General features: G+C 47.2%; 1 protein-coding gene and 1 long non-coding RNA gene across 2 annotated transcripts; both read right to left on the bottom strand.

Annotated features, from left to right (window-relative positions):
* Positions 1-42702: 42702 nt before the first annotated feature.
* Positions 42703-45832, bottom strand: LOC137485569 (uncharacterized). Its single transcript, XR_011005386.1, has 3 exons — positions 45594-45832; positions 43371-43466; positions 42703-42836 (listed from the first exon to the last, which is right to left on the bottom strand). It is a non-coding gene; the product is annotated as an uncharacterized lncRNA (long non-coding RNA).
* Positions 45833-78444: 32612 nt separating this feature from the next.
* WNT9A (Wnt family member 9A) lies at positions 78445-135603 on the bottom strand. Its single transcript, XM_068176158.1, has 4 exons — positions 135400-135603; positions 97976-98235; positions 92481-92743; positions 78445-82580 (listed from the first exon to the last, which is right to left on the bottom strand). The coding sequence occupies exons 1-4, from the start codon at positions 135492-135494 to the stop codon at positions 82107-82109; spliced, it is 1092 nt and encodes a 363-aa protein (XP_068032259.1). The 5' UTR covers positions 135495-135603; the 3' UTR covers positions 78445-82106.
* Positions 135604-143807: the final 8204 nt, after the last annotated feature.

The following is a 143807-nucleotide window of genomic DNA, read 5'->3' as shown; positions in this document are numbered from 1 at the left end:
CATCTCCACAGCCACTGGCAGCTGGAGGCACTCTCACCCTCCCAAATTGCACATTAATTTGGAAGTGGAGAGGACGTCACAGGGAACCCGAGGCCAAGGGCAAATCCAAACACCTTGGATCCACCACTTCATCACGGAGCTGGCCAGAAACCTCCCTGAACTTGCCAGAGAGGGATGAGGCCATGGAATGAGCTTCCCACAGATGCATAACGTGGGAGTGAAACCGCTTACGAAAGGACCTGTTTGAACCTTCCCCAAAACAAAGCAGAGCAGGTTGAGGAGAATTTGGGGAAAATTTGTACTAAAACTGGCAGGAATTCACTACTCTGGGGGTGCAGAAAGGAATTTTTTGGGGCACAAGTCCAAGCTGTGCCAGTGAGGGACTTGAAGTTGATTCTGCTACATCCCGTGGGATTGTGCTGACCCTAGTTTCTACATGAGAGGGGACATGACTCATTCTCTCTCTTTGGTCACTTCATTCTCCACTGCAGAAGAGTTTCCCACTGAAAATTTTGTGGAGAGTGGAACATTTCTGGAGGGAAAAAGAAAAAAAATTACTTTTTAAACATTTAAATGAAATAAAAAAAGAAATTTGATCAGTAGTTTTTGTCTAAATGTCCTATAAAAAAAGACCAAAATCAGCTTTAAATCCCATCATGTTTTGAGAGGATTCTAATTTGTTCACTTGATAAATGGGAAGGAAAATTATTTTATTCTGAAAATATAGGGTGGGTTTTTTTCCTGAAATATTTGTGCTGACAGATCCTGAATATGAATAGCCATGGAACTTTAAAAACATTCCTTGATGCTCAAAACCTGACAGGGTTTTCTTGTACAGTCCACCCGTCCATCTCCAAGGAAGGGAGAGGAATATTTTTTTTAAACTTACAAATAAGGGACAAGGGTTGAGGTCACCTTGTAGGGAGTACTGTCCTTCACCTTCTGGAGTCCTTTTGAATTTCCAGCCATGAGCCATTTGCAGCTTTGATTTGTGATCCATAATTTGGTTTTCCCACCTGCAGAGCAACAAAGCACTGGCTGCTCTACTACAGAGGATGCTCCTAAAAGGCTCCCAGTGCTTCTGGAATTACAATAATGGTGTTGTGAATAAATTACAAGCACCATGTCCTTCTTCTTCTGCTGGCCATGGGCAGCTTCCTCTAATGCTTAGCAACCTTTTCCATAAAAACTTTCCTAATTTCCAATCTTAACCTATCCTTGCATAGCTTGAGGTCATTTCCTCTCCTCCTGTCCCTGTTCCCTGGAGCAGAGCCTGACCCCCCCGGCTATCCCCTCCTGTCAGGAGTTGTGCAGAGCCACAAGGTCCCCCCTGAGCCTCCTTTTCTCCAGGCTGAGTCCCCAGAGCTTCCTTCTTGTCCTCCAGCCCTTTCCCAGCTCTGTTCCCTTCCCTGGACACACTCTATCTCCTCAATGTCCTTCTTTGTCATGAGAGGTCCCAAAGTGACCCCAAGATTCGAGGTGTGGCCTCAGCAGTATCCAGCACAGGGGAGCAATCCCTTCCCTAATCCTGTTAGCCACACTATTGCTGGTATAAGTCAGTTATCACTTCCCAGCACTTATCAGTTAATCCCTGAAGCCGAGGAGAGAAAGGAGGAGAAAGACCTTTAGTTCCCTTCCCTTTAAGCATCATTTCCTATGCATGCAAGTAACGTGAACACTGCAGTTACATAGCCAAGCGGGCTGAAGACAGAACAAGGAGGGGGGGAAAAACAGGAGGAAAGATTTACAGCTCTTCCAAAAAGATGGAATTGAAATATGTAAAAGAGGGCAGAGCCAATTGCCAAAATACTGGAGGTTTTCTTTTCCTTCCACCGAGCATTATGAGTGGTGTTTTGAAGGGGGAGGAGAGCAGGGAAGCGTTGGAATCTCAGGGTTTTCATTTCACCATGAAACTTTAGCACGAGAAATTTTAATTGTGGATCCTTGTGGACAAGACCTTGAAATCCTACCCAGCCAAAGCTTTCTGGTCCCGGAGTGTTCTTGGAACTGGCCATGGCTCCCAGTCACTTGGGAGCTTTATCCAAGTTTGCTCCCTCATCCCGTCAGCGCGACGCGGGATGGGCTCAGGGGTTAACTGTTTGTTGGGAGCCCTGGACACCCCTTGGTCAGGGGCTGTTTCACTGCCCCTCCTGCAGGCAGAGCCTTTCTATCTGTTTCTGAAGATATCTCTGTGGGAGTTTGCTCTTTTCCCTGCTGGAAAGCAACGGGCCTTGAACACTGTTGGCACCTAATCAAGAAACTCTGGAGGAGGAACGCGAGCGCAGCCGCTCCGAGTAATTGATTGTGGCTACTGGTTGACTGCAGCAGGATTTGTGATAGTGTGAAATGCTATATCCTGGAGGGCCTCAAAATTATCAGGGTATTTAATCACGGGCTGGGCATGTCTGGGCTGTATTTATGTGTATCACCATCAGAGGGTCACTTGGGCAAGGCGCTGAGATAATGGAAAGAAAAAGGACTGGGAAAATAAGGCAATAAATCCTCGTGCTGAGCTTTTAAATGTACAGAACTCCTTGGGAAGCACCAGTAGCCAACTAATGCACCTCCCTATGATTAATCTGCATTTTAGAGGGTGAATATTTTGGTTCAGGTAGAAGTTGGAGGTGCCTCTGTGACATTGATACAGACCAGATGAAATGTTGGCTTGGAAAGGTGGGTCAGGAATCCACAGGAGAAATCCACATGAGCTCACATTATTTGGAGATTTCTATTTGCCAAGCCCAAATATATTATAAAAACAGTCCCTCCTGCAGAATTGTCCTGGTTCCAGATCCCCCAGAAAACCTGCTGAAAGCTTTCAGAAGCCTGAAATCAAAAGGTGTTTTAGTTAAACATTTAGTAAAACCTTGTTTGTGTTGTAAGGAGATTTTTAAAACAATTCTTGAAGAAATACCAACATTTCCCAGGCCTCAATATAGATTATTTTTAATTCTTTTCTATATTTTCACACAATTCTTCTCTTTGCTTTTTCTGGGGGGGAGGGAAGGGGGGAGTTGTTTTTCTTTTTAATAAATGCAGTGATTAATTTCACTTCTCCAAACTATTTTTGTCACGAAGTTTCAATAAATCCAAATTTCAGGAAGCGAAACACCTTGATAACTACTTGGAGAACGTTTTTAATAGCATTGCTAACAAGGTTATAAAAGTTTTACAGAGATGAATTTTTCCTGCCATCCTTCATCCACCTTCCTTCTGCCAATAGTTACAAATATGAGTTGCAAAATCATGCAGGGATAAAAACATCAGAGCCAAAGACAAAAAGCAGATGGCACATTTCAGTATTTGCTAATCCCATACATATATTGGACGTACTGGTTGGGATTCACCTGCCCTATTTTTATATTCCCAGAATTCCAAGTTTAGGTGATTCACCTCCACTGATTGTAGAGGTTTAGAGAGAATAGGTCAGGCTTGGATGTGTAAAAGAAGGGGAAACCCAAACTTTGGCTGCTTTAGCATCCTCTGTTCCTCCATCCCCAGCAACCCAAAAAAAATCAGCTTCACCTCTAGGGAACCACACCCCAAAAATTTAATTATACCCCATATTCAGGTCCAGTACATGCCCGTGAAGAACTAAATGAAAAACTTACCCTTGATTGGTCAAATGTTTTTAAACACCCATGTAAAAAAAAAAAAAAGGATTAAAATTTATGTCCCAGTGTTTGCTACTTCCACAAACATCTTATTTGCTGACCTAGGAGTCACATCTTGACTCATCTGATAGCTGGAGTCTTGCTGTTCTTCTGAAAAATCCCTTGGAGAACTTGCTCCTGACTGATAAACCAGTGGAATTTAGGAGCAGGGACTGGCTGGAGGAGATGATGCTGACATGCCAAAGAATAATTTTTTGATGTGTTACCAAAAAAAGAGGAGAAGTGGCTTCAATTCCCACCCCAGTCCTGAGGATTTGGAGCTGCAGTCCTATACCAGGTCTGGACAAAAGGCCCAGGAACAAATTAATTTTTTGTCCCTTCATTTTGGGATATAGCTGAGCAAGGAAAGGAAGGAAAGGCTGCCTGGGGCAAGAAAAAAGAGGCAGAAACTTTAAAGAATGCTTAGAGAATTCACCTGGAAATCCAGAGCAAGGAAAGAGCTGGAGGCTCCTTGGCTTCCACAATAAACAGCTCATCAGTGTCAGCTCATCGTGTTTGTTTTAAACTGACAAAAATTCGACTGATTTAGGACAGAGAAATGTTCCAGTCTCTGTCAGCCAAAGCTGACACATCTGATTTCCCCCATATTATCTGTCTTTCTTTCTGTCTGACTCCGATGTGCTGAGTCATTCCTTTTTCACAGAAAGCAGCATTTTCTCCTTGAAACTTGCACTCTCTGCTGAAAAAAAAAAAAAAATTAAAAGTCATGGAAAATGTAGCTGTAGTACTGGCAACTGCTGCGCCAGATTCCCACTTGGCCTGGATCTCTATACCTCTGCTGACCTCAATAATAATTTCACTTGAGGGCAAGCAAAGAACTTGGTGTTCAGTCACAGAGTGACTGCAGCTGATCTGCTGAATAAATCAGAGCACACCAACCAGTTGCTCCCTAAATTCCCAGTAGCCCATAGCCAGTGGATTACTCCCATGCAGTGGCACAACAGTTTAATTGGGATCTTGCATTATTATTGTTGGTGCCGTTATTTTTAAAGGGTTTGGCTTTTTTCCAGGGGTCTTTGCCAAGTTGCTCAATACCGTCACTGGCATCAAACCGAAGCTATTAAGTTTTTACCGATGTGAGCATGAGCTACAAATGTGGATTATTTCAGGGGAAAAAAAAGTGAAAACCCACTCCTTTACAGGCTCTTGGATTTCAGCAAGGACAGCTTAGAATTTATCCTATCACTGAGAAGTCCACCAGCCTTAATGGTATCCCAAATTTATGCCCCCAGATGTGCCCATGACTTTGCTGAACAACACAAACGAGGTTTGCGCAGTTTTGCCTTCTCTCAGTTCTGCAGGTACCCAAGAACCTTTAAGTTCTTCATTAACTGAAGTTAACAGAAAGTTTATCCTTATTTTCCACAGCCAGGTGCCATTTTCCAAAGAGAGGGGAAATAGCCGAGCACCTTCAAGGCACTTCTTTCATGAAGGCACAGGAAAAGAGGTGGCATCACTCCCCAGCCTTGCCCAGCTTTTCCATAGTTTCTGTAATCCTTAGGATAGTGGTGCTGGGCAGACTGAGCTTGGAAACACTAATAAATATTCAGCTTGTCTGCTTTTTGCTGAATAATGGAATATTTCACGTTCAGTTGGAGTCAGGAGCGGATTTGGGGCAGAGAGGGAGGCAGAGGGGGTGTGGGATTGAATTGCTTTCCCTGCTGGGACTGGGGTTTAGTTTTGTGGGGTTTTTTGCTGTCACAGCTCTGAAAGACAGAGGAAGAAGAAATGAGAAGTGGGGAAATAGGAGGGAAAGACAAGAAATATTTCTGTGCTGATGCTGACTAGCTGATACGCAGAGGAAAGAGAGAGAGGGGAGCACATTAACAAATCTCTATTTAAATCCCAGCTTCCAAGTGAAAATGTGTTGGCTCCTTCTAAATCCCTACAGAGATTTGGAGCCATCGAAGCCAGCAGACACCCTATGATCCTCCACCCTGACCTTTCTTAACTCAGCCTCGAAACTTTGCCCAGGGATTCCTGGAATGGAAGGAATTATCCCCACTATGTGCGTGCATTTCTAAGATGCAGCTTTAATAAACTGATGATGGGGATCAGATTCCCGGTGATGCCATGGGCTGGTTCCTGTGCTCCCCTGCAGGAATGTAACCAATGGCTTGTGGTTGAGTTAAAGCACATTTATCCCTTCTTCCTGCAACTCCTCCTAATTCTGCTGCTGCTGACAGAGCTGCCTGGTCCTCGCAGGCACGGGGAGATTCATACCCCCATGAATCACCGAGCAGAGCTCCAAAGATTTCCCAGTTCTTCCCTGAGCTGAGCAGGTCAAGGTTGACCAATTTTTCTCTTGTCAAAATTCAAGCTGCAGCCCCAGGAATTCCGTGCTGCAGATCCCCTGGGATGCCATGCCCTGGATACGTGAGGATTTGCATTCTGGAGTGTTTTAAAGCCCCAGGTAATCTTGTTTCATGATCCAAAGACAAAGGTAGGCCCATGGATATCCTGAAAGAGGATCCAGGCATGCAGGTGGGTCAAAAGGCACAACACACACCCCATGCAGCAGTTTTACAGAACATTCACTCCCTGTCTTATCCATTCCACTCCTTGTCTCCTGAAAAATCAGTTTTCACTGACTTTTTCCACTTTCCATGAAATGTCTTCTTCAGCTACCCCAGAATTTCATCAAGCAGAAAATTAAAATTTGGCCATTTAGCCAGGACTTCCCACCAGAGCAGCAGCTGCAGAATTCCCAGTTCTGGGACAAAAAAAATCCCCAGCTCTGCTGCACTGGAAAAATAACATTAACAGAGCTTGATTTGTGGATGCACAGAATCATGAAAGGTTGAGCTTTTGCAGGTAAAACTCTCAGCACAGGGAACATGAAATCGTGGTCACGCATCCCGCTCATCCTGGACTCAGGGCACATGCACAGCCTGGAAGCCACACTCATATCCCTGTCTGGGTTTTTCCAGCTGAAATATGGGATCATTCCACTTCTATCTCTCCTTATCTCAGCATGTCAAGCTGTGGAACCGGGGACTCAGCTCTCCTGAATGTGTAAAACAACCAAACTGGAATTAGAAGGGTAAGTTGAGGTTCTTTCAGCTCTTGGTGAAAATCCCTACCTTTTCTACTCACCAAGTTCTCCCATTTTCTTTGCATAAAGACTGTTTTTCTGCCTTTTCTCTTGAAAGTCACTTTGACCATCAACCATGGAATCTGGATGGGACTTTTAAGTCTTAGCTGGTCACTATTGACTTTATTTTTATTCTGGGGAAAAATCCAGGCACCTCCAGAAAGGAGGAATCACCCTTTAGGGATGCATCTCCCACTCCATGGACTACCAAAAGTACCTTGGTGAGATGAATAATGAAGTTGGATTAGATTAATTCGACATTTAGGATCCATTACCCTACAAAAATCAAGGATTTGTTTCATTTTCAGTGTCACATGCTGCACGTTTGTAGAAATACTGGCTTTTGACCATTTTCTAGCTTAAGAAAAATGGGTTTCATCATGCCAGAATAACTTCTTCATTCTCCCAAAATTGGAGGGAATTTAGATTTCTATATCCTCCTGAGTTATCACTTTTAACAGATTAGTGAAGAATCATAGTTTCTCATTAAAGTATTTGATTTCTTATCAGTTTCTAGTCAGGACTGGAAGTTGCCAGACTCAACTTTATTTAACATCAGGCCTGTCCTGTAAAAACTCCTTCTCTCTAATTCTGGTTAGAGAGAGAAAAAAAAATTATCCTAAATTTCTGATTAATTAGGAACCATTAATCTAAGTCTTCTCCATGTGCACCAATATTTGCTTTTTTTTCAATTGTATTGCTCCTGTGAGTGTTCTCCATGCACGTCTACAATTAATAATTTGAATTTTTTTTATTGCTATAATTTGCCTGGGGAAAGGAATTCTCTCAAGTGTTGAATTCCAGCACTGAAAGTCTCCTGAAGGAAGAAGAGGGGGGTTCTAGGTCCATCAAGGAGATATTTGTGGACTCACAGTGCTGAGGTAGATTTCTTCAGGAAAAACTCCCAAGGATCAGATCCTCAGCTGACAGGAACCAGAAATTCTTCCACCTGTCCAAATCTCATTTTATATCATCTGCTCCTACCAGGTCACTGTAAAATTGACAGTTGATTTTATCACTGAATTCTGGCAGTTGACATTATCACTGCTTTAAAACAGGACACAGCGTTTGCTTGAGTCATTGCAATATTTTGTCCTGTCCACAAATGGAATGTCAATTGAAATAATTTTAATATTATCAAAATGTCCATATTACATAAAGCAAAGAAATCCTGCTCAGTGCTCCCTGTGTGGTGCAGCCTATTCACACAGATGTTATTTGGATCCCATCCTGAGTTTTGGGCACTCTGGAGAGGAAAAACGGGAAGAACGCTTTATGCGGGAAAGCAGAGAGCAAAGAGCAGGAACTTTGATAATTCCAGTCAGGAATTCACAGGCTGCTCAGAGGCTGAGGCGCTGTCAGCCTAGAGATGAATTATGGAGCTCATGGAGGTGAAATGGAAGAATAAATGTAATTTATCCATGGATCCACAACCCGCAGGAGGCCCATCCTTCAGGACTGCCCATCCCCAATTTGTCCACGCACACACATCCCACTGCAGAGGTGTTTTCAAGACTCAAAGTGCTGTGATCAATCAATTCTTTGGCCACCACCCTCTTCCCTCTCCTCAAGGGGGGCAGCAGTCAGTGTTTTATTCCCTCCAGCCCTGATTTAAAGAACAAACCTTCTTTGTCCAGGGTTCCTGCAGGTTGCACCAGGCGGGAGCGGTGGGGGATTCCCTGCCAGGGTCTCTGGGGCAGAGCCCGCAGCTGATTCCCGAGCACACCACGGAGCCCAGTGTCACAAAGATCCCACAAACACAGAGAAGCCAGGCAGACCTGTGTTATGGGAGCTGGCCCCACATCCATGCCAAGATTCTGGATTTCCTGGCGCTGTCAAGCCCTTTGGACCACGGGGATTATACATTGCACAAGGTATCAGATGCCAAAGTGACTTCTGAAAAAAGCGCACGGGAAACAAATCAGAATGACCTCTCCAAGAAAGGATCCTATAGAAGTGTTTTTAACAATAACAGAGCAGGAAACTTTGCCTTCTCAGACATTTACCCAGCTTCTCTGCCTGCTGGCATTCCTCAAGTGCACTTGGACACACGCTGGGCCACCGAGGCCCGGGATCCTCTCGGATTTCACAAACCAAGCAAGGTCAGCCCAGGGCAGAGGTTGGATGAGATTCCTCGCAGTGAAACCCCCACTGTCCATCAAAAATGGGGCTGTTCCATCCATTGGCAGTGAACTTTGTTTCAGCCCAAGATTATTCCAGAACAGCTGGAGTTGTTCTTCTGGACAGTGGGTCCCACCCAGGTCCTCTTGATTCCGCTGAGGACTTGGTACAATTTGCATAACACTGGAATATTCACCCAAAATGTCCCTGTCAAAGTAATTTTTAACTTCCAATTCACACTCTGCAAGGCTTTTGGTAAATAAAATTCTACACAAGCTATCCCTTTTACTGATTTCCCTTTTCCAGGGAAATCCTTGCACACCTTCCCTGCTTCCAGCACAAGCAGTGCTGCCAAACTCAGCTCAGAATTTGCCCCAGGCAGCAGCCACACAGATATTTCAGGAGTTAAACTGTGTTTGGTGGGATTCAAGTAGCAAAAATAGTGATGTTTGTGGTGTAGAAATCTACCTGAGCTTGTAACTCTCAGCTCTTCTTGGAGTCAATAAAAGAGGTCTTTGGATGTAAGACACAAGATCTGGTGAATGCAGCCACTTTAAAGTGAAGAAGCTGATTTTGTTCCATCAATTGGCCAAGAAAAATGGATCAATAAATTCACTAAGTTTATTTGTGGGACTCTGCAGCATTTTTAGGAGCCCTGAAGTCAGTTTTAGCATGATCTCAGGCCCTCAGGCTGTGGGTTGATGAACATTTTAAACCATCATAAAGGAATCAGCCCTATTTTCCTCTGTCCTGTGCCACTGACTCTCCTCAAAGTCACCAAAAGCTCAGAACCTGAAAAGGAATTAACTCCTCATTTGAGGTTTAGCAGGGAAAGCTCAAACCAAACAGGATTAGAAATGCAGCTGTAAACAGGACTCTCCACCTGCCCCCTCTGGTCCCAGTGGCCAGAGGAGCCTCTCTGCAGAGGCTTGTTTTCATTCCAGGAACTGTCAGCAGCATCCTGGATTGCAAATTATTCCACACAGTCCCCTCTGGCACCCTGGGGAATTTGTCTTTGTCACACTGGAGCCCTGCTGTGCTCCCCAGTGCTCCCAGCCAGCTCCCTGCTTTTCTTCCAGGCTCTTTCTGGCCGTGTCTGTATCTCATTCTCTCCTTGCCCTCCATAAATGGCATTTTCCTAGGAATGCTTTGCTGCTTTCAGGAGGGTTGTAATTTCCATTTCCTCTCCTTGGCCCAAAGGGGAGCATCCGATACAAGACAAACAAGCAGAGTTGTCTCCTGCTGCTCAGCTGCAATTTTTGTAAAGAGCTGTCGATTATAGCACATCTATAGTGCCATTCTCCCTTTTTTAAAAAAAAAAAAAAAGTTCATTTTCAAGCTGTCCTGTTCCCTTGCTTGGATTTATTTTAAAGCTGCTGCCTGCTATTAACAGTGCAAGGGAGAGAAGGGAACATGCAGCCCCTAAGGGACAGGATTGCAGTCACCTTGGGTCAGCCCAGACTGACATTGATCAGGATTTTTAGCTCCAAATCCATAATTTTGCTCAAGGCCAGAATTCTCAGGCCTTCCTTGGAAGAATCCAGGCTGGGACATTCAAAGTTTCATTGGAAAAGTCAGGATTATAAACGCACCTTGAGCCATCTCAGGACTGAACCACTCCCAAGCGCTGCTGACAAACAAACATAAAATAAAGATCCAAATTTTCCTTTATCCTTGGAGACAGAGAGGAACCCCATAAAATGGGCATGAGGAAACTCACAGAGACAGATTACAAGAGGCAGTTTTGGCTGGAATTTCTGGGATTGGATTAGAGACAGTGAAATGATGGTACCTGCAAATACCTGTAGCAGCAGCAAGGGAGAAGCTGGTTGCTACAGCAGTGATGTGTGTTATTCTAAACCCCACATCCCTGATAGAGAGTGCAGGGAAGGGCACGGAGCTGGGAAAGGGAGAGATGTGGGAAGCCAGATGAAAAGTTTTATTAGGTGATTATTAAACTCTTCTGCAGTGCCAAGCGCAGTGCAAGGCTGCCAGCTCGTCTCACTGCAAACCCAAAATTAAAGTAATGAGAGGGGCCCTAATCATGGGCTGGGTGGTGGCTGGTTTTCTATCTGGGCTGGGTAAAAAGCTGCAACTCCCTCATCAATCCAAGAGGGAAACTTGGAAGTGGCTGAGAAGCTTCTTGCAAGGACAATGAGTCTGTATCGGAGAAGGGAGCTGTCCCATCCTTTGTTTCAGCCCAAGATTATTCCACAAGAGCTGGAGTTGCTCTTCTGGACAGTGAGTCCCACCCAGGTCCTCTTGATTCCGCTGAGGACTTGGTACAATTTGCATAACACTGGAATATTCACCCAAAATGTCCCTGTCAAAGTAATTTTTAACTTCCAATTCACACTCTGCAAGGCTTTTGGTAAATAAAATGCTACACAAGCTATCCCTTTTACTGATTTCCCTTTTCCAGGGAAATCCTTGCACACCTTCCCTGCTTCCAGCACAAGCAGTGCTGCCAAACTCAGCTCAGAATTTGCCCCAGGCAGCAGCCACACAGATATTTCAGGAGTTAAACTGTGTTTGGTGGGATTCAAGTAGCAAAAATAGTGATGTTTAATCTGGTAATGAAAAGTCTGGTAAGAACCCAAACTATCCATCAGTCAGGGCTACCAGAATCTGGCTCCTTTCCCAGGGAATGGAGGAAGATGGGACTCTCTTGACCACCTACTCACAGAGCTGAATTCTTTTGTCGTGACTGCTTCCTTCCACAGCCATGGGGAGGGCACCCAGGAGCTCTGCAGAGTAGGTGGTTGGAATGATTCATCCCTGCCACACCATGAAATCCCATCTGGAGCATCTTCGTCCTCTTCGTGCACTTTGACAGGTGAGCTAAATGCAATCCACTCCTCATGCCTGAGATCTAGATGTCTCCCATGGAAAGAGACAGGGATTTATGGAATCACAGAATGGTTTGGCTTGGAAAGAACCTTAAAAATTATCCAGTTCCAACACTGTGCTATGGGCAGGGACAAGCCCCTATCCAACCTGGCTTTGAGCACTTCCAGCCAGGGTGGGAGTCAATAGCATCAGTCGTAAACAGGGATTCCCAATGTTTGCATCCAGACCTGAGAGCCACCACGGGCCACACGTGGATGTTGATTCAAAGAGATGAAGGTCTTGGTTCAGCCAAGCATTTTATGTCACGTTTTGAACCTAAATGTGGCTGCAGGGTCATATTGTTTGGCAGTGGCTTGTGAAAATGGGGTCTGAGATAAGACAAATCTGCTGTCACTCCGCAATGGTGTAACCCTGGACACTGATCCTGAGGGATCTGGGGTGGGTGCACCCACCCATCCATCTGGAATCTCCTAAAGAGCAGGCTGAGACCTTCTCCAGTGTGGATCTCATCTCTCCAAAGGGCTGGAACAAGCTTCCCTTTCTCTGACCCCACCAACCCTAGGATTCTACGCCCTGAGTCCAATCCTGCCTACAATTACGTTTTTGGGGCATTTCTGCTGTTTTAACTGAATTTCTTCTCTACTGCAGGAAGATTTCTCCACGCCAAGCTTTCACTTGCCTCAGCCTCCTGTTCATCTCATTACCCTGGTGGTGGTGACCTTCTCACATCCTTGGACCAGATCCAGGTACCGGAGAAGGTCACCATCACCTCAGCAGGTTGGCACGGAGAAGGCAACACAAGCCATGCTTCCTTGACCTATGATGCTGTCCACCCATGTGAGCACAAGTGTTCTGTGGGATGTGTGAACTGGCTTTAGGATCCAGAGGCAGATTTCCATGCCTAGAACAGGCAGTCCTGGTAATTCTCCAGGAGATGAAAGGCAGGAATATATAGCACTGAGCGGAAAGGCAGAGCCGCTCTTCGGGAACTGCGTGGGGCTGACGTAATGTTCTGTGCCGTGATATTCCCAGTAGGAACATCTGAGTTTGGGTCACAGGTTTGCAGGGAGCCATCTTGCTAACGTCATGGCAGCTCGGAGCAATCCAGCCTCCGTTTTTCCACTGCGTGTGTGTGTGGGAATCTGCGGGGCTTCGCCTGTGAGCACGGATCAACGTGCCTGGTGCTGCCCCTCCTGAAATCCCTGCTTTGTCTTGGGCCCTTCCCAGCAAAGCCTTGGATCGCCCTTAGTGGCTCTGCTAAGCTGTGCCTGTGCAATTCAGAGCTGGACGAGTTTGTGGGGTGGATGGAGAAAGAGACCTCAGGGCTTCAGCACTTGCAAATCCCACAGCAAGTTCCTATCTACTCCCACTCCTGCAGGAGCTCCATGGAAACGAGCTCAAACTGTGCAAATTGGCCGCAAAGTGTTTTTCTTGAGTCAGTAACACAATACTTTTTCTTTCTCGACATCAAATATTTGCTTCACCCCCAAACAGCCCTTGCCAGCTCCCAATGTGATAAGCAATTAGTTTGGGTAAGGCTTCTTTTCTTAGGAGCTAAAGCTGTGGGAGTTGCTGGTCTTGGAGGAGATGTGAAATCTGCTCTTTCCCCATCCAGACCATTCGTGCAGAACTCCACCACCTCACCTCCTGGACACAGAGAGCCAAGGCAGCTGTTGGGCATGAAAAGCCTCTGGAACCTGCCATACCTCAGAAGCCTTTTCTGCTTTGAAGGAATTCCTGTTCCTGATCTTTACAGCAGGAAAAGATTTGGATTCTCAGGTTATTTAGACTCAAACCTACAAAACTCTTTCCTTTGAAGCTCTAACTCTGCAGGTGTTTTCACTGAGACTCAAAATATCTATTTCATAAGCGAAGGTGAAGAAGAAATTGTCAAAATGTGCTGTGAGTCAGAAATTTGAGAGTCATCAAGGTGCTCTTAGGGCTGGAGAACCTCAGCTATAAAGACAGCACCAGGCTGGGAGAGCTGGGATTGCTCAGCCTGGAGAAAAGAAGCCTCCAGAGAGACCTTGGAGCCCCTTCCAGTGCTTAAAGGACCTCCAAGAGATCTGGAGAGGGACTTTGGGCATCCCTTTGGACAATGGATGGAGGGACAGGACTCAGGGAATGGCTTCCCACTGCCAGAGGGCAGGGATAAATGGATATTGGAGAAGAAAATCTTCCATGTGAGGATGGTGAGACCCTGGAATACATTTCCCAGAGAAGTTGTGGCTGCCCCTGAAACCCCTGGAAGTGTCCAAGGCCAGGCTGGATGGGGCTTGGAGCAACCTAGGACAGTGGAAGGTGTCCTTTCCCATGGCACAGGGTGGGACTGGATGAGCTTTAAGGTCATTTCCAACCCAAATCCATTCTGGGATTCCAGGATTCTATGAAAACACAGCAAAGGTTCCTAATTTCCTTCCTGGTGCTCCTATTCCCTGTTCTCAGTGCAAATGCTGGACTCATCTTTAATTCAGTTTCTGAGGAGTCAGTCTTAAAATGATGCTCAAATTCCACCCTAGGTTTGGGACAGGGAAGGGAAGGGAAGGGAAGGGAAGGGAAGGGAAGGGAAGGGAAGGGAAGGGAAGGGAAGGGAAGGGAAGGGAAGGGAAGGGAAGGGAAGGGAAGGGAAGGGAAGGGAAGGGAAGGGAAGGGAAGGGAAGGGAAGGGAAGGGAAGGGAAGGGAAGGGAAGGGAAGGGAAGGGAAGGGAAGGGAAGGGAAGGGAAGGGAAGGGAAGGGAAGGGAAGGGAAGGGAAGGGAAGGGAAGGGAAGGGACAGTTCCAGCTATAGCACTGAATAAACCAAAAAGCCACATGGAACATCAAGGAAAAGAGCAAACAAAAGTATTAGGGCAGGTCAGCAGCATCAATGGAGACATTATTTCCTCCATTATTCTGCCTCTAGGCAGAAAAAACAAATCAAAAATTATGAAAGTTGTGTCAGCAGCAAAAAGTTGGCAGGAGCCAGTGCCTGCACGGAGTGGTGCTAGGCTGCACAAGAAAAGCAGCTTATCATGTGGAATCACTTACTAAGTCCTCAAATTTGACTCCCTCCCTCCTACTGGAGCAGCCTTTCCCTCAGCTGAAGGGGTGACAGTCCCATGATGCTTTTTTTTTTTTTTTTTTTCCTTATAGAATCCAAGATTCTCCATTTTGGATGCAAAATGGGTGCATCCAATCCGAACCAGGGGAGGTCCTGTCATGAGCAGACTCATTTATTTCTTCACTGGCAAAGCAGCATCAGAATAAATGGGACAAGGGAAAACCAAGTGGTATGGGGGGAAAGCTGGGAATTCTTGTGTGGCATTCAGCAGGTCTTTCACTCACATCAGGAGTTTCTCTGACTATGGCTCACTCCTCGACACAGACATCAGGAATAAAGGCTTTTCCATTTGTTTGACAGCAAGATTTGAGCTCAGATGAGTTCCCAGATGCTCTCCTGGATATAATACTGGCTTTTCTAGGAGACAGCAGTTATTTGGTTGTGTCCAGGGACAGCATCCATTTTTCCCAACACCTTTTTTCCCCCCTGGCCAGGAGTCTTCCTCTGCTCTCCTGCTCCTGGTGCTCACGTTCCTCCATGTTCATTCCTCTCAGATAAAGTAACTTTTACTTAAGGCTGGAAAATCCTCGTGAACCTTTTACTTCATGGCTTGGGTTCGGCTCGGCTGAAAAATTAGAGGCCACATCCTCATGCAGTATAAAACAGGAATCAGGCCAGTTTCCAGCAGGGAAAAATCCAACCCTCCCTGGCAAGAACAGCTCGGGTGGACCCAGGAGGGTTTGGGGGCTGTCATGCTTCCCTTTTAACATCGTCCCCAACAAAAGGAGAACACAGAAAGGGAGCGAGAGACTTTCGCAAGGAGCATAAATATAATTACAATCCAAGGCTGGTATTTTCCATGGCTTGCAGCAGAGCCATTCCCAAGCCTCAACCATCAATAAATGCACCTTCAACTTGCCTCCTGGCCCTATTATCCCCTCCACACAGTGCTTTAATTACTTGGTGCCTAAGAAGCATTTGGGACAGCGAGGTCTGTCACCCCTTAAGCTGCCTGCCCGACTCTTCATTTCACGAACAAGATACACACAACTCCTTTAGCCAATGGCAGCCTGGTCACACAAGTATTATGTTTTTCCTCTCCCTGTCTACTGTTTCACCACTGGAGGAATTACACAGCCAAGAGCCCGGTAGGAATAATGGCTCTATTCATTTCCCCCTGGGACTAATTCTTACAGATGGCAAGCACTGTGATGGGGCAAATTAGCTTCTTATTTCATTGGGAGGCTTAAAGTTATAAGCTCATTTTGTTGTTGTTTACGGGATAGCTCACGGCAGGACGGTGCAAGCCTGTACATTGCTGCCGGGAGGGAAGGAGGCAAATCCCGTGCCAACGGATCTCAGAGGGTAGGGAAGGGGATGCTAGGAGGGCCCTGTCACTGCTGAGCCCCAGCTCGAGCTGTGCTGGGCTCTGGAGCCCGGGCAAAGCTCTCTGGCTGCCGGGACTCCCAGTCAGGTGCTGAGACCAACAGGAGGCTTAGCACTGCTGCAATCCAGGATCACGGCCCTGGCACTTTGGGAAATCGGGATTTGCCAGTGTTTCTGGGGAGAGGTGGTGGAAAAACAAGCAGTTTGCACTGCTTGGAACGATTTGGAGCTGTGCTGCAGATGAGAAACGGGGAGAGCCTTATTTACCTGAAAAGGCCGGCCAACAGATGGATGCAAGAATGTTTTCTTTCACAGTCATTTTCCTCTCGAGACGGCAGCAGTCTCAGGACTACAGAAGATCCTTGGAAAGGGAAGGACATCTTTTTCCCTGTGGTCATCACCATGTGGCTGTGATTACCCACCGAATTAGGTGCCACTAAGGTACCTTTCCCAGATGGCATTTCCAGACGGGAAATCCCAGGCTGAGCCTTCCCGTACACCGCTTGTCTAATTTTCCAAACAGAACACAGAGTCATGTGTCCCCAGCTTTGAGTGAATCAGCATCTCCCTGGAGATTCCAACTGACACCAGTCACCAATCTGGCCCATAATGTCACTTTTTCATGGGTTTCATGGTGAAAATAATTTCTCATGAGTAGTGATGCACCATGAGGAGCAATAGAAGATGTTGGATGGGATTTCATTTGGCAAAAGCCCTTGCAAAAGTGTCTCAGAGAGAAATTGTCAGTGAAATAAGTAACCATCATTCCTCAGTCATTGTTCCCCATCCCTGGAAGTGTCCAAGGCCAGGCTGGATGGGACTTGGAGCAGCCTGGGATAGTGGAAGGTGTCCCTGGGTGGAACAAGTTGAGTTTTAAGGTCCCTTGCAACCCAAACCCTAGAATTCCCTGATCAATTATGTTATTAAGAGCTGTCTTCCTGCAGCTGCTGGTCTGGATAAAGGATTTATTTTCTGCAGTGTCTCAGGAGATCATAAGGGATGTGGAACCTCTCCACGGAGAAGCTTAAGGACAGTGAGCCCAGGGAATCCTCCCGGTGAGATGGTTCCAAACGCATTACAGACTCCAGCTTCAGATTCCCTGTCCTTTCTAGTGTTCATCCATCTTTACTGCCATATTTTGAGGGATGAATTTCACCCTGGATATTCCCTCTAGTATTAACTCATTCCCTGATCATCGTGAGCATGTTTCATTACAAATGGTGTGTCCTGCCCAGACCTGCACATCTACATTGTAGATGATCTTCACCTCCTGTCCAGCATCCTCATGCTCTGGGAATCCTCTGTTGTCTTCCCACCACATTCCTGATGCCCTTCCTATGCCCACCAGACACCTCCAGTCACAGATCCACACTCCTGACATCCATGGTAATTCCTCTTCCTTGTCTGCCTCTGAGACATTTCTATGTCCACATAAAAATGTGAACTTTTCTCTTCTGAAATAGTTCAAAATATTAAAGAAGAAAATCACTATTGGCAATATGAAAATAACCTGAAAATTATTTTTTGAGGGAAGAGGACAGATAGAAATAGAAAGCTCTCACATGTATGAAACAGATAAGGCCTATTATAATAACTTAAGGAATTATGATAGCTTTTACAACATAGAAAACAATCCTCAAAATGGAAAGTCACGACTTCATGAAAATCGGTAATTCTGTTTTCTGACAAAGGTTAACCCAGAATGTTTCCATCCCACAAAATGCTACATTTGCATATGCTCAGACACTCACATATGTTTGTGAAATGCAGACTGCTCCAGACACAGCTTTTTTTCTGAGTGAAAAAAAACCCCAAAATCTCAAAATACCAACCCTATTTTCATCACAGAGCTGTCTCTTCAGGAAGTAACAGCCATGAGCAAAGACAGTGGTAGAAAAGTAAACCTGGTTGTTCTGTAAAGCCACCACACCATAAGGTAACATTCTGGATGGTGTAAATTACTCCAGAGCTCCAGCTACTCGGAGGAAGTATGGAAAGTCAAGGGAATGTGTGGGGCTACAGCTTCTCCACAGCTTTTCTAGACACATCCACCACCAGCACCTTGGCTTTGGAGGAAAAGTATTCTACCTGGTCCTCAAACTGATTGTTTTTTGCTCTAATGTGCATGTGGGAGGTGTTTTTTGAGCCATCTGGAGCCCAGAAGCACCAGGATGGATGTCCCTGATGCTCTTCCTGCTGTGGCAGGTTTGCCCTTGGATCCTTGGAGGGATCTTGGTGCCTGCTGTAGGGAGACCATATCCACTTTCAACCAAGACAGGAAAAGAAGGAGGAAGAAAGCAAAAAAGAGGAGAAGGAGAAGAAAGAGAAGGAGAAGAAGGAGAAAAGAGAAGGAGAAGAAGGAGAAAAGAGAAAAAGGAGAGAGGGAAAAGAAGAAGGAGAAGAAGAAGAAGAAGAAAGAGTGGGAGAAAAATGAGAAGAAGAAAGTGAAGGAGACAAAGGGGAAGAAGGAGAAGGAGAAGAAAGGAAAAGGAGAGGAAGAAGAAAGAAAAAAGGAGAAGAAGAAGAAAGAGAAGGAGAAGAAGGAGAAGAAAGAGAAAAAGGAGAGGGAGAAGAAGAAGAAGAAGAAGAAGAAGAAGAAGATGAAGGGGAAATGGGAAAAATAGAAGGACAAGAAGGAGAAAGAAGAAAGAGAGAGGAAAGAGAGGAAGGAGAAGAAGGAGAAGGAGAAATGAAATCCCCACATGTTGATTGTATTGAATCACAAACCAACATCACGCTGTGGTGGAAATTCCTCCCTCCCGATGCCTCCCCTCCTGGCTTTCTGTCTTCGCTTGGAGCCAGTGGTTACTGGAACCACCAATTCCTACATTTTGTCGGGCCAAGTCCTCTCCCATGTCCACCAGCACTGAGTCCCAAGCCCTGGAGGGGAAAGCCCGGCCTAGAGAAGCCCTGCACACCTCTGCTGAAAGCCCAAGTCAGCAACATTTGCATGGAGACCTCCCCACCTCGCTGGATTAATGATTCCTGTGGTGGCCTTGTGGCTGCTTTTACGAGCAGCAGAAAAAGGGGAGGAGGAGAGGAGGCATGAGAGCTGAATGACAAAACCAAGGCTGGCTCTGCCAGGGCATTTCCTTATGTAAGAGGAGCAATGGGATGGTTTCCTACACCCCTGTGACCAAAGGAATGCAGGAGCACACGGCTCGACCCTGCCGGGGAAGCAGATCCCAATGGAGTCAGGAACATGCGTGGGCTGGCCCAGCCACCGCCAGGGAATGAAGGAGCTGCTCCAGAGCTTCCCTAACTCCTGTCCAAGGGATTAAACGATTCACTCCAGGGTTTGCAGGGAAAAGCCTGGGGGAGCCAGCCAAAGGCAGCGTGCTGTAAGCAGGCAAGGAGTTCAGCTCAGGATTCCTTGTTAAGGGAAGAGAAGGGAACAAAAATAAAGTCGAATTCCTGCATCGATAAAACAAAAGTCTCCATGTTTTTCCAGATTCCAGTATGAAGGTCTTGTAATGCAATGCTGTCGCTTTCTGTGTTATTTTATTTTTCTAAATCTCTCTCTCTCTCTCATTCTTCCTCATCCTAGCCTTTCTCACTGAGATCTCCAAAGTTAATGCTGTTGTTACCTATCCATGTAATGCCCAGTGTCCTTACAGAATTATTAAAGAATTAAATTACAGAATTATTGCAGAATTATTAAAGTGATAAAATAAATATTAACACACCAACAAGCACCTATTCTTCTCCCTAAGGCAAGAAAAGAGATTTATCAGCACTTCACTCCCCAAAAATGTATCCCCAGGTAGGGGGATTGAGCACTGATGATCTCCTGGCATCCCTTGCTTTTTTATTTCTGCTGATAAGGGCAGATATCACTGGCAATTCTGGCTTTGGGAAGTTCATTCTAGGAAATTAATTCCCCTCAGAGCCCATTACAGAGGGAAATAAGGTGCTGGAATCAGCTGGGTGCACCTTGCTGTGGTTGCTGACCACATTCCAGATGTTTCCTCATGGAGTTTGCAACATCCCTGCCTTTTGGAGAAAGACAATCTTGTTGCAACCAGAAGATACAGGAGAAAGAGTCAGGATTTTATGGGATTGGACACGCAGAGGAAACACTAAACCAGTTTTTCTTTGAGGGTGAAACAGGACCAGCAAGTTTGAGCTTGGGCTCTAAAGGGCTCTTGACTTGAGCTGCTGGTTCCCATCCAAACTGCTGAAAGGAAGTGTTTGGCATCCCATCACAGTCCATTAGCTCTTCATGGCTGATGGGGCAGGAGCAGGGACATAAATTAGGAGGAACTAAACAGAGACATCTTGGCTTAGGTAACCAGAGATCCACCATCAGTCCCTTTTATTTCAACATGAACCATTGGAAAAAGAATTTAACACAATTATTGTGGGGAGTATGCATTATACAAAGCTATTTCCTTGGAGAAAGTTTAGATCTCAACACAAATTCTGTCCTCATTGCCCATAGTTGGAATCACAACAGTCCCCAGACTCTTTAAATCTTAGAATCAGGACCATGGAGTGGTTTGGATTGAAAGGGACCTTAAAGCTCATTTCAGCCCCTGCCCTGGGCAGAGACAGCATCCATTATTCCAGGTTGCTCCAAGCCCAGTCCAACCTGGCCTTGAGCATTTCCAGGGCTGTGGAAATGGCAGCCACAACTTCTCTGGGAAAACCAGTGATAATCTTCTATTACTCCATTTTCTAATGTAAGAGGAGCTGCTACATCAGCAGTGAAGGGCTGTGCATGAGAACATATAAAGACAGTTTGGGTCCATTTTTTCCATTTCAATAATTTTCCAATATTCCAATGAATAATCCTTATCTGTGAGCTTCTATTCTAAAAACTGCACCTAATCCCAACATACTGCATCCTTCCTAGGAAATCCTGGAGTACTCAGAGGCCTTTATTCCATATTTGGGCTGTTCCATGGAATGTCACAGCCAAGAGTGAAGTCTGGCCATGCCTGCTGGTGAATAAATGTCCGAGGCAAGGGACATGCAGGATTTCTGCAGTGTTTTATTTCAGTTTATTCGACCTGGCTGCACGGGCTGTTCTCAGATCAAGTGCAAATCAAACTGCTCCTTTGTTGGATCCACATTCTGAGAATCCAAGCCCCTCTTTTTCTCCTCTGAGCCAAGTTCGTGTCCCAGTGATTCCCCCAGCTCTTTCACCTGGGTTTCAGAGGCAGAAAAGCGAGTTGTTTCCAGAGAAAGGGAATGACAATGGGCGGGCCAGTTTCAAGCTGGGATAGAAATGCAGCTTAATATGCTGTCAAAAATGATTTGAAACAGATCCCTTTGTGCCAGCTGATAAAACTGAAATGTTCTGCTTTGGGCTGAGCCACCGCAGGTTGGAAGCTGACTTTTTAACCTTTTCCCATGGAAAAAAAAATCAGAAAAACACTCTTTTGGGGGGCAGAGTTAAAAAAAGTTAATATTGAAGCCTTGCCTTGAAGCATTTACAAAACTCCTGGGGTGAGGTGAAGCAGTGCTGGTGTCAGATGAGAGGACAAGGCAGGGCTTGTCCCAGCGAGGGACACTGCTGGCCCTGATGACTTGGCTGGGATGCCAAAATTCTGGCAGCAGAGTGCCACACATCCCAGAGATGGCTTTTAGGAATTATCCAAACACCCCCTGGAGTGTTTGCCAGAGAAGCTCATGGCTACCACGATGCTTTTGTACATCCAGCTCCTCTTCCTCCGTCTGCCCAGCCCAAAAAGGAGGGTGAGCAGATCCCCCTGTTTGATTTCTTTTAAGCTGATAGTTTACTCCACTTATGCTCCAACATCAAGGTTTAAAAAGAGATGACCCAGCTGGCAAAGTTGATTAAAAAAGTTAATATTGAAGCTTTGCCTTCAATCATTTATAAAACTCCTGGTGTGAGATGAAGCAGTGGAGTGTGGGGTGCTGGTGTCCTGGATGGGACACTGCTGGCTCTGATGTCATGCCTGGGATGCCAAAATTCTGGCAGCCGGCTGGAAAGGCTCTTAGGAATTATCCACCACAGCCTGGAGTGTTTGCAAGAGCCACCACAATGTTGTGTGCATCCAACTCCTCCCCTGCTCCTTGTGCTGCCCAGCCCTAAAAGGAAAGTGAGCAGATCCCCTGCCGCAGGGGCAATCCCCCTGTTTGATTTCTCTTAAGCTGATCACTTGTTCCACTCATGCTCCAGCAGCAAGGTTTCAAAGGAGCTGACCCAGCTGGCAAACTTGGAAAAAAAAAGTTGCTATTGAAGTCTTTATAAAAGTCCTGGTGTGAGATGAAGCAGTGGAGTGTCGGTGTCAGAGCAGGAGGGCAAGGCAGAGCTTCTCAGTGGGACACTGCTGGCCCTGATGCCATGGCTGGGATGCCAAAATTCTGGCAGCAGACTGGAAGGGCTCTTAGGAATTATCCACCACAGCCTGGAGTGTTTGCAAGAACCACCACAACATTGGTGTTCATCCAACTCCTCCCCTGCCCCTTGCGCTGCCCAGCCCAAAAAGGAAAGTGAGCAGATCCCCCTGTTTGATTTCTTTTAAGCTGATCACTTGTTCCACTCATGCTCCAGCAGCAAGGTTTCAAAGGAGCTGACCCAGCTGACCTCCAGCAGCATCCCCCAGCCCCGCTGGCTCCTCAGCCCTGCCTGCCAAGCCCTTGCAGAGCAGAGCCGCAGCCCCTGCGATCTCGGGCAGCAGCAGTTTGTATACAAAGCTGTCACCACTCTCAGGAGTGGGTGGATTTTCCAACTCATCTGTAACCCGAGTGGCACTTCAGCCCCGGGATCTTTCTTCCCAGTGTCAACAGCACGCAGCGGCCGAGCTATCCCCTTACACATTATCTTCGATCAAGTTGATGGACAGGAGGGAGCAGAGCCAGGAGCCATTGTGACAGGCGGGGTGTTTTTACAGGCACAATGGTTAATGGGCTGGTTAATGTAAAGGATTAGCCCCTTCAGCCCCGGGACATCTGAGAGGGGAGGAAGGGGGTGGTGCTGCTCGGCGAGACCCGCTAGGAAACGCCACGATCTGCTCGTAACCAAATAGAAGTGAATGGAGGAAAAAAAAAAAAAATCATTTATGGTGTCTTGGATGGCATTTTGGGACGGTGATGGGCACCCAACACAAAACACAGAGCCTAAACATCACGGTCTGCGGGGAACGGCCGGGTTCCCAAAGCTGCCAGAGCTCCAGGAGTGTTCGGACAGCGCTGTCAGGCACAGGATGGGATTTCTGGGATCGTCCTGTGCAGGGTCAGCAGTTGGACTGGATGATCCCTGTGTGTCCTGTGCAGGGTCAGGAGCTGCACTGGATGATCCCTGTGTGTGCTGTGCAGGGGTGAGGAGCTGCACTGGATGATCCCTGTGTGTCCTGTGCAGGGTCAGGAGCTGCACTGGATGATCCCTGTGTGTCCTGTGCAGGGTCAGGAGCTGCACTGGATGATCCCTGTGTGTCCTGTGCAGGGTCAGGAGCTGCACTGGATGATCCCTGCGTGTCCTGTGCAGGGTCAGCAGTTGGACTGGATGATCCCTGTGTGTCCTGTGCAGGGTCAGGAGCTGCACTGGATGATCCCTGTGTGTCCTGTGCAAGGTCAGGAGCTGCACTGGATGATCCCTGTGTGTCCTGTGCAGGGTCAGGAGCTGCACTGGATGATCCCTGTGTGTCCTGTGCAAGGTCAGCAGTTGGACTGGATGATCCCTGTGTGTCCTGTCCAGCCCAGGAGCTGCACTGGATGATCCCTGTGTGTGCTGTGCAGGGGTGAGGAGCTGCACTGGATGATCCCTGTGTGTCCTGTGCAGGGTCAGGAGCTGCACTGGATGATCCCTGTGTGTCCTGTGCAGGGTCAGGAGCTGCACTGGATGATCCCTGTGTGTCCTGTGCAAGGTCAGGAGCTGCACTGGATGATCCCTGTGTGTCCCAGCCCAGGATATTCTTTGATCCTCTGATTCCCTGAGCCACGCTGAGGAGGAGCAGGGAGGGATGAGAAGGCTGACCGGACTCTCCTCATCCTCAGCCAAGGGATGAGGGGAGATGCTCAGCTGTGCCCTGGGGACATCAGCACTGCTGTCCCCAAACCTCCTCCTGGCAGAGGATGCCCGCAGCTCCGTCTCTGCCTCGGGGGCTCCCAAAAGCGGCTGCCCAGAGGAATTGCTGCGGGGAAAGCGGACATTTGCCACTTTTCCCGAGACAGCAAAGCCCGTGGAGCCGCCCCGGGGCTCTGGCCCTTCCCGGCTGCATCCCCGTTCCGTCAGAGCAGCATCACTGCGAGGAGCCCATCGAGTGCTAGTGTATCACCGCTAAGTGCCCGAGCTTATGGGATTTAGGGCCATATGCTCGCACGGTTTATGCGCTGAGAAGCTTAGAAACCCTTCCTCCAAATTCCTCAGGCGGGCTAAAACCTCCTGCCTGACTGGCTCAGCTTACAGCAGCGAGACGATCCTGGAGAGACCCTTTCCAGGAGAAAAGGGGCTGGAGAGACCCTTTCCAGGAGAAAAGGGGATGGAGAGACCCTTTCCAGGAGAAAAGGGGCTGGAGAGACCCTCCCCAGGAGAAAAGGAATTGGAGAAACCCTCTCCAGGAGAAAAGGAATTGGAGAAACCCTCTCCAGGAGAAAAGGGATTGGAGAAACCCTCTCCAGGAGAAAAGGGATTGGAGAAACACTCCCCAGGAAAGCTGCTGAGTTTTAGGGGAAAAAGGAGCTGGAGACACCCTCCCCAGGAGAAAAAAGGGGCTGGAGAAACCCTCTCCAGGAGAAAAAGTGCTGGAGAAACTCACCCCAGGAAAGCTGCTAAGTTCCAGGAGAAAAGGGGCTGGAGAAATCCTCTCCAGGAGAAAAGGAATTGAAGAGACCCTTCCCAGTAGAAAAAAGGGACTGGAGAGACCCTCCCCAGGAGAAATAAGGGGCTGGAGAAACCCTCTCCAGGAGAAAAAGTGCTGGAGAAACTCTCCCCAGGAAAGCTGCTAAGTTCCAGGAGAAAAGGGGCTGGAGAAATCCTCCCCGGGAGAAAAAAGGGCTGGAGAGACCCTCCCCAGGAAAGCTGCTGAGTTTTAGGGGAAAAAGGAGCTGGAGACACCCTCCCCAGGAGAAAAAAGGGGCTGGAGAAACCCTCTCCAGGAGAAAAAGTGCTGGAGAAACTCTCCCCAGGAAAGCTGCTAAGTTCCAGGAGAAAAAGGGCTGGAGAAATCCTCTCCAGGAGAAAAGGAATTGGAGAGACCCTTCCCAGTAGAAAAAAAGGGACTGGAGAGACCCTCTCCAGGAGAAAAGGGGCTGGAGAAACCCTCTCTGGGAGAAATGGGGCTAGAGAGACCCTCCCCAGGAGAAAAGGGATTGGAGAAACCCTCCTCGGGAGAAAAAGGGCTGGATAAACCCTTCCCAGGCAGAAAAAGGAATTGGAGAGACCCTCCCCAGGAGCAAAAGGGAATGGAGAGACCCTACCCAGGAGAAAAATGGGCTGTAGAGAGCTTCTCCAGGAGAAAAGGGATTGGAGAAACCCTCCCCAGGAGAAAAAGGGGATGGAGAAAGCCTCCCCAGGGAAGCTGCTTAGTTCCAGAAAAACGGGCAGGCAGAAGGCTGGGATTGCTTGAGCTGCCTCCTAACATCCCAGTGAGGCAGGTGAATCACTCAGAGGTGGAAATCTGGGGCAGCACAGGGCTGGTGTCACTCCTGTCACTGAGCCCGCGAGTCACAAATCTGTCTGTGGCCAAATAGGTTTCAGATATGGTTTAACCTATAATTATTTAGGGTTTGAATCAGGCTGTTGGGATTTCACCATTTGGTCAGGCCAAATCCTGTCACCTGCACAGCAAAGTGATGTTCAGCTGAGATCACTGTGTCTCATGGTAACAACTACTCAAAAAAAAAAAAAAATCACTTTAAGTTGGTGAAAAGTCACAGAAAAAAAAAATTTTTTCTTCCTTTCATTCTGTACCCAAATGGCACCGTAATTTTGGCAGTAAGAAATTAGGAAGTAAAATGTAACTTCTGCTTAGCTGCTTTTCTTTTCCTTGTTTTAACATATTATTATTATATTATTATTATTCCATATTCTGAAGGTGAAGGGGGAAAATGCAGGAAAATATTTAAAAAACAAGCTGATTTAAAAATTATTATTTTAAATACTTAAAAAACAAGGTGAATTATCTATCTGTGGCCAATTGACTTCAGCAGCATCATGGGACTGCTGGGCTCTGAAAAGTGAAAAAGAGATGGGCCTGCACCAGGACACTTCATCTGAACCTTGGGATTTGAAGGCAGTAGGGATTTGAGTGCAGGCAGGGGAGCTGATGGAGCCTAGAGCATGATTTTGAAGCTGAACAATTATTTTCTAATATTAAATTTATATTATTGTTTTGTAATGATGACCTGTGGTGACACCCACCCTTCGTTTCTCCGTTGGGGGTCCTTCTCCCTCTATCCCAAACATGATTTAATTCCTGTAGAAAAGCAAAAGTGGTTTCTCCTTCTGGTTCACGTGCACAGAAAAAGATCCAAGTTAGCAGAGCTCAATTTTCTGCTGAAGGCAAGTGCCAGCCCCACAATTTTCTGTGTGTCCATCTGTGCAGAAAGGCTGAGACATTGCTGTGGTGAAATATGAGTGTGACAGAGGAGTCAGAAAGGAAAGGGCTTGTTCTGTTCTCCAGCAGCTTTCAGAAAATTACCCAGGGGCAAAACCCCGAACCTTGTCGATAATATATAACTTTAATTGCCGTTTTCTAAGAGGAACCCATTGAATTTTGGGCACTGAATGGGCCAGGGGTGGTTCCAGCCCTACCTTACAGTGAGAGTTGAGACATCTGCTGTGTTTTAGGGAACAGGGGATGTTGTGGTAGGCCCAACAAAGAACAAAGTCCTCACTCAGCCAGGGACTCCCGAAAGTGATGGAGCTGGAAATCTCCCTGGATCAAAGAGCTCAGGCACAAAACAAGAATTTTCATGGTCACTGCAGATCAAGGCACCAAAAGATGAAAGACTGGATTCTTATATATATAGAAATACAAATGTATGCACTATTCTGCCTTGATAAAGGGACCTTTAAGTGACACTTGATTACACACAGTTATTATAAAACCTGTACAAATCAGTGCAGAATGGTCAGTGCACAGGGATGAGACAAAGGGGGCTTTTTTCATATTTTCCATCAATTCCTAAATAAGGTAAAGAGGTAACATCACATTCCCAAGTTACAGAGCAAATTCGTGGCAAAGCCGTTGATGAAGCCTGAGGAACCAAATGTTGATCAAGGTGCTGTTCTTTTCAGGGAATATTTTTATTATTTCTTTTCCTGTAGAAGTCACTGGAACAAATTTATATTTTAGCAAAGCCTGGAGATGTTTCAGCTGGAAGTGGCCTTTCTACAGAAAAATAATGTCCCAACTCTCAGCATAAGTGGGGAACAGAAAATAAATATCCTCAGGAAACAGTCCCAGCAAATTTGTCACTTCACTGATAACGTAGCTAGGAATTTAAATTACACTCACCTCATTTGTAGACCTGGGTTGAATTCACCTGTGAGGGCAAAATACAAAAAAAAATCAAATAGAAATCACAGCTTTCAGCAACATTTGCAATATTTTCCTTTGCCAAACAGAACCCACCTCAGTTCTGTGTCAGCCTAGGAGCAAATTTAAACAGCATGAACCAAGATAATGTTTTTATTTAACATAGGAGCAACAGGTGGGGAGACAAAATGCAGGAGAACAGTTGAGGAGTACAGTTAATTAATGTAAATTTGACTGGATCCATCCAAATGTTGAATTTAAGCCACTGAGCTATGGTTTTCTGCACTTGGATCTTTCAGGTTGCCTTCAACTCTAAAAAAAACAGCAAAACTGGTTCAACATAAGCAATTATCTATAGGACAAAAAAAATGACATTGATTTTGGATCTGTTTATACCAAACAAGGTGAGATTAGAAGCAGCAGATGAGGAAAGGGGTGAGAAATGATGAGGGGGAAGCAGAAAAATAATTGATATCAATGCCTTGGTTCAGCAAAGAATCTGAAAATGAGCTGCAGGTTAAGTCCAAGCTTGAGTGTTCACATGGAAATTGAGGGGGGTTCTTGACTACAGAAGAAAATGTCACATTTATGCCAAAAGAACTGAAACTTTTGTTGGTTTTGATTAACGAAATAATTAATATAATTTTTATCAGCCACGTTGTTGAGACAATCCCTGAATCGGGGAATCTCCTGAGCTGGAAGGGACCCACAAGGATCACCAAGGTTTGATTTTTACCCAGGTGAGTCCTTAAACCCCAATAAATTCAACACTAAGATCAAATGGGGTTTTTTAAAGGCCTTCATCACACACATCCAATAAGCTCAGATTCCAAAAACCTCAACAGTCTCTCACAGGCTGAGCAGGGCAAACTCCACAGCCTGAATTCCCTCCTTCCTCAGGGAATGGGATGGGATGGGATGGGATGGGATCCTTGGGATGGGATGGGATCCTTGGGATGGGATGGGATGGGATGGGATCCTTGGGATGGGATGGGATGGGATGGGATGGGATGGGATGGGATGGGATCCATGGGATGGGATGGGATGGGATGGGATGGGATGGGATGGGATCCTTGGGATGGGATGGGATCCTTGGGATGGGATGGGATGGGATGGGATCCTTGGGATGGGATGGGATGGGATGGGATGGGATGGGATGGGATCCTTGGGATGGGATGGGGTGGGATGGGATGGGATGGGATGGGATCCTTGGGATGGGATGGGATGGGATGGGATGGGATGGGATGGGATCCATGGGATGGGATGGGATGGGATGGGATGGGATGGGATGGGATCCTTGGGATGGGATGGGATCCTTGGGATGGGATGGGATGGGATGGGATCCTTGGGATGGGATGGGATGGGATGGGATGGGATGGGATGGGATGGGATCCTTGGGATGGGATGGGGTGGGATGGGATGGGATGGGATGGGATCCTTGGGATGGGATGGGATGGGATGGGATGGGATGGGATGGGATGGGATCCTTGGGATGGGATGGGATCCTTGGGATGGGATGGGATCCTTGGGATGGGATGGGATCCTTGGATGGGATGGGATCCTTGGATGGGATGGGATCCTTGGGATGGGATGGGATCCTTGGGATGAGATGGGATAGAATGGGGTGGAACGGGGTGGGGTGGGATGGGATGGGACCTCTGGGTGAGTCATAACTGCAGAAATCCAGAAGCAGGTGCTGTACTTAAAAGCCTCCTTTTATAGAATCCCAGAGTGGTTTGGGTTGGAAGGGGCCTCAAAGATCATCTCATCCCTGTCCAACCTGGCCTTGGACACCTCCAGGGATGGGGATGCTGGTGGCTGGGTGATATTCTAAAGAAAGCAATAAAGTGCTATTTAATTTTTTTTTTAGGTCAATGTAAAGAAGGTGGATAATGGTGGCCTTGCTTCTTGAAAAATTGGGCTAAACATAAAATGGTAGTATAAGGGATTTTTAACTTAATAAAATCTTTGTTTAATAAAATATTTATTTAATTATTTTTAGTTCATTTTTTTTATTTCATAAAACATCCATTTTTTCTCAGTCTAAAGCCTGAGGGTCACAAACAAACAATCTACTTGATTCATCTGTGACAAAAATAAAATTTATTTAAATAAAAATAAAAAATTTTTAAATTATAATTTTGTTTAATAAAAATTAAAAATCAAATGTTCTTGTGATTTCTGACTTCAGGAAACCATTGAGTCCAGCACTGCTGGACACTGGCTTCCCACACTGTTGAGATATTCCATCCATGGGGCAAGCAGCTTGTGATTCATCCACAGTTCCTACTTCTCTCCTCCAAATTATTCTTCCGTGTTTTGACATCAGTCATGTCCTACTCAAACCAGACCAGACTGGGCAGGCAGGGAGGGAATGGGTGGATAATGACCTGGAAAAATGAAAACTGGCTTGTCAGGTCATGGGGATCCTTGTAACTGCTGATTTCATCCTCAGTAAAGATGTGACCTGTAATTCAATCCAGTGCCTTCAAGCAGCAGAATTCGCCTAAGGGGAAAGAATTCTATTGCTGAATGCTGGGTGTGGAGGCTGTGCCTTCTCTCTGGTGCAGGCATCTGCTCTGGACCTATGGGATAGGTGACAGCAAGGGGAAAAAGGATTTCTTCAGCTTTTTGCCTTCATCGTGGAGATCAAAATTAAAAATCAAACTTATTGACTGTTAGCAGGGTGCTCCCATTGCCAGATAAATTCCATCCCAAGGTCTCCACTCCTTCTGCAACAAGAAATAACCTTGAGGCTGAGGTTGTTTTCACACACGTGAAATCTGGTTAAGGGACAGTGGTTTTTAATCTTGATTTTTGACTTGGGTTTGATGGCAGAGAAGGCTTGGTTGAAAGGTGCAGAGCAGCAAAAGAAAAATGAGATAGGAAGGCAAAAAGAGGAAAGCAGAGGAATTTGTGGGATTTGCTCAAGTTCATCCACTTATTAATAAAGGGCAAATGAGAAGTGACAGGGAGGTAACACTGAGCAGGCCTCGACCATCCCACAAAACATCTCCCATAATTTCAGGGAGTAGGAACTCCAGCTGACAGATTTTTGAAGCCAGCCACGGCACTGTCACAGGATTTGGGAGAGGAAGAGGAGGGGTGGGGGGATGGCTGGGACGGAGGCAGAGATCATGGAGAGGAGCGGGAGCAAGGCTGACGTTATGGCTGAAATGTTGGGGGCAGCTCCTGTTGCATGGAGAGCAAAATCTGCTGCTCAGTTGGGATGCACTGGGACAAGGAACATGTCATAAACTCCAGGCTGGAGTGGGGCAGAGCTGGGAAAGGCTGAGTCCCCTCTGGGGTGGCTGCTGAGGCCACATTACCTGACATTTTCCCTGCCCCAGCTCGACATGACTCAAGTGCCGGGGGTTGCATTAAGGAGGTGTGAACATCATGAGCCTGGAAAGCAGCCAAAGCTTGGGAAGGTCAAGAGAGGAATTTTTCCACCAAGTTCAACTGGACTTTCAATCAATTCCAGCTTCACCCTGCGACTTTCCCTACGTGTACCCAAAAAAATGAGGTGACGTGCCACATAACGAGTGAGACCACACAGGGCCGACTCACTCAGGGCTCCTCTCTCATGCAAAGTTTGCTGAGGACATCTGGGAACATTCCTGTTTGGGCTGCATGAAAAAGGGGTGTCCAAAAAGGTGCTTTGCTATTTTTTCAAAGGAAGAAGTGGCCAAACACAGGCAGAAAGTTGTTCAAAATACGGAAAAACATGAAAAATTAGGACTGGAAAGATAACAGCAAATGATGGGCAAATCCTGGGATGAGTTTATGGCTTTGGGGACATTTTCAATCACCAAGGGGAGATTGTTCAGACAGCCAAACCTCAGTTGCTGTACCCTCACTCAGAAATACAAACTCCTAACAGCACAAAAGGTGCTGGCAGGGTGACAACACCGAGGTCAGCGAGGGAATTCTGTGTTGTGATGGAGAAGCAGTTGCTCCATTTCCTTGGTAGGTCCTCGTCTGGTTCAGCTGCCTTTGCAGATCTCACCCCAAGTGCTGAAATTCATCTTCAGCTTTGCCATCAGCTCTCCAATAAATTACCCTGGAGAGGTGTTTAGAGACCCCATAGCTCGCAGCGTGCTCGGGGAAAAGCACTAAAGAATGATGAAGAGCTGCTGAAATTTTATGTTACAAATATTTTTACAGCTTTAGCCCCTATTTTTAGTTAACAAATCATCTATGGACCAATTATAATTTCCTTCACACGTATTAAGTACACAGAAGAATTCGCCAAACACACTGGTGCTAACCCCAAACATTCAAAAAACATGAGTCAGCCCCTCTCACTGCCTTCCTCCCTCCCACCCCGGGCTTATTATGGACTTAAACTTCATCAGACTTCTGCAAAAATAAATGTAGCCTCTTTATTTGCCTTCTCATACTGGAAATTTTTCCATTTTGCCTCTTAAAGGTTTCTTCTGCACTTCTGAGGATTAGGAATTTATTTTCTTTTTAAAGAAGCCTGGTGTTTCCTCCTGGTTACTTGTCTTCCAGAGTGAGTGATGCCTAAAAATCCCTCCAGGTAAAGACTGGGACAGCAACTTCTGCAATCCTTGGGTTTCCCCATTTTGGTTGTATCCATGTGCTCTTACCTTGTTTTTTCTTCATTATGTGGAATATGCAAGTGAAAAAAATCATGTGATTACTGCTCCATCTTCCCAGTGACATTGAGGGCGTGGTCAGACCTTCAAAATGTCGGAACAATTTTAAACTTTCCAGCTTCTTGAAAGGGAGAGTCATTTCCCTTTTCTCCAAGCTGGTCATGGGTGATTGAAGGCCTTTATTCCTTTTCCCAAGCAAAGATGTCCAACACCATCTGAGATGCTCCTGAAAACCAAAACACCAACAGTTTTATTTTTGTGCAGAGCTATCTTTAAACACCCGCATTTACTGATTTATTCACATTGTGCTTTTTTTCTGAATATCAAATATCCATAAATTAATTCTCAGTTTCCATTTTGCTGGTTGGGTCACGAAGGAAGAAATGCTCAAGGAATTCTTGTTCCCCTTGATTTCACCTGCTCCAGAAGATCAGAGTTAATTCCTGTACCAGAGGAAAAGTCTCAGCCTCATCATCCAGCACTCAGGGATGTGAAGCAAAACCCCACAAGGATCCCAACCCTCTTTATCAGCGTGCACCAATCCCTTGGAAAAGCAGGAACAGAGACCTGGATGAGTGCTCCTGGATAACCAGGACCATGGACACCTGGAAAAGGCCCAGATGCTTTGCAGGATGAGAAGAGCTTGAGAGAAAAAAGGAATGGGATGAGTTTCACACCTCCAAATCCAATCCTTGTCTTTCCAAGGGACCTGGAGAGACTTGACTCTCATTTTAAGGCATAACTTAAATCTTTTTTTAACTGCCAGTATAGATAAAGACATGAGCTGTGTCTGGCTTTCCACATGGCTGGAACTTCTAAGAGGATTTTGGTGCTCTTTGCATTTTGGGACTTTCTTTTTATCTCTTCAAACAGGGCCACAGAAACACTCAGCACACACAGAATCATCTGCACAAAGCTTCTTTCTGGACTGATGCACTGTGGCAGACACTGAAGTCAATCCCTCCTGGCCTGTGTGGTTTTGTGAGAATCCAGGGGAAAAAAAAAAAAAAAAAAGGTAAAAAGCAAAATTCACCAGATCAGCTTTCTAAGCAGTGACTTTCCCTGAGCTTTCCTAGAAACCCTGCTCTGCTTTTCCCATCTCCTGCCAAGCTGTATAGAATTGGATGAGCATAATTTTTCTTTTGCTCTTTCTCCACGAGCTTGTGCCAGTGCGAGGAAGTTTATTTTTGTAACTTAACCCCCTCTTGCAAAGTGCACTTAAAGCACCTGGCTTTCCATTTTGAATTAAACCAGAACTGACCCTACTTTGCTGAAAATGTGGCTGCTCTTTATTTGACTTGCAGGGCTTTAAGTCAGCTGTAATGGGCTGGGGTTAAGAGAGTCTCTGGTGAGGAAAACTTGGAGAGGAGAGAGCAGCTGGAAGTAAAATAGATTTTAAAAATCCTTGAGATGCTCAGAGACAGCCCTGTCTGACAGCCTTCAAATTCTACCTGCTGTGAAGGAAAACCCATTTCGGGTGTTTTGGTTGGTTCACTTTGTTTTTATTTTTCTTTCAAACAGGTTTCTAGAGGCCTTGAATGAAATTGAACCTGGAGACCTGGGAGGGAAGGGTTGTCTGGAGGCTTTAAAGGCAGAATTGAGTGACTTGCACAGACTTCAATAATTTGCAGACATCTGATATTAAAATGGGAGAAATCCCACCCCCACATGCATGGCCTGGGAACTGTGCCCTGCAGACACTTTTAATGGCTCATGTGGCTCCATGCACCCCAACCTTCCAGGAATGCCTTTTGCTGGGATATTTATTGATTTTTCTGGATCTAAACAAAAGCCCAGGAAAGCAGGGCGGCAGGGGAAAAGAAAAATTAATAATAAAAAAAATCGAAATGAGATGAAAACCAGCTGATAACTCAGCCTCAGGGAGTTCTTAGGGCTCTCTGCAAAGTCAGACATCCAAGGAGACGTGGCAGCTCCGTGGGTCCGGGAGAAGCAGGTCAGGACGTCAAGGGGAGTTAAGAAAGTTGGAAAGATCACTGAGCAGGAGTCATTAAGGGCACCCATCACACTAAGCCTGGTAACTAATCCTGAAGCCTCATCTGCTCCCAGTGAGAAGCCTGTGATTAAGAGCAGAGAAAAAAAAATTATAGGCTTCAAAGGGGAAAATCAGTTTATATCAGAATCTGGAGTGTCCAAGGCCTAATAATTAACTAATTTGGAGGTTTCTGTCATTGTTATTGCTCAGTAAATTGCTGTTTTAATGTTGGAAAAAGAATTCTCAGCAGAACAGGTTTGCAAATCAGAGGCAATATTCTGAAATGGAGTATTCACCCCTCTTCCATTCCTAATCCTCAGAATGATCCTCTGACATGGACTCATTTATGACAGGACCCTGTGGAGTCAGATAATTTGCCCTCTAAAGGAAAAAAATATTAAAAATAAAATTTTTTGAGACATCTAATTTTAGATGGCTAATATTGATTGAAATGAACATTACACCTCCTCTTTCCTTTACACCAACCCCAGTTTTCTCCCAGAGAATGAGGATGGTGCCACTGCACACTTCAGATGGTGCAATAAGCCACAAAAATTAGTCATTTTGTAGCAGTGGAGACATTGAAACCACTTCCTAGAGCTTACCCAGTGCTGCCTTCAGCGCCAGCTGTGTTCTTTAACTCTAATTTAGGTCTGGATCAGTCACTCTGCTCCCAGAATTCCATCTTTTTATTTCATTCCCTGTAAATGATGAGCAATGCTGAATTCAAGAATCCCTGGAACAGGAGAAACAAGGGCCCTTCTTCACAGCTTTGGGTCATTTTGGAACGAGTGGCTTTTCCAGAGGCTCAAAGGAATTCTGCCAGCCTGACATCATTGCTTGTCCCAGGGCTGGGGGTGACAAGTGGCATGCCACCCTGCTTGGCTCATGAAAGGCCATCCCTCAATGTCAGATGAGAAACCTTTTCCTGTGTCCTTTTTCATCGTTCTTTCACAAAAACTGGGTGTAAGGTGAGAGCTCTTCCACCCAGCTTCTCACTGGCCATGAGTTCTCCTCCTCTCTGACCCTGCTTTGAGCACGAGGTTGGACAAGGTGACGTGAAGCCTCCTCTGACCTGAATTTCCCCATCTTATGGTCTGGCTTCCAGGGAAAATTGTCTTGGGAATGGGAAGGAAGGGAGATAATCAGTGCAGGTGATTGAGGTTCCCACGTGGAGGGACTTGAAGGGAGCCTGGCAAACCAAACCAGCTCGCACCAGGAATATGGGAAAACTCAGGAAAACTGCCCTCATGGTTGAGGGGACAGCCATGGGATCAGGAAGGTTGGACAGGGCCACTCAGATCATCCAGTCCAACTGTTGCCTCAGTGCTGCCACATCCACCAATAAATCATTTCTTCTCCAGAAATCTTTTAACACTTCCAAGGACGGTGATTCCACTACTTCCCCAGGCAGCCTGATCCAGTGCTTGACCACCCTTTCCGTGGATAAATTTTTCCTAATATCCGATATAAAAAACAAATTCCGTCCCATATCCTGCCGGGAGCAGCGCACGGATGAGTCACTGCAGACGTTGCATTCGGGTCCTGCTCCTGAGGCTGTTTGATCCCTTTGCTACTTCCTAACCTTTCTCCTGCCTCCCAACTTTCCATTTGTGTCTGTGCCGCTGTTCCTGACCCTCGGCTGCTGTGCCAAATTTTTCTGTGACTGTATCACTCCATATCTGAGCTGCAAACCTCAACCACAGCGCGGTCCCCTGCTTCAAATCCGTCAAGAGAACATATGGAGAGCTGCTTTTTATATTTGGCCCCCAGCAATAACCTCAACATTTTCCCACATGCTGAGATGAGACATCGTTCATTTTTAGAATCCGTCTTTTCTCTCCTTATTTAGAGATGTTTCGCCATTGGCTCGTTGGGTTTTTTTGTCAGTTCTGGAGTGGTTGGGTCACTTGGTGTCATCGTGGGGCGAACAGAACAGTGAACTTCTATTTCCACATTATTAATCAGATCTTTTTAGAAACCCAAAGGTGCTGTGAACTGCCCTGGGAAGTTTTAATTATTCACTGACCCTCAAAGACACAGTAGGGAAGGCTAAGATTGTCCTCTTTTTCTCTGTTTATTCATCAAGATTTAGGGGAAAAAAGGAAGTGGGGGGGAAGGAGTGAAAGGCATCTGTGACACTTCTGCTATGAATAGCAGAGCAGAGTAGGCCACATTCAAAATTTTGAATATATTTCCTTTTTAAAAGATTAAAAATGCAGCTTCAGTCCAGGAGCAAGCTAAGTTATGGAGCTGGTTGAATGGTACTCATGTCAAAGAAGATCCCACGGTCCTGTTTACTAAAATAAAAGTAAAATCAGGAAAACCAGGGCAGCTGCTTCTCAGAGAGGGGATGGGCCTTTGGATGGGTATCCCTGAGAAGGAAAGGCCCACCCCAGGCACAGCTGAGCTTGTTCAAAATACAGGTAGAACTGACAGACAGACAGACAGACAGACAGACTGCTCCTAGAGGGATCAGAGCTCTCCAGCTTCCTGCCAGAAATCCACGAGGCCAACGTGCTCCAAGTACTGCTGAGCAAGGCCCTATGAAACGAGGAGAAATGACCACAAATATGCCTGTGCTGGAAATTCCTGAGGAGCTGGCACTGCTGGCACTGCTGGCAGGGCTGGTTGGAAAGGGAGCAGCCAAATCCATGAGGAGCATCCCCGGCAAGGGGGGAATTTGCCGAGCGCGGCCGTGTGTCCAAACCAATCCTGCCTGGAGCTGTTTGGAAAAGGGATTTTCTTTTTTTGCAAAACAACTCCCCAATCTGTGCACATCCCTTCAAAGGAAGAACCCACTGCTGTGGGACTCGGGCACCTGCAGGGTCTCATGAACCTCTGGTCACTCTCAGTGGATCAAAACCCAAAGTTGGAGCCTTAATTCAAGGAAATCACAACCTGGGAGACAGAAAGTGAGGAAAGGCAGTCAATATTAACCAGAGAGTTTTCCAATATCTAGTATCTTCCCTTCTCTTTAAATTTAAAGAATCTGGGGGGAAATGGACCACTTTTTTTTGTGCTTTTTGTTCTGAATCTGGCAATGAGGACACCACGGAGGAAAATTCCACAGATTGCTGGGGGTTAAACAAACATATTCCAGAAAGCAAACATATTCCAGAGAACAAATATATTCCAGAAAGCAAACATATTTGAGAGTACAAACATATTTCAGAATACAAACATATTCCAGAGAACAAACATATTCCAGCCTCCAGGTGCAGCACATATGATAAACATGGGTGCCATAATCTCAGGAGAGCAATTTCCTGCTCCTTCAGTTGTCCATCCTTCCTCAGAATCTAGATTTAGGGTTGGTCCCAAAAGGAGCCTCAAAGCCCTCGGTAAGGTGTCTGTTCAGACACCATCCCAAATGGAACCAAAAACTTTCTCCATCCTATTTCAACCAACGCCCCACTGATCTTTCCCACTGCCACATCATGAATTCCATTAGTTAATAACTAATTTATATTTAAAAAATTCAGGGAAATACTCTTTGTTCCTGGGCCAACATGGAGAGATGGTGTGGGAGCAGTGGCCAGGCTGAACTGTGGGTTCTGCTTCCACCAGCACTGAAAGACCTGAAGAAAGAGCAGGTCCTTGATGAGCACCTTGGACACTGAACATCACTCTGTGCTCTTGTATTTCCATGAGGACTGAGAAAGAAATTGCAGTTTTCCACATGGAGGAAGGGTTGCATGGCCTTTCTCAATTTGGGAAATGGGATTTTAGTCCTGAGTAATATTTTTTTCTTCTCTCCGCTTCCTGTCTCCTAAACTCCAGAGCATCAACCTTTTTCCTTGCTGTGCAAAGATCCAAACCCCCATTTGTCCCAGATAACATATTTTGGATTGTTTGATACCACACTGCTGTGTTTCCAATTAGGTTTCCTTGCTTTTATCTTTTTCTGTGTAATCTATTCAGTCCCTCCCCCTAATTAGAACCTTATTTGCCTTTTTCCCCCTTTCAACAGTGTTTATCCTTCACATTGTTCCCTCCATCTCTGCTCAGCGAGACTGACTTCTGTTATCTTTGTTTTTTAAATATATGTTTAGGTTTTATTGGCACAGACATTTGTTTGAGCGATCCAACTATTCATTACAGACCTCATGATTTTCCACAGTAAATTTTCGAGACAATCAACACAGATCAACATTATTTCGTGTCTCATTCCACATTCTTTCGGAGAGTTATGTGTTATGAACAGCCCAATGCTTCAGATTATTACCTTGCATACACAAGATACCCTCGGAATCAGAGGATATCTGATGATATTCCGATGGCTAGACTTCCAGATGTTTTATTTTATTTATCCTACTTGGCTTGTTTTCTAGGACTGAGTCCAAACCAGCCTCGAATCTCAGGGGTTGCTCAACAAATTCTGTGAGGGGCTGTGAAAAGTTATAAAGCAGGGGGGGAAAAAGGCTTTGCACAACAAATAATTCTGCAAACTCCAGTATTGTCCTCGTGCATTTCAAATAAATGTTGATTTAGAACATTGTAAGAAGATTAATGAGGAATTTTAACATGGGCTTTTGGGATGGTGTGGAAATTCCCAAAATAAACTGATTTCTTGCTGACACAAGTCATGAAGGAACTTTCCAAGAGCAGCTTTTCCTATGTGTTATTATGAATATTTTTCCTGTAGAAGATGGCACTTTGGTAGTCAGGAGAGGTTCTGGATGTGTATTTGAGTCAGGATATCAGCCTCCACTCCCAGAAAATAAATAAAACCAAGATGAGAGGAAGAAAGCCATGTGTTGTGGTGTCCTCCTACCCGTGTGGAGCCTCATGGAGCTCAGAACCGAGGAGCACTTTCCTGGAAGGAATTACCACATCCACCTGAGCAAGGGAGCACATCCAGAGGTAAACAAAGAGGTAGAAGAGGCTCAGGGGACTCAAAATTAGGCAGAATAAGCAAGCCAGTAAGTTCACAATTAATAATTTCACCTCAATGTGTAAAGACATTGACAGATTTCACTTACTGATAGGCAAGAGGGGTATTTTCATGAACTGATCTCTCAGAAGAAACCATTTCAGTCCACTCTGCTCTCCATGTAGTTCCTCCCTGGTTTTGGTATCAAATGAGGAAATTCATAAGCTCAGAATTAAGCATTTGCATTTAGCTGGGGGAGTTTCACTTCCAGAAAAGCCTAATTCCACCAGGAAAATCACCAAATTAATGATGGACACCATCATGGTTTGGTTATCCTGAGAAAACCTGCATTGCTTGGCAGCTTTGGAGGCACCACCCCATTCCCTGGAGCTTATGGGTTGGGGACCTCCTCATCTAGGAGGAATCCTCTGATTGTCTGATTCTGGATCTGGACTGGGAGGAAAGTTCATGGTGGTGCCAGTCATCCAGATCCAGAAAAAAGGGGTCTCATTTATCCCAGTGTCATCTCTCACCATTGGGAGATAAAAGCCAACCCTGGAAGTGTCCAAAAGGCCTGTGGATGTGGCACTTGAGGACATGGATGGGCTTGGCACTGCTGGGTGATGATCTTGGATGGTTCTGCCAACCCTAATGATTCCGTGATTCCACTCTGGTTCCTTCAGTGGAAATCAAATGTTCAGTGACAGGTGGATAATCCCTGGTCACCTGCACTGTCCCTCCATGATTCTCGTGGGTTTTCAGCTCCCAAATCATGGATACAAGCTGAACCAAACACATAACCAAGCACAAAGTCCAGTCTTGTCAAGTTGCTGTGGAATTCCTCTCATCAGGTTTTGTGGCCTTGATTCCTCGCAGCCGGGCCCTCCAACACGAGCAGGGCTCTTGGGAAAGGCAGTAAAATGAGACAAAAAGGACAAAAAACCCCCAAATTTTGTGAGTGTCCAAGGAAGTTTAGAAGCCTTTTTGAAATTTTAAGCCTTTCCCCCCCAATTTCACATAAACCTCTTTCTGTTCTATCAAACAAAGTTCAAAACTCACAGGCTGAAATTCATAATACCCGAAAAAAAAAAAAAAAAATTAAAAAAAATTAAAAAAAAAAAAAGAAAAGGTAGGAAATTTGAGGATTTTCCCACCCCACCCCACTTTCAACAGCTTCCAAACCTTTTTACTACGACGGCCTGAGAGAGCTCTTTATTTTTACAGCTGCTGCATACCTACTTCTCCTCGCTGGAAGACGCACACGCAGCTCCAGCGATCCTAATCTTTTCATTCCAGGAAAGGAACCAGCTGTAAATCCACTGGAGCAAGATCAGGATACAGCACCAGGGCTGTTGTTCTGCCCTCCCGCTGCTTAAGACTTCCCCTGCACCACTCTCCTCACACTCCTGTCGTGGCTCCAGGAGCCTGTGTTTTAAGAATCCCTTCCCATCTCCCAGTCCAGCCCTTCAGGACACTGGAATTAGGATTTTCCAGGTCTGCTGAGACACGCCTGGAAAGCAACACTGGAGTCAGGTTTGGATGGGTGGGGGTTTTGGTTTCTTCCAGGCTGAGAGCACCCGAGAGAGGGGCTTGGTCTGCATCCGCTCCCAATTTCCAAACAAATGGCAGGGATAAACTTACTCCATGCCCCCTCCCTGTCCCTGGGTGATGCAAATGAATTTATTTAATGATGTGCAGCACTTGAAAGCACTGCTTCTTCCCACTTTTACTCCAAGCAGGATTTTTCCCTATCCCTGCTGATGTCTTGTCATAGGGCAGGCAGTAAGAACAACAAAAATACTGGCATTATCAGAAAAAAAAAAAATCCTATCGATGTTTGCAAAGATTGAGAATTTCCCTGCACTCCTGGAAAACTGCTCAGGGAGTCACCTTGTAGCCATGAAAACGTCACCTCCAGGGTGAGTCTTTCCCAAATTTTCACGGTAACCTGGTGCGAGTGTGTACAAACACTCACAATGAGTGCTTAGCAACCCTTCCTGCCAACCCAGGCAGGGGCAGAGAGAACAAAAATGTGTGTGGAGCTCTCCAGCTCTTCCTGCAAGGAAAATAAAGTGGCAAGGAACCGTAAAAGCTGGGCTGGTCTGATGGGGAGGAGGCAGAGCAGGACATCTTTCCCTCTTTCCCTCTTTCCATGCTGGGAACATAAGCCTGGCTTTGTCTTCTTGGACTTGGCAAGTCTGATTTGGGGTCCAGAGAACCTCTGTCCTCAGTAAAAGTGGCACAAATTAAATAAATATAAATATAAATATAAATATAAATATAAATATAAATATAAATATAAATATAAATATAAATATAAATATAAATATAAATATAAATATAAATATAAATATAAATATAAATATATGCAAATGCAAAAGCAAATTAAAATTTTAAAAAAATAAACACACATAACTATAACTAAACTATAACAACTATAACTATAACTATAATATAAAACTATAACTATAGCTATAACTATAGATAATAAATATGAATATGAATATGAATATGAATATGAATATGAATATGATTATGAATATAAATATAAATATAAATAAATATAAATATAAATATAAATATAAATATAAATATAAATATAAATATAAATATAAATATAAATATAAATATAAATATAAATATAAATAGGGGGTGGAGGGATGCCTGTTGTGTGTGGGGATGGAGAAGGATGAGACAGCCCAAAGTTCAGGAGATCTGCAGGATTTTCCACACGTGTGCTGCCATTTTTTATCCTGTGTGGATCCAGGGTGTCCCAGCGAGGGGCAATGTGGCCATTGGCCATGGAAAGGAATCGTCACTCTCAGGGCAGGGGAATGAGGAGATGCTGAGCCCAAAGGCCACAACACAGCCCCCATGGACCTGCTGAGTGTCCTCCAGAGCTGTCCAGGCAGGACAAAACCCCACTGAAGGCTGGCCATGACGTGAGCCAGTTTTCCCAACTTTGGGACATCCATTTTGATGTTTGGTGGCAGTTTTGGAGATGGGGGTGCCTTTACTGACTCAGGAATAATATCCTAACATGGAGATGATCCAGTGTATCCATGGGATACAATCCTTTGTCACATAAAAATATTCAAAGGCACAGACTACAGTCTAAGAGCTACTGGCCATTTGTGGGAAGCAGTGACATGCCTAATCCACCATATTTAAAGGAAATAATGTCTTTTCCCAATCCCTGCTAGCAATGTTACCTCATTGCCCACTTGGGGACAACAGTGCCTTGCTGAATCCTTCACCCTCACATGGCACCTCAGCATAAAACCTGTTTTATTTGGTTTTCTGAGCGGCCAGGAAAAGTAATCTCTTCACTAGGGGACAGTTATGGGAGATGGGCATGTGTGCCACCAGGATGATCTTCATTTGTCACCAGCTTCTCTTCTTTCCTGGAGTCCCCTGAATACATTAAACTGCCTTAAAATCCAGAGCCTGGAATGTGAAATGTTACTGAGTGGGTGTTAAGGTTTCCCAGTCAAAACTCAGAGACAAGGCACTGTGAAGTTTCTTAACAAGCATTTAATAAGCACAGCAACCCTTGTGAGTTATGTTTGGAAAAATCCTTCAAATATTTGTGAGTTGGAATATATTTTAAATTACTACTCTTGGGTAGCTCCTCCTGCAGACATCCTTCTTTCTGTTGCTGGAATTCCACTCATGATCCTTCCCAGGTAACTCATCCAAATGGAGAGCTGACTGCAGGACATCCTCAGAGCTGGAGAAGAATGGCAGAATCTCAGATATTCACCTGCTGAAAGGTGAACAGCCTTAGCAGACCCTCTCTGGTGTCCCTTGAAGATTGATTTAGCTAAAGACATTTAAATTCCCTCCCGTCCCAGCAGCATTTCAGCCTTGGGATTAATACCTGCCTTAGCTCCACGCAGATAACATGACATAAACCCATTAAAAGGCAACCTGGACCACACAGCACCAATTTCCTGCTCCTGCATCCACCAATTCCGCCCATGATTTGTCTTTCCTGCTCATGCCTGTGCTGTGCTCCAGCCGTACAAATGTCAGCTGAAAGGGACACCAGCTGCTCTGCAATCCTCAGAGGCAATTTCTAGGCACAGCTCATAAATACCAGCTCTTAAATTTGGCTACGTCTGAGCCTTTCTAGCCCTGCTCCGCTGCCCTGCTCCCCACGGCTGCAAGGATTAAAGCTCCCCCCAGCCCTGCCCCTCCCTATCTTTGATCCTTTTGTCTGGCCTGAAGAAATCCAAGCTGAGATAGAAAGCATGTGGGATACATCAGCCTGGTAGAAAGCTCCTCCGTGTATTAGCCTTCTTCTGGAGGAGTGAGATTTTTGTGGTATGATGCACAGAGCCAAACCTGCCAGCATTCCCTGGAAAGCAAGGAGAACGGGGAAGGAGGGGGGTGGGGAGAAAAATCTGAGCTCATTATTTGAGACCTGAACGTGTCACTATACAAATATATCCTCATCATAAAACAAAATATCCACCCAGCTAATTTCCCCACTGCCACCTTGGTCAAGGGGCCCCTGAGGAATGGGAGTTGGAGGCCAGGAATATTGATCCATTTGGAGGGTGAGGGCTGGGTTTGTCCGTGCCAGTGAGGAGGAACAGCTGGAGGGAGCATTCCCGAGCAGAGCAACAGCTGGATGCCCCTGTGTCCATCCCAGCCACATGTGGCAGAGGCACGGCAGTGTTGCCACAGATCCTCAGGCTCTCCAGCACTGCTTCCATGGGCTCTTTCCCTCCCAAAAAATCCTCAGGCTCTCCAGCACTGCTTCCATGGGCTCTTTCCCTCCCAAAAAATCCTCAGGCTCTCCAGCACTGCTTCCATGGGCTCTTTCCCTCCCAAAAAATCCTCAGGCTCTCCAGCACTGCTTCCATAGTCTCTTTCCCTCCCAAAAAAATCCTCAGCCTCCTCTTTCCAGTGCTGCTTCCATGAGTTATTTCCCTCCCATCAAATCCTCAGGCTCTCCAGTGCTGCTTCCATGGGTTATTTCCCATAAAATCCTCAAGCCTCCCCTTTCCCGGGCTGCTTCCATGGGCTCTTTCCCTCCTATCAAATCAGCCTCCCCTCTCCTGCACTGCTTCCAGGGGCTCTTTTCCTCCCATCAAATCCTCAGGCTCTCCAGTGCTGCTTCCATGGGCTTTTTCCCTCCCAAAAAATCCTCAGCCACCCCTTTCCAGTGTTGCTTCCATGGGATATTTCCCTCCCATCAAATCCTCAGCCTCCCCTCTCCTGCGCTGCTTCCAGGGGCTTTTTCCCCCCAGAAAACTCCTCAGCCTTTGGCTGTTTGTCACCCGAGTGTCCCCACTGGCAGTGACACAGCACAGCCCCGGTCTCTGGCCGGGTGGCCGGGAGCCAGGGATTGTGTCCCGTCCATCCCGCGGGAATGACCTCGAGCGGTTCCAAACCCAGCAGCCAGGGATGCCAGGGCCGTTCCAGGAGAAGCAGATGACTCCTGGGTTCTGTCACAGGACGTTCCTAAAGCCGCTGGGCTCCCTCCCAAGTGGAATACCCTCCCGGCTGGAACACCACACAAAGGATCCCTCTGCACTCCCCCTCGTCCCAAAGCTGTGACAAATCACTTTGCCCTCCTCGTGCGTGTCACAAAGGGCTTGTCACCCTCCCTCGGTGACTGTCCCACCTCCCTTCATGACACCATCCCAGAAACCCTCCTCCCCCTCCCGGCCAACCTCAGGCGGTCAGAGCCAGCCCACAAACCCGGCTCCCTCGGGATGTGTGGATGACCTCTCCCTGGAAGCATCCCCATCCCACCGCTGTGCCTCAGAGGAGGGCTCAGCTCTCCAACCCCTGAAGCAGGAACCTCCTGTACTTGCTGCAAAGCCACAGGGCTCTTTGACCATCTGAAGGTTGCTTTAATTAAAACTAGAAATCAAATTCTCAAAATAGATACGACTCTATTTTGGGCTGAGTCCTTCTCTTCCACTGGCAAACACTGGCTGGGAGCCTTTGGCCACCAGTGGAATCAATTTATTTTAAAAGTGCTAAACAGCAGAGAAATAATTCCTGAAATAATGGGGCAGGACACAGGAATCAGCTAATTTGCTGGAATTTTAGTGCCCTTGTCCACGAAGTATTTGTCACCACAAAGTGTGGAGTGCTGAGGGCCTGAAACACTTCTGGCACAGCAGGCAAGCTGCTAAGGACAATAAAGCAAAGGCCCATAAAATCATGGCTATTAGAAAACCAGGAGTGACAGACTTTTTATTCACATTGGGGAAACTGAGGCAAGACAACTGACTTGTCAGAAGGAGGCTTAAAGTCTCTTCAATGCACTAAATCCTTTATCTTTGTTATGAATCAAATGCTAAATGGGTGAGGAGGAGTATTACTAACATTGACTCCTAACTTAATGGTTTGGAAAAGCTCCTGGGAAAATCTGGGCCAAAAGAAAGGTGTTCCCAACCTCTGTTTTCACAAGGCTTGAGGGGTGCAAAGCCTTCCAAGATGAATGCAATGCAAACATCATCTGCACCTGGAACAGAGGTTGTGTCTGCCCATCCCTGGAAGTGTCCAAGGTTGGACAGGGCTTGGAGCAGCTTGGGATAGTGGAAGGTGTCCCTGGCCATGGCAGGGAATGGAACAAGATGACCTCTGAGGTCCTTTCCAACCCAAACCATTGATTCTATCACCTAAATCCTATGCTGTTGGAGTTCTGGCTGCTGAGAATTTCAGACTTTCTGTGTTGACAGGCGCTGACCCCCAGGAGAACACTGCATTTGGCCTGAGGCCATGGAGAAGGCTTCCAAAATGGAATGACAGAACTGGGATTGTGGATATGGAGTTTGAATAGAAGTCTGTAATATCACAGAAAAGGGTGGAAAATTTACAGTTTGGGGTTTTAGAATATAGTAATATATATAAAGCAAGATGGAGGTTTTAGGGCAGAGGCTTGTCCTTCTTCTTCACCTTCTTCTTCCTTCTTCTTCATGGGTTTGTGTGGTTTTTTGTAATTAGACAGAAAAGTCCTTTTTTTGGACTTCGAGTGATTAGCTATTGAATTAAAAGTGAAAATAATTTAGGTGTCATTTCTTAATTAGACAGTTTAGCCTTAACAGGCCTTGTAATGAAAGATAGCTAGCAATTTTGTGCCTTGTTAATGAAGGACTGCAGAACTCACTGCTGTGAGACTGTAACATTGATAAGAAAAAATAAACATCTAAGCCTGAATGTGAAATCCTGTCTCGAGAGCTTCAATCCCTACCTTGACAGAGGTAGAAAAAATAAGCTGAAAACTGGCACTATGGTTTCCCTAAAACCCAACAACAATCCATGAGTGGCCTGAGGACATAAGCCATTAACTACACCACCCATCCAAAGAACCAGGGGATAAAATCCAACCTCAGCTGTCCTGGGAGGTAAATCTAGGGCAAATCTGGATGAGGATAAAACACCCCAGACTGGGGTGAAAACCAAAATCAGGCTTGAACAGCTACATTCCACCTTTTCCCAGCCTTGGGATAGGAGAAGGGGAAAAGGAACTTATTTAGGACATTGAGGGGCTGGAGTGTGTCCAGAGAAGGGAACAGAGCTGGGAAGGGTCTGGAGCACCAGGAGAGGCTGAGGGAGCTGGGAAAGGGGCTCAGCCTGGAGCAAAGCAGGCTCAGGGGGGACCCTGTGGCTCTGCACAGCTCCTGACAGGAGGGGACAGCCGGGGGGATTGGGCTCTGCTCCCAGGGAATAGGGACAGGAGGAGAGGGAACGGCCTCAGGCTGGGCCAGGGGAGCTTTAGGTCAGATATTAGGGAAAATGCTTTCCCTGAAGGGGTTGTCAGGCACTAGAACAGGCTGCCCAGGGCAGTGGTTGAGCAGCCGTTCCTGGAGGTATTTAAAATATGTGTGGATTCGGCACTTGGGGACAGGGTTTAGTCATGGCCTTGGCAGTGCTGGGGGAATGGTTGGACTCAGTGATCTTGGAGCTCTTTTCCAGCTGAAAATGATTCTGTGATTCTCTTTGCTTTCCTTTATTTGGTTTGCTTTGGTTTTCCTCGAGGTTCAGAAATGGGGATGGCTTTCTCCACAAATCCACACTTAATCAGGGTCAGAGCACCGTGCCTCTTCCCACTTCCCAACCACTGCGTCTGCTCTGCAGAACACCATTAATTAACCCCTGCACCAGAGCAGGGTTAGGCTTCTCTGCTGAACCCCCGCACAATTAAAGATGTTAAGGATGACACAGCCCCTGAGTGTACTGGGAAATGGGCTCAGACCACAAATTTGTTTCACGTCAGTCACCACCAACACTCCAGAGCCTTTGGCCACTGCTACCAAAACAGGCTGCTCCGAACTGGAAGAAAAACAGGAGAAAAAAATCTATTTTTCACAATAAAAGTGGATCCAACTTCTTTGGTGGCGCCGCTTGGTTGTCAATACTGGGACCCTTTCTCAGAATCTCCACAGATGGAATAAAAACAAACACTGACCTTTCTTTTCTGGCCAGGTGTAATCCAGAGAAATCACAGGATGTGTTTATCTGGTGGACTTCATGGATTGCTTTCACAGCCATCTTTCCAAGGCAAACGCAAGTTAGAGGGAATTCTCTTAGGGGCCAGATCCAGCCCTGGAATTCCCAGCTGGATCCCAGCTCACACTGGGATGTGATCTGCATCACAAATATAACAAAGCAGCAAAGCAAGAAATCAGAAAGAAAGGCTAAGACTAGACTTAGAGCTGGTTCTTGAGAGTAATTTCTTAAATTCCACGTTTTATGGGAAGTGTGGGATCAATTGGGATTAAAGCACAGGTTACACCTCACTCTTCCCATCATCCACAATAACACTACTGAGCCTGTGCTGAGCTGCACGTAAAGTGATCAGAGAAGGACGTTAATTACTTCATTAAAGTGCTTTGTGCTCTCTCTGGATGATGAGGCACCTGGGGATTGCAGTGGGATCAAAGGCAGGAGAAGTTTGGAGCCAGGCTGGACAATGGAGAAGCAGAAGAGGCTGTTGATGGCAGCTGTGCCTCACGAGCCATTCCTGCTCATATTCTTGGACTTCTTTCAGGATCATTCCACACCCTTCCCTTTCAAACACAAACATTCAGAAGTACAAATGCAACATTGAATGGTTTTTAAGATCCCTTCCAACTCAAAGTGTTCTACGATTCCATTCCTAAAATCAACCCTGACAAAGTGCATCCACCATCATCAGGATGTGCCACACAAAATCACCTTTTCCTGAGACCTCCTGGTGCTGGTAAGACCATGACACACTCACTGCACCCTCTGATCTCCTTTACACTCTGATACAATTCCTATATCCTGCAGCTTTAGGAGGATCAAGTCCAGATTCACAAATGTTTCCTTCAAACACATGAGCCATGTTGAGGGAAAAAAAAAAAAAAAAAGGAAAAGAAGACTCACTGCAAAATCTTCTGCAAAGACCAAATGTGGTGTGTTCTGTTTCTTTCCTTTTCACCACTCACAGCTGGAATTATTTGTGTGTCTTCAGCTGTTCTTAGGAAATTCCCAAGGAGAAAAACAGCCAATAAGCCACATCAGGTTTTATGTAAAATCCAGGATTTGGAATAGGTGAAAGATCTGGGGGGAAGTTCTGCTCTCTGGTGAGCAGTAATTTTTAGTTATTATTATCCCAATTAGTACCCCTGAAAAGATTTGACTTCAGTGGATCCAAGACAGGCAATAGCAGAATAAATTAAGAAAAACAACGTTTTGGGTTTTTTTTTCCTTCAGTTCAGCACTGAATCAACCCCAGCAGGGGAGGCTGGAGGAGATTCCTTCACTCTTGCTGTGGTCTATTTAGTGCTGTGTTTATCCAGAGCCTTTAAGGTGTCCACTGCAGGACTTTAATCTCATATTCCCAACAGCATCCAGCTCACAAACGTGCTCTGTACACAAGGCTGGTGGAAACGAGTCATTCTCCCAGAATAATCCCCATTCCTCATTCCTCCAGGTCCTGCCATGCCACAGCCTCAGGCTCAGGTTATGTCGTGCTCCTTCCCCTTCTCCATGGCCCTGTGTGAGGTCCTGCTGGAGCTGAAGCTGGACGACAGCCAAGGTGTCAAAGGGACACCTTCCCTTGGAGCTGTTGAGTGGAATGTCCTCGGTTTATGAACACTGGAGCAATTCTGGGCCCACGACCCTTGCGAGCATCATCAATCACCGATTTTCCTTTCCAACCCTCCTTACTTTTCATGGCACTTACCATGGCTGGGCAGAATAAATGCTGTCACTCCCAGCAGATCGCTGCAACTCGCTGGAGTTGCTGGGCTGGGTGCTAAACTTATTTTAAATGCTCAGAGTGGAGCCTCCAGTAGATTTGTGGTGAGGATTTTGGAAATCTGAGCATGAAGAAAGACCTTTCAGATATTCCAGCTCAATCCAAACTTAGTGTAAAACAGGATTTGTGTAACTTAGTGTTAGGGTGGAGGGTTTCTCATGGATAAAGTTGTGCAGATATTCCCAAAAAAATTCAGGGCAGTAATAGATGGGAATCTGTGGGACATGGATCTAATATCTGAGGTATTTCTAATTTATTGGTTTCTTGATTTATTCAAGATACTCCAGATAAATCAAGATAAACTTATTCAAGATAAATCAATATATTTATTTAATCTACCGCTTCATCTATCACTTGAACAGCTCTAGACATCAATGCTGAGATTATTTATTATAATCTCAGGGGGTAATCTCCATTTTAAAATACCATAACCAAGGAAAGAAATAAATAAAAAGCCTGAAATACCAGTTCAATTCCCTACAACTGCTCATTCTCATGCTTAACTGGACATCTTTGGATATTAGAAATTAGAATTTTATAGGAATTCAAATAACAACAGGCACAAAGCAACCTAGTCCAGAGCAGCAGTAAGGACTCTTCTTATTTTATGGAATTACTCAAGAAATAACCAGAATAGACGTGGTTATTATCTCCTAATGCTTTGGAGATATTATATTTTTTTGTGATTTTCCCTTCAAAATATTTCTGACCTAGCAAAATTATAACTTTTTATTTAGAGCATGACAATCCTGCTCAATTAACCTGTGCATGTCACTCAGATAAGATTGCTTGGAAATTTGTGGTTCCAAAGGGCGCCTGGACTATTGTTTGTGATGGAAAATTTTCTAATGGAAAAATGTCATTTCATCACAGAAAAACTTGTTCTTTCAGGAAGATACTACCTTAGACCCTGTCAGGTTAAGGGTAAAATTTCCCATCAGAGCCTGAAAAATATTCCCAAGCTTGAGAAAACAGATTGGATGAGCAAACCAGAGCCAGTGACCAATTTCTGGGGTTCATGAAGATGCAGGAATTTTATTCTGTAGGCACCCTTCCTTCCTATCTCTTCGTCTTTGGAGCTCCTTGGTTTCCTGAAAAGTTCTGCTGACTTCAGACAAAGAAATATCAATTTTCTCCATTATTCAGGTAGAAAACAAAAAATACTGACAGCATCTATCTGCCAGCTATGGATTTTAAGAGAAAGGCTGAACTTGGCCCTGTGTTCCATTTCCTACAGTTCAGACCCCCATGGTAATTCCAAATTCAGCCTGTTTCATTTCCAGACACAGGTGTGAACGACACTTTTCCAAATGGCAGTGGAAGTCCTCAGTCCTAGGAGAGGGCTCCTTTGGCAGAGTGAGGGGGAACAAGCAGAGGAAGGCTAAGGAGCCATTCCAACCTTGGATGCAATCAGGATGACACCACACATCCTTCCTGGGTGCTCAGGAGCCTCAGTCTTCCCAAAAATTCCCACGGGGCAGGTAAATGAAGCTCACCATGGAGTCCCTTCCCCAGGACAACACCTGTCCCTGCCAGAGCTTCCAGAGCCGAATCCCTGAGTTTTGGTGCAAAGTTCTTCCACGACTGTCCCACCTTGGGCTTTCCCACTCTCCTCTTTCCCACCCCAACTTATGCCCAAGCCTGCCTTGCACCGTGGCCAGCGGCAGGTGGAATTGCAGAGGATGAATTCCCACAGCAGGGGGGTGCACCCAGGAGTTTCCCCCAAAAGCTCCCGGACTCCTCCAGCCTTCCCAGACATCTCCACGCCCTCCACCTCCCAAAGCTGCAACCCAAAGAGCCCGAGGCTTTGTGCAGCCACTCTGCTGCCCTGAGGGGAACAAGAAAGGTATTTTCTCTGCTTGTCCCTTAATTCAATCGGCAAACATTCCCCACACAACGCAGCTGGGCTGGGAAGAATGGCCGGAGGCACCATCTTGCATTTGCCCAATGGATTAGCTGGTAATTGTTGGGTGTCTCAAATGCAAAAGGCCTCCTGACTCCTGTGCACGGCAGGACAAGGCTTGGTCTTTATTTAATTTATTGGTCATTATTATTTTCCTCCCCCTTCCTCACCCTGAGCTGTTTCCTAAATCCTTTTTCTCGGGAGGGAGAGGGAAGCAGGGGAGGGTTGTGGGGTTTTCATTAACAAAGCCTTGTGAGCCCAAGGGTGACTTTGGAAGGCAGGATATTGACCTTTATGGCTCCTAATGCCACATTACAACATCTAATCCCACATTCCAGGCTGGAAAATAGGGAAAGGATGGGCAGAAGAGAAAATGCCACTCATTGTGCAAAATGCCTTTACTCCGAAGGAAACTGAGGTCATTGCAAGGGAGGGGCAGAGACGTAGCAAAAAAAAAAAAAAAAAAATGGAACAAAATTCGATTTGGGTGGGTTTTTTTCTGAGCAGGTACAGAAATTTCCAATGAACAGAGGCTCTCTGGAACAATTTATCACAACGAGAATTTCGTCTCCTCTCCTTGACTTCTCACCCCTCCCCACACCCTCCCGAAATTCATCTGCTTTTGGCTCTCATCAAACATTTATCACCCAGGAGGTGAGAGCAGGGCAAAGGCTGCCCCAACCAGAGCCAGGGAGGAGCTGGACAGGAGGTGGGCAGTGATAAATACAGTCTGGGAAAGCTGGAGCTGCTCATCCTGGAGAAGAGAAGGCTCCCAGGAGACCTTAGAGCCTCTTCCAGCCTAAAGGGAGCTTCCAAGAGAGCTGGAGAGGAACTTTGAACAAGGCCTTGGAGTGACAGGAAAAGGGGGGATGATTTTAAGCTGGAGGTGGGTAGGTTTAGATTAAGTATTAAGAAGTTCTCCACTATAAAGGTGAAGAAACCTGGCACAGGGTGCCCAGAGAAGCTGTGGCTGCCCCTGGATCCCTGGCATTGTTCAAGGCCAATCTGGACGGGGTTTGGAGCAGCTTGGGATAGTGGAAGGTGTCCCTGCTCATGGCAGGGAGTGGAACTGGAGGATCTGTAAGGTCCCTTCCAACCCAGACCATTCTAACACTGTATGAAGAGCCCTTCCTTCCTGATGAAGAGTGGGAAACCCCCATTTGTTTTTCCCTGTGGGAAAACAAATAATGCTGAAAGGCAAAAACCTCTCCCTGTGTCCAGGGAGCAAACAGGCTCACCCCACCAATCCATCCCAAAGGGTGACAGTGTCCAGGACAAGCCAGCTGTGTCCCCATTATCTCCCTAAAATATTTCCCTCCTTGTAATTTGTATGGATGTTAAATTCTGATTATTAGTCCATGCATGTCTGAGCATAACATCATTGAAAGTCTTGCTTCAAGGCACTGTTACACACATAAACAAGGAAGAGGGAAAAAGAGGGATTTGGGCAGAGCAACCCTAAATAACCAAAAATACCTCAGTCGAAAAAGAAGAAAAAAAAAAAAAAAGAAGAAAGGAGGGACTTTATAACATTTGAAAGTCAACACTGATACCTGTGACCTAAAGAGCATCTCAAAAGGTTGGTTTGCATCCAAAAAAAGAGCCAGTGATGTTTCCAGCACAGCCTTTCCCACTGGTGCTTACTGGGACATTACAACACTGTCTGACCACGGGTTGGTTATTTCTTAACAATGCTTTTTTACCAGCAGCAGTGACAAAGCAAGGAACAGTGACACAGTTTGTTACAATCTTGGTGGCTGTTGAGCTCCGGAGAGGTTTTAATCTGGAAGTTTGTTTTTCATGTAAAAAGATGGAAATGTCATGTGGAAACAAATTTATTTTGATAACACTTTATTCTAGGAAAAAAACCCAATAGAAAATTAATGCTTTAAGAATAAAATTTCCTCATCTGCCATGTGCAGGGTGGAATGATTCATGTTATTCAAGCAATCTGGGGGAGAGAGAGGGTAAGGAAGGGGATTAACTTCTTGGGAAAGTTTACAGTGTTTTTTAAGTTACAGAATTCTCTTCAAAGCCAGGGGCAGATCCCACACATTTTGTGTGCCTTCCAGTCTGCCTCTCCGCAGATGACTGCGCTGATCCATCCCCACGTAGAAACCCAGACATCCAACTAATAATTAGAGTTCATTACTGCAGCCTCAGGAAGGCTCCTGGTGTCTTTCTTAGAGCCCTGACTCCCCATCTTGTCTGGGGGCAAGTGAGAAAGCAGAGGTTGTGGCCGGAGATCTGAGAGCTGGGGATGAACATGCTGCTGGAAAATCACCCCTTGGTCCCTCTCCTTGATCACATTCCGGCTCCTCTGCTCAGACACCCCACTTTTAAACCATTTTTTGTTTATGTTCACGCAAATTAAACAAAATAAACCGAAGCAAATCAGCCCTGACTAGATTTGGGTTTGCTCCCTTTCCACAAGACACACATCAGGGCTTTGCTCGCAGCACAGCCAAAACCAAAGGACAATTAAACTCCAGGTTTCCTTTTAAATTAAACATTCCCTTCCAGGTCGTGGGTTCTGCTCCAAACCAGACAGTGAATCCACCAAGGGGTCGGTGAAAGAGTTCAGTATTGTGGCACAGCTCCCTGAAAATCCCCCTCACGCCGTGGATTTCAGGGATGCCGACCCTATGAACTCCTGCTTCGGGATGGGAACATCCTGATTTTTCACCAGGTCTGCAGAGGGGGAAGGATGTTTGTTATTCTTGAGGAATTTTATTATTTTTTCCTGGATTCACAACAGCACAGAGGCTTGGAGGAGCTCGTTGCTTTGCTAATGTGTGGTTTGCAACAGGAGCTGCGGAAAGGCTCCTTGAAGGAAAACCAAACTGGCTTCGGGAATGAGCCAAGCCCAAGTGTTTGGGAGGGATTGGGGGAAGAGGATGAGGAGTGGGGACAGGGAGAGGTAAAGAAGGGTAATAAGAGCTGTGTGTGGTACTTCCACACAGAAAAAAAACTCTTGAGGAATGGATTTGGGATGCCTCCCTTTGGAAATAGTTGAAAAAAGGAAGCAGAAGGCTGCATTTAAGAAGAGGTTAGAAATGTTTAAAGAGCAAATAGACCCAAAAAACCCCAAACCATGTCCTTGAGGGCTCCTCTCCCATCAGCATTCCCATTCCAGGAGAGCACACTGGGTAAGGCTACGTGACCAGTGAATGTGTCCTGACCCCAGCTGCACCACAAGAATAATAGAACTCATATTGTGCTTTCCTCTGGTAGAGTTCAGAACACTTTATGGGAAAAGTTGTGTTTTCCACAAAAAAATGTTCTCCAACAGGAACTGGAACTGGGAAAACAAAACAAATGAACCCCAACTTTTATAAATTTTCCATCTAAAATATAAAAATGGGAGGAAGAAACATTTTAAAGAGGGGAAAACAGTTTTGCTTAAAACTAAAACATTTCACTTCTGAGAAAAAAAAAAAAAAAAAAAAGCCAAGGCACGGGGGAGGTTCAAGTGGCTTGTCCTGAATCCCACTTGGGACTTGCACCTACATCTCCTAAGCCACAAGTGAGTCTGTCTTCAGTTAAACTGTAACGTCAACAGTGATTTCAGGCAAATATTGAAAAATGAGTCCAGTTTTACTGGTAAAGGCGCCGGGCTCTAAACCAGCTTCCGGAAGAGCTCTCATTGCCCACACACGTTACCCAGCACTGGGGTGGAACAGCGGAGAAGGCAGGAGGATCCCAGAGAGAACATTTACCCCTCTGAACACCCACAAGCCTTTTCCAAGGCTCCCAAATCCCTGCTGCTCCACTTAGGCAGCTCCTGGGAATGAATTCCCCTGAATGACACCGAGTTTTGGCTTCTCCAGGTCCTCCAGGTTTTCTCCCGAGCAAACAGCCTGTTAATCCTGCATGGAGTTTTCCCAGAGCCCACGGATCATGAAGACTCTCAAGATGTCATCTGCCACTTCAGAGGGACTAAGAGAGCCAAGAATAGCAGAAAGCCAGAGCAGCACATACCCCTGGGTGCTCTACAGCTGTGCTCCAGCCTAAGACCTGTAATTTTCACACCATTTCTCACCACCCTACATTCAGACAACTCCGTTTTCCCAGCTCTGTGGTCTGAACACCCAGATCTCCAATTTTTACATTGTCTTCTCATTCCAAAGGGTTGGCAGAGCCTGGAGGCAAAATGCTTTCAGTGCGCTGTGCTCCTTGCTCTGATTTATATTGGCTTCTGGAATTAATTCTTCTGTTTAATAATTATTTAATTAAGCAAAAAGGGGTGAAAAATACACAAGCAATGACATGGATGGGTCGATGGATGTTCCATGATGGTTTTACCACACAACAGCTGTGAGTGACATGGGACACTGAGAACTGGAGAGGAAACCACAGTGGAGTGAGGCAGAAAAAGTCCATTCTACCTCCTTTCCACCTCCTCCTTTTGTGGGGGGTGAAGAAATCTTTGAAACTTTCAGTCCTTACCCATCTTTTTAAGTTAAACATGCACACTTCTCCCGCTGATAGAGGTAGAGAGGTCATTTGTGTAATCAAAACTTTAAAAAGGGGGAAAAAAAGGAGAAATTCTTTATTTGGAAGGTAAATTTGTAGCTTGGATGTTGGACCATCTGTGCAGTGACCAATGTAACTCATCTCTCAGCTGGACCCAGTCACATTCCAGCAATACCCTCACCCTAAATGAAGCAAATCTGTTCCAGATGGAGAGATTTCCAAAGAATTTTACACCTCAAAACAGCATGAGGTGTAACCAATATAATCTTTCATCCAGTGGGACAGTAGAGGATACAGAAAAACACCTCGTAAGGTGGATGTCTTTTCCTGACTTAATGGGAATTGGAGCAGAAATGTTGGATCTGCAATGAGACCTTGACACAAAAGCCAAAGCTTGGTCTCTGCAGGAGGATATTGTTGCTTTGGGTTGAGGATGTATTATTCAGACATAAGAGTAAGTGATCTTGCCAGTGAATCCAGTCTCCAAGGTTTTCAAACCAAACTGGGCTTAGATATTTATATTTTTATTTTTTTTCTTGGTATCTAAGTGAGTTTAGGTGCTGAAGACTCAGTGAGTGCTCTTTCTATACCTCTTCTGGACTACTGGAAGTTGTGCTGGATCCAGATCTGCAGCCAGCCCTGAAACAGAGCGTGCAAAGAGAAAGGTTGACACAGCACCTAAGGCACGTCTCCAAAATGTAAATGGATTAAAAGTCAGACTTCTGTATTATTTATTGGCAGATAAAGGCTCGGAGAAACAGCATCCTTTACCAATGCCAGTGGCCGATAGCTCATTGCACTCAATGATGCCTTGTGCAGGCTGACCTAGAACAGAGACTGGGCAGAGCTGAAGAATGAAGCAGGGATTTATTAAAAGGATCTCCTCCATGGATCCACCTTGGGCAGCACAAGAGCCCAGCCAAAGCTGCACCCAAGATGAACCAAAATGGTCCCAAAATGCACGACCGCTCCCGGGGGCTCTCACTGTGATCAGCTCTGCTCCATTTGCAGATTGGAGTTCATTGTCCCATTCCAGCTTTAGCCCATGCAGTCCCATCCTGCTTGTTTTTCTCTCCAGCCCACGTTGTTTGTGCTCTTGGGCCTGAGATTTGGATCATTTGTCCTTGGTGCCCAGCTGGAGAAGGAATTGTTTTGTCTCCCTGCTCTGTGAAGAGAGCTCACCATCCTCTAATGTGAACTCAGAACTAAAGCAGCACAGGATCTAAAAAAATATAAAAGCTCGAACTTGAAACATCATCAAATCCTCTCAGGCTCAGGAATTTCGTAGAGCAGATTCCTGGTGTGATTATCTGCAATTTTTTCAAGGATGGGTCTTTCATAGAAGCCTAAAAAACAAGATCTGTGTGAGGAAAACACTTGCCAGCAATTGAAAGAAAAGAGAAACTGCAGATTGGCCAGGTCTGTCAGGGATGTCTTCTCCAAACTCCAGCTAATCAGGGCCAAGGGAATATCTGTCTCCCTGGATTACAGCAAGGGGCCCATCCCAATGCTCTGGGTGACAGCCCTTGTGAGAGATGAGGGATGAAGGTCAGCTTCAAGGATTCCTCTGTCAGAGAAGGAAAATGTTGTTGCTGCCACTCTGGCAGCCAAAACGTACCTTGGGCTGGAGTCCTCTGTACAGAGATCTGCTGGGGATCATCTCCTGCCCTTTTTGTCCCACTTTTGGAGTGGGAATGTTGTCTGAGAGGGACTGCACATCCAACACTCATCCATCTCAGCGAGGCACTTCCCAAAGGACTCTCCCACTACCCTAAGGGTGCCCATATGTTGAGCCAATAGATTTTGGGTCAAGATCTAAGCCAAATGGAGTTCACTCTTCCAGGTGCTGTATCCATCCCTAAAGCACCATAATGCACATCCTGGAATATTTGGGGTGGAGGCGAAGAAAAATGTTTTTTTGAGAGAGGGTCCCAGTGACTGGAACAAAAAGAAAACTGCATTAATTTAAATTAGGATCAGACTTGCTCAGAAAATCAAATAAACACCAAAATCTGTCTATCCACATCTGAACTTTTCTCTTACTCTTAAAAAAACTTAAAGGAAAAAAATCCCAGTTTGGCTTGGATTAAACTGAGTTGAATACGAAGACCAAAACCAGTCACTAATTAATGGTGTCTCGTTTTCTGGTATTTATGCACCATAAAAATTAATAAGGGACTTCTCTGGGAAAATAAATTGTTAGCTGGAAAACCAGCTTTGGCCTTTGGTTTTTTCCTGTTACTCATAACTTCTCAGTGAGATTCCTTGAAACTTTGAGCTGGTTCCTTCCCAGGAACTTTTAGCAACTTCCCAGAGCCAAGGTTTCAAATGAGGCATTGTTGCAGCCTCCCTGATATCAGTGGAGAGAGACTAGGTGTAAAATTTGAATATTCATGCTGATTTCCAGACCTCATATTCTAAAAAAAAAAAAAAATCAGGAAGAACACACAGAGAATTGTCAGAAGCTGTGGATTTAGGTACATCTGTATATCTGTATCTATAATGTTCTGCATTTTAGGATTTAGGCACCAAAACTTCTATTTTTAACAGTGGTAATCACCTGTAGTGGTCACATGGAAGGCAGCAGGTGTTTCCTTTCCTAAAAAAGGTCCAAAACTTGGGAACATCGCCTGTGAGCAATGGAATCTTACAGTGATACTTAGTTTTGTCCAATTTCCTCATATAATCCATTCTGGCATGACATTAGGTATCAGCTTAATCCTTTAAACAACATAGCTGGGATTAAATGTTGTATCTGATCTGAAAACTTCTGCTTTCCAGGAGTTTTAGATGTGGAAACAAGAGGAGAAAGCCACTCACACAGCAAAGAAGAGATTTAGAGCACAAGCAAAGATCAAAAACTGGGATTTCAGATATTACCCGCCTTGCTGGTGGAGTTCCCAAATTCTTTATCAGCCTCTCAGTCCCTCAAGAGGCAAATCCATTCCACCAGCACCATTGCCATCCATGGAAGTGACCTCCAGCAGCCTGGGTGGACTGGAGAGGGGAGACAGAGCACAGCTGACCTTGGGATGGATCAGCAGAGTTCGGTGGATGTGGAGAAAATGAACCCAGGAGCTCGTTTTTAGGGCTTCATGGGAAAAACCACCACTGACTCTATACACATGTAATGGCTAACAGAAGCCTCAGGTGGAATATCCTGGGTCAAATTTCCATCTGGATTAAGCAGAGACAACTTTGGACATTCTCAGAGCTTTGCAGGTTGACATCAGCCCAGAGCCGGCCTAGGAGCCTCTTGATTGTGGTCGTGTTGTTGTGGGCTTTTTTTTCCCTCTGTACATGTCTTGGTTTGAAAAGACAGGTGTCTGCTAAGAAAGGCAGGAGCCTCCTTTGAAATGGTAAATGTAAATTCCTTCCCTCTAAATTATAATTTTGACATTATTTTTTATATTTATAATTTAATTAAATATAATAATGATTTGATAATTTATTAAAGAATTATATTTAATTATAATTTATTAAATAAATATAATCAAATTTTAAATTAAAAATTTGAAATTAAGAGGCTCTCAGGTAAATATATGGGAGTAGGAATAACAATTCTTTACTAGGAAAAATAATTTTTAAAAAAATGCAGTAATACAAAACACTATTGCCAGAGTTGGAGCAGGCCCGGGCACCCTGTGGGTCAGGGTGGTGGCAGCAGTCCCATCCCATGGTGGCTCAGCCCTCCTGCAGTGCCAGCTGTGCTTCTGCTGGAGCAGGGATCCTGGACAAGGCTGGAGTTTTCCTCTGAAGCTCCAGGGCTGCTGGAGATGGGCCTGGGCTTCCTCTGGGAATGCAGTGGGGAAGAAAGCTGCTCCTCTGGGAATGCAGTGGGCAAAGGCTGCTGTGGTGCTGCAGGAGTCAGATTGTATCCAGGTAGGAATGCTTGGCTCCTCCCCCTGGGCGGAGCATCTCCCCAGGTAATGATGGAATTTTCTCAGCCATGCAGGGACACTCACTGGCCATGAACAGCAGAGATCTCCTGGAGGGAGGATTGTTTGTGGGAGAGATAAAGAGAACTGCCCAATGAACAGGAGATACCTGCCCCACCTCTGACAGATGGGAATAGAACACACACCCCCTGCCACATCCTGCATTTCCAACCTAAGACAGTACAATTCTCCTGGAATCATTAATTCCAGCTTTTCCCCATAATGAATTCTCTTTCTGAGCAGCCCAGTGTTGGAGAAGGAATCCTGCCTGGGCATTTCTAGGCAGCCAGGTCTTTTTTGAGGCCTGTGGAGAGCTGCGGGTGTTTGGCTGGGGATGAAAGCAGGAACAAACAATGCTGGTTTATTCCTGATATTTTGCTGCAATATTTCAGTGATGTCAGAGCCAAACCTTTGGAAAAAAATATATATGTAGTACACAGGGTTAGGTCCAGTGGCTGGATTAAAAGAACAGGATTATTTTGATTACCTTGATTTAGAGCACCAGTGGTGCTGAATCATGTTCAGCCAAAGAACTATCACGGAGGCAAAATTTACTCCTCTGTACAGAGAAAAGCAGGAGAGGAGGAAGGCATGGAGGAAAGAAAAATTACTCTGAATCAAAAGATGAAAATATACACCAGTTCAACATTTTCTTCTTGTAATGATTTTCTTTCTTAAGCAGGCAACCACAAAAGACAGAGATGTTTAATCCATTAAAAGTGCAGCTTTCTGGACAGAATAATCCGAGTTTTGTCAAGCCACCAGCCTGCTTCTCCCTGGGTGGGCCCAGGCTGGGGCAGGAATAGGCTTTTATTTGATTCCCTCGGAACAGGTCAGTGTGCACAGGCTTTAGGGATGGTATCTAATAACCTTTCCTGGCAGGTTGTCAACAGGAGCACGGGGGGAAATGGATTTTCATCAGGGAGCAGCACAAATCCAAATTTTATCTGGCACCGGGGCAGCAAGGGGGAGGACGACTTTGTGGAGAGGGATGAAATTCTGCTTCTCTTTCAGTGCTTTCCTTCACCAGTCATTCCCATTTTCCTCAAAGGCTGGAAAGGCAGAAGATCCCCCACTTTTTGCAACACGTGGATTCATGGAGAGAGGTTTTGACAGACTGGCTTGAGTCTGAGCAGTGTAAATCATCTCTGGTGAAAGAGGGACTTTCCTTGAGTGTTAGCACAGGCGAGGACAAGAAATGGGTGGGAATCTCTCCCGTCCCTTGATCCTCTCCTCCGGAATAGGGAGGACACTCATGGCAGAATTTATATACAAACAATGAGGGTCTGAGTGAAAAATAACAGTTATTGGGTGATGAAAAGATAATAAGATAATAAGATAATCCAGGCTTTGCTGTCATGGCATGAGCACCACCAACCCACCACCCTCCCTCCAGCACCGGCCCTGTGTGAGGCTGCAAATCATCTTGGACATGGGAGGTCTAAATTCTAATTTCATCATATCCTTGGTCACTTTTCTTGGTACCAGTTCTTGGGCTGATCTCCCAGGGGCCTCATGCCTCTGATATATTTTAACAAGTGCTCAGGGAGCTCAGTTTTGTCTTGAGGTAGGAAAAGTGTGTGAAAGCTCTTTAAAAAGTAGCATATTTATGGCACTTGGGAAAAAAAAGTGTTTCCCTCTTCATATTATTTATATCTACTACTTTCATTTGCATGTGGGCTTGCAAAAATGTAGAATCACAGGATCACAAAATCATTTGGGTTGGAAAAGGCCTTTGCGATCATAAAGTCTAACTGATAACCTTGACAAAAGTAAAGAGGTTTTGCCCCTCTCTCCTTTAGAAGAAAAAAACCCAACAAAACAAAACCTCAAACAAACATATATAAACCAAATTAAATCCAAAAGAAAGCACCAAAAAACCTGAAAACAAAACCCCAAGAATTACAAGTTTCAGTTAAAACTTCAGTTAAATAAGATTTCCATATCAAAAATTAATTTTGTTCTCCTCAAAATGATCATTTCTATTGCAACAAGCAGAAAAGGCAACCTTGATGTCCCCCAAGTCCCCAACACAGCAGAGGGCTGAGGAAATGTGAACCAAAATAGAAATGCTCCATCTACAGAGCTGGACTCTGATGCTCCTTCTGGGTCCCTTCCAACTCAGGATATTCCATGATTCCCTAGTTCCCAAGAGGTCTCCACACTGAATCCAGTGCTGCCATTTATCCCAGTCTCTGGAGAGAGCAAACACCAAAGCCCCTACGCTGCTGCATCCCACTCTGGCAAGGGATAAGGGGCCAAGGGGGAAAGCAGGAAGGACTGACAGACAGAGGGGATTCCCTGGAAGGAAACTCAAGGAAAATCCCTTCTGGGGATTCCAGAAATCTGGCTGTGGGTCCTTCCTCACCAAAGTCATCCTAAACGTCTCCCTGTGTTTCTACCTGACTTTGGGAGGTGCCAGATTTGTCCCACCACGGGATTCACGCAGAAAAACATCCATCTCCTTATTCCCAAGGATTTGAAGATCAACCTTGGCCGCAGAGGTTCTCTGAATGAATGGACACATTCCTGGGCTTAGCAAGCCATTCCTGATGGATAAAACACATGGAGGGTTAGGACTGCCAGGTACAGAGACAAACCTTGTGATGTGGTCCCAAAACCACACCTGAACACAGGGCTTTGGGGAATTGAGCAGATCTTGCAATGTCTGTCTGGTTCCATGGGAAACGCATCTTTATCACTGAGGATTTTCCCAGAAAAGCTCCAAGTGCCCCCAAAACTTTGTGCATTACCCAGGCATTAAACCACACACAAACTGAGCCCCCGAGGACATGGAATTAATTGCTCATTTCCCAGAAACCTCAAGCAGTTTGTCACAGGCTAATAAAGAGAATAATGGATCATGGGGGAAAATCATAATTAGGTTCACCAAACGTAGCCTAGGCTTCTGTTTTTGTTTCAAATATCAGTTCCACCAAAGTAGGAGTATTTTGTGTTTCTAAGATTTCCTGAATAAAATTGGGAGGAAATCGTAAAATGCTAAAAAACGCCCACAAATTAAAACTTCTTATCTTGACATGAAAATATTATTCAGAATCTCTGTGGATTGTTTTACTAATTTCCAAAATGGATGATCAAATACTGAGTGATCCCTCCATGGCTGCCAATATTTTTAATAGGCATCTTAGTCAATGTTAGTACAGCTGTCCTTTCAAATCAACTCTTCTGGTGACTCACACTTGGATTCGGAGATTTCCCGAGGTTTTATCTGCTCTTGGTGGGCCCGTCTTTGGATCCCGTCACACAAGAGAGCAGGAGGTTCCTCCTCATCCAAAACACACAACCCACGGCGCAGTGAAAAGGGCACACACAATTAAAAGAGGCAGGAAAAGAAGGGAAAAGGGAAAAAATAAAATTAAAAAAAAAAAAGACCAGCAGGGTCATTTCATGCTCCAGCAGATCGGCATTTTTATGTAAAACTCTTGGAATGTCATATTCCTGCAGCCACCCTTCAACCTTACTCATGGCGAGTTCACATCACCTGTTTCCCCTTGGAGTTGACTTTTCCAAGGGCTTTGGCTCCCTGACGTGCAGTTGGAAAACTGAAAGGCAAGAAAGTCTCCACGTTCTGGAGAAAACACGGTTCCTTGCAAAGCCTCACGGAAACGTCAACAGCTAACGGAAACGGAGACGAAGAGGCCATGAGACACTCACCCTCCTGCAGAAAACAACTAGTAATGTTCATTTGAGGAATTAATATTCATTTCTGGGATTTTATTTCTCAGATTGAACTTTTCCCAAGTCCATTTGGCTGAAGGTTCCAGGAAATTTAGTAGTGCATTGACAAAGGGAGAAAACTTCGCCCTCTAAAATCTCATTTTTCAGGTGGAAAAGTGCTTTTTAACCCCAGCTGTGACACGAGAGAGATTTTGTGTCAATAGCTGGAGTTTTGTTACTGCCCAGATTGCTCTTAGTACTGAAAAAAAAAAAAAATAGAAAACTAAGGAGAAGTCTCTGGGCTGAATAATTTTGAAGCCTCCAGTAGCTTGAAATATCTCCAAACCTATTAAACCCTGAAACCAAAATAAACATTTTGTCCTCCCTTCATGGAAGCATAAAGAATGTCTTAAGGCAACCCATCCACTTGCCTGCCAATCCCAAATTGCCCTCAAGAACATATTCTCCAGGGCTTTGTCAAATCAGCTTTAACATTCCTCAAGCAACAGGGGGTTCCACCACGTTCCTGGAAAGGCTTTTTCACAATCTGGTCCCGTGTCCTTTTTAAAAGGCACCGTGAAGCGCCCGTTACCTGTGAGCGCCGGGGCTGGAGAGGAATCCAACTTTCCATTCTGTGGTAAATCCCATGCTTTCAAATATCTTTCCAGTCTGGATGCAAGGGAAAGCAAAATATTTTCAAGATTTCCTACTAAACAGGGCTCTGAGGGAAAAGGACACTTGCAGTTGGTATAAATGTCAATAAAGACAAAATTTGGGACTGAGCTGAGGGTTATTGTTTTTATATAAACAATATACTGCAGCATCTTAAGAAAAAATAGAAGTAAAACCATTTTCTGAAATTGAAAACCAAAACTTTCCTTTTTAAAGAAAGCTTGTCAGAATTGCTGTTTACAAACCATATCAGTTTTATCAAATTGGCTTTTTCCAATGGGAAAACATTCCTGCAGAAAATTTCCCATTGGCTCACAAGCATGGCTTTGCAATATCAAGGTCACAAAGAGTAGCTTTTGTTTCTGCTCTCCAAGAATTTCAACTGCCCAACTACTGCTTTCCCAGAAGATGCATTTCACAGAAAATTATTATATTGGAATTGAATCCTTTTAAATTAAAGGAATTTAAATATTTTAATCAGTGTATTCAGGAGCAGTGCAGGACCAATGACTAAATTCAAACAGTGTTTACATTGATCCAGTTCTTTATTTTCTTGGAATTTAAATTCTTATACCCTTGGTTTTCAAAATATATTGATTCAATTAAGAACCTAAATGCTCCTTAAATTAAAGAAATGTCAATATACAACCTGAGCTACTCCAGAATTTCAAATTAAGTCTGGGCTTGAGGTGGATTGATTCTTGAATCATAGAATGGTTTGGGTTGGAAGGGACCTTTAAAGGTCATGTACTCCAGCCTCCTTGACATGAGCAGGGACATCTTCAACTAAATCAAGCTCTGTTCAACTTGTCCTTAAATGTTTCCAGGGATGGGGCTTCCACCACCTCTCCGTGCCAGCATTTTACCACCCTCATTGTAAAAAGTTGTCCTTTTTTCTATCTAATCTAAACACCAATACCTGACATAAACACCCATCCCCTCAGCCAAAACCCAATTCAGGCTCCCTCCCATCCTAAATGCTTCTTGAACTCCCTTCCCAACCAAAGCCCCACACCATTGATTAATAATTATTTGCAGAGGGAAGCTGCCTGCACTCTCAGCCCTTTAATATTGATTAAGAAGCACTCGGCAAGGAAAGGCTGGGTGGCTCCAGCTCTGGGAAGTGCCAAGGAAAATAAAGCTGGTATTAGTGATCCTCAGCGTCTTTGCTGAGAAAAAGGCAGCATTGTGGGCTGGGAGACTGCTCACCAAAGGCAGATCTTTTCCAGTCATCCAACAACAATAACAGCATTGGATAAATAGGTGGGATACTTGCAAGGGGAACCGACGGAGGGAATTGAAAATGAGCAAAAGAAGCAAAAAAAAAGAGAGGGAAAAAAGGAAGGTGTTAAAACTTTCCAGCATTCTGAGAGAACAAGGTTTTATCCTCAGTCGGGGGAAAAACAGATTTACTAAACAGGGTGACCTCACTTGTTTGCACAGCATTCAGTAACATGAATTTTATTACCTAGGGTACCTCCATGGGAGCTTGCAAAGCCTTTCCAGCAGCCCTGTGAAAGATGCCGACTGTATGGAAAAGACATAAACCAGCTCGAGGAAGGAATGGCACAGCTGGGAAAAAAAAAAAAAAAAAAAAAAAAAAAAAAAAAAAAAAAAAAAAAAAGAGAGAGAGGCTAGAAACACCCTGGTTGGGTGCAAGTAAAATGGAGAAAGAGAAACTCTTTACTGTGAAGATGGTGGCTGCCCAGGGAAATTGTGTATGGCCCTGGAAGTGTTCAAGGCCAGGCTGGATGGGCTTGGAGCAAGGGAAGGTGGCAGGGGTGGAATGAGATGAATTTTAAGGTCCCTTCAACCCAGACCATTCTGGATTGCTATGATCTGGTGAACACTCTGGGAAAACATTGCTCTGCTCTGCCCAGTGAGGGATGTTTAGCTGGTGGTGGGGAGGTTTCTCCTTGTTGCCTGGGAGAAAAGACCAACCCCACCTGTCTGCAGACATGGCTCCTTATGAGCTGTTCGGTGGGAGAAGCTGTCTCAGTGTCTCCTGGCATTGAGAGCCTCTTGTGGATGGGCGAAGAGCAAGGGCAGAGCATTTCCACACCCACTGGCCCAGGGCTGAACCAACCAGGATGCTCAGGAACGCTGCTCCCATTCCCTGAGCAGTCACCAAGGGATGGGGACAAAAGTTCCATGGGAATAGCCTGAAGCCAGCCTTGCTCCCAGCAAACTTGGACAGTCCTGGGCCATGAAGTGACCGTGGGCAGGCGTGAACGCCGACCGAGCAGTCCCACATGAGGTGAACTGTGACAGCGTTGTACCTGCTGCTTCTCTCAGCCAACAGTCAGCCAGAGAACCCCAGAATCCCACAGTGCTTTGGGTTTAGAGATCCTAAACATCATCGAGTTCCAACCAGCCATGCAGGAGTTTATTCATTACAAATTAAAAAAACTGTGATTTCCCCTTTTTTGAGGAAATTTCTCTGTGAGAAAGACAAGAGTTTTTTGGGAGAAGCCCTGGAAGCAACCAGATGAGCAAACAAAAATTCCTCTTTTTGTTCGTACCTTCAATGTGGGGTGCTGTCAGCTGGCCCCTTCCAAGGAATTCTCTCCCAGCTCCACCTGGTGGCAAAAAAGACATCTGGGCCGTTGCTGTGGTCATCAGTTTGGGCTCCAAGGGGACAGGGATTGTTTCTGCTGAGTCCCTCGTTCCAGGTGGCACTGATGTGAATCCTCCTGTGGGGTGGGAACAGCCCTTCACTGCACAGGGAAGCAAATTCAGTCCCCATCCCCTGCCCATGATGAGCATCACGGGGAAGTCACAGCTGGGAGGAAGGAACTTGGGAAGAAAGCAGAGGGAGCCTGGGGCTTGCAACTATTTCCAGCATTTTCCTTGGGGTTGAATTTTTCTTGACCTGAATGACCATCAAGAAGAGTTTGGACAACACCCTTGGGCACAGGGTGTGGCTCTCGGGGATGGTCTGTGCAGGGCCAGGAGCTGGACTTGGTGGTCCTGATGGTCCCTTCCAACTTGGGATAATCTGTGATTCCAGGAAGGCTTCTCCAAGTGGGATCAGAGCAATGAAATCTCCCAGACTGGTCTTTGGGATGTCCAAGACTGAACTCAGCTGCACCTCATGTCCTCTGGGATAACCTGAAGGATCTCACCTGTCCTGCTTTGCTTCCTAGATGAAGGAGTGGAGGTTGCACCTCTGCCTCACGCTGGTGCAGATAACTTCAGCTTTATCAGTGTATTTGACATGACCGTAATGATAAGGAGTTGTAAAAAGATAAGATAGAGATACAGACACCATGAGATAACACTGGATCAGTGCAGGACCCTTCAAAGCCCTTTGAATGACTAAAAAAACAAATCCTGATTAAAATATCTGAAGGATCAGGTCAGTTCCTGTCCAAAATACAGCTCAGACCAGGCTTTAACACAAATTTCTCCAGACACAATTAGAACAGCAGCAGCAACATCATTGTCTGGTTTTTGCTGTTACCAACTGAGAGAAGGAAAGAGAAAAAGAATAAAAAAGAGAAAGGTAGAGAAAGAAACCAGGAAGAGAGGAAGAAGATTGCAAAGAAAATCCAGGTATGATCCAGAAATACAAAACATTCCCTAAAAGCAGGAATTAATAATGGCTTTGGTTTTTTGCATACTAGAAATTTGATATTTTAAAATGTATAACAGAATATATTCCTGAGAAAATAACAAGAGGGGAAAAAAAGGAATAATGAAGAAGTCCCAACTTTTTCTTAAATATTAAATATCTAATTTCTAAACATCATTAATTATCAAAAATTGTGAGCTGGCAAAAATTCCTGGGCCTGGCTCATGGCTAATTAAGATGTCACAGCCCCAAACATGCAATGCTTTGACTTCTATCATCAAGCTGATTCCAAACACTGTTATTTATGGTTGCTGGAAATGGCTTGGGAATGCTGGGTGCATCCATTTGGGATCTTCCCCTGGCTTCCACATGCCAGGAGCTGAGGTCACTGGTGTGAAAAACATCAGGGTGTGGGAAGTGGAGCCTTTGTAGGGAGTTGTGGGAGCTATAGGGGCTAATTCCAGGCTTGGAAGCACTGATGAAACTGTGGAGAGACAACATGGAATCAGGAAGTGTGGGGAAGGGAGGCAAAGCCATGACAACACTTCCAAAAGCCCTGCATCCCATGAAATCCCATTTATTCTGTAAATCACCCCAGTGTGAGCTCAGGCCATGTGGAGACCAGCAGAGCAGATGTCCCAATCGAATCCCCACCCATTGGGATCTTCAGGGGTGTTTCTTGCTGCTCTGTGTCCTCCACCCACTCGGGCACATCCCTGTGGGAAGGGAGAGGTGCCCATGCCAGGATGGAACAGGGAATGTTGTCCTGGGTTGTAAGATATGTGAGTATTCTATTCCCATCTGTCAGAGGTGGGGCAGTTATCTCCTGTTCATTGGGCAGTTTTCTTTATGTCTCCCACAGCCAATCCTCCCTCCAGGAGATCTCTTCTGCTCATGGCCAGTGAATGTCCCTGCATGGCTGAGAAAATTCCATCATCCCATGGGGAGATGCTCCACCCAGGGGGAGGAGCCAAGCATTCCTACCTGGATACAATCTGACTCCTGCAACACCACAGCAGCCTTTGCCCACTGCATTGCCAGAGGAGCAGCTTTCTTCCCCACTGCATTCCCAGAGGAAGCCCAGGCCCATCTCCACCAGCCCTGGAGCTTCAGAGGAAAACTCCAGCCTTGTCCAGGATCCCTGCTCCAGCAGAAGCACAGCTGGCACTGCAGGAGGGCTGATCCACCATGGGATGGGACTGCTGCCACCACGCTGACCCACAGGCTGCCAGGGCCTCTTCTGACTCTGGCAGTGGTGGTTTTTTTTTGCTTGTTTGTTCGGTTTGTTTTTTGTTTGTACTATTGCATTTGTATTTTTAATTTTCCTAGTAAAGAATTGTTATTCCCATATCTTTACCTGAGAGCCTTTTAATTTCAAAACTATAATAATTTGGAGGGAGGGGGTTTGCATTTTACATTTCAAGGAAGGTTCCTGCCTTCCTTAGCGGACACCTGTCTTTTCAAATCAAGACAAATGTGCAGTTGGCTCTTCCATGGGTCAAGGGAGAGCATGGAGAGAATTCCTACCCTGAAAAAAGGAAGTGTTGGAGCCACATTTTATCCCCCAACTCCAGAATAAAATAAAATTCTTGGAAATAACCACAGGGAAGTCAGGAATTGCTGATTTATTCCCAAGGATATTTGCCAGTTGCCCTAACAATTCCCATTCCAGTTGAGGTGGGCATTCCAGTGGGAGCCAGGATGGACAGAGCACTGGGGAAGGCATCCAGCAAAAAGGTTTTATATAGATACTATTCCCATTTGATGCTTTTCTGTCCTCAAAATAATCAGGAATAACTCTATCACATTCCCTCCACTGGTGATTCCTACACCAAATGTTCCACACAGATACTTTAAATAGGGAATTAAAAGCCCTGTGTAAAGCAAGAATCTTCCAGAATGGTAATTTGTACAGAAAATAACAGGAATTTTTAAAATGATGAATTTTAAATGAATAATAATTAAATTATGAGCCATATTTTCAATTCTATATCTCCTGAATACTTAAATTATCAGGCCTCCCACACAGCTGCTTGTTTTGCATTTTAAGTGTGCTTAACCTGCTAGAACTGGCTTTGGATTTCTCATAAATTCACAATACAGAATCCAAAAATAAAAATTAAATATGGATTTACATAAACAACTTTCCCCTGAGAGTGCTGCAGCACATCTCAGATGTGATTTCAGCAGAGTGAGAGGTAAAATTGAGGTGGTTTGGGTGAGGTTGGCCTTGGGATGATCTTGGCATCAGGAGCCAAGAAATTGGATCAGGAAGTTTCAGGGTTATTCTGATGATCTCTCACAATCCTCTTATCTGCAGAAAACCTAAAAATTCACATAAATTCTTGCTGTGGAATTACCTTTCTTTTATAAAATATAGTCTGATTTTCATGAAAAATATTGCTATTTTCATCAGATTTCCTCCCTGCTCTTTCCTTTGTACTTCCATGCACTGAAAATTTATTTTTTTTAAATGAGAATTAAAACTCAAATATCTCCTGTTACTTCTCTGAGACACAGCCCAAACTTCCTGGCCAATTAATCTCCCATGGAGGGGATATTTCATGCACCAGGATAAGCTGGTGTGCTCAGAAGACCAATCTATTGGGGAAAGTAGGAATGGAAATAATTGAACTCTGATTTTTGAGGCATCAGAGCTGAAATTTCTAAATTGTTTTTTTTTCAGTTTTTCAAGCAAAAAAATTGCTTTTTGCACAGATAAAAAGGAAACTACCACAAACATTACCTAGTCCACAGCAGTCACTCTCACCAGGGTCCTGTTTATGCTGTTGAAATAACCTATTCCAGCTCATTTTCTGTCACCAAAACTTGCCAAAGCTTCAGAAAAATTCACGTGTGCCTGCTTCTCCCACCTTGGCAGCCTCAAACAGTGACTGAAAGTACAAACCTGCGGCTCAGCTTCTCCCCAGCAAGGCCTTCTCACTACAGATCCCACTTTCAACTCAAAATCCAAGTTATTGCCACAATAAACCAATGAAGACTCAACCAAACATGGTTTGGGCAAGGCCACCACCAGCCCAGAGCATCCAAAAAAAGTCAGGAATCGCTTCTTTGTGTGTTTTTTTCCAAATGGCAGCTGATAGAAGTAGGGTTTTTAAGAGGGAAAATTCAGTTAAAGGCAAATGCCGTCCAGAAATAAAACTCAGTTACAGACAATCCCCTCCTCACTGTGGCCTTGTAGTTTCGGAGCTGGGTTCGTGTCCCAGTGACTGTCACAAGGAATTACAAAGGAAAACAGGCACAAGTGAGGTCATTCCCACCTGAGGAGGGGAAAACTTTGGTTTTATTGAAGTTTCCTTGCCTCAGGAGACAACAAATAGAGGAACAAGAGAGAGCTGGCTCATGGAAAACATGATTCCAGACCAGCCTTGATGTTTGGAACATTTGGCCATTCATAACCAAGACACCAAATCAGACAAAATGTCTCAAATGTCTTCTTAATGCCTTTTTTTTTAAAGCTCTGACCATGATAATTTTAGTGCTACCTTGTTCGAAGTAACAAACCCCATTTTTCCCTCCTCAATTCTTACAAAAATAAGTGAAATTTCAGACACACAGAGCCTTCACCAAGCAGGGTTAACTGGTAGAATTTTCCAGCAGGTTTTGCGGGATTTCTTTAGGCTGGAGATCCCTTTACTCAACATGTCAGTGCCCAACCACTTTATTTTCATTTTATTCCCTCAGCCCTCCCAAAAGGCTGGCCAGTTCTCCTGGGACATCACTGAGGGAGAGCCTGAAAAGCTTTAAAGTAGAATTTACTTTAAAAAAGTAGAATCCCAGATTGGTTTGGGTTGGAAAGGACCTTCAAGATCATCCCTGTCCCATGGGCAGGGACACTTCCCACCAGACCAAGTTGCTCCAAGCCCCATCCAACCTGTCCTAATCCTTTGAGAGATTCTTCCGTGCAAGTGAGAGGGAGAAATGAGTGTTAATTTAGGCTGAGTGCCCTTGTAATTATCACCTTGCAAATTAAGACTGCCCTGGGAAGCTGAGAAGGCCAGGACTGAAAGAGAAGCCAGGACAGGAATGCCATTCTGGGGAGTTCATCATTGAAGGAGAGGTGGGAAATGGATTAAAAACCAGGCTCTGGACTTGAATTATAATATTTATAATTTATATTCTAACATCTATAATTGATAGTCCGATACTTATAATTGGTATTCTGACATTAATTGTGTGGATCTGGGATTCTGGTCTGGTCAGGGGCCATCAGAGTCTGTCTATTGACTCAAGAAGATTTTGTGCCAGTCCCTGAGTTTGAAATGCTGCTAGCCTTTATAGGATATGGGAATGTGAATCATGGAATCATTAAGGTTGGAAAAGACCTTTAGGATCACCAAGTCCAAATTAACCCAGCACCACCATATTCACCATTTAACCACGCCCCAAGTGCCACAGCCACATATTTTTGACCAATTTCAGGGAATACAAACAAAAAAGAAAAAAATGATTGTGAGGCCAGACACACCAACAACCCAAGGCACGAAGAGTAGAGGAAGATGAGGATGAAAGGCACCTCTGATTCCCACTGATCGTCCCCCCACTAACCCCTGGTGGAAGTTGTACCCCCTGCATTCTTTAGAAGGACCTATCATGTAAATAATTAAGGGAAGCTGTGGCTGTTCAGTCCTTGAGAATGTGGAATAAAGCCATGGAAGGGTTTTAAGGGCTTACAAACACTGGTAATCCCCCAGATGGATCACTCCCACTTTGTCATTTGATTTGAGGCTTTTTTCAAGACCCGGCCATGTTTTATGCAAAAAAAAAAAGTTTTGTATAAGTTTTGTTTTTATAAGTTTTTTAAGGTCCAGTTATATTTAATCACCATTACTTCAGGGGTAGCTAGAGGCTGATGTGCTGGAGCAGCTCCATGGACTTGTTCCTTGCTTTAATTCCTTCAGTTAATTCTTTAAGTCCAACGAGGAAGGTCAGCCTTCCAGAAATGTGGTTTCTCCGCCAGCAGAATCAAAGGACCAACCCAAAACACTTCAGGCTTGGCTTGTGAGGGTTATTTGCAGAGCACTTGAATTTCTGCATCGATTTTAGCCCATTTAAAGAGTGGCAAGGAACATTCCTGGGCAGTGGAACTTGCTCAAATGTATTGTTAAAATATTAGAAAATCCCTGGCGTGCTTCTGGCTCAGGTAAAAGCATGCTCCCAAGTATTTCCTTGGCATGGCTCAGGAGCTGGCACAGGCCAAGGGCCATTTCCCAGGAGCCACCTTGTTCTAGAAGGCCAGGATATTTCACAGGTTGGATGTGGGCTGGTTTAGGCCAGGTGGCATCAGCATGAGGGCTGCGTTTAATTAATTCATGGGGCGGTAGCCAAAAAGTCCAATCCCTTCCCTGTACCAACAATAACTCCTGGAAGCAGGAGCAGAGATGGCCTGGGAGAGGATGTGGAAGGTTGAATGGCTCCTCCTCTGTTCCAAGCAGCTTCCCACCACCTGGTTATCCCAGATCCTGAGGGAAATTCCCCATTTTGAATTTGGCAGCAGTTACACCCTGGAGCCACCAGCACATGAGGAAGTCACACCTTCACCATCATCTCCAGCTTTGGTTCCCACTGCAGGACTGGCCACTGGCAGAAGTGGAGGAGACAGCTTGAAGGAAATGCCTTGGGAAACAGGAAAATCCTGCTGCTCTCCCATCCACATCCCACAGCACAGAGCAGGATGTGAACTCTGAAATGTGGAATAACTTGGGGCTCTGCCCTGCTCACCTGTGGTGCCCCCACATCTCAAACAGTGTTGAGGACACTTCCCACTACCTGGCCTCAGCTCTCAGAGGGATTAAGGGATGAGTCTGGACAAGTCATGTCTCATTTCTGACCCTCTTTGATCTTTCTGGTCCTGTGTTTGTCATTCTACTTAGACTAAAAAATTCAGGCATCACTTCTGTCCCTTAAGCAGCTCAATTAGAACCTCAAAAAGGAGATGTTCAAAACTGCTACACAGCTTGACCTATGTTAATCATGCTAATGATGTTAATGACAACCTGGTCTAGTGGAAAATGTCCATGCCCATGGCAGTGGGGTGGAATGAGAGGAACTTTAAGGTCCCTTCCAACCCAAACCATTCTGTGATTCTGGGACCTGACTCTTTCATCTCATCTCTTGGTGATTAATTTTATTTTTGTCCAAGTAATACTCATATTTTAGTCTTTCATGCCTATTTAAAAGGAAGTTCTTTCTCCTCATTCTGTGTTTTTACTCGCGTGCTCTTCTCCACTCATCTGTGTTCCATCACTGGTTCCCTAGCTGGGTTACACACAGTTCCACACAAAATGCATCCCTCAGTGTACCAGGAAGCTTGTAAGAAATTCAGACAAGTAATTGTTTCTTTCTAAGCTAAAGGCAACTCTGTTTTTACTGAATTTTACTTCTCATGCTCCCCTTCTGCTCAGCACATCCACAGCTGCAGGCTGAAACCACCTTCAAGACATCTCAGCGACGCTGAGGAAAACAACGGGAGAGAAGAGGGGGGGAGAAACCTAATTTATTTTTCTGGAGGTGAAATCTCTCATTTGATGCTTGTTTTAATCCCAAATTCTTACAATGCATTCTCGCATCACCCACTTCCTCTGCGGGAACAGCTGTCAAAACGCTGCCACATCCTCAGCTCCTGCGGCTTTACGACTCCCATTAGCAGCTCTTTAAGGGGCTGCCTGTGAGGTTCCAAACCTGCGAGTTCCCATTACCCAACTGCCGGGAAGTGTAAATGGGAGGTCAGTTGGGAAGCTGAAGAAGGCAGTGGGTTACCCTGCAGGGTTTGGTGGGAAGCAAACCCGAGGTAGATCTATCTCCCATCCCATAATCTCCAATTGTCCGCTCTTCTGGCTTAAAAAGCTGAGCAGCCTGGTTTAGTGGAAGGTGCCCATTGCAGGGGGATGGGAATTAGATAATCCTTGAGCTCCCTTCCAACCCAATCCATTCCATGATTGTATGAAAAGTACCTGGATCAAAGTATTTGCCTGGTTCCTCAGAGCTTCAAGCTGATATTTCCCACCACAAGAATGGACAAAGCAAAGTAAAACCAGGAGGAACATTGGTTGAGCAGAGTTTTCAGGGATTTAGTGAACAATTCCTTGGATGAATAATAATTTGTGAGGAAAACAACAGTGGGATACCATCCCAACACCAGCACAATCCTGGGTCAAGGTCCAGCATTTCTGTTTGAGGATGGCAGCGCTGATTCTGTGTGAAGGAACCAGCTCTGAAGGTGTGGATTAAAAGCCCGGGTGCTTTTCCCACAGCAGGAAATGGGACTGGAAGGTAAAATAAATGAATAAATGCAGGAATTTTGTGTGCATGGGAAGGAGAGAATTGGAAAGCCAAAGGGACTTTGGGAACCCTTTGGAGACACAAGTCAGAGTTTTCAAAGTAACAGAATCATACACTGGTCTGGGTTGGAGGGGGCCTTAAAAATGGTCTTGTTCCAAGGTTTAGGTTGGATCTCAGGGAAATTTTCTTCCCCCGGAGGGTGCTGGGGCACTGCCCAGGCTCCCCAGGGAATGGTCACATTCCCAAGGTTGCCAGAGCTCCAGGAGGGTTTGGACAATGCTCTCAGGGATGCACAGGGTGGGACTGTTGTACTGGATGAACCTCATGGGTCCCTCCCAACTCTGGTTATTTAAAGCTCAGCTGCAGCGAGGTACTGAACAGCTCCAGAGGTCCATTGTGAAGAAAAGGACATTTGATCACACAAGTCAGTGTGCCAAGCAAGGACACAATGACATGAACGGGTCAAGCAAGTCAAAGCCTGGGACGACAACAACAGGTTTTTTTAATTGTTGTCATTCCCCCAGACTAAATTTGGCCACAACCAACCTATTCTGAGCTCCAGGCAGTTATTTTGGAATCACATCCTGACAGTGACACTCTGCCAAGGCATCCTGACTTCTCCAACAAAGTATGATGACCATGGAATCCCATGGGAAGCAGATGGAGTCCCTCAGCCTCCTGAGCTTGTTTAATGATGTCATTTACAATGGATGGAGAGGCATTTCTCCAGCTCAGGGTACCACTCTTGGGGCTTAAATTAGCCCCAAGGCCAGGCTTATGTTCCTGAATAAGGCTGAAGGAAGGATCTCTCACAACCACTGTACAAAGACTTTTCCAACAGATGTGAAGAAAGAGGAGCACACTTCAAGTATAATTTAAAATACATTTATTGTTTCATTTGTTCTTGCTTTTTTCTTTTTTTTTTTGTTATACAAAGATGTTAAATAACTTAAATACATTCTCAACAGTCACTCAGAATCAGATTTATACCTAGAAGCTGTACATATGAGGTAGAGAAAAATAACTTAGGCTCCCATAAGACATTGGAAAATAAACAAAACAAAACAAAAAGAAAACCAAGAAAAATACTAATCCTTCATGTTAGTATTCCCACCTCCCTTTAAAAGGCAATGCCATCCCAGGTGTGCAAAACAAATCCTAGACTTTACATTCCTGCTTCAAATTGTTAAAGGTGGGGTGGTCCAAGGGAAATTCCTGGGCTGGTTTGGTGATTGGTGTTTCAGATGGATCCATGCTCAAGGGGAGCTGGAAGGATTATCCACACATCTCCTGATTTTCCTGAATTCAATCTCACCTCTACTAATCTGGATGTCTTTATCCCTTCTACTGTCAGCAGTGAAAACTGCCACCTCCACATGGGCCAAACACCTTCCAGAGGCGCCCCCGCTGACTGCAGACTCCTTTCCTAAGGGGGATGATTCCAGATGCATTGCACATCAGTGCCAACAGCTTTCCCAACACTCCTGAGGGAAGTCATCTCCTGTCTTTTTTGGGTCATCTTGCCCAGTGCTAAGAAGGGCTTTTCCCATTGCTGAAAACACTCAGCAACAACTGAGAAAAAGGCAAAATTCCGATGTTTCCCCTGACAGGTGAATTTGACGTGTCTGCATAATTTCTGTCTCACTCCCCACACCCTCCCTGCACCTGAGGAATTGTAGTTACAGGAAGCCAGAGTAAAACTGTGCTGCCAAATCCATTTTCTTTTCCTCCCCACCCACAAAGCCTCAAGATTCCCTTTTTTCTTTTATTTGCTCTATTCAGAAATATTCTGTTTGTGAATAATTTGGTCAAATCCAATGTTAGTTGGTGGAAAATAGATCTAAAAGCTATTCAGTGGTAATGCCCATGACCAGGTTTCTTGGTTGAGCAGATTCAACCTGGAGGTTGGAATGAAATGGATCTTAAAGACCCCTTCCAACCCCAAACATTCCATGATTCCTATGATTTCTCTGGACCTGATCCTGGTGCCATACTGAGCGATGAGGTCCAGAAAGGCCACATCTTGTATTTCTTGTGGGAAAACGTCACTTTCTAAAAGTCATCACCTAATTAGCACCCTAAAAACTGAAATCCAGGATGAGCTGGCCACGGAAGCCAGTCTCAACCGAACAGATGTGCCCGCAGAGCTGGATAAACTGGGAATGAGGAGCTTTACTGCACCTGTTCCGCAGGGTACAGAACAGACCGGATTTTACTGCAGCATCAACTGAGGAATTTTTCACAGGCACCATAATCCACCAGAAAATCACCTTAAGCAGCATCTACTCCATGAAAGTACCCTTGAGAAATCTGTCCCTTCATCTGGGGTCTCATCCAACCCTACCCCAGCCAAAACACCCAACTGTATGTTCCCTAAAACAGGGCAGCTGAAAAATGACGGACAAAGGAATTCCAGACCTGGCCTGAAGGAAGGCAGATGTCAACGAGCTGCCTGACAACAAAATCTCCTCAGAAATTATTTTAGCCCCTGCTCAAGTCTCCAAACCAGCAATCCCAAAAGTTCTTAAGAAAATAGGGGGTCCATAAATCATTCCCTGCTCCCCAAGGTGATGGACAAACTTCCTGAATCACAGCAGATCAAATCCCCAGCTCCCCAGTTTTATACTGCTCTATTCAAATAGATAAAAGATGCTTGTGTTGGATCAAGCCTGGAATTTGGTCCTCTTCATTTAACCTTCCAATGTACTCAGATTATGATTTTATTTTCCCCAACCACCTTTTTAAGAGCTGTTCTTCCCAAGCCAACTGAGCTCAATGGCAAATCCCTGGTTATTGCAAATAGATTTGGGATTTCCTCCATCCAGACCCATCTCAAAACCAGGATGTTCAGCTAAAAAAGGGTAAACTTTTAAAAATTTTAGGGTTGATTTTTTTATCCTTCCATTATAAGTTACTAATTTTTCATTACTCGTTTTTAGCATCAATAACGATAATAATTAAAAATCCCCTTTGATTAAACAATGCTTGTTTCATCAACTGGAGTTTTCGATAACTGGAAGATAAGGAGAACATAATGTTTAGGACTTGTTTTGCATTTCTCCACATCCGGCAAAAATGAGTCAGTCACACAGAATAGAAGCTTGTTAAAAAACAGATGACGGGTGCAACAATTATTTCTGTGGGTTTTTATTTCTTTTAATAGAAAATTCTAATATAAAACAGCAAACATTTTCAGTTTGCCTTGTTTACAAAAATATTATATATTTTTTTTATATTTCTGACATAACTAAAATGCACTATTCAATAAAAATATTCTTCCATCAGCTAACTTCTCTTTTTTAAAAAATTAATAAAAAAGTTATATAAATAATGGTTGCACCCCCCCACCCCAAAACTGATCGGGCTGGATCAGCTTAGGAGAACCAACACTTTGACACTTTTGGGGGGACAGGGGGTGAAAGGGGGTCAGGAACCACAGATCTCCCCTCCACCCATCTGTCCTTCTCCAGTTACATCTGAGCAAAATCCTGTTTCTCTGGGGATAAGAAAAAGGGGGAAAGTTACTTTGCACTTTATATATATATATATATATATATTTATATGAAATGACACCATGAAAAAGTTCAGGGACCCAAATCCACCGTTGAAGTAGTTTTAAAAAACCGAGCAATTTCATTGAATTGCACTGGAGATCCAATGGTATGGTGGCAGAATCAGCCTCTCTGGAAAAATCCAGTTTAATCCAGCTGGGACAAAAAGGTTTTACAGGACACTCCCCAGTGTTTTATGCAGGAGTTGCCAGTCTCTTGTTTAGGGTTTTCCAGACTTGTGGATGGAGTAGCACTCGTACTCCATGAGTTAATTCAACTCCAACACATCTCTCACCATCAGAAAACCCAGGCCTGGCACTCCAAAGGGTTTTGAGATGGTTTGGCATATTCTCTCCCAGCTCCTACTTAAACTCCACTGGATTTTTCCAAAAGGAGGCTTTTGCCCCCATTCCTTCTTCAATGATAAGGCAAACACTGGAAAACGCTGGAACTAAAGACCCCCCCACCCAAAACACACCCACAGCGTGGTGCACGGGGGAGAAGAAAAATAACCCACATTTGTTTTACCACCCTAGGTCAAAAGGCCAAGAAGACAAGTTCTCCTGATTTCAGAGTGTTAGTATATTTTATACACTGCCTATACATTTAACACATGTGCCTCGCTACTATTTAGTTATTTATAATTTTTTTTTACCACAGGAGAATAAACCTTGCTATTTACAATATATAACAGGCAAGTACTATATCCACATGAACATAAATACAATTTGTGGTGGTTTTTTTTTTTGTTGTTATTAATTTTTTGTAATTCTTTTTTTTGTCTTTTTTTAAATTTTTTGCCTTTTTTTTTTAAATACTTACAGAAAGCATCCAGGCTTCAGTGCGTGAGTTATAATACACAGAAGAGCTCTTTCACTCAGTAGTTCATTCACTCTTTGCTGCTTTCTTCTAGACAAGCTTGCCTAATTTCCCACCCATATCTCTCTCCCCCACACAGCTGAACACACCAATCTTCCCTATCCCATCCCATCTCATCCTGGCATTTTTTTGGCCAGGATATCCATGCCAACACTCCCCTCTCTTCTGCTTCTAGGGACTCATTCTCCTCTCACACCAGTGCAATGTGGAGTTACTCCAGCGAGGTCAATGGAGACAGAGACACCAGTGAAAAGGAGGAAAATGAGGCCCATGGTTTAAATATAACAATAATAATAATAATAATTAATAATAATAATAATAATGCACATACATTGCGGCCCATCCTTTAATTAAGAACCGATTTAAAAAAAAAAAAAAAAAAAGAAAGAATGGAGCCAGAAATAGTAATTCAGACCCCAAAAGTCCTGTTTTGAGCAGGTTTGGATCTGGATTTACTTTGAAGGGGAAGAGCTATTCTAGAACACACAAAAATGTAACAGTGAGTTTGCACATATGTGAGAGAGAGAGAGAGACAGAGGGAGAAAGAGAATTTAACATAATACCACATTGAAACCATAAGAAGGTCTTTCTGAAGGGCTTTACAATAAATAAATGTTCAATATTTATATTTTTTTTTATGTGTCAAGGTGTGTATATATATCTATATATACACACTGAATAATAGGTTTCTAGGTGATTTATTTTTTAAACCATTAGATAAACTGCTCGGGGGAGACTTTCCCAAAAGCGGCAAGACCTTCCCGGTGCTTTGCTGGGGTGGAAGGAGTGATTTTCACATGTGGATTCCACCTTCACTCCTCCAGCATTATTCCAATTTTCAGAATTTTACAGCAAATAAGGAAACACCAAAAAGGAGACATTTTGCTTCACTTTGCAGAAGCATGGTGCTAATTAACAATAATACCCTGTCCCTCCCCCTGCCCCCTCCTCAAGATTTGATGCTAACGAGCCAAGCTGGATTACAGGTACTTGTAACTAAGAAGACCCCAAATCTATCTTTTCTCTTCCCAGTAGATGCATATGAACAGCTTAAATATTAGTGGCTACAATTGGGGGGGGGGGGGGGAATATTAAATAAGGAAAAAAAGACCTTGAAAAATAATGGTTCGTCTTGGGAAATTGCTCCCATTTTGTTTTACTAGTATTTACTAATGCTTGAGAATCTCCTTTTTTGAACACCAGATCAAGGGGTTATAGAAACTTGGTGGAAATTGCTACTACTGGACAATGAAAAATTGCTACCAAGAATCAAACAAAACACCCTCTGCTCCCCATTTTTTCCTTAGAAAGCTTCATTCAGGCTGCCTCCAATCCACTTTTACATGAAAAATATCGGCATGCTATGTCCTGGATTGTAAATCTCCTCTTCCAAGCAAAAAAGAAATGCTGGAGGTTGTCATGTGTTTCAGAGCGTTGGAGTGATCAACCCCTGCAGTCAAATTTCTGGCTTCTCTCAGGTTGTCTCTGTGTCGTTTGGTTATTCCAAATCCATGAGTTTGTTAGGATTTAGCAGGTGTGTTTTTAAAGTACAGTTCTCGATCTAGTGGTTAAAAAAAAAAATCATCTTAAGGTCATAGGGTTTACATACAGCTTGTGTCATGTACCACTGCCATGGTTTAGAGTAAATGGAATGATGACCTAGGAAAGAAAAGTCAGCTCCTCCAGAGGTCTGATCCAGGCCAAAACGGCTGCTCCATAAGGCAAGACAGCCCCGGGTTCCAAGAGGCACTGGGATTCCTCTTGTCCTACTCAAGAGAAATACGTCCAAATTCAGCTGGCATAAGACTCAACAAGTTCCAGTTGGGATTTCTGAAGCAGTTACCACAGGTTGACCTCCATCAGCAAGAGGTGGGAAGAGGAGAGAAAAATAAATCAAGCGCAAAGTGAAAATGAAACAAAAGTATCTAGTGGTTTAAAAAGAAAAAATGTTAAATTTAAGACAGCGATAGTGCTAAAGAACCTGCATTTGGGCAAATTGTTTTAAATAAAGAACGTGGGATTGGACTGAAGGGGACAGGTACGTCTGGTGTTCTGCTGTCTTCCCAACCTCTTTCTTGGATCTATTTCTGTCTGCAGTGTGGTGGACCCAACGTTTCCGAGCTGTACGTGGTGATGATGCACGCAGTCACAGAGCTGTCATTAAAGAGCTGATGCTCCCAGTGGGTCTCTTTGTCAGAGCCTGGTTTGCTCCATGTGCAGAAACTCCACTGGAAGAACCCATCATTCCCTACAAATCCCGCTCCAGTTTCAGGAGAAATAAATGTCTGCTTCCGGCACCACCACACTCAAAGTGGAAAGATCTTTTGCATCTGCTCAGCTCTCTAAGCAGTTGGGTGAGCTCCAGGAATAAAGTACAGGATATTCATGCCAAAGGGAATCTCTTAGCCCAGGAGTTCATGGAGGATGGCTGAAACAATGTTCCAAGGAGAAATGATCCGTCAAACTGCGTAGACAACGAAGGTGAAGGTCAACTGGTGTCTAACCCCAGTGTGACAGGCACTTATTTCCACATGGTTGGACCTCATGAAAATTCAGTCTACAGGATAAACAAAACAAAACAAAAAAAAACCAAAACAAAAAAATGCCAAAACAAAACAGCAACACAGCTGGGTCACCTGTACCCTACAAAGTGCTTATGTCTCAACATAGCTTCCAGATGCCAGAAGGTCAATCAAACCCTGTTTGTCTCCATAGGCAGTTCTCCGAGCTGGCCCATCCCCGGGGGTGGCCGTGCAGCAGAAGCCGCAGGTTGCGTCAGTCCTTGCAGGTGTAAACCTCCTCTCTCTGGGTGCACTGCTTGCACTCCACGTAGCAGCACCAACGCACCTGGCACTGGCACGGGCGCGTCACCACCCGGCTCTGTGTGTTGTGGCCCCGGCCACAGCAGATGCTGTCGCAGTTCTTGTCCTTGTAACACTTCCGTCCCGAGGTCCCGGGGGAATACCGACTCATCAGGCAGAAGCTCGGGGAGTCGTCAATGTAGACGAGATCCGTAGTCCTTGGGATTTGATCGCTGTGGCCGGGGATGGATTTTTTAGGGGGGGAAATGTCACCTTCCCCCGTAGCCTCGTTGGTGGTGCTGCCCACCTTGAGCGAGGTCTCGTACTTCTGCTTCAGCTGCTTCCCGATCTCGTGGAAGGGGGAGAGCTGCCTCCAGCACGTTCGGACGGTGCAGGATCCGGACACGCCGTGGCATTTGCAGGTGGTCTCCACGCCAGCTTTGATGACCTGCAGACACACACACGGCCCCAAAGAGAATCAGTCATGGAGGAGGAAATCAAAACATCAAGTAAAACACGACATTTTCTAGAAGACGCTTCAGAGACACAGAGTTGGTGACAATACAAAAAATATCTGTTGGAAGCAAACAGAAAATGCATCCTACAGGAGATATTTACTTCAAAAGGCTCTTAGTTCCCAGAGTATGACATTCACCTGCAAAAACTTTGCTTAATTGGCTAATTAAAGATACTAGAAAGGTGCACAAAGATTGTCCAGTGCTGCCACTCATCGTGTAGATAGAGATCTGAAACTGTGATACAACTAAGAGATTAATACATCTTTTAACACCTATTTATCTTTGTCAATAATAAGTAGGTAAGATATAAAAGTGGAAGAAGTTGGTTTAGTGGGAAGAGGTGGGGTGGCACATGCTCCAGAACAGGAGTGTGGACAGTAGGAACCTTCTCCATACCACAGGACCCTAGACCCAAGCAGAATTGCAAGCAGAAGGAATCTTAGTTTAGCATCATCAACTGACTGATGCTAAACAAAGGATCCCATCCTTTTCAAATAAACTGCAATAAAGAAGTTTCACGGCACAAAACCACATCCATCTTAGAAACAGCATTGGAATGTTCCAGCTCCCCTTCTCCAGAGAGAGATTTACACCAGGGGTACCTCCATAGGCAACACATGAGCAGAGATGTTATTTGGACAGCCATAGATGCCCCATATTTTGTCTAGAGATTATAAACACAAATTTGCATTTCTAATTCTCCCACCCTACCCCTTCCCCAAACTTAGGTTCTGTTGACTTTAAATGGGTAAGGTACAACCACCCCTTAAAACAGCAGGTGAGAAGAGAGTTTGTTTGACAAAGCGGGATCCTGACAAGGTACCGAAGTACTGCTGAAAGTGCTCTTCTTTTGACAATCTACAGTACCTAAAAAAGAAGAAAACAACCTCCCCCCCATGCCCATGATGGCATCTGGCTACATTGTGGCCTCCTGACAGCAGAGGACTGGCTGCAGTCCATTTCCTGACCATCAGGTTCTTAATTATTTGACTGCACAAATCCTGCTGAGCCCCATGTGCAACCGTGCAATAGGTCATGGACTCAGAATTGGGGCCTGGCCCAATTGTGATATTCCAGAAACATTTTTAGAAAGACAATATGCATAATGCAGCCTTCAGCAGGGCCTGTCCAATGGTCACACTTCATTCCTGTGACAGCCAAAGACCTTTGCAAGTGCAATCCAATAATACACAGTAGCATTGGAAGCGGTGACGGGTTACAGGGGGAGATGTGTTGCTGGTTATAGCGCTCAGCTGGGATGGCTTGGGTAAGGGCTGTCACGCTTTGTGTGCCAAAGTGTCTCGCCAAGTCCACAAGAAATCCCACAATGTCAGACAAGAGCGTGCAGAACACATTTCAACACCGAGGGGAGGGGGGGAAAAGCCCCAACCCTCACCCATCCCCTCCCTCGTGTAAAGTCCTGTTTCACTGCTTGTCCAGAAGTGAGAGCTGAGTTCGTGTGAAACAAAGCTCCTCCACCTGATTTCATGCCCACACCATCAGCAAACCGGGCAGAAATTGCTGGGATACTTGGGAAAGGGCTGCACACTGCAGTCATTCATCAGTTCAGGCTTTCCTCAACCTTTCCTCCTCCCCCAGCACATTTGCATCTGCTCCACCTGGAAAAGGAGACAACCCCCCCCATTGCACAGGAGTTGGGAAAGCAAGAAACCAATGAGAACTGGCTCAGCTTGTAGTCGTTCTCCTGGACTTGGAGCTGATTGAACAAGACGGGGTCATGAAACTCAGGAAGGGAACCTGGAGTCGGGGCTGTTCTTGTCAGAAGCCACCTCTCTGGAGCTCTGTGGGAGTGCTAACGTTGCAAGAGCACTACAGCCAAGACTGGTGGATACAGCCCAACGCATGTTGGAAAACCTGATCCTGATGGATTGGCAGCTGGCTGATGGCACAAGACCTTCAGTCTGGTGTAAGCATGTAGGTTTAGGCACTTGAATCGCATCAGCCAGCCAGGGTTGACCTCAGTGAGGCAAACACTTGAGTTTAAACACCTCAGTTGGAGAAACACCTCAGAACTCTCATCGCAGTCAGGGCAGCCAAAGCAGGAGAGGACCCTGCAGTGAGGCAAACACCTGTTCCACTGAACAGCTCTCCAGGCTCCCACTGACAGCTGAGCACACCTCTATCACCAACAGGAGCCTGGGGACCAAGCCCACACAGAGGCACCTCACTTTAGGGGATTCTGAGTGGAATCCCACCGTCTGGGCCAAACTCAGATGTCTAAATACTTCCACCAAGCACTAACTGAGGTGCTTTAAAACATTCTCCTCACACCAGCTGTCCCTGCCGCAGCATAAAGGTCTCTCAAGGGGTACTAATAAGTGCATTAAGGTAGATTAATTGTATTCTCCTCATCTGGGCTCAAACAAAGTTCCACATGAACCCCAGTCTGGATTTTCCTGACATGCTTCAAGCTCCTTGTTAGGCAGTGGCTGGGACAGCTCTGGTGGACAAAAGCATAAAAGGTTTCCATTGTCCCTATCCCCATGAAAGCACCAGTTCATGAAATCCAGCATGTGGATTTTCCTATGGCTGCCGTGCAAGCACGGTGCATCCCAACCACCCCGTAAACCTTCTCCTGGAAGGACCGGGAAGGGCTCAAGAATGTTACGAGGCAGCAAGAGTGAAAATCCTAGAAAAATGCCTTGCCTCGGCAGCCTCCCCTGCTGCTGTCAGTCACGCTGCAGCTCCTCGAGGCACTGCGTGATGGGGAACTGCTGCCTCCGGGCCCCAACCACCCACGAGCCAAAATGAATCTTGGCAAAGCCCTTCTGGTTCCCGTCCTGCTCCCCAGCTTCCACAATGACCTTTCCTCCTCTTGTTGCAAGCTCCTGTCAGAGACACTTAAATCCACCTCATTTCTTCAAGAAGCAGAGCAAGACTGATCCAAGTCAGCAGGTTGCTTGGAAAAAGCTTTGCTGGCTGGATCCTGGGACAAATGTCTGGATCATGCCTTCAAACCTGGAGGGGCTTCCAGGACAGAAAAACATCGTTTTTATTCCCAAAAATCTTGGTTAGATGAGGAAGAATAAGGTTTTACCATATAAAATCATATTTCAAGAGCTGTAGTAGCTCTTGCTTTCTTTTCAAGGCTCATCACAGTTCAGAGCCTGATGTGCCTCCATCCTATACAGACCTGAACCTGTTCTGAACACACGACTGAATAATCACTTCATCCACACCAAGGATGTGGCCACCTGCACCTTTGTCACCGATGTGAAGCAGAATGGCTCAGCTTCCATCCAAGGCACAAAATACTGCATGCTCCCCATGGCCCCAACTCCACAGCTACCACACAGCAATAGGGTTGTAGTAACTCAGGAGCAACAGCAACAAGGAGCTTTCTTTTTGTATTGTGTGCTGTAGAGAGCTCCTACCATGAAAACAAAGCCAAACAAAGACAAGTGGTGGTGGATCAGGGATGGCATCACACATAGGAATTCTGTCCTCCCACTCTCCTCTGAACAACCACCTGGTCTGGCAGTCTCAGACAGAACGGTTTGGGAGGAAAATAAGGATTTTTGTGCTATTTAGCTTGACTTAGGAACACATATTCCCACTGACCTTGCCGTGAGAACACCCAATACTGACAAACGCAGAATGAGGATAACACAAAGCAAGACAGAACCATTTTTCCTGGGGCTTTCCTGCTCAGAGGAAATCAGATAGCGCTGCTGGACTGCCTTCCCAACTGGCTTTACATGGGGAAAAGGGATCACAGCAGAGCATTGCTATGCAACATGTAATCCTTCCTCCCAACAATGGTGTGCCGCGAAGCTCAGACTAAGTGCCCCCGTCATGATCAGTCTCAGACATGCTGCAACACACAATTTCTCAGTGTTTTAGCTGAAACGCCGAGGACAGGATTCCCATTCATTCCCAGCTGGGTCACGGGGCTCTGGCGGTGTTTTTTTTTTTTTTCCAGACAACTCTTGTCTGGGCAGCAGCAGCCCAGGGCGGACACCCGGCCGTGGGAATTCCTCGCTTATTGCTCCGCTGTCGTCATGGCTGGGCTGCGGCTCCAAGGCTTCAAACCATTCGCTATGGTTTGGGGCAGAGGAGGCAGCAAACCCTCCTCGCAGGCAGCTCATCCAGGGAAAAGTCTTGCCTGGCTTTGGGAAGGGCTTTGGGATGCTTCCCCACAAATCCAATCCCCTCCGTACATGGAGCCCTCTTCAATTTAAACAGGCTTAGTCATTCTCTCAGCTCAAGTATTAATGTTTGTTTGGACAGCAGCCACGGTCCCCACACACAACCAGTGGACCAGACTTGTCCCTTCACACTGGCCAATGCCACTGGCTGATCTGTAAAAGTTTCACAGATTGTTAGAAGTTGTCCTTTCTTTTTTCTTCCACCTTGTTAAAAACCTTTCTTTTCAGCCTGTTCTCAACCTGCTTTTTCAGAACAGTTTTCCCCTCCCACCACCCTCCCCTCTTTAAAAAATAGGAACATTCATATTTTAGTGACATAGGTATTAAAACACAAACATTTAAGCATGGAACAACATAACCCTACTTAAAACTGAGAACTTCAGAAGTATTTTCCCCATGCTCAGTATTCCTAGCATGCTTCCCATGCTAAAAAAGCTCCACATAAACAACCAACTGCAATCACTTATGGGACACAGCAAGCCATTTTTTTCCAGAGTATTGATTTCCAGGCCTAAGAAAGGCTTTGGCTGAGCCATTCTCAGCCTGAAAGGAGAGGAAAATCCAGAGAGCACGCCTGGGCATTCCTACCTGTCATAACCTGCAGCAATTAATACCAGTGGTGGCCCTGAAAACTGATCTGTACATTAAGAGCTCTTCTCAGGCTGTTATTTGCTGGGTTTGATTTGTACCTTGGTAAACATGTGATGCCCCATTTCTCACTGCAAAACACATCCCTAAAAAACTGCCAAAAAGGATGCTTTATGTCTTTTGGGGTTTTTTTTGCACGCACCAAGTGGACTAAGCTCCAAAATAGCAAAAATTACACATCACAAAGGTGCAGCAAAACCTGGAGTTGGACTGGAACTGTGTTAACGAGCAGGAACTGTGTGAGACTGGATGGTCAGTGCTTGTAAACACTGTCTCTGCAACGGGAGAGTTGTGCCTCCCTCCGCCTGTGTGTGACCTTTAGTGAGTCACTTAATCTTTCTGGGTCTCAATTTCCCCCCTCTGCCCAACACAGCTCCAGAAATGAAGAGGGTGGCATGCTCTGATAACATGTTATGTGATAGCTCATGAAGTTCCTCAGACAGATGATAGCTGGGCAAACATCTCCCTGATATGGAGAGTGCATCTCCAGCCCCCCAGAGAGATCCCTGCCAGCACCGCCTGGGGGGAAAAGCCATTCCTCAGATGGAATTCCAAAATAAGCAAGTCAACAGCAAGGGAATGTCCAGGCACCTCCCACTATCCTCTCCAGAGCATCCCAGATGGTTTCAGGTGTAGCTGTCTCAGGATGGGTCTGGACTTGAAGCCTACAAAGGTGACAAGGACAATGACAGGGGGTTGGGACAAGGTGACCTTTAAGATCCCTTCCAACCCAAGCCATTCCAGGATTCTGTGATCCTTCAGAAACACTTGCTCTGCATAGACCAAAGCATCTTGTGTAAAAAAGATGAATGAAACTCATGAAAAGAACCAGTTTAAAAGCAGGAAACTCAAAGAGAGATCTTGTCTTCTTCTCCATCTCTACCTTCCCATAATTTTGTAATTAACACTTGGTTCTCTGTGATTATACATGGACTTGAGGCAAAGGTTTGTGTCCCTCCTGCTGGAAGGATGAAGGAAAAAGGCAATGAGAACATGATAATTTTTTTTTTCCTAGGGTAACAGCAGCCCCTTTTAATTGTGCCCCTTGGATCTGTAAGACATGCTTGACCAGACATACCTCTGGAAGAGGTCAGCACTCCTGGGATTAAGAAACTTAGCAACGCTCCAGAGAGGGAGTTGGAAAGTCATGTTTAATGATACTTGGCTGAGAAACTGGGCAAATTTAATTAAAACATCACTTACTCAAGCCCAGTGGAACTAATTGAGTGCTCTAATATTCCGCCTTTTCATTAATGGGTTACAAAAGAGGGCTGCACTTGTGTGTACAAGGGGGAAAAGGGGGGAGGACAGAGAGAAGATGAGAGCTTTAGCAAGGCTGCCTGGGCTTCATTTAATATGACTCAGGAACTTCATTGCTGGCAACGGAGCTTTAATACAGTTGACTTCTCCCCTATCCCCTCCACACACACATCTCCCCCCAAAACACCCTCTCCACCCAAGACCCCTCGGAAAGAATGGCTGAATGAGGGAGAGTAGATCTGGCAAAGGAAGGGAAATTGCTTTTTTAATAAGTGGTCTATTCAGAGCTCCTGCTTTTCAATAAAGAGAAGGCTGGAGAAGTCCTGGTCTAATTACCTCATCCTCACACTAGACAAGCTCACCCTTTCATTAACCACTGAGGTCATATCATATAACTTGGTGAGCCACCACGGGCACAACATGTTCAGTGATTATTTCACTGGTGGCAGCAAAATTACAGGCAGCCCATCAAGGTTGTAAAAAGCAGAAGTAAAATCATAATTAAATGAGAACGTCTACCAAGAGACACTAAAACTAGGCGGGATAGGATCATGTCACCCTCGCAGAAATACAGGGATTGTTTGCTGGTGTGACACCATGGAGAAACTGGTGTGGTGACCAGGAGGGGAGAGGGTTGCTTGCCAAATTAGTCAGTCCAGCACAGGTCCTTTTTTTGCTGGGTCTCAAGGGACTATTTGTATATTTTGCCATGGTTGGGAGTAATTAGATGGGAAAAATGACATGTAAAGAATCAGTGAGAGACCACCAAGCTTGTGCTGTATCATTCGTAGAGACTTCTCCACTCCCTCAGTGAACACACACATCCACACACTGCAAGAACTGCAGCTCCAAACTGCTCAGCTCCAAAATGGCACAAATCAAGGCTGTCTGCACTCCTATACTGCCTTTGATCCACCCCAGATCAAATCCAGATGAGTTATTGTTCCAATAACCATGCTAGGTTAGTCCAAAGTGGTTTCAGACTGCTGCAGTCACTGGGTGAGCAAACCCTACTTGATAGGGCAAAGTCTTCATGAAGTCTTTATGACAGGAGTTGGTTGGTGAGCAGCTTCTTTGAAGACATGGAAAACATGCTAAGAATCATCTTTAACTCACTACCTTTCTCAAGGAAAATATCCATAAACTCAGCAAGGAATGCAGTAGTGCTCTCAGTCTCCATCCTCTCATCCCTGCACTTGCAGTGGGAACAGGAGGAAGAACAGAGTTCAAACCTGGTATTAATCCACACCTGAGAGCAAGCAGTGCCAAAGACAACCCGTCCACCACATCAAGAGGGTCAAACTGGTTTCAGTATTCTGGAATCTGAAGCAAGCACTGCAAGTTTTGACTTTGTAGTCGCAAAGTCAGCCTGGGTCCTCATCTCTGATCATCATCTTAGTGACACCGAATTGTGCCAGGGGTTTAGGGCCACATATCCCGACCATACAGATGTGTGTCCTCCTGATCTTCTACCACCACCCTCCTGAAAGCTTCCTCCTCAACATTCCCTTCCTCCCTGCCTGGCTCCATGGTGGTGCTGTGAGCCTGGTGGGCTGCTTGGCTTGGCTTTCCACCACAATTAATTACTACATCCAGCAGCACAAACACAGAAATCATTTCAACTGCTGCTGCAAACGGGCAAAGGAAAGCTGTCAGACAGCCACCCCAACTCGACAGACACGTTGTGGGTGGACGAAAATAGGAACACTGGATCACTGACCTGCAGCAGAGGTCTGTGACTTGGATTGCCAGGAGGGCTCTCAGTGTCTGGACAACCGTCACAACTGTTACTCAGCTGTTTAGCTGCAGATATCACACTGTGAAACCACTGCCAGTGGCCAGAGTCCGACTGTGCCAAGGGAAGTGGAGGCAGAGGATGCTGGAGAGTCCTGCATCTTCCCCTGGGAGCTAACTCGCAAGGATCAGGACACAGAAGGGAAGGTTCAACCTCTGCAGCTCATCCTTGGAGTTCGTTTAGCTCAAAGTTACACAGTGTAGAGCACAGATGATAATTAAGGACACAAATCCTAAATCCAAGAGTGGCCTCAGCCATATGGACATCCTGACTGCAGCTCCTGGGATTGGGAACACTGGGAATTGGGCCAAACCCATCTGGGAGGTTTTTTAGCCCTGCCACTGTTGGTGGATATTCCTGGAGTTACAAGGACTTGCCAGTGGCAGCTAAAGTCACATCCTTGGAGGTATTGTGTGACTCTGGAATGAGAGGAGAGCCAGGACATCTCACAGAAACATCCAGGCTGGAATCACAGCTCCGTGGGCCACCTTCTGCACTGCCATCCCATCTGCTACACACTCAACTCCAAAAGATGGGACAGAGCAACCAACACAAGGGTTGAGACAAGTTCCATCATCCTGCAAAGCCTGTTTCACACGTCAAAGAGCTGCCACAGGAGTTCAGAGACACTGAGCCCTTTAATCCAGAGCAGGAAAGCTGTCAGCCAAAACCAGACACCAGCTAAATCCAGGATATTTCTAATCCTGATCTCAGCGCTGTCTAGGAGCATCTGGTAGTGGGGAGAGGGGGAGACACTTTGCTGGCCAGCCCTGGCTGGTGGCATTCCCCGATGCCCCAATTCCGTCGCAAGGAATGACATTTTATACATAGACACAGCAACAACTGAGCTGGGGTGGCCATTCCTAGAATGCACAACTGGCTGGGCTGCATTTGCCTGGGAAACTGGAGACCCAGGTCCCCCATCCCAGCCCCAAGCCAGCATCCAATCACACAGACAATAACAAGGCTCGAGGGCTATTTCTGGCCTTGCAGTATGTCCCCCTTGGAGGTTGGTGCAATGAAACACTGATCCTAAGCACCTGTGCTGGCCAATCTGAGGGATTTTCATGTTGGAGCAACTCTAGGCTAGGTACAGCCAAGCATATTATGGGAGAAGGTGGAAAGCCTCTTCCTTTTCCCCTTGCTGGGATGACCCAGCACTTGCAGACACTTTGTCCTTTACATCTGACACAGAAAATGCTGAGCTGGAAGGGACCCACAGGAATCATTGAGTTCAAATCCTGGCCCTGCATGGGACAAACCCAAAAATCACACCATGTGCCCTAGAGCATTGTCCAAATGCTTCCTGAATTCTGGCAGTCCTGCAGGGAGGCCCCTAGGCAGCCTCAGAGGAGCTGTAAAGAGCAGGAAGAGAGGATAAAGATGGGAAAAGAAAAAAGAGACTCAACAACCAAGCACCGTCTCCCACTCTAGGTAACGCAGGTTTCTGCCAGGAGACAAAACTGAAGGGACTGTTGGGTCTGAGGTCAGCCAGAAATTAATCTCTCCACCCTGGTTCCCTGCCACCTGTTTCTCCAGCCAGTGTTAAACAAACCTGGCCAAGGAGATGCTACACTGTCCATATTCCATGGAACTGCTGCAAGAGAAGCGTCCCTCAAGGACGTTTTGTGGCAGCATAAAACCCTTCCTCCGTGTCCTACCTCATATAAGCCTTTCCATCCCTTTGTGGTGTGAAACCCTCTCCTCCCTGTGGGAAACCAGCAATCTTTGTCTCCACTTCATATTTCCTAGACCTGGCCAGTCCCATCTTTTCCCTCTGGTCTCTCTCCAATGGTTTTGCACAGTGAATCCCACAACTCAGACTTCTCCCCTCCAGGAGGAGCATCACACCATCCATTTCACATCCAACACTCCTATTCCACACCCAAGAACAGCGTTATTCCCCCAAAATCCCACAGCAGCATGAACCCCCCCACCCTGTGGCGTCTTCAACGCACCTTCATGCCCACCAGGTTGTTGTGGAAGTCCACCCTGGCTCGCAGGTCCTTGTTGGGCTTCCTCCCCAGGAACTCCTTGACGAACTTGTTGCTGTACTTGAGGTTGTCCCCACATCCTCCCCACTGCCAGGCCTCCCTGTTCTCCAGGTCGGGGGCCTCGTCACAGGTGCAGCGCTCCATGCGCCCCGCGCTGCACGCCTTGGCCATGGCGTGGGTCAGCCCCGCCGAGGAGATGGCATAAAGGAAGGCTGTCTCCTTAAAACCTGCAGGGACAGGAGGGAGAGGCTCTAATTGCAGCTTAAAGAAAGGAAAAAACCACAGGAAATGGAGGCAAAACCTATTAGGAGAAGAGTGTGAGTTGTGTCATGGAGTAAAAGAGTGGTAAGGTTGGAAGGGACCACAGTGGGGCATCTGGTGCCACCTCCCTGCTCCAGCAGGGCCATCCCAGAGCACAGGGCTCAAGATTACATCCAGACTGCTCTGGAATATCCCCAGTGAGGGAGACTCCACACCAGTGCTCAGTCACTGCCCAGGAAAGAAGTTCTTCCTCAAGTTTGGGTAGAATTTCCTGGGCACCAGGTCCTGCCTGTTCCTCCTGTGGCACTACTGGGAAAAGTCTGGTCCATGCTCCTGACACCCTCAAAGCATGGCAAGCTCTACTTGCACCACTGATGCTGAAGAGGGCACAGGGGAGGGCAAAGAATGAGGGACAGAGGTGGCACAAGCTAGGATTCAGGAATGCAAATGGAATCTAGCCAGCTCGGTGGCTGTCACTCTGTGTCACTCACAGGCTCTGCCTGAAAATGGAAAGAGTTGAGCAAGAGCTGCCCCATCCCTGGAAGTGTCCAAGGCCAGGCTGGACAGGGCTTGGAGCAACCTGGTCTAATGGAACACGTCCCTCCCCATGGCAGGGGGTGGAACTGGATGAGCTTTAAGGTCCCCTCAAAGCCAAAGCATTGTTTGACTCCATGAAGTGTTGGACAGGACATGGAGGTACCACTGCTGCTACCAAGGGGACACCAAACTGCAGGAACCCAGCACAGAATTCCAATCCTCCTCATTCTTCCCTCTCCTCCTGAATCAAATCACTGGGTCCTACTCCAGACTGTCAGAATTGTTGACAGAAGACACCTGTGGGTTGGGAAGCAGGAGATGTGTCACCCAACACAGCACCTCACTCAAAAAAAACCCAGTTTACACCTCAAACCTCCCATGCACAGCCTTTCTTTACACCTCCACACTCACCTGCAGGGATGTGGCAGCATCCACGCCCCCGACAGGCAAACGACACCCAGAGGGACCCACAGTTTCAATCCAAATTATAAAAGCCAGAAATAAAAAGCAAACATGGCAGTATTTATAGCTGCCCATTCTCCAGCTATGGAAGCCGTAAACGACTGCATATTTGAGATGCAATTCCAGAACAGCTTTGGATGGGACTCAAGAAATCCCCCACTCAAAAATAACACAAGTGGATGGTGACAGTAGTGGATATATCTGTGAGCTGGTGTGTCAACCAAGGACATGCAGAGACACTGCCAGGTCATTTTTGGAACTGTTCCTTGGGAGGTTCATGACAGTCCAAGCAAACTCATGTGGTGGTTCCCAGAGTCAGCCTACCCAAAACACTCCCAGGAGCAGGAAGACTGATGAAAATCCAGCCCAGGAGACTGAGGCTTGGTCCTCCCAAGGGTTCTGAGGTTCTACTTCCTCCCAGATTGTGGTAGAAATTATCCAATCATTCTACTGCTCACCTGGCAAAGGAGAACAGGAACCTTTTCCTCACTAGAAATAACACTAAAATAAAAAAGGTTCACCTCTACACTCACTCAGGACACCACAAAGAGTGGTGAGAGTTAAAATAACAAATTTTGTTTTCTCCCTGAAGTGAGACCATGTCCTCTGACAGCCCAAAAACACCTTCAGCACTGCAAATACTTCATCAGAAGTGGTGAGAGAATTCTTAATTCACACAACGAAAACTCATGGGTACCCAGATGACTCCTCTGGGTAGAAAATGCCTTCTAAGCATCTCTCATCCTTTGTAAACTATGTTTTTTCACTAAAATACTTTTTTTTTCTAGGTTAGATCCCAGGTCAGTCTGCCCACATGCCTGTCAGAGGGATGCCGCTACCAAAGACAGATGTTCCCAAGCCTCTGTGCTCCTGGATTGGAGAATTCTCGCCACAGCTACACAGAACAAAGAGGCACCAGTGTCAAACAGAGAATCCTCAATGGGATGGGGCATGCAAACCCTGCCCTGGGTGTCTGAGCCTGCAATCATGGCATGGTTTGGGTTGGAAGGGACCCTGAGATCCATCCTTTCCTGGGCAGGGAGCAGGGACACCTTCCACTATCCCAGTTCGCTCCAAGCCCTACCCAAGACGGCCTTGCACACTTAACTCTCAGCCATCAGCCTTAATTGACTAATTAGGCAGCCCAAATCTCCACCCTGCTCGAAGCCCTCCTGATTTAAAGCGCTGAATTCGGAGCGGTTGTGGAATCCCAGCAGAAAGTCAGCGCCGTGCGACCACAACGCATTCCAGACCTGACAGAAAGCCAGGAGAAACAGCTCATCTGCCAGCTTCTCCCCTTCCATCAGCTTTGTCTCGACTCCTCCCGTTCTCCACCACTGAAAGCCTCCCATATTCCCTGTGCCCATCAGCACGGGGATCATCTCACCCACAGGCAGCTCCCAACTAGCTCCATGTGACATTTGGCTCTGGCCAGATTTTAAAGCCATCTCCACCACGCACTATTTGATTGCACCAAGATATTTTGTAACAAGATAATGAGCTTTAAATCAATGCAGGCATTCTAAGCCCCAGTGCATTGACAGTCTGCCGGGCCTGGCTATCCAGTTTCAGCCATTTCCAAAATTGTGCACGAGTATCCAAAGAGGATAACAAGTCCCTTAAACAATCCCCTGTTATTTTAAGAAACGGGGCTGCATCAGCCCAAGTTGCAAACCAGCAGCCAGGGCTGGTCTGGTGACCAAACTGTAAAAAAGTTTCTCCCCCACAGAGGGAGAAACTTTTAAGTGAAATAAGTGGGATTTTCCCCCTTTTTCCTTTCTCCCTGCAAAGTCCTGGAGGAGAATAAACAAGCCCTCAGCGATGAATTTGGAAAGCTGTGTCCTAGTGGGTGATAGATGCGAGCCTTCGCCCCTGGGGTACCACTTGCTGCAATGCTGAACCAGGAACCAGCAGCTCCTGGAGAGGAGGAGGAAGATTTACAGAGCGCTGTGTTACTGCTCAGGAACACCACCTGACGGATTTACAGCACCGGGGCAGGGCAGAGATGCTGCAGGGATATAAACCACGGCAGAATGAGACAGCAGCAGAGCCCTGCAGCCCTCAGAGCTCTCATTTATCACACAGGTCCCTGACAAGGGCTGCCATGGGAGGGTCTCCATGGGGTTTTAACTCTGGGCTGCCCCGCAGTGCCCCTCGGCCGGGGCTGCCCAGGGGACAGGCACGTCTGAAGAAGCGAGCTGTGGCCTCCAGGTGTCAGCATGAGAAAGTGCTTGACTTCCCCAAGGCACCACTAATCCAGGGACTCCTCTGGCATGCAGGGATATTTTTAAATGTCTTGCAGCTCTGGCCGGACCTCTTGGGTTTCATAAGGACTTTCCTTGTTTCCACCAGTCAGTGACAGTGCATTAGTTAAGCCCTGGTGCTTCTGAATTACTCCTCCTCACTAATTAGCCCTGCAAACCTCCGCTCTTATCTCTAAAGACTTCACACCCTGGCTTTTCCAGGTCCAGGCCCATTGCTGAGTGTGGGACTTTCTGGAAGTCACTAAAGCCCTGGAGACCCTCGAATGCTGTCTGTAAAATGGTGCTGCAGCCTGGAAATAAGAACTGGATTTTACTGGGAGGGTGGAAGAAACTGGACTATATGTGGTGGTACAAAGAAAATAACTAAAAATATCACCTTCTCCTCCAATACTCCTAACTTCTGGCCATCTCCACCTGAGCTGCTGGGAAGAGGTGTGGGAACTACCCACTGCCCACATCCATGGCAGTAACAGCACACAGCCATTTGCAGGTTTTGCCCTGTACTATGACAAGGTTCCCCTTGCCCCCTCTGAGAGGACAGCACAGAACAGACTGGTTTGCCTTATTTCCTCAAAAAGGGCATTTTCTCAACTTCTTTCCTGAGGGACTGGCATAATAAATAGGAGAAATAAATAGGAGAAATAATAAAGAAAGAGGGGACAGCTTTGAGAGCTTCCCAACCCTCTCCTCCAGCAGCAGCTCAATTTCTAGCCGAAATGGGGAGAAAATGTAGCTCCTGGCTGCAGAGACCTGCACAAACACCTCCAGCCTCCAAGGAGAGCAGCCAGGGCCAGCAGTGGGAAGCAGGCAGGGCAAGCCCATAAACCACCCCCATTAGCACATTCTTTGCCTGCCCTGCACTTCCAGGGATGAGCTCCAGCCTTCCACAGAGCTCTTGGTGGACCTTGTGGGAAGCACTACCAGCAAAGGATGGCCCGGATTGGTCATCATGGCAGGAGATGAGTGCAGAGACCCTTGAGACCCCCCCAGATTCACCTGTCTTCAGGAGACCCCAGAGACCCCTCAGACTCACCTCTCTTGAGGAGACCCCTGAGAACCCCTAGACTCACCTCTCTTGAGCCCCCCTAGACTCACCTCTCTTGAGCCCCCCTAGACTCACCTCTCTTGAGCCCCCCTAGACTCACCTCCCTTGAGGCCCCCCAGACTCACCTCCCTTGAGGAGGCCCCCCCAGACTCACTTCTCTTCAGGAGGCCTCCCAGACCCACCTCTCTTGAGGCCCCCCAGACCCACCACTCTTGAGGAGGCCCCCAGACTCCCCAGACCCACCTCTCTTGAGGCCCCCCAGACTCACCTCTCTTGAGACCCCCAGACCCATCTCTCTTGCGGAGCCCCCCATACCCACCGCTCTTGAGGAGGCCCCCAGACTCCCCAGACCCACCTCTCTTGAGGAGGCCTCCCAGACCCCACGGACTCACCTTTCTTAAGGAGCACCCTGAGACCCCCCCTAGATTCACCTCTCTTGAGCCACCCAGACCCACCTCTCTTGAGGAGCTCCCCAGACTCACCTCCCTTGAGGAGGCCTCCCAGTCCCCCAAGGCCCACCTCCCTTGAGGTCCCCCCCCAGACCCACCTCCCTTGAAGCCCCCCAGACCCCCAAGACCCACCTCTCTTGAGGCCCCCCAGCCCCACATCCCTTGAGGCCCCCAAGACCCACTTCCCTTGAGGAGATCCCCCAGACTCACCTCTCTCTCTTGAGGAGCCCCCCAGACCCACCTCTCTTGAGGAGCCCCCCAGACTCTTCAGACCCACCTCTCTTGAGGAGCCCCCCAGACCCTCCAGACCCACCTCTCTTGAGGAGGCCCCCCAGACTCACCTCTCTTGAGGAGCCCCCCAGACTCTCCAGACCCACCTCTCTCGAGGAGGCCCCCCAGACTCACCTCTCTTGAGGAGTCCCCCAGACTCTCCAGACTCACCTCTCTTGAGGAGGCTGGCACGGTAGCGGCCCTCGAGGGTGCAGTTCCAGCGCTCGAAGCGGAACTGGTACTGGCACTCCAGGGCGCTCATGCTGATGGCCTCCATCAGGGTCTCGGCCACGCCGGGGTCGCGCCGGCACATCCGGCGCTGCTTCTTCTCCAGCTTCAGGCGGTCACACACCTTGTAGTGGGCCTTGACAGCTGCCTCCTCCATTTCCGAGGTCAGAGGGAGGATGGTCAGGGGTTCGTTCCCCGTCAGCCTGCCGAGAAACAGAGGGACACAACGGTGAGGGCAGGAAAAACAAAAATACTGCAAGAATTCCCAGAATGACCAGGTGGGAAGAGACCTTCAAGATCATCCAGTCCAACCCAGCCCCAACACCTCAACTCAACCCTGGCACCCAGTGCCACATCCAGGCTTTGTTAAACACATCCAGGGATGGTGACTCCACCACCTCCCCGGACAGCCATTCCAGAACTTTATCACCCTTTCTGTGAAAAATTTTTTCCTGATCTGCAACCCAAACTTCCCTTGGTGCAGCTTGAGGCTGTGTCCTCTGGTTCTGTCAGTTCCTGGAGAAAGAGCCCAAGCCCACCTGAGCACAGGCACCTTTCAGGAGCTGTGGAGAGTGATGAGGTCACCCCTGAGTCTCCTTTTCTCCAGGCTGAGCACCCCCAGCTCAGAAATTCTCCCCTGTGAGGGTGGTGAGGCCTTGGCACAGGTTGCTTAGAGAGGCTGTGGTTGCACCATCCCTGGGAAGTGTCCAAGGCCAGGCTGGACACTGAGCAAACTGATCTAGTGAGTGGCATCCCCACCCAGGGCAGGGGCTTGGATCTAGACAGTTTTTAAGGTTCTTCCAACCCAAACCATTTTGGGATTCTATGAAATACAGCCTGTGATAGAAATGGGGTCAGTGGTGGGATCAGGATCTCCTGGCTGAGCATCCCTGTGGACTTGATTTTACAGAGAGGCTCCTCACAGTGTGTGGTGCAAGGTGGCAGGAGGAAAAAGGTAAGAGGAAATATTTGGATTTATGCTCCCTACCAGCTCTCACAGAGCTTGTTTGGACATAAACCCTTGGCCACCTCCACCATAGGACTGTGTTTAAAACTGAAAGTCGAAAGAAATCAGTTCAGATACCTCACTGCATGAACTTGGGGAATGGCAAAAATACACGAGCACCACTGCCACTGTCCTGGGCATCAACAAAAAAAATCATTTTAGCACATCAAGCAGAGCCAGAACCCAGCTTGGGAAGGGACAGAGGATGATCTGTCCCATCAAAGCCCAAGAGACACCTTGAGAAGGCACAGAAAGCCACCCTGCCCTCAGCAGAGCAGATCCTGACACAAAACCCAGCGAACCATAGCCCGAGCTTGGAGAGCAGGATACACTTTCCAGGAGATGCTGCCAAAAGCTTTTACAAGACAGAACAAGCTCAAAACCTAAAAAAACCCCACAACCCAAAGAAATTCATGCCCCTTTGCCTCGTCCCCTCCCTTCCCTGCCTTCTCCCAGCACAAGGTCCTTGACTCTACAGTGGGCAACAAAAGATGCCAGCAGACTGTTCCCGGTGTCAAGTGACGAGCTGCTGGAAAAGGACCAGGCTGGCATCGTCCCCAGGAGCAGAGAGGCTGCAGGAACATCTGCTGGGCTCAGGAGAGCTTTGTTGGCCAGGCTGCTGTACCCCACTCTCCTGGCTCTGCCCTGCTCCGGCCAGGTGCCAGTCCCCACAGTCAATGGGAATCACTATCCAGGCTCGCACAGGACCTGGAGATGCATTCCCCAGCCAAAAAGGAAGAATGGCTGAAATCCAGAACTGGGAACTCGGTGGAATGTTGCAGTCCTGCACTGGGGAAGGATGGGGGCTCGGACATGTCCAGTGCTGCAGGAGCACTGGGAAAAATGGGGTGATGGGAATGGGAAAGGAGCACTCCCTCAGCCCCTTTGCTGGAAACCCCTTAAAGCCCCATCTGTCCTGCAGGAACAGTGATTTCCTGGTTTTAATGAGTATTTCTCTCTAATCAGTGGGATACATCCTGCCAGCAGCACAGGGACTCAGAATGCTTTAACTCCCAAACCTTGGTGCACAATGGGCATAAAATCCTGACCTGAGTCCCAGCCAGGCACATCCAGTACAGATCCAGTCATTACTGAGGCATTGATGAGGTGATTTAATATCAGATATCTCAGGGAGGGAGCAAAAATGGCTGAGGTGGGATTTTTAGAACAAAGATGGGCAGGAAAAACGTTCTCCTTCAGTTACATTCAAAGGTATTGATATCTCCAGAAAAACCCTGAGGTGCTAAAAGCACAGAGGGATTTGTGGGAAACATGGAAAAATATCCTCCCTCAAGTTTTGCTCCCCCCAAAGTAATAATAATAATTAAAAAAAAAAAAAATCTGAAAGGCCAAACAGCAAGGTCTATTTGAAGCATATTTTAACCCTTTCATTTCTGGTCCATCCCAGCTGCTCTCCAAGGAGAGGGGGACATCACCCAGCCCTGGTGCCTTGTTAGCCAAGGCTCCCAGGAGGCTCATTCACGAGAGAGGTGCCTCAGTCTGAGCTCCACTGGAGCAAAGATCTGTAACAAAATCTCCAGGACGTTCATTCCTGGCTTTCCTGGTACTCTAAAGATTCATTCCTGCAAACTTTCATGGCTGGCACAAGAGTCCCTCAGCTGGCAAAGGAGAGGGAGGGAGGCATCCAAGCATTTCTTAAGCTCCCTCTCCCCATTTGTTTTTTTTCCAACTGAGCAGGGATTGTTCACCTAAATGGTCTGGAAAAAAGCTCCAGGGATCCTGTAGCAGATGGTTCTTGGAGTGAGGAGGGAGGTGGGAATTGATCCAACAGCCAAGATTTCTGCAGAGCAATTGGTGATTTTCACCCTCTTCCCACCTTTCCCCCTCAGGTGCTTGGCTTTGGGATACTTCAAGTTACACTTTCCCACAGATCAGCCTTCTAAAACTTGCTGATAGCAATCGTGTGTATCTCCAACAAAAGTCACCGAAACACACAATAAAGACCTGGGGACCAGCAGATGGCAGGAAATAGGACTCGTGGTGCTTCACAGTGCCACAACTCTTCCACAGCTGGTGGAAGAACAACCCGTGTAACACCACGATGAACAGGGATCTGCCCATCACTGCCTGCATTATTGCTCAGGAGCATCCCTGGAACAAGACAAGGAGTAAATAGAGGGGGGGAAGGGGTTTTTCCTCACCAGCATGCAGAAACTCTGCCAGGTGAAGAGCAGAAGCCACACACAGACCCACACACAAATTTTTCCCTTCGGGGGCCCTCAGCTCCTCAGGCACATTCCAGAGGCCCTGGGAACAGGGGTGAGGTGGCACTTTCCAGAGCGTGGCATCAATAACAAAGCACAGGCAGAGCCAGGGAGAGCTGCCCCACCTGACACGCCGCTGCATGGAACCCTTCTAATCCCATAAAGCCCGTTTATGCAACCTCGGCTGAGTGAGGTCCTCTAAGGCAACGGTGTCAGTCGGACGCTTTCTCAGCTCCTCACAAAGGCCAAGCTGTTCTTTCCAAGGAAATGTTTCAGGGGCTGTGTGTGTATGTGTGGCTTTTTTTTTTGTTTTTGTTTTTTACACACCCAAGCCACGGCTGTTACGATTGAACTGCCAGCCAGAACCCTGTGATTGTGTTATTTTGCTCCAAGAAGGGGATGAGTGGGAGATGGAGTGGACTCCTCTAAGTGGAAAAAGGTTGAAACTGGATGATCTTTAAGGTTCCTTCTAAGCCAAACCGTGTTAAGCTAGATTCCAAGATTCCAGAGGATTGTGTGTGTGTCCACCAGGAGCCCGGAGAGAGAGCAAACAGCTCATTGCACACAACCCGGGAAGCTTTACCTCTCTGGAAGTTAACCCTGAGAGCAACATCAACCTCCAGAGTCAAGAGACTGTTCATAGAATTCAGGATTTTGAATTTCTGCTTCAGAATTTTGCACCCCATGGGTCCCTTCCAACTCAGGATATTCTGTGGCCCAATTTCTGCTCCAAGTGCAACATCCAAACCTCAGGAAGGACCTGGCTGCCCTGTGCCACACCCACCATGCTGAGAGGAACCTTTGCAGCATCATTTCTGCTATTCCCATTCCAGTTCCACCAGTCTGAAGCCAAGAAATCAGAAGGTTTATCATTAATTGATGGAAAAAGCAAGATCTATCTGGTTTGCACACACTATACTGGTGTCACTTCCTTGGTTGTGAACTTCATCTCAAACATTGCTAATTACGTTTTTTTCCTGGAGTTCAATCACCCAAGGATTTGGGAGAGATCCCAAGTAGAGCCCTGGCCACTACACAGGCCAAGTTTTATCTGTGACATCATGGAATTATTGCCCTTCCAAGAGGCAATTCAAGACAGATCCTGCTTCCCACTCATCTCAGGGGTCAAGAGTTTTTATGGCCTCATCAGCTCACACTTCCATCAGTGCCCCTGGATTTTCCCTCCTTTAAGTGGGGACTTTCCTGATGAGGATTTGAGCAGGATGAGGCAGATTTAAGGCACCTACACAGACCTGTGAGTGCACCCTCATTTTTGAGGTGCTCCAGAATTTCCTTTGCAAGTGCCACTGGAGATGGGATCCAAGGTGAGCTGTTCCCTCTGCTATTCCCATCTGGAATGACAGGGCTGCTGAAATACTGCATTCCTATCCCACTTCCTCCTGGATTAGGAAATTCCTCTTTGGTCCATCTGTACAATGACTGAATTGATTCTAGTTCCACTTTCCACGTGAATTCTCTCCTGTGGAATTGCCACACTTCCAGCCCTTTTTCTTCTCTTTCCACCACTTTTCCTTTAATAATTAAAAAAGCTTCTGGAAAATTGACAACTTGACCACGAGTCCTTCACTACAACACCTAAATTAATGATTGCACAGCTCAAGGAGCCTGAGTTATGCTGGACACCAGGCCTATATTATTTTATTTTGCACCCAATAACTTCCAGTTGCTCTCTCTCTCTCATCATCACATTCCCACACCATGAATCTTTCTTAAGTTGATTTATCACACTCCTTCTCCCACAAAGGCTATTGAATATTTGAAGTATAAAAACCCAAAAGTCCAAGGAAGAGTCTGAATTTCAGGGTGGGTGATGAAGATTTTATATTTGGAAGGAGAGCTGGACATGGAAGGCTCAACCACCTCATTCTGCACTGTCTTGTTTGGGTTTTCAAATGTTTACAGTTTAAAATGCCCACATGATCTCTAAAATATCCCAGATCTCCTTATATTACAGAAAAATATGGCTGTGGATTCTCCAAACCTCAGGCTTCCAAAATGAAATCTCAGCAAGTGTTCACAAAGATTGCTCTGTCAGAATTCTCCACTTCTACCTCATCCCTTTCCCATTGTAATTTTCCCAGTGATCCCCTGACAGGATGTTGTGACATTGTGAGGGTCAAGGAAGGTGACAGGAGGAAAAGTGTTTTTCCCAGCCTGAGGGAATCCAAACCATCCAGGCCTTGGCAAGACAGAGCTGAACCCCAGCTAGAAATCAAGCCCAGCTTTGCTAAAACTCATCTTTGCAAGGTCCACCATCCCTCATGGCCGTGCCAGTTCTCTTCCCTCAGGACCATTCCCAACCAGCTCTGCCCTGGGCTCACCTCTCCCTGTCATTGTCCCCGAACAATGGGGCCTTGCTGTGGGAGACCACAAAACAAAGCAATTGGAAACTCCAGCAAAGAGCTCAGCAGTTCCCATCACAATTACGCCCCAATGGCTGTTTTGATCCTTATCTTCCTCTCAATAGCCTGGCCAGAGTTTCCTTTAGGTGACAACCTCTCAAATGTCACTTCCTCCTTAGTCAGCAGTGACCAAATCTCAGTTGCAGCTTCTACAGGAGCCACAGCCCCCAGCACAGAGGCTACTACACACACAGAATCACAGAATTCCCAGAATGACCAGGTGGGAAGAGACCTTCAAGATCATCCAGTCCAACCCAGCCCCAACTCCTCAACTCAACCCTGGCACCCAGTGCCACATCCAGGCTTTGTTAAACACGCCCAGGGATGGGGACTCCACCACCTCCCCGGGCAGCCATTCCAGAACTTTATCACCCTTTCTGTGAAAATTTTTTTCCTGATCTCCAACCTAAACTTCCCTTGGTGCAGCTTGAGACTGTGTCCTCTGGTTCTGTCAGTTCCTGGAGAAAGAGCCCAAGCCCACCTGAGCACAGCCACCTTTCAGGAGCTGTGGAGAGTGATGAGGTCACCCCTGAGTCTCCTTTTCCCCAGGCTGAGCACCCCCAGCTCCCTCAGTTGTTCCTCAAAGGGCTTACTACAACGTTACATGCTCCCAAAAACACAAAGTAGTAGTGAGAGGGCCTTCCAAGCTCACAGCATCCAGGTGGGAAGCAGCCAAACCCCACAGCCCTGCTCCAAAGGAGAGCATGTGCTTGATAGGTTTTTCTAGTGGAAGGTTCCAGCATTTTAGGATAGAGGGAAATCCTCTACGATCCTTGGATCAGCTTCTGAGTAATGGGAAGGAGGAAGAGAGGGGACAAAAGCAACAGCACAGGGGAACTTCCAACCCAGCAGATCCCACTTACCAGGGAAGGAGGCACCAGTCTCATTGTGGAATCTGCTCAAACAGATTTTTGGGGTTTTTTTTAGGAAAAAAAGGTGCTGATTCTTGTAGGTTTCAATCATTCAAGGTTTCTTCAACCATGCCTGGATAGATCCATACAGTGGCTTCCTGAGCCTCCTCTCTGAGCATCTCAGGATGGACACATGGACATGGAAGGATCCACAATCTTGGGTCCTACCCAGAGTTATTCCAGCATCCAGCCAGAAGGGAAAACAATGGCTACTTCTGGACAAAAGAAACCAATGGTGCAAACCTCCAGCTCGTCCCTTTCCAACACAGCTTTCCTGAATGCTTCCAGCTCTCAGCAACCACTCTGATCCCGAAGTTCTTTTTGGATACTACCACAGAGTTTCCCATTTTAGATGTAGGTGAAGCTTACATGGAAGTTGGGAGATTTCTCCAGGCTGCTGAGCACAGAGGATTTCCCCAGGCCTGCAGTGAGGAAAACACAGGACTCCAACAACCAGCAGGTTTTAAAATCAGTTCAGAAGGGATTTCACTAGGAATGGGACAATACATGGATGGTTTTCTCCCAGTTACAGGACAGTTGCTGCATGTATAAATAAACTTCCATCTGATTTCCTGCCAAAACAGGCCCTCACCTTCCCCTGGACAAATTACCAAGAAGTTTGGCATGTAACATATAAAGGAAAAAATCTCTCAGTTGATGTGCAGGGAAGATGTGACTCAGTTCAGCTGTGGAGGGCTGGAGATGTTCCCATTCCTGCAGAGGACTTTATGGGATGGAAGTACCATGAGGAGCAGCTCTTCTGGCACTGTGGCCATCAGGAGCACCACGAGGAACTCCTCCAAGCTGCTGCAGGATCCCCCTCTCCTGCAAAGCAGGAGGCCTGCACGGGTTATGAATCACAACTCATTGAAGGAAGGATTTGCCTTCCCTTCCCCAGTGAGGGGGAACAAACTCAGAGAGATCCCACAGCAGAGGAAAGAATCAATTTGGGGTCTTTGGTGGTGCCTGAACCACACAGCTGAAAAATTTCTCCTCTCTCCCCCCTCCTCTCCTTACACCAAACCTTATTCAGGAATTTTCCAGCCCATCAGAGCAAAAGACATTTTGATTTTAGGTAAATACCTCAGCCCCAAGATCTAATTCCCCTGGAACAACCCACTCTGTCCACAAACAAGCAGAAGCAGAGAAAGAGGGTGGGGAGGGAAAGGTTGTTTCCTCTCCCCTTCATCCTCTCAAGAATGAAACAGCAATCAGGGAGATTTACAAAGGATTTTCAACCCAACGGTGCCAGTGGAATGCACGGGCCAGGCGGCAACAGGGGCTTTCACTGCTGATTTAAGAGGCATTAGCTCTGCCCCTGGCAGCCTGTGCCAGGAATTATCCCCCCACACCATCCCCTCCTTGGCTGGACAGCTCCTGGACCCCGGGTCCAAGCCCCTGCTCCTTGTCCAGCCACTGCTTATTTTTGTTTAATTTATTTTTTAGCCTAACATCATTTCTTTTGGCCTGGAGCCTGCTGCAGCAGAGGCAATGAGGAGTTGGGAATTTTGATGCAGGGAAGCAGGAAAAGGGAGAGCAGTGCAATGGAAGATGAAGAATTAACCCAGAGAAGAAAATAAAAGGTTTGTTTTAACCCATTAACTCCACATGGTCTAGAGAGAAGGAAAAAAAAAAAAATCAAAACCCCAAAGAGAGAGAGATTTTCAGAATATTGGGGCTTTTGTTCAGGGTTTTTTGGGGGAGGGAGGATAGTTTGTGGGGTTTGGAGTTTTTTTTTTTTTTTTGTTACACTACTGAATATCCTTTCATCCCAGGACCTCAGCTCCATCCCTGACATAGGGTTAGAGAAATTCATGCTCTCAGGCATGGGGTGAGATTGTTGAGGTGTCCTGTGCAGGGCCAGGTGTTGGACTCAATCCTTGCAGGTCCCTTCCAACTCAAGCTATTCTGTGATTTTTAATCTAAAATTGGGCCAAAAATGACATAGAAGACAAAGGACATTTCTAGATGCCACTTACAGAAAATATGCATCACGACCCTGCCTTGCTTTTGAGCAGTTTTTGGTGGGATTCAGGACCAGGAAAGGACCACAAATGTCATGGATCACGTGACAGAACACAGCAAAAGAATTTATACAAGATTTTAAAGACAGGAGACCAAAGGAAGTGGCTCAGGTGCTCTGAGCACCTGAGTGGTCTGAGTTTCTTGTGCCAAACTTGAGCCCCATGGAAACTCTGTTCCATCTGCTCCTACCACAAATCCCAAATTCCTAGAAGCCAAAATGTCATCTATAAACCTGCAGAAATAGCTTTGATTTTCTGTTCCAAGCAAAGAAAATCCAAGTTCATGATCTTTCTCACCAGATTCCCTTATCTGGGAAGAGTTGCACAGAATAAATGATACTTGGCATTTGAAATCTAAACAAAGAGGCCCAAAAGCCTCTTGTTTGTTCCCTATGCTTCTTGCACTGATGCTGCTTTTTATTTATTCTAGCAGGTTTAACAAGAAAGAAATCGGAAAACACCACACAGGGGGTAAGGACATTCCTTCAAAAGGGTAATTCCAGTTCCCAAAACACCTCCTGCCCGTCCTTCTGTCTCTCTACAGTTCAAGCTCCTGACACAAGGCCTGACCAAATCCTGCAGATCCAGCCAGGGCTGGAAGCTCCACAGGGACAGCTCTGCTCAGGGCAGTGCAGGGATCAGACCTTTTGACTCAGACCAGGCACAGCATTAAAAAAATAATAAAAGAAATAATAATAATAAATGGCAGCCATTGAGAACGGAATCATTTTTCCAAAGTGCACATCATTAAGCATCAAGGCTCGCTGCCACCGGATGTTGTGAAGCCCAGAATGATGAACAGACTCCAAAACGGATTAAACAAACTCAGGAGAGGGAGGTTCAGCCAGTTGGGTGATGAAACACGAGGCCTCAGGAAGCCTTTAAAGCACAGGCTGCCAGCAGCAAGCAGGACATGCCAGGAGCCACATCACTGCTCCCAGCTCTCCTTGGACCCCCCAGAGATCCATGTCTGTCTGGAGAAACCTTTGGTTTGACCCCAAATGGCAGCTGTTGTGTTCCAACCACCTGCAAGATGCTTCTTACTCCAGTCGCAGCATTTGGACATTTAACATTGAACCCATCTGCACTCTGGAACCCTTTGGATGATGGCAGGAACAGCCCCAGAGGTGTCAAGCACACAGCACAGATATTTTTCCAACTGGGGCCTTCCAGGGCTTAAAGGAGTCTTATAAAAGAGAGAGAGAGAGAGAGGGATTTTTTTAGAGATAATAAGAAAGGAATATGTTGAGTTTTTATCTTCTTTTTTGCCAAGGTCAGGATTAAATGTGTGGGATGGAATTTCTTGTTGGGACTCAGATGTTTATCAGCTCTTATCTCTGTCACAGTCCCACAAACCCTGAGTTCTGCAGCCCTTCACTCCAACAAACTAAACATGGAGCCCCATCTCTCTCTCTCCAAGGCCTTTTAAGGATCAACTGTCCAATTAAGAAATGACACCTGAATTATTTTCACTTTTAACCCAATAACCAATCATCCGTGCCTGCAATGGGGACTTTTTTATCCAATTACACAAAACCACCCAAACCCATGGGGGAGAAGGTGACGGAGAAGGTGACGGAGAAGGTGACGGAGAAGGTGACGGAGAAGGTGACGGAGAAGGTGACGGCCCAGCCTCCACCCCAAAACCTCCATCTTGCTTTATATCTATTGCTGTATTCTAAACCCTTAAACTCTGAGTTTCCCACCCTGTGATATCACACGCTCCTATTCAAACTCCACACGCCCAATCCCAGTTCTGTCATTCAATTTTGGAAGTTTCTCCATGGCCTCAGGTCAATGCAGTGTTCACCTGGGGGTCAGTGCCTGGCAGCACAGAAAGTCTGAAATTCTCAGCAGCCAGGGTTCCTAGAGGAATAGGACAGGGGGGAATGGTTTTAAATACAGAGGAGAGATTTAGATGAGGTGCTATGAAAAAGTTCTTGGCTGGTGAAAAACAGGTTGTCCAGAGAAGCTGTGGCTGCCCCATCCCTAAGTGTCCGAGGCCAGGTTGGATAGGGCTGGGAGCAAGCCCAGCACAAGGCTCCCAGGTCCCCAGCACGGCTCCCACCCACGGCAGCCCTGGGCACGCCGGGCTGTGGGCACGGCTCGCACGGCTCCTGCGGCCATGTGTCGGTGTCAGTCTCCCCCTGCCAGGGAATGCATCTGACTTCCCACTGAATTCCCATTTGTCTCCCTCACACCTCAGCCAGCCCTTTTGTCCGCTTTGGGCGGTGAAGGCTGCCCAGTTCTGCAGCAGCCTGGGCCTTTCCCTGCCTTATCCCATCTGTGAGATAAATTGTGCTGTCCATCCTGAACACTGCCCGGTCTGTTCCCGGCCGATGCTGCGGCCACAGAGCTGCCCTTGCCCAGACCACAGAGCCTGGCAGCCAGGGAAGAAACTCCTTGGAGCCAAGGCAGCAGCTTCCCTGGCTGCCTGGAGATATCCCTGTGCACACACACACGCTCCAGCAGCACAGCAGCTAAAGAGAAAATCAATTCTACTCTCCAGACAACACAAATGAAATTAAACCTTTGAGGGAAGCATGGTGAGTGCAAAGAGCTTGTTGAGTTCATTTGGACAGAAAAACAACTGGAGAATGAGCTTCTTCCTCCTTCCCCAGCGCTAGTTTTACATCCAGGACCTGGACGTCCCAGCTGGAAGCAGAGACTGGCTCTTGGTCAACTTCTGGATAAATGACAACTTCTAGAAACAAGCATGTGGATTCAGGGAGGAGGAGTGTCAGCTCCCCCTCCCCTCCCAACGTTACCAGCCCCTATTAGATATCCCTGGGAGGTCAGCTCATGGAGGATTGGGATGGTTGGGCGGTTTGACACATCATCTCAGCTATTTTGGGAGCAGTTTACGGGTCTGCAATTCCTCCCCTGCACAGCCCCGATAGCTTTTCCACTCTAATGTCACATTATCCTCGTGGCAGGTTTCAAAACTAAACAGGTGAAAAAACAAACATTCAGGGCACTGGACAGAGCAGGATGCACCAGAGGCACTGGGGTGATGGGGTGGTGGAAGTTTATCCTCATCCTGAGCCCCAACAATTCCCAGGTTGTGGGAATCCCTTGTGAGCACAGAGGTTGATTCCTCACAAAACTCAACAGAAAGACACTCAAAGGCTCTTGCAGGAAACTCATGCCATGACCAAAGGTGTCTTGTGAATGACTTCCTGAAGGAGCCTTGCAGTCCTGAGGCTTCACAAGCCTCAAATGGGACTTTAATGGTCAAACCTCCAACTAAACAAAGCAGCCCTGGCCAAGGTTTCAAACTCTAGTCAGGGTGAGCCACCAGCGCAGGGGAATCTGTTCTTGCAGCTGCATCCTGGAACAGGTTCCCAGGAAGTCACCAACACCACAAATCATGTTCTGCTCCAGATTCAGGGGCACTGCGTGGTCCTTCCTTCCCCACCACACCGAGTGCTGCTCTTGCCCTGGGGCTCCTCCAGCCCCTAAAACCCTGCTGGTCCCAGCAAGAGGAAAAGGGAAAGAACAAACAGTGTGAGTATTTGCCCTCAACCTCCTGATGTTCCTCCACCACCACCTTCCTCCAAGGGCTGCATCCAGGCCCAGTTTTGTGGAAGGGAAGCAGATGCAGGGACTGGGGTTAATCAGATGGGACAAACAGATCAATACTGATGTTTTTAACAGACCTCAGCTGCCTTTCAAATGTGACTTGACTACAGAACATTGGCAAGGACCTCAGCCAGACCTACCCTGGCCAACACTTCAGGTGAACACCCTCAGGATACTTGCTGAGTTCAGCACATACCTGGTTTTTTTTATACTACGTAAAGTCTGTCTGAACAAAGAGCCACATTAACCAAAATACCCCAGGCCAGGGAAAGCCACAGTTTTATTCTGTGGATTGCACAGCATCTGTAAGAAATGGGAAAAAGAGAGAGAGAGCCTTTTTTTTTTTTTTTTTTTAATACAGTGATAGGATAAGCAGAAAGAGTTTTAAACTAAAAGAGGAGATGCTTTGATTAGATACAAGGAAGAAATTCTTTCCTGTAAGGCACCACACCCCTGGAATTGTCCAAGGCCAGGTTGGATGAGGCTTGGAGCAACCTGGGACAGCAGGAGGTGTCCCTGCCCATGGCAGGGGGTGGAATTTTAAAGTCCCTTCCAACCCAACCTCTGATTCTCTGATCCACTTCAAAGCAATGCATTTGTGCTCAGCAATTGAAAGGAAAATCTTTTGTGCCTTGTATTACAGCAGCACGTGGGGCACACTCCACCAACCAGTATTAAGGGAAGCATTTCCTTCCTGTATTGATCACCCACCCACCCCACAAAGTGGCATTAAAAAGGCAGGGGGGAGGACAACAAGCCAAGTGTTATACATAGCAAATTCTGATTAGATTATGAAACTTTAAGAAGATCTTAACAAGTGGACAGTGTGCATTTTACATAATTAGCTTGTTACTTATAAATGCCTGCCATAGTGCCAATGGCAGATTTTCACCACCTAAAATAGCCTAAAGCTGTCGGATTCAAGAGCTCCTGCCATCCCAATTTAGATCAACTCAAACACACAAACCACGAGGTGGTTTCGTTACACCAAGATTAAGAATTGAATCGGCTCTTGTGCTCCTGGATGGTGGAAGGGGTAAAAGATTACAGAGGGCAAAGACACATTATGTCACCTTGTGCCTTGCCAGCCCAATCCTCACTGAATGTGGCAGCTGTTCCTCACAGTGTTTTGGGAGATTTCGGGTTACTTTTGGGGGGACAGAGCCTGGCTTTAGGGCTGGATGTGAAGTTGTGGGATGCCACAGCTGCATCCATATTCATGGAGCTGAGAGCTGCTCCCCAGCTCTGTGTGAGACTCATCCTTCATCAAACTGGGGCTGTTCCACTTCAGTTCCAAGAACCAGCTCGGAGCAAGCCTCGAGTTACAACCGCTGCCTAAAAAAGGTGACCTCAGGAGCAGCAGGGCAGGTAAAGAAACCATTTGATTTGCAAGCTGGGGGTGTTTGAGAAGGAAGTCCCAACAAAAGCAGAGCTACCCTGTGTTTTTCCTCTGCCAATCCTCTGCATCCCTGCAGTTAAAGGGAAAAACATTTTAAATTCTAATTTAAAAGTGCAAGAAAATGTTATTCCTCTGCCAATCCTCCGCATCCCTGGTGCCTGCAGTTAAAGAGAAAAACATTTTAAATTCTAATTAAAAAGTGCAAGAAAACAGGATAGAAGTATCTTGAGGAAAAACCCTCATGGGAAGAGTGTCCACAGGTCTAGAGTTATCCCAGCAGGTAAACATCCAGAACACCTTCAGTCAATCTGTGTGAGTTCCCATTTCCTAAAACAGCCATCAAAAGCTCAGAAAAGTAGCAGAGCAGAAAGGCAGCTCCTCAATCATGAGCTACCCAGAAAAATGAGGTTGTATCTTCACCTACTGAACAGGACTGAGATCAGTAAAGCTGCCATGGTGTAACACTTGGTCCTTTCAATATCCCACACTGGGCATTTCCAAGTCCCAAAGAACTTGAGGAAAAAGGGAAATGCTTCTAGTACCCTTCAAGAGAGCTAGAGAGGGACTTGGGAGGAGGGATGCAGGAAGAGGACACAGGGAATGGCTTCCCACTGCCAGAGGGCAGGGATGAATGGGATATTGGCAAGGAATTCTTGCCTGGGAGGGTGGGGAGGCCCTGGCACAAGGTACCTAAGGCCAGGTTGGTCAGGGCTTGGAGCAACCTGGGATAGTGGAAGGTGCCCCTGGCCATGGCAGGGTAGTGGTGTGAGATGATTTCTCCTTTACCCTTCTAATCCTTCGAGTGATTCTATGATTTCCCTTTGCCATAACAGTTTTACTCTTTAGACCTCAGAAAGGGGGGGTTTGGGGGGGCTCTATTCCCCAGCCAATCTCCAGTACAGGGTTTGAATAATTTCCTTTAGAAGGATTGCTGAGTTTCAGCTGAATGGAGGGCCTCAGGTTTCATCTGTGAGAAACTACAGTGAGGCCAGAAGTCCCAGCTGAGAGAGATCCCAGTAACTGACACATTTGGGAAAAGCCAACCGGTGCAATTTCTGCACTCAGCACAGAGCATTGACCCAAGAGGATGCTCTGCCTCACAACATAAATTGCTTGTGTTGAAAATACAGGATCCATTCCCCATCCAGGCCTGGACGATCAGTTTCCTAAATATTCAGAGGTACTTAGCTGACATCTCATTTGAAATAATTATCTGCATCCCTAAATTCCTCTGAAAGCCAGAATGCTACAGAATCCATCTGTGAAAGAGATGAAGAGATTTGAAAGTTTGGGGTCTAAATTATTCCTTGTGAATTCCTTTGGGAACTAGGAGTGGAAGAAGCAAAAGGAACAAAATCATTACAGACAAATGACCTGCATTTGAGCCACTCAAGGGCCAGGAAACATCAGCATAATTCTCTGTATGCAGTAGGAAATCAGTTCTATTAAATAAAACAGAAAAATGGCCATACTCTGCAAGGCAGCAGAATCCTTTTCCACATTCCCATCTCTTCTTAATTCCCAAAGGACAACTAAAGGGAAAGGAGGCCGTGGGCATTGGGAGGGGCAAACTCATTTTTGAGAATTAAAATTCATTCTCATAGTGTCACAATAAAAGGCAAATTCAGGGAAAAAACATTCACAGTTGTTCCCAAGTCATCAGTATTCCTCATTTTCCAGGCTTTAGGTTTCCCTGGTGTGAAAAACAAATATAGGATGACCTATAATAATTCCAAGTACTCCAAAGTAATGAAAAGAAATCCGATTTTCAGCATCAGGAGGGATGCTGGAGTCTGTGGACTCTTGACAGCTTTCTCTGAGCTCTGTCTCAGACAGCACCTTAAAAACACCCACGAGGACCCAAATGTGTTTTCCATGGAATATAGAACATGGATAATGTGTTCTAAATCAGCCCTGGGGCCAGGCAGTTAATGAGAACAGTAAAGAAATATTCAGTAATTGCCCATTCACTGAAAGAGGCAAGGAACTGCAGAACAAACCTTGCATGGAATCACGGGACAAAATTCCATGGCAGGGTGCAGGCACGGAGGGGATGACTGAGGTAACTCTTACACCCCTCCTCTGGAGCTTCCCAAATTAAACTGCCAGCTCTTAATTAGCAGCAATTGTGCAGTAAAAGGTGTCTCCAGATACCTGAGGTGCTGGCATTGAATCACAGAGTACATCTGGATTCACTTGCAGATGCACTTTGGTGGCAACGCTCAGTTTTTCATGGATTTACAAGGAATTGTGTACAGCACTACAAGGGACAAACAACTTCCAGGGAGTCCAGCCTGTATCTGAGGGTACAGACACACCAGGGAAGTCCTGGGGTGTGAATAAATAAAAAGTGAATTTTTTGACAACACAGGTAGAATTTGTCCAATATGGAAGCAAAACAACAAGGGAAATAAAAATTAAATAAGGATTAAAACCCTCACATTGGGTATATTCCATAAGCACAACAGCTTTGCTGGAAGTCTCCACAAACAACCTGAATCCTCCTTCTCAGTTCAGCTCTTGATATTCCAACACAAGCAGGGATAAAGAACACTGAGAACCCCTCTTGAACTACTCCATCAACAGATGCTCATTAGAGCTAATCACAACCAGAGCAGCCCCAGCCTGAAATGGAGTTTCCATCTGTCTCCAAAATGCACGTGGGCTTAGCTGTACAAATCCCACATCCCACCTATTTCTGTGGATCTGGAGTGTGAGTCATTATTCCCAGGAGGATACAGGGCACAGCTACATGGAGCCTATCAGAATTAGAGTTAATAAAAGCTAAAAATATTAAAAAAAAAAAAATAAAACCAGAAGGATCTAAATTAATTTTCAAGTGTCACAAAGGTGATCAGCTATAGAGTAAAAATCTCAAAAAAATATATTAATAATAATACTGGGGCAAGAGTAGACTTATATTGCCAATTAAAAATTAAAATAAAAACTTGCTTATGAATAAATCTCCTCAGCAGGGAGGATAAGCAGAAGCAGAGCTGCCCACTGAATACATGAAGACAATTCAGGGCAGAAGAAGTTAAAATCTGTCTGAGCCTTGCTTGCACTCCAATGTAGCCTGAGTCTTTTTTTTTTTATCCCTGAATCCTGTGGCAAAACATATTTAAAAGGAAGGGTATGAATGTAAATTGAAGGGACATTCAGGAGATTCAAGGAAACTTGGAGTTTAAGCAGACACAGAACCCAGGGTGAGATCTGCCTTTGGTTTCTTGGACTAACTGAATCAGAATTCCCAGCTCTTTCAGCAAATCCTACACAACCACGTTGCTGAAGCAGCAGCTGAAACCCAAGAGCTCTGTGACAAAACTTGGCCACGTCCTTCGCTGGGAGCCAGGATCACATTCCCCAGCCCCTCTCTCCGTCTGAGCCCGAGACTTTCCCGCTGGCCCCGTGTCAAGAGCCCTGTCCCACTCCCAGCCTTGGTGGCTCGCCCCTGCCAGAGCCTCCTGCCAAACCTCCCCCAGCCCTCCCCGAAGCTGGGGAGGCTTCCAGCTTCCATCCCCTGACCCTCATATCCCCAGGGACACCAACCTGCATGTCCCACACCTCACTTCCTTGAAACACCGCAAGCGATGCCACGGCCTGAAACACGGGAACAAGAGCGGCGGGAGCTTTGCACTCCCCAGGGTGCCATTTGTTTTCCAAGGTGGTGGAGAAAGGAATCCCTCCAGTTTACCCCTGCCCAGCCCCAAAATAGCAGTGGTTGAAAGTGCCCCAACAATGTATCGCTCACGGGCAGCTGGAGCAACGAGAAACACTGAAACCAAAACCAATGAGACACGATAAGTTGTATAGGGAGGGAAGGACTGGGAGATGTTCACTTCGGGATGAAGGGTCTCGGGATGAAGGGAGCAAGAATAACCTCTCCTAGCACAAAAATATTGCTATTTATCATCAAAATACTCTTTGTGTTAATTCCTTCCACCCTGTGTCACTTTAAGCAAGAACTCAAGGCTATTTTCCCAGGATCATGACTTCACACCCAACTTTCTGCTGAAGGATATCCACATCGAGGGCTTTGACATTCCAGTAATAAACCCTAATCCATTCTAGAGCTGTCAAGAAGAAAAGTGAAGTTTAGCAAAGCAAATGGCAGCTTCAAGGAGGAAAGTAATGCCCAAAGAACACAAAGATAAGAGGAAAACCTAACATAATTTCTTTGTGAATCAAAAGCATTCTTCACCCTGTAATATTCCTCCGAGGTAAAGAGGGCCATGCCACTAATTAGAAAAAAAAGCCCTCCAAGTTTCCAAAGCATTTCAAGTGATAAAACCCAAGTTAGAGCCTGAAAATAAATCACAACAGTAATACGCACACACTTGAGAGAAGAGGGGGAAAAAAAAAACAAACCAGATATAAACCTACACTGGAAAAATCTTGCACTTAAGTGTAGCCAAAATGCCAGTTGCTACATGTCACATTTGGGCGCTCTAGGCAACGCTATCACAATGGCTAACAGGGGCAGGCAGAGCTCCAAGACCTAAGTCCAAAGCCCAAGAGGACACACAGATGCTCCTCGGAGAACAGTGATGGCATCTCAGGCTTTTTGCAGAGGCTTTCACACACGTTCAGCATCCTGAGCAGCGGCGCGAGTCAGAGCAAGGCTACGACCTTTGGGACGCCGTTCCCAGCTAATCCTGCCTGAAGGAGGGCCCCAGAAAACATTTAGATTGAAGGATCCATGAGATTAAGATGTTTATCCATCCTGTGTCCTGCACAGTTGGGATTGCAGTGTCTCCTGGCTGCACGAGCTTGGGAGGACCAAGGGCCAAGAATGAGAGAGGGGAAGGATAGCAACGCTAACAACTGCACCGAGTGTTTGCTGGAAACCTGTCCCCAGGCTGCAGATAAAGAAGTAAAACAGGATCAGGGGAGATTTTCCTCACATGGAAACACCTTGGGAGGCTGAGCTGACACAGCTGTTGTGGGCAACAAGTGAAGAGCACAGTGTCAGACTCTGTAGGGTGAAATGCTTCATTTTTACAGATGTTTATAGCTGGCTTTGGCCAGGAAAGGTGCCGTGAACCCCTAAACGTCACCCCAGGCTACCAACAGCCCAAAGATGACTCAGAACAAATGTTAACATCAATTAACTCCTGCTCTGGCTGGAGAAACCAACTGTATGCAGAACTAAGGGTCTCCCTCCAATTCCAAACTGGAAGGCCATTTGGCACCAGAGTCCCAACAGGGAAACCTCATGGAGACACTCACATCACAGAATAACCTGAGTGGGAAGGGACCCACAGGGATCATCAAGTCCAACTCCAGCCCTGCAAAGAAATCCCAACAATCTCAGCCTGTCCCTGAGAACATTGCCCAACCGTTCCTGGAGTTCTGGCAGCCTCAGGGCCGTGCCCCACCACCCTTCGGGGGAAGAAGATATCCAACCTAAATCCCTCAACAGCTTCCTGCTGTTCTTCTGGATCCTGTCACCAGTCACTACGATGCCTCAGGTTTTAGCTTTTATATTTTTTAGATCCGGTGCTGCTTTAGTGTGTGGGTCTGGGCTTCATATCAGGGGATGGTGAGCTCTCTGCACAGAGCAGGGAGACAAAACAATTCCTTCTCCAGCTGGGCACCAAGGACAAATGATCCAAATCTCAGGCCCAAGAGCACAAAAATGTGGGCTGGAGAGAGAAAAACAAGCAGGATGGGACTGCATGGGCTAAAGCTGGAATTGGACAATGAACTCCAATGTGCAAATGGAGCAGAACTGATCACAGTGAGAGCCCCCGGGAGCGCTCGTGCATTTTGGGAGCATTTTGGTTCATCTTGGGTGCAGCCCTGGCTGGGCTCTTGTGCTGCCCAAGATGGATCCATGGAGGAGATCCTTTTAATAAATCCCTGCTTTATTTTTTAACTCTATCTAGTCTCTGTTCTAGGTCAGTCTCCACGAGGCATCGGTTTGACAGAGAGAAGACCAGTACCTGCACCTCCAATTCCCTCAGGAGGAAGCTGTTGACTGCTATCCCTGAAGGATAATGCTGAGCACTTCTGAGTTTGCAGCGAAGGAATGAAGGTCTCCAAAGCAACTTCAGCCACGTGCCACAGAAAAGCACACTTTGGACAAACTGGAGGAGAGTTCAGGTGATACAGTGGGAGGGAGGATGAAGACAGCAGCAAGATGTCATGGAGTGGAATGCACATGGAATTCCAATGCACATGGAATGAGGACACAGGGATTTATGGAAAAGTGGCCAGTAAAAACCTTTCTATCCCACTATCATCCTGGAATAATTATCATTTGTAGAGTGTCCATAGCAGTTTGTAAACTCCAGGTTTAGGAGCCTCACACGAGACAATTTGGGTCACAAATGAGGGGACAGCACAACTTGGTTCCAGCACAGAAAATCCACACCGAGCTACAACTGCACTGCAGTTCCTAGAGAGGTTGTAGATTCCCTATCACTAGAAGTGTCCAAGGCCAGGCTGGATGGGTCTTGGAGCAACCTGGGATAGTGGAAGGTTCCCTGTCCATGGCAGGGGGTTGGAATGAGATGGGCTTTGAGGTCCCTTCCAAACCAAACCATTCTGGAATTCTACAGAGCCATGCCTTTGGATGCTGCATGGCAGGAGATCCATGAAGGAACAGGACAAGGCAACCATTGCTTCAAGAAAACGTCTGGCCCAATACCTATTGTGGCTCATTTAGGATGATGGGAAGCAGGTCCTGGGCAAGGATGGTCCCTGATAATTCTACGTTCTTCCACATTTGGTCATAATAAGTAGATGGGTGGATCAGAGAGAAACTACTAGACATTCCCCAGCAAGGTTTTACAGTTTCCAAAAAAAAAAAAAAACCAACCAAAAAAGCCTCAAAAAATCCCAACACCAGTTCCACACTAAAGGTCCCAAAGCTTGCAAGGCAGGTTTAATTTTAGAGCACACTCATCGGATTTGCTTACATAATTTTCTTGATTTGGAAAGCTTTTTATTTTCCTTAGTGAGAAAAGCTGTCCAAATTTATCACGTTAAGTAGGGGGCTGCTTGCCCAAAAGGATCTTAAAATACATTGGCTGCGATTCTCCTTTTAAAGTTTGCATATCACAATTAGGGCAACATGGAATTAGAGCAGCTTTAAAGGGTGAGGTGGGAAAAAAGCCATTAAAAAGGACAAATCCTTACCAAATTATCCTGGCACCTAAACGCAACAGCCCTCAGGTTGTCCAGAGGCTGCTGAAAACAGGGCAGCAAGAGATCAAGAAGTGTTCCAGTGTGAACCCATTAAGCAGGATGTATATGAATCCCACAACAGAGATTTTTGAGTGATTTTAAGTGTTTTCAGTGATTTTGAGAACACCATCTTTTCTCTTTGGAACTACTGGGGAAGATGTTGGCTTCATCTAACTGGGCAAGAGCTTGGTCAGCAAAGAAATTTCCCCTTTGGATCCTCCAAGTAACAGGGACAGGACCTGGCAGCAGCTGTGATTCTACTCCAGATGTAATTCTGTTCAGCTCCTCCACCCAACCACCACTTGACCACAGCAAGAACTCATGAAGTTCTTAGGTTCTTCAAAACTCCCTAGGTTTGTTCTTCTCAACATGAAACCACAAAAAGCCCTAAAATCCGTACACCCAACATCTCACTCAATCCATTCCTCCCAATTTTGACACTGATTTGTTCATTTTTGTAGACAGAAGTTGAGGATCACCTCAAACAGAGTTTCCATCCCTGTGCAAAAGCTGCAGGAGTAGAAAGACGGGGGCAACTTACACAGAAGATACAGAAACCATCACCAACCCCATGAATGCCACAAGTCAACATCCCTCAGATATAAAGTTTACAGGAGGAAAAATTCAGTTTAGGTGTTGCCAGGTATCTTCTACCTACTGAAAGCCCATTTTTAGGGCCACTCCAGCAGATCCTTTATCCCCCTGCTACCCAATGGTAACAGCAACGCATGATGGAAGGAGTGGCACCGCAAGTGAAATAATTTAATTTGGGTCTAAAATATAGCTCCCAGGACCAAGCAGGTCTTGCATTTCGGTTTCCAGCACTCCTGAGTACAAGAGCAGCTCTGGAGCTCTGCAATCCCCCCAGAAAGCCACAAGGGATTGAAAATTGAGCTGCTCTTGGATGTGAGCAACTCCCACCTCAAAGGCATCTTTGTTGGACTCCCTCTTCAGATGATGGTCACAAACTCAAAAACTTTGTGAGCCTGACCTTAAAGAGGCCTTCAAAAAGCTATCCTAGAACAGAGAGAGAATCATGGAATTGTTTGGGTGGAAAAGACCTTAAAAATCATCCAGTTCCACCCCCTGCCATGGGCAGGGACACTTCCCACTGTCCCAGGTTGCTCCAAGTCCTGTCCAACCTGGCCTTGGGCACTTCCAGGGATGGGGGTCTCCCCAGTTATCCCTAAGACAGGAGAAGGTTTTGAAGGATGTATTAATGCACCCCTTTATAGATCCTGAGGTTGAAAACCAGCATCACTCCCAAATAAAAATATGTCCTGATGGGAAAGAGTTCTCAGCAACACCTTGGTGTCTTCTCAGGAGTTTCTCAGTTGGACACTTCCACAAAATTGATGTGTTCTCAGTAGTCTTTCAATATTTCTCAGAGCAATTGTCCCCAAAAGTCCTAAGAGATGCTAAAGATGAAGTTAATGGCCTTATGTCTTAAAGAAGAAAACACCAGCACCTCACCAGGTGCTAAGCACACCAGGCACTGCCACCAAAACCTAGGGAGAAAGAGCTCTTGGCTCAGGCAATTAAAAACAAGGTCATCTAACTAAAAATTTAAATTTAAAAATGCTGGCTTTTTTTTTTTTTTTTGAGGGTACTCTTTGAGCAAGAATAGAGCTTTAGATTAGATGTTAGAAAGAAGTTCTTCCCTGTGAGGGTGGGCAGGCCCTGGCACAGGGTGCCCAGAGCAGCTGTGGCTGCCCCTGGATCCCTGGAAGTGTCCAGGGCCAGGCTGTACTTGGATCAGCCTGGCACAGTGGAAGGTGTCCCTGCCCATGGCAGAGGGTGGAACAAGATGATCTTTAAGGTTCCTGCCAACCCAACTCAAACCATTCCATGATAAGAGTAAGAAAAAAACCTCCTGAAATCTGGCGAGTGATCTCCATCACCGCTCCAGAAAACTTCACCAGAGAAACCAGACTTGGAGCAGAACCACAGCAGCCACATTGTCACTGTCTGTGCCAAGCTCACAGCCAAGCCTGAAGGCCACCAGGGCCTGAGGAGCAGATTGGTAATGTCCTTCAGCTGCTGTGGAGAGGCAAGGAGGAGTTCCTTGGTGGCAAGAAAATGAGATTAAATCAGCTTAGGGTTCAGGCAGAGCTGTAAGCGAGACACAGCCTTTGCAGGGCAGCACAGAGGGGCCTTTGAGGGATTTCTGAGCTGCAGCACAGAGAGGTCTCACAGCCCCAGCACGTCAGGGCAGCAGCAGCATCCATGTCCTGCCTGTGTGCAGTGTCTGTTCCCTTCTCTGCAGCCTGCAGGGACTCTTCAGGAGAGCCATGAAAACCCAACCTAAAGAAACTCAGGGTTTGTTCACCTCCCCCCACCCCAAAAAAAATCCTTACACGGCTGCCAGCTGCTGCTGTGGCCACCCAAACTGCTCCCCCAGTTCTGAAGTGATGCTGAACTAAGGAGAGGAGCTGAAATATCCTGAGCAGGAGGGGAGGGTGAAGTTACACAGGGCTATTAGTAAAATAAACCTTGCTCTGGCACGCTGGAGGAGCCTTACCCAGAGCAATGCTGGCACTCATTTCAGTCACTGGGTTTAACCCTTCCTTTCCTTGCAAGGGAAAGGTGGCAAAGCTGTGCCAAGCAGCCGTTCCCTCCTCAGTCTGCTGAAAGTTGCGCCTCAGGGATTAAACCTGGATCCGAAGCAGGGATCTCACAGGAAGGGCAAGGGATCAGGATGGTATTAGATCAGAGAATGGGGTGTACAGATGAGGACAAAGGGTGGAGAGCCCCATCTGCAGAAGGGTCAGTGCTACCTCTTCTTCCCTTCAGAGTCAAAACCAGGATCAGCATGAAGGAAAATAAAAAGTCATGATATTTTTCCCCTCAGGGATCTTCCCTGGTACTGGCAGGATTTCCCTCTTCTCCACACCCACATCATCCAACACTTCAAATGCAGAGGAATGTCCCACCCAGCTCCCTCCAAAGCAAGAATTATCCAGGGCACCAGATGGAATGACTGTTTTTCACAAAAACTTCAGGAAAACTGAGGCCAGAAAGTCTTTCACAACCACAGCTCACCCTCAACTGGAGAGAAACTCCCCAGCTAAAGGAGGAGTGTGCTGTTGGTCAAGTATTCCCAGTTCATCCAGAGACTTCAGGACAGCAGGGAAAAGCTGATGTGTGACTCACTGCCCTGCATTTTTAAGTGAAAAAGCAAAGAGCTTGGGCTGAAGAGTTAAAGGGGGAAAAAATATTTGGAAAAGAAAACAAAAGTTAAAGAAAATTAAGGAGCGTAAACACCTCTAAAACACCAATTTTAGGCAGTGGCTCAGCAGATGCAGAGGAGCTGGTTCACACATTAGCCGAGGTAAAGTTTGCAGCTCTCTATCTGCCTGTGTTAGACACCGGTAAGGGGACACTCCAGCAATGCTCAACTGGAACCAATCGAGCCCAGGAATGCAAAGTGGGGCGGTTAAACCACATCACTTTTGGAGTGCCTCCTCCAAACAAGGCTCGAAAGGGCCCTTAGTTCAGTTTAGCCTGCTTTGCATTGAAATCGAGTCTGTTAAAGTGAATTAAGGCTCTTTAATCCTCAAGGAGAGTGTTTCCACCGGGGCTAGTTAAGAGTAATTGAACTAATCCACTTTAAAAGTCAGTTCCGATTAGTTGTGCTGAGTGGCTGTGCAGATGAGGCCAGGGAGCACAGGGACTGTCTCTAGCATGCAATAATCCCATCAATCTGCCCCAGGGAGGACAGCTCGGGCCTGGGAGGGATCCAAAACACTCCAATAAGAGCACTAATAGAAACGTCTCCTTGTGCCTGACAGGTGCCATCTGGTTGCAACCAGAGGCATTTTCCACGTGGATTTTCTGGGCAGACCATATTTGCTGGGCATGGCCAAGGGGAAGTTGGGTTTTATGGGCAGCTCCCTGGTCCAAGAAGTGCTGGCAGCATCTCCCACTGGAGCCATGCTGGAGGCTCACTGAAATATCAAATACAGCTCTCCCTCCATTCCCCCTGTCCCAAAGGGGTCAGAGGATGGATCTGGAGTCTGTGCAGGTAGGAAGGGGCCAACTGCAGCCCGCACTGATGGCTGGGGGTGATTGGATCCCCCGTTTAGTGCTACCACACCCACCCTGCTCTTCTGCAAGCTCCCAGGGGCTTTCCCACTGGTTTTCATCCCAGCTTTTCCACTGCTTAGAGCAAAAGCAGGTCAGCCCCACACAATTCCCACAGAAACAGGGATCAGAAAAGCTAAGAAGGGCAATAAAAATCAAACAAAGGGCTACCAACCACCCCAAACCACATCCTGCCTCGATTTTTACTTCAGGACCCCCCCTTCCCCAGAGCCAGCAGCAGCGCAGGGCAAGCTCAGCCCAGGTTTTGCCTTTCTAGGAAACCACGGAGCCCCTGTTTCATGCAAGCCACTTCTTCCCCAGCTAAGAATAATCCCCCCAGCTGCTGTTTGATGTCCCCATCGCCATGGATGCAGCGTTTTTTCTCGGGGACATCCACAGGGAGAGGCAGGGAGGCTGCGTGTGTTCGCTCCCGTTAATGTTTCCTGTGCGGTTCGGGCTGTTTTACCTACAGGTATGTTTATTCCACTACTTTAGCAAACCAGCAGACTTTTTAATGGAACTGTTGATATTTTTCCTGGCTGCTGCTCCTCCTGGAGAGGCGAGGCAGTGTACAAACGGAGTTCATTCCTAGCTCCAGCCTGGAGCTGCTCTGCTCCTCCTGGGACCGCGGGGAATTGAAGGTTTCCATTGCACTGGTCAGGTTTCTTCCTTCTCCCAGCCTTCAAGTTTTAGACACACAAACAGAGCAGCTTGGGCAGCTGACAGGAGCAAGAGCAACGTGTGGCTGGTGCTTGAAGCAAGGGCAGCAGCTGCCCTGGAAATCCAGCCATGCATCTCCCAGGCTCTGGGAAAGGCGAGCAGGTGCAATGCTGCACCCCCAAAATGAAGCCTGCACCACTCATCTTGTTTTGCAGCCAGACCTCGTGGGCTGAAGCTTGGTGTTTCCTGCTTTTAAGCACTTCAGACCCCACCAGGTCAGCAGGAAGATTCCTATAAATTTGTCTTTGGATCCCCTTTATTGCTGCAACAGGAGGAGAAACTCCAACCCAGTGGGCTCTGCTTTGTCAGGCACGTATTGAAGGCATTTTCAAACACAATCCATAGACCAAGAGCCTTTGGGGGCTTTAAAGGATGTGCACCAAATCCCTGACTCAGCTCAGAGCTGCTCACTGTGAGAACAGTCCTATGCCACAGCTGAAGCACCCAAAGCCAGACAGGACCCCGAGCAACCTCTGCTCCCTTCACCCACAACGGGGTAAAACTGAACATCCAGACAGGGCAGACACCAGCTTCAGAGCCACTTCCATCAAAAGAACTTGAAAGAAACCTCCAGAGAGGCTCCAGAGAGCCTCTGGGAGCAGAATAAACAGCCCCATGCAGGCAGGGAGGAGCAGCTGTTTGGACAAGGCCACTGACCTGTCCCTGATGTGGCCAGCAGCAGCAGAGCATCCCTGGGAGCAGCTCACCTCAGTCCTGGCTCTCTGCAGGCTGTGGGAGCAGAGAAGTCACCCCCCACTCCTCACCATGAGCCTGTGAGTGGGAACATCCAGCCCCCCTGGCAGAAATACCTCCAGAGCCATGGTGCCACGGGGTCACCGAGCCTGTGCAGCCCCAAACTGAGGCGTTTTTGTCACTGTGAGTCAGCCCAGGCCAGGCTGTCAGCTCAGCTCCCCCCTCCCAGCACCAGCACTCAGATTTTCCATGAGCCTCGAGCAGCCCCAGGGATGCAGGGCTGAGGGAGGATGCCCTTCTCCTCCCGTGGTACCTCCCACCCTGCCGTGGCTGGGACAGCCCTGCTGAGCCCAGCCCGTGCACTGGGAACACAGAATCCCCACAGGCACTGCAGCTACTCTTAAGGCATCTCCACAACATCACATTTGTTTCTTGATGGCTGGTGATCCCTCTGCAAGCTCAGGAGTCCAGCTGATCCTGCAAGTGCAGGATTATGCCTGCTCCCACTGCCCTGCAAGCACCATCCCTTTAGCCCAGCACCCGTCCTGCACCTTGCAGAGAGGCAAATCTGCCTGAAAACACATTTTCCTCAGCTCCACAAACCAGTCTGGACATTACAGCTCGTTACACTGACCACAGGGACTGCTCAAAGCCTTCCTCAGTCCAGCTCACACTCTCCCAAGGGCAGCTCTTCAGCTCCAGTCCTCCCTCCTAAGCCTCCAGATTTCCAGAGTCAACACGGGACAAGCCAGAAGATAGAAATAGTCCCCAGGGATGCAGCACAGCTGTGCTAATGAGCCAGAGGAAGTGCTGGATCTTTGGTCAGACCCTGTAATTCAGCTCAAGTGGCTGCTTCACCTCTGGCCTGTCAGATCAACTTGTTAACCACAGACTGGGAAAGAGCTCCCTGCTTGCTCCCAGCAGCAGATTTATCTTTGGCAGGGGCTGAAAATGCCTCTATCCCCCTCACCTTTGATTGCAGAGAGGCCCAGAGATGCAGAGAGAGAGCTGAGCTCCAGGTTTGCCAGGTATTTCAAGATCTCACCTTACACTGGGAGAGGATTAGGGCTAGAAAAGAATTTTGTCAAGATTAAGCCAAACAAGTCAGTTCTTTTAAACCAAGTATCAGTTCTGGTGAACTGTCCCCAGAGGGGTTTGGGCTGCAGGATTAGGTTTCTTGTCAGAGGAGATGGGCAGCACTGGAGAGCAGCTGAACTCCATGTTCCTGAGCTGGGAAAGGTCCCCTGCAGTCATGGATTGCCCTGGGAGAGGCTCTGCAGCCAACACCAGTGGATCCAGTCCAAGGTGGACGCTCATCCCAAGTGCAATCACTGAGCTGGCTCCCAGGTTCCCAATCCAGGATGTAAAAAAGCTGAGAAACACCAAAATACAGCAGCCTTTCCACGGTCAAGTCAAGTGGAAACACATTTTCTTCGATTATCTGGGTGACTTTCAAAGCCTTGTCTGATGAGGCCTCACCCACCATTCCCCCCTGCCTCAGGAGAGGCTCTGCACCACGGCAGACACGATGGACTGGTTTTCCAGAGAAATCAGGAGACAACGAGCCCAAAGCAAAATTTGGGGGAAACAATTTTGCTTCCCCCTGCAGGAATCTGGCAGAGCTCCTGGCAACAAGACAGCGACCCTTCCTGCAGGCAGTGAGGAGCTCAGCAGGGTAAATCCACCCCAAAGACCTCGCCCCAAGAGCAGCCAGCTGCCAGGGATCTCCCACAGATCCCAAGTGTGGCACTGCACAGGCACCAGGGCAAACTGCAGCCACCCCAATCCCAGCTTCAGCCACAGGCAAGGAGAATTATCCAACATCCAGAAAATTCAACTTCGCTCCTTGGACACTTTGGAGAGCGAGGTGTTTGCTGACAGTGATCCTAAAACAGAGCTGGAACACCCACAGGGTCCTCTGGAGAGAGCCACCTTCACCCAAAATCCTCAGCTGCCATCTCTAAAAACAGTACAGTTACACCCCCAGGGCTGCCTGGCTTTGTTTAGTTGCAGTACCAAACCTCAGGTCATAAGTCTTTTAAAAAAAAAAAAAAATCTGAAGAGATAATGAGAAATTATATTAATTATATTGATTATTAATTATTATTATTATATTTATTAATATTGTTATGTTTGTATTTATTAAGTTTATATTTAATTATATTATTATTGATTATATTAAAATAGCAAAAAAATGATGCCCCCAGCTCAGCAGGGGTTGACAACAGGGGTTCCCACTGAGGTCGACACTGGGAATTAGCTGTAGGAAAGCCATGAGGTGCAGGGCACAGCAATGCCTCTGTGCTGTTCCTTTTAGGATCAGGTGAGAGAAGGCTACAAAATTACCAGCAAGTCACGAGAAGAACCTGCCATGGGGCATTTTCCACCATCCCAGGGTGCTCCAACCCGGCCTTGGACACTTCCAGGGATCCAGGGGCAGCCACAGCTACTCTGGGCACCCTGTGCCAGGGCTCCTCCCCACCCTCACAGGGAGGAATTTCTTCCCAATATCCCATTTTATCCTGCTGTCCAGCAGTGGGAAGCCATTTCTCCTTGTCCTGTCCCTCCATCCCTTGTCAAAGTCCCTCTCCAGCTCTCCTGGAGCTCCAGGAAGGAGCTCTGAGGTCTCTCCATGGCCAGAGTTAAGAGGTGCTGAAGACCCAGAAGCAGAAATCCCAGTGCCAAGCTGTGGGTCCTGTGAGTCAGAACAATTCATGTTGCCACCTGTGTCCCCTCCCATGCATCACCCAGGGGTCACACTCTATACACCTCCCTGGGTACTTCTAAATAAGCTGTTAATTTTTGATAATATTTCTTTTGCTCATCAATTGACCTCTTCCAAGAGGATTTGGCCTTGAAAACAACAGTGGCTTGACCCTCTTTGTGCTGGGAGGCTGCTCCACAGAAATTCAGAGAGATTCAACAGCAGACCAAGGTTCTGGCTCAACCTCTGCCCATTCCTCCCAGGACTGCCTCAGCCAGCCATCAGGGAGGGTTTTCAGCTCAGCTCAGATGTCCCTGTGGGCCTCTTTCAGTGCTTCAGTCATGTCTAGGGGAAATCATCTGTTGCTCCACACCACAAAAGCCACCTCCTGCTCTGCTCCATGGCTAGTTTTGCTGCTTCACTCTCTGGAAGACCCCAAGGAGTTTTTCCAAGAAAGGAAAGTTTTGCTCCAACTGGGAAATTCCTCCATCCAGTATGTGGCAAATGCAAAATTCAGAGCAAGTTTGCCCCAAACTCCATGACCAATGAATGCTATTTTAATCAGCTAGGCCAAGTGAATATGCCCATAAAATTCCTGCGAACTCCCATCCAGCCTGTTGGGAATCAACAGGAATTGAGTGTTCCATGCTGTATCCCAGACTCAGCATTACTATCAGACACTGTTGAGTTTGCATTTTCTGTGGTGGATGAAGAGAAAAGAGGTTTTCCTCTGTGTTTCCCCCCCGCCCCCCAATAAAAAAAAAAGTTTAGTTTTTTTTTAACCTGCCCTTTCCCCTTCTCCCAAAATCCTTCAGCAACTGAATAAAATGCTCCCCCCACACCTTAGAGAATGGTTTATAATTACAGACTGGAAGGCTACAGAGCACAATCAGGAGCTGCTTGATTCATTTGAAACAGGAGTTCCTGGTAAGGGCTGAGAGGGGGGGAGAAAAAAAAAAAACTGGATAGATTTTTCTATCAGCTCCAGCAAATCCTGTAACTGCTGCGTTTATCCACGGAATCAAAATACTCCCTGTTCCACTTGGGGAAGTGCAAACACACATTACAATAAAATGTAAAGCTTGCTGAGCTGATAAACTTCATAAGTGTGTTTTATGACAGTATCTGGAGAGATAAGGCTCATTAGCACTTACAGCCACCATCTGAAGGAACCTTAAAAAGCACAGTTACAAACAGGAGAAGAGAAAAAAAAATTTCATCTTGACGTCAAAAAAAAGCTCCTAAAGGGTTAACCCTTTCCATAATAATAATAATCCTAATAATTTCTGGGTCCTCTCAACTTCACCTGAGCTGGTTCCTGAGCTCTGGAAAAAGTCAGGAAAGCAAATCCTTCCTGGCTCATGTTGGTCCAGAACCTGCAGCCACATTCTGCAGGCGGAGCAGCGGCCCCCCAAGACCATTTAAGAGTGCAAACACCCAGCCCTGTGCTCGAGGGCTCCTCAGGTCAAGGAACCAATTGCATGAACACACTACAAGCCACCAGAGAGCTGTTTTGGCTGCAGAGAGAAGGGGCTGCTTCAGTGTGGAGGGAAGCCAGAGGCTCAGGAGGTTTTAGGTTGGAAAACCAGGTCCAGGAGTGTTCTTGGATTGCTCCAACACACCCCTGGGAGTTGGGAACTTAGGAAGCTTGTGTCTAACAGAAGGTTTCAGCATGAACTCGGTGCCATCCCACCCCAGAGGAGTCTCTCAGGAAGCAGCTGGAACCACAGGGTCACAAATTGAGGGGGAGCAGATAAAAACACTTGGAATTCATCAAGTCCTCTCCTCAATCATCAGGGGAAGCGTTGACCCCTTTGTCTTCTACAGAACTCAGGTGGCCACAGAATGCAAGCCCTAAGGGGCCACATTATCCAAAGGAACTGGAGCAGAGAGGATCTACATGGAGCTTCTGGCATCAGAAATCCTCCCACCTCTGGTGGTCCCCCCAGTGGGGATATCCTGATTTAACATCTTCAAAATCCCCTTCCAACCTAACTCTCTCTTAGAAGGCGTCAAGGCACAGGGATGAAACAGGAGACAGGGAAGGCAAATCCAGTCTTCAGCTCTCCTGAGCCAAGATCTCCATGTCCCACCACCCCTCATGCAGCTCTGGACCATGAATGCCTCATACTCTGGAAATAGCAGTGATGTTCACTGGTCCAGCACCTCCTCTGGCTGCCCAGCCAACCCCACAACAGCTTAAGCTCAGCAGTTTCTTTTTCTTCTGACTCAGATTTTCCACTTAAACTTAAAGAATGTTTAAATACCAACATTTATTAGAAATAACAACACTGTCAGCATGTCCTTAAATGAAGTGAATGGAATAGAGCATCCTCGGGCCAGGAATATCCACAAGAGATCTGGGGAGAACTTTTTACACAGGTAGAGAGTGATAGGATGACAGGGAATGTTTTAAAGTTTAAGAAAACAGGTTTGGGTGAGGTATTAGGAGGAAAGTCTTCCCTGCGAGGGTGGGGAGGCCCTGGCACAGGGTGCCCAGAGAAGCTGTGGCTGCCCCTGGATCCCTGGAAGTGTCCAAGGCCAGGTTGGACAGGACTTGGAGCAGCTTGGGATGTGGAAAGTGTCCCTGCCCACGGCAGAAGGTGGAACTAGAAAATCTTTTCTAACCCAAATCATTCCATGATTCTCCAAGAGGCAACTACACCAAGTCTGCCAACACAATGAATTAATCTGACAGAAAAATGAAGAAAGCAAAAACTGACAAAACTTGCTCTGGTTAGAAAGATTCAGACTAAGCTGCATCATAGACGCTTCTCTGTGCAGTCTTCCAGATTTTCCACTTAACTTGCTCCCCCTTCCCAATCCCACAGCCTAATTCAATTACCTGCCACCAAATGAGCCTTAAGGCCATTCTCATTACCCCGATAAAGCACAAGGCCTTTAATTATTAAACACTCTGGGGCTTTTTGTGTTGGGGTTGTGGGGCTGGACTCCCTTTTATTGTTGTCAGCAGCTTCCAGAAATCAAGTTAATCATTGACCAGGCCTTTCAGCAGGAGACCAGAGTCCTGTGGATTCCTGGTCCCTGGTTCTGCATCACCAGTCAGGCTAAAGGAAGTCACCAGCCTCCTGCTTTGCCAGGTATCCACTCAATATCCCCCTAACAACCCATCTTCCCTCTCCAACGTGTCATTTACAGCACCGGGAAAAAGAAAAACACAGTATTTGGACACGGAGGCTGCAGCAGAGCTCATCATTAACCTGAGTTCAGAGAGGAACAGCCTCAGGTGAGGGAAACTGAGGCACAAGACAGCGGTTCCAAAATGTCAAGCAACGTGGTCAGTCCACTACTTAAGCCAAGAAAACACTAATACTTGTCTGAGTGAATGCTGCTCCATCCTTTGCAGGCAGGAGGAGCTTCCAGGCACTTCCCAGCCTGATCTGGGACAAATCCTGCTCCCCAGGGATGAAGATACAGGTCTGGCACAGTTATTTTTCCAAATATTCCAGGCTTTGTCACCACGCTCGTGGCGCCTCATCAAATCCAGTGCCACTTCCAAGCACCTCCAAAGCAAATGCTGCTTCTGGGCACGGGGCTCCCTTTCCAAAGGAATGGAGGTTAAACACTGCTTTGAGTTGACCCAGAGAGGCCAACTTTGGGAGCCAAGCCAGGCAGGACTCACAGCAGTGACAACTCACCCAGCTCCAAAAAAGCAAGGGAGGAAGGAAAACAAAAAAAAAAAACACCCACCCAAACCAGGCAAACCCTCCCAGTTTTCCAAGGAAAACCCCAAACCCAGCAGCTGAAACCCCGCGGAGCCGCGTGGGAGAGGCAGAACGCGCGGCTCAGGGCGGGATGGCCAAGCCGTCCTTTCCGGGCACTCCAGCTGTGTTTGCCTGCGTGCCGCATTCCTGCCTCGCCAGCCAGGGCCAGGTTTTGTTTTTTTGGGTTGTGCTGGGAAGCAGCTGCTCCATCTCAGACACGCCAGAGCCCGGCGGGCGCGCCCGCGAAGCCACCGCGGCCTGGCCACGGCGCGCAGGCCGCACGCGGCCCCACACCACCCTCCAGTGACAGCCACGCTCACGGGAGCTGCCATCGCCCAGCGTGGCCCACAGGCTGCAAAAACAGGGGCGGAGATGTGGGGGTGCTTTTATTGCAGGTGACATTCCAGCTGGCGCTGGAACTCGCGGTGGCTTCGCGCCCCGCTCAGGAACCCACCCCAGAGCGCTCGCAGCGCCCCAACAGCCCCTCCAAGTCCAACGTCCCGCTCTTTTCCGAGTCTCTCCCAACAAAAAATCACACCCTGAACCATGAGGTTTCTGTCCTGCGGCAGAGCAGGGCACCTTTTCCGCACCTGCCAAAGGGAATAAAAATACACGGCGCTTCCCACGCTGCAAAGCCCCAGCGCGGCTCTCGGGAGTGGTGTGTTGGTAAATTAGGGCAAGCTATGCTTCCCCTCCCTCCCTCCCTCTCCCCCCCGTGAGCATTTGAGGGTTCCTGTTGCCTGCGTGCAGGGGACAGATCAGTTACATTTATGCAGAACATTGCAATCTGTCAATATAAACACTATGTAAGCATGAGCCACTTGTAACATTACTACTGTCTTGACAAGTGCTTGCAGAAGGGGCAGAGCTGCTGGGATCCTTCTGCTCCCGGAGGGAAGGCAGAGCAAATCCCAACTGGCAGGAAAAACACTTCCAGCGAGAATTAAAAAAAAATATTTTTTATTTTTTTTTTACAAAAAGAGGTGCATCAAAACTGAATGAGACCCCGCAGAAATAGAGAGGGGTTGATTTATGGCCTGGCTCACCTCAGATCCACGGATCAGGCAGCTCAGGAAAGCAGAAGCTCCTACGGGCTGGTTTCCCTTCCCACCAGCACAGGGCACAGCAGGATTGAAGCTCCTCAGCCACCCTGTCACCCCCCAGCATGGCTAATTTTGTCACTTGCCACTTCCAAAGCCCAGAAGTGCAAGTCCCAACACAATTCCCAGATGCCGCTCTGGCATTCCCACCACCCCCAGCCACATTTGAGAGGGGAAAGGGAGGGAGGGAAGGTACCCATGCCCAGAGCGTGTCAGGCACCGGGAAGGCAGAGCGGGGAGGAAAAGTGAAATGCAATGCTTTCTCAGGGATCCCGGCAGCCTGGGGCTGCTGCAAACTCCCCCCAGCAGCAGTTGGAATACGGTGCAAATTAGTGCTCAGACAGCACTGGGGCAGCCAGTGCATCCCGGCAGGCTGACAGCGATCCCGAGGCAATGCCTCCCCCTCTGGTGCAGCCTCGGCCTCTCCCACAGTCATCCCAGCCCAAAATTCAGCCACCCCCATCATCATCCTCCTCCTGAGGGGCAGCTCTAAACGCACAAAAAGCCCACAGGGCTGTGTCCAGTTTTGCAAGGGTGCTTTTTTCTCTCTGTCAAAAAGTTCCTTATCAGCCAAGGTTTTGGAGCTGTAGCATCACCACATCCCTGATCCCTGCAGCCAGGCTGCTCCAGCTGTTTCCCAGGAGTTAGGGCTGAGCCAAACCCTCAAAACCCCTCCTGAGCAGGTGCCTGCAGGGTCTCAGCTCTGCTCAGCATCACTGCAGGTGCTGCTCCTGGGCAGCAACCCCGGGTCTTGCTGGCACCTGCTCCAGGGAGGAGGGCAACAACACCCAGGCTGCCAGAATTCCCCTCAGAAAAAGGGAAAATCTGTCTCTCCCTCCACAGAGAGACACACATCTCCCCCTCCACCTTCATCACATCTCCCAGTCAGACAGCCTGGGCATGGAGCAAAACAGCAGCAAGAGCCCCACCTGCACCACGGCTCCAACTGCCACACATACTGCAAACTCTGCTTCCAGAGGGCATTTATCCTGCTCAGCCGCTTGTGCATCCCTCCAAGGACACCAGAGCCAGACTTCCAGGGAAGCAGCAGCGTCCAGCCGTGGTGTCCCCAGCCCAGCATCCCTTCCTGCCGCCCCCCGGGACAGGCACAGACATAACTCCATGCTGACACAATCTCGTTATCGTGTAACCATGCCCCATTTCTGTCCCTGGGCACTAATTCCCCACCAGGCCACACATTTGGAGACATGGAATTCTTTCCCTGAAATAAGACATTGGGGCTGGGGGGGGAAGGGATCATCCACAGCTGTCCCTATCCCCCTCCAGACTGAGGAAGGGAGCAGCCAAGCTGCAGCCACAGCGTGACATCTGCTTAACACCACCTCACTCTGTGCCCCACCACCTCCTGCACAGGGATGCCAGCACCCAGAGGGGCCAGCAGGCCACCAAAAGGTGGCTTTGGTGATGCCTTGGACTCAAAAGGAGCATCCCTTTTCCCTGCCTGGAGGGTTTTAGCTCAGGTGATGCAGCCAAGTTGTTAGCAAGGATTTATCAGAATGAACAGATGTGCTGCCTCACCTGGAGCAGCTCCTTCATGCACGTGGCAGAAGGAAAAAGATCAATACCAGCCTACCCAGGGCACTTGCAGAGAGAACTGGGAAGTGCTGCAGGAAGATCCAGCTTTTACCAGGTGGGATTTCTTTCTTTATCAACAGACAGAAGGCCACAGCGAGGAGAGCTCAGCTCTTCCACACACACTTGTTGGATCTCACTGCGGATTATCAGGAGCTGGGATCTCAGCACTGACTATTCCCAGTGTCCCCAGCAGCTCTGCAAGTGCAACCTCTGCTCTTGGCAGAACAAAGAGGGGATCAGCTGCTCCTTCGCTGGGGCTTTAACCAGAGACAAGGAGGCTTTGCATAAGCAAACTCCACTGCACACCACAGCAGCCCTGGAGTGCACATCTGGCTGGGTGCACATCTGGCAGCATCTCCTCTCCCCTCCTCACTGCCAGGGAGGGAGTCTCAAATCAGAAACAGCAGCTGTACCAAGACAGAGAAAAACCCAAAGCGGTCAGGACAGACAGCAGACACTGCCCTTGGCTCAGAATGTCCCTTCTAAAGTTAAAACCTCTATAAGCCAAGAGAGAAATCCCAGAAGGAACGGGAATAAGTTACCTGCTGCTCCCGAGCAGATACCACCACGGCAGGGATTAATAGGGGAGTTACAGCCAAGCTCCTTCCAAAGCCTGTCAGTCCCCAAGGCACAATTCAGCTGCACAGTGCCGGTGGTCCTCGGCAGACACATGAGCTAACGGGCTGGGAACAGCCCTCTGCACACTGCCGAGGGAGAAAAGGGCTTTTCCTAAAAACCTGCACACACAGGACAGGCTGTTTCCTTAGAAAACCAGCCCCAGCAGCAGGAAGTGAAACGGTTCTGGAGCTGGAAACAGAAGATGTAAGTAGCACTGTTTGGAAAACTTTGCCAGACCACAAGCAATGGACAAGCCTCAGCACCAGGATTTGTTTTACTGGAAAGAAGGGGGGAAAACCTCAAGTCTGCTAAAACATTCTCCAGGGCTGGTCCGGTGGCTCCTACCAGTGGTCACAACACAACATCCCCAAAAAAAGGAAAGAAAAAGAAGAAGAAAAAAAAAAAAAAAAAAAAAAAAAAGAAGCAAGAATCATCACTGTTGCGTAAACTTATACCGAAATCTCTTTACATAGGTGCTCGCGTCAAACTTCTCTCTCAAACCGACAACATTTTGGGACAAATGATCTAAAATTAAGGATAAGCGGCAGAGACACCGCAAAAAGCACAGAGGGGAGACCCCGCATGGAGCTGAGGTTCCGCGACGCGGCTGTGGGGGGGCATTGAAGAGGAGCGGAGGAGCGGGTTGATTTGGCTGGTCCAGCTCACCGCACAGAGCCGGGACAGCGGGACCAGGGGGACGAAACCCCCGGGGTCGGGGTCGGGGTCGGGGTCGGGAAGGGAGCGGGATCCACCTGCGCGGCGCGCGCCGGGCCGGGAGCGCCCCCTGCCGGCCGCGCCCCGCCCCGCGCACAGGTGAGCGCCGGGGATGCGGAGGCCGCGCAGCGCCCGCACCCGCGGATCGCCCTGAAAAACAACCGGCAGCGCCCGCCTGCCGGCACCTGGTGTTGAAACCCGCGCTTTAATTGCGGGGAAAAAAGGAGTTTTCTGTCAACGTGCTGCGGCCGGGGCGGGCGGGCGGGGGGGCACAGCCCGCGGCTGGTGCGCTACAGGTCCGCTCCGTGCGCGTCACCGCCGCGGGGACCGGGGGAACGAAGCGCTCGCTCGCCCCCGGCAGCTCCTGCCCGCGGCCCCGGGACGCAGCCCGGCAGCTCCCGGAGAGCCCGGTCCCGACGGGCAAATCTGAGGGGATTCCCGGCGCCCGGCTGCGAGCGCTGGGACGCGGGACAGCCGCGGGCACGGCGCTGTCGCTGTCCCGGGCCGGCTGTCAGCGCCCGCGGGAGGGGATGCCCGCACCCCCCGAGGGACGGAGGGTGCCCGCAGGCGCACGGCAGCATCCCCTGAAAATCCCTTCAGCATCAAAAAATAAACTCAGGCAAAAGTTAAGCGCAGGAGCGGGGGGCACCTACCCGAAGTAGGCGGCGGAGGGCCGCGGGGCGCAGGCGAGCAGCCCTAGGAGCGCGCAAGAGGAGAGCCATCCCAGCAGGACGTGTCCATCCAGCATCTTGCAGCGGCGCCGGCGCTGCTCATCTCGTTCCCCCGCCGCGCCCGCTGCGGCCCCGCCGCCCGCCCCGCTTCTTATAGCGCGGCCGGCGGCGAGAGCCCGAGCGGCGGCGGGGCGGGCCGGGGAGGGGCCGCCGGGGGGGCGGGACACGGAGGAGAGGCGGGCTGGGACATGGGGACACGCCCCGGGAGGAGGGACGGAGCGGCGGGGCGGAGAGAGCGCGGGGGAGCGGGGAGACGGGGATTGGCAGTGGGGTTCACTGTAAACAACTTGACAATTAATATTAACCTTTTGCTTCCACCTCAGTTTCCTCAGGGAAAAACCAGTCATCGGTGTTTTCCCACCTGTGAGACAAGCAGGGAGTATATGTGGCCGGTCCATTAATAAGTAATTTTACAATGCATTCAGATCTTGGAAAAAGTATTCAGAGTTTACTGGAGGAGTTTTGGAAGAATCCTCCAGTTCTAGCTCCTAGCTCAACATCATTTCCGTACCTTTTCAACAAACCAGCTGGAATGCCTCCTTTTGCTCCTCAGGGCTTTCCATTTCTCCCTCCACACCCACCTCAAGAAACAAACCGAACAATGGCACCCATGCCCATTTCTGAATCTGTTTCTTATTCTGTGATCGCGGGGTGGTGGGACACGGCTGGGTGGGAAAGGGGTGAGAGTGCAGGGGGTGAGGGAGATGGGCGGGCGGGAGAGGGATGAGTGTGCCAGGGGTGGGTGTGCGAGGGATTGGCCTCTGGGCAAGGGATGGGCCAGGTGTGCAAGGCGTGGGTGCTCCAGGGGTGGGCAGCTGGGCAAGGATGTGGTGTGCAAGGGCTAGGTGGTCGTGCAAGGATCGGGGCATTAGTGCAAGGTGTGGCACATCTGGGCAGCTGTGCAAGAATCGAGCAGTCGTGAAAGGGCTGGATGTGCCAGGGGGTGGGCAGCTGGGCAAGGGGGAAGTTTGCCACATCTGGGCAGTCGTGCAGAGGTTGGATGTGGTAAGGCCCAGGCGTCGCACGCTCGTGTGCACACCCACACCGCTCTGAGCAATGCAGGGACGCCGAGCAGCCCGGGGGGGGGGAAACAGTTAATGCCCTAAATGTCACCCTTTTGGCCGGCAGCGTTTTTCCAGGTCTGTCCATGTCACTGTCATCGTCATCCTGGAGGTAATTCCAGCACCCGAGAACAGGAAGGTTCCCCTCCTGAGCATGTGTGTGTCACACTGCTGAGCCACCCCGTGTCCCCGTGGGGACAGGAGGACACTTGGCACTGGGCTCTCATCTCAAAAGCCACTGTCCCTGGGGTTTAAGAGCTGTGCCCAGCAGGTGACATTTGGGTGCATGATGAGCAGCAAAACCCTCGGGTGCTTGGAATGGGGTCATCGGTGTTTCTGACCCCCAGAGTCTGTGGACAGACCAGTTCAGGAGCCACACAGAGGGAGAGATAATGGGGATGAACCTTTTGTCCTGGAATAGCTCCTGGAGTGACACTGGGAGCTCGGTGAATTTATTCTCACCTCTGACTGTACCCTTGAGCATTTCCAGTCTTCCCAGCACTGTGCAAACTGTATGGGTTCTGCTTATTTTTGGGGTGAGAAGGAGAAAGATTTTTTTTTAATTTTATTTTTTAATGCTTAAAACATCTCAGCCCAGCTCCTGACCACATTTTTGCCTAAACAAAAGCAGCCCTGTGGAAAAGCACCGTTCAAAGTTTCCCACATCCACCTGTGCATGGGATGTGGGGGCTCCCACTGTGGCTCTACATCAGCACCCCTTGGGGTGGAGGCTGAAACTTGCTTGGAGTGGGTGTCACATCCATTCCAGCTTCCTCAAATCCATGTGATTCACTATTATCTGGGAATATCTCAGTTTCCTTCTCCCAGTGAAGTGGCACCGAGTCAGCCCCCTGTGGGTGCTGGGGTTCAGAAGCCCCATGGGCTACCACAGCCCGGCAGAGGCCAGAGCAATATTTCATTAAAGCCCCATCTAGAGGCCTTTCCTGGAGGAGAATTTGGGAGATAGGACCAGTGCCAGGGTTATGCTGAGTGTCCTTATCCTGCCACCCGAGCTCTTCCAGCTTGGGAAAAGGCAACGCAGGGTTGTAGGTGGAGGCCAGGACAAGCAATGTTATCACTGGGAGGCTTTTCCTGAGCGTTTCTCTGGTGGAAAAAGCAGTTTAAGAGTCATTTTCCGTGCACATCCCCAAGAAGCTGGTGATCCCAGCACGTGGAAGGAAACTCCAGTTCCCCCAGGCAGCCCCGAGGCAGAGCTGTGGGTCATGGAAAGGCAGTGAGACCCTTGCTGTTACTCATTTTCTCTGCCCACAGCGAGGTGCTGGATCCGAGGCGATGCCCTGGGCGTGTGTGACTCTTTCCAAAGCGAGGCAGCACCAAAAATAGTCCCCACTTCTGCTTCCAGCCAGGGAAAAAGGGAAGCCCAAGCAGGCAGTGACTCCTGCAGGGCTTTGCTGCTTGTCGTGCCTGGGGACCATGCATGCAGCATCTTCCTGGGACACCTTTGTGGCTTTCAGATCCTTCAGGAATCCCTCGGATGACATAAATCTCGGTGTTTCTACTCAGAGCAGTGGCCTTGGGCGGTGTCCCCGCAGCCACCGACAGCAGAGGGCAGTGCCACATCGGCGCAGTGCCACGGCTCTGGAAGTGGGAATTTTTCTGTCCGGGATGGAAGGGACACAGCAGAGGCAGAGGGAAGCAGCCAAGCACCCAAGGAGTTTGGTGGTGTAAGTGGCAATTCCAAAGGGTCATAATTGTTTTCTTTGGGATCAAATGATGCCAAGTGCAAGGATAACACTGGATAAGGAGCCCCAGAGTTGTTGTCACCTCTGGTCTGGCACCAGCACAAACCCTGTGTCCTCCCCCTAACCCCGACCCCACCGTGGTGCTCCTGGAATGTGCTCCTGCAGGCAAAGCAGTTGTGGGAGTGACCTGTGAGGATGCAAGCCTGGCATCCTGCACAGGGTCCCGACATTGCATTCCCCGTGTCCCTGTCCTGTGGGTGACACCGTCCCATGGCAGCTCAGGCGCCAGGATCTCAGCCAGCACTGCTGTGTCCACCCCAGCAGGCTCTTCCCAGGGGGACCTGGAGGGTGACTTCAAGTTTTCCTGCTCCATGAGTCAGCTCTGGAGCAGGAGCCTGCCTGAGGCTTCCCCATCCCAGAGGAGCCCTCACTCCCATCCGCGTGTTTTCTGCAGGAATTCCAGCTCACCATTTCTCCAGGGCTTCCCTTCCCTCCCTAAAGCCTTGCTCCACGTGTTTTTCTCTGCAGTGCAATATTGTAAATGCAGATGAACCCAGCGGGAAAAAATGCTGATGTCTGATTCCAGTTCAGAAGGCTGAATGATTTCTTTATTATAACTATGCTATAATACATCAATATACTATTTAAAGGAGATACTAACACTACAGACCTACTTTTCTAACTACCATATCTAACTCACAACTCGTGCCCCTCTCTGAGAGTCCAGCCACAGGTGGATTGGATTGGCCATCAGCTCCAACAATCCTCACCAGAATCCAAGCAATCACCCCAGGTAAACAATTCTCCAAGCACATTCCACATGGGAAAAACAAGGAGCAGAAATAGAAATTGTTTTCTTTTTCTTCTCTCTGTGCTCCTCTATGAAAAAATCCTGAGAGAGACAAGAATGTGCCTGCCACAGTGCAACACCAGATTCCACACACCATCCAACACTCCCTTTGGAGAGCTCGGGATTTTGCCCATGGAGGTCTCTCTGCATGAACCCAACCTCTCCAGGGCAGCGACTCCAGCTCAGCAGGGCGACTGACTCACAGGAGGGTGAGAGGGAAGGAAAATACCCGTGAGCTCATCTCGCTCATCCCTCACTGCCAGTCCTGCATGGATTCCCCACCAGATATTTGGCAGCAAGTCCCAGGTTGGAGTAACCCAAGCACGGCAGGAGAGGCGGGGACCTCACCGGGCTTGGGCTGGGCCGGGTGTCCGAGGCCGTTCCCGGGATAGCTGAGAAGCCTTCAGCGGCGTTTCCTCCCGGCAGATCGCCTCCGAGAGGAGCCACTCACATTTCCCTTCCTCAGTTCCCTGAATTAGAAGTGGGCCTGGCATTTCTCTGCCCTCCGGAGGGAGGCTGAAATAACAGACAAGAGCCGGGAACGCCGCCTGCCCACAGGACAGCATTTGTTCCAGCAGGATCACACCCTGCACCACCTCCTTTAATTTAGAGACACTCGTTATTATAGTGACAATCTTTGTGATAGCACCTTGTGTACTTCACTGTACACAGCAAACAATAAACAAAGCCGTCAATTTTTTTTTTTTCCGTTCAAGGGAGAGGGAGAAATGGGTTTGTAGAGAATTCTCCAAGCCTGACAGGAGGCTCACACAGTGTATGCATCTGTGTGCAAACCTTGAGATAAGAAATGCTGACTTAGAAATGCCATGGAATAGGACAGACATGGCTGAGAGAGAAATGGAGCTAGAAAAACGTTTCAAAGGATGGCCTTGCAAATAAGACCAGATACTCTGGAGAAACAGAACTAGGAAAGATGCATTGTAGTAGGACCCACGAGGGGTAATTCTAGATGATTGGCTTTGGGCATTTCCAGCATGGTGTGGCTAAAGCTGATAGGCCAAGAAACACTTGTAGTGTATTGTAATTAGGAAATTGTTGGCTTCTGGTTGTGATGGAGTGAATTATAGCATCTGCATTGTCTCACCCTCCACATGAGACTGAAAATGGAATAAAAGTTTTTAAAACGCCTCTCAGTTGCCCCAGCTTAATCCAACACTCCTGCATTTACAGTCATTTTTTCACCATCATGTGGACTTCCAGGGTGTTTCCTCCCTTCAAGTGACCACACATGGACTGGAAGCCACATTCCTGCTTTTTTTCCATCAGGAGTCACCCTAGGGACAGCTCTGAGCTGGAGCCAGAGGTGGTGTTATTATACCTCCATCCCTTCCTTGGGCTGATGCCTCAGGTTTGAGCTTTTATATTTTCAGGTCCTGTGCTGCTTTAGTGTGTGGGTCTGGGCTTCATATCAGGGGATGGTGAGCTCTCTGCACAGAGCAGGGAGACAAAACAATTCCTTCTCCAGCTGGGCACCAAGGACAAATGATCCAAATCTCCGGCCCAAGAGCACAAACAACGTGGGCTGAAGAGAGAAAAACAAGCAGGATGGGACTGCATGGGCTAAAGCTGGAATGGGACAATGAACTCCAATGTGCAAATGGAGCAGAACTGATCACAGTGAGAGCCCCCAGGAGCAGTCGTGCATTTTGGGACCATTTTGGTTCATCCAATGAGGAGATCCTTTTAATAAATCCCTACTTTATTCTTTAACTCTGTCTAGTCTCTGTCTCTGTCTAGGCTGTTCTAGGCCAGCCTTCACAAGGCATCAGGGTCAATAATTCTGTGGGGTAAAATTGTGATCAAAACACCTCCTATCCTTTCAGCTGGAATACTGAGAGCCAGGCTGAAAGCATCCCTGCTCCCCCAGGGCTCTGGATCGTGCAAATCACTGGAATAAGGAGTGGCATGGCCCTGGTTCCCTGTCATGCCCCTTCCCATTCTTGTAAGTGAAGAAAAGGCAATGGGCCCGTTGCAGTGTTATGGAAAACAAAAAGCAAATTACAGCAGTTTTCTGACTCTTGCCATGCAGAGCAGAGCTGGATGGAGGAATATGTAGGGGTATTGTAAGGCTGAGTGTGTCCCCTGCTGCAGAAGGTGTGGAGCCACCAGCTTTGCCCTCTGAGATCCATCTGGGATCCCTCTGGCATCCATGGACTCAAAGCCGTGCTTCTTGGGCTGCACATGTTCAATTTCCCCTCTGTAAATCTACCCCAAACAGGGAAATCTTTTGGGAAAAGACTCAGCCAGGGCACCAAGGTGGTCAAAATGCAGCAGAGTCCCTCAAATCTCAACAAGGTGGAGGTTTCCCTAAACCTCCCTTCCCTCAGGGATCCCCTCCCTCAACTGATTTCAGGACACACAATAAAACACTTTGAAAGTATCTCATGCAAGAAGAGAAAGGGGTGATTTTTAGGATTTTTTCCCCTTTCCCTCTAATTTAGGAAGCTGTCACTTCCAAGTTAAACAGAAGGAAGCACCAAGTCCTCATCTTTTTTGCCTGAAGTGACCTTGAGGTGCCTGCACAGATCTTCAGAGAATCGTGGAAGTGTAAAAAGGTTGGAAGGGAGCTTAAAGCTCATCCAGCCCCATGCCTGCCAGGAGCAGGGACAGCTTCCACTATCCCAGGCTGCTCCAAGCCCTGTCCAGCCTGGCCTTGGGCACTGACAGAGATCCAGGGGCAGCCACAGCTTCTCTGGGAATTCCACCCCAGCCCCTCCCCACCCTCCCAGCCAGGAATTCCTAATTCCCAATATCCCATCCATCCCTGCCCTCTGGCAGTGGGAGCCATTCCCTGTGTCCTGTCCCTCCATCCCTTGTCCCCAGTCCCTCTCCAGCTCTCCTGGAGCCCCTTCAGGCCCTGCAAGGGGCTCTGAGCTCTCCCTGGAGCCTTCTCCTCTCCAGGTGAACATTCCCATCTCTCCTAGCTCCAGAGCAGAGGGGCTCCAGCCCCTGGAGTGTTTTCATGACCCTCTTTTTCTCTCTTTTTGCTTCTGTTAATGTCCAATCCTTCTTCTCTGGTAACAATGCACATTTCTTTTCATTGATGCTTCCAAGAGATGGCAAATTATTTTTTTAAAGTACCTAAAAAGGGATTTTTTTTTTTGCCTCCTGCTTCCATGCACATCCTTCATGAGCTGTGCTCTGCTCTCGCAAAGCTTTTTCTTCATTACATCCATGCCATCAAAACAACCTCTCTGAGCAAACCCAGGCAGGAATTCTTCACATGGAAATCACCTTTTTGCTGGTAATTTCATGGAGAATGATGGACTTTATAGTCTGGACCAGAATGGTTTTTAACACAATTAATCCCAGTGCAAAATCAGCTCCGTTTTGTCTTTATGGCAACCAGACACATCAGGAATGAAGGAATTTTGTGAGGCAGAGCTGCAGGAGGGATTTTTACGTTCTAAAGGAGCAGTGCCAAGGAAGCAGGGGCTCTTCCCACCTTCTGCCTGTGCTGTAAAACACATGGATTAACCAGCCATTATTTGAGGGATTGCGATGACAAGTGGAAAATTGTCATTTCCTTATGAAAATCAGGTGTAAAACACAGACCTGGATTTGTGCACAGTGAGGGAGAAGCCCCTGTGTGAGCTCAGCACCTCCTCTGAGCTGATTAATTCTACTCTAGACTAGAATTAATACTGAAACCCTGAGAGATTCCCCAGCTGTGACACTTCTGGGCTTGTTGGGGACATACTGGGGGAGCGACTGGAAGGGGGAAATGAAGAAATAGAGGTTGTGGGGGCAGGAATTTGGGGAGAAGAGGGAGACTCAAGGGTTACAGGGAGGGTAAATATCGCAATGCAGATCTGTAGGGGATCTCATCAGCTCTGCTCCTTCAGGACCTCTTATTTACCTCAGCCCCAGGGTGACAGGTGCCCTGGTGACCTGTCCCTCTGTCTTTAAGGTCACCCACCTCTGTCCCTCAGGGACTGGTGGCAGTGTCCAGGGAGATGCCCCAGTCAAGGCTCTTTGACCTTGAACATACATTAAACCTTTTAACACACGGTCCCTGAGAGGGGAGAGGAGAGATGAGATAATGTGGGGAAAAAAAGGGAAAGGAAAAAAGGGGAAAAGGAGGAAAAAATGGGAGAAAAAAAGGGAAAAAATGAGAAAAAATTTTAAAAGGGAAAAAAGAGCAGAAAGGGGGGAGTAGAAGCTGTTTTTCTGGAGTTCAGCTGTCCCTGGCTGTGGTCACTGCTGTCACCTTGGAGAGAAGTAACAGAAACCTCTTTAAATCTCTACAAATTCATTTCTGGTTGAAGTTTGGAAACAGTTTCCAACCATCTCTGTTGTCCGTGGGTGCTGCATTCTACCATGTTTTTTTGTTTTTTTTTTTTTTTTTTTTTTTAAATCCCTCTAGTTGATTACTGCTCTGATAAAATAATCCCAGTTAAAAAATCCTCTCCCCATTGGATCTACTGGGAAGAAACATGGGATGTTTAATCAGTTTTTAACACAGCAAAGAACAAAAAAAAATCCCAGAAATAGTGGATGAGGAGCAGGTTTGGGCAGTGCTTTCTCTCTTTTTCTTCCTTTTTTTTTTTTTCGTTTGTTTGGTTTGGTTTATTTGGTTTGTTTGTTGGGTTTTTGTTTTGCTTTTTTAGCAGTGAATTTTCTGGGAATGGAGATTGGCAGGGAAGAGAAGATAACCAAAAAATCCACATTGAAATTGTGTGGGTGGCACAAAAG

The sequence above is a fragment of the Anomalospiza imberbis genome, chromosome 1 (assembly GCF_031753505.1).
Source record: "Anomalospiza imberbis isolate Cuckoo-Finch-1a 21T00152 chromosome 1, ASM3175350v1, whole genome shotgun sequence".
Lineage (NCBI taxonomy): Eukaryota > Metazoa > Chordata > Aves > Passeriformes > Viduidae > Anomalospiza > Anomalospiza imberbis.
This window is presented reverse-complemented; position numbering and strand designations above follow the sequence as displayed.

Excerpts from the sequence above, each read along its gene's own strand:
- WNT9A (XM_068176158.1), bottom strand. The coding sequence starts at position 135,494 with ATGCTGGATGGACACGTCCTGCTGGGATGGCTCTCCTCTTGCGCGCTC. Across the intron at positions 98,236-135,399 it reads CCCTCCGCCGCCTACTTCGG|GCTGACGGGGAACGAACCCC; the intron begins GTAGGTGCCCCC and ends GTTTCTCGGCAG. Across the intron at positions 92,744-97,975 it reads TGCCAGCCTCCTCAAGAGAG|GTTTTAAGGAGACAGCCTTC; the intron begins GTGAGTCTGGAG and ends CTGTCCCTGCAG.